This window comes from Brachyhypopomus gauderio, chromosome 7 (assembly GCF_052324685.1).
Source record: "Brachyhypopomus gauderio isolate BG-103 chromosome 7, BGAUD_0.2, whole genome shotgun sequence".
Taxonomy (NCBI): domain Eukaryota; kingdom Metazoa; phylum Chordata; class Actinopteri; order Gymnotiformes; family Hypopomidae; genus Brachyhypopomus; species Brachyhypopomus gauderio.
Genome location: NC_135217.1, coordinates 21,364,531 through 21,486,021, shown reverse-complemented (window position 1 = coordinate 21,486,021; position 121,491 = coordinate 21,364,531). Strand labels below are relative to the sequence as shown.

General features: G+C 40.3%; 10 protein-coding genes and 1 pseudogene across 16 annotated transcripts in view; 6 read left to right on the top strand and 5 right to left on the bottom strand.

Moving 5' to 3' along the window:
* The first annotated feature begins 8,558 nt into the window (after positions 1-8,558).
* On the top strand, positions 8,559-18,124 carry LOC143519281 (protein rapunzel-like). 4 transcript variants are annotated; one of them, XR_013132391.1, is made up of 3 exons: positions 8,559-8,709; positions 10,317-12,359; positions 13,100-14,011. XR_013132391.1 is itself a non-coding variant. In XM_077012562.1 (3 exons), exon 3 carries the CDS (start codon positions 14,675-14,677, stop codon positions 15,848-15,850), a length of 1,176 nt encoding a protein of 391 aa, XP_076868677.1. In that variant the 5' UTR covers positions 8,630-8,709; positions 14,414-14,474; positions 14,640-14,674; the 3' UTR covers positions 15,851-18,124. The 4 variants fall into 4 exon arrangements, 3 of the variants coding, with proteins under 3 accessions (XP_076868677.1, XP_076868676.1, XP_076868679.1); XM_077012562.1 differs by lacking the exons at positions 10,317-12,359; positions 13,100-14,011 and adding exons at positions 14,414-14,474; positions 14,640-18,124 and having other exon boundaries at positions 8,630-8,709; XM_077012561.1 differs by lacking the exons at positions 8,559-8,709; positions 13,100-14,011 and adding exons at positions 14,414-14,474; positions 14,640-18,124 and having other exon boundaries at positions 11,840-12,359.
* Positions 18,125-26,391: 8,267 nt separating this feature from the next.
* LOC143519282 (uncharacterized) lies at positions 26,392-29,662 on the bottom strand. 2 transcript variants are annotated; one of them, XM_077012565.1, is made up of 7 exons: positions 29,523-29,662; positions 28,518-28,700; positions 28,246-28,359; positions 28,093-28,149; positions 27,195-27,401; positions 26,886-27,008; positions 26,392-26,771 (listed from the first exon to the last, which is right to left on the bottom strand). In XM_077012565.1, exons 2-7 carry the CDS (start codon positions 28,689-28,691, stop codon positions 26,706-26,708), a joined length of 741 nt encoding a protein of 246 aa, XP_076868680.1. In that variant the 5' UTR covers positions 28,692-28,700; positions 29,523-29,662; the 3' UTR covers positions 26,392-26,705. The 2 variants fall into 2 exon arrangements, with proteins under 2 accessions (XP_076868680.1, XP_076868681.1); XM_077012566.1 differs by lacking the exon at positions 27,195-27,401.
* Positions 29,663-32,932: 3,270 nt separating this feature from the next.
* On the bottom strand, positions 32,933-34,463 carry LOC143519760 (1-phosphatidylinositol phosphodiesterase-like). The gene is made up of 3 exons (XM_077013507.1): positions 34,398-34,463; positions 34,030-34,079; positions 32,933-33,788 (listed from the first exon to the last, which is right to left on the bottom strand). The coding sequence occupies exons 2-3, from the start codon at positions 34,071-34,073 to the stop codon at positions 32,933-32,935; spliced, it is 900 nt and encodes a 299-aa protein (XP_076869622.1). The 5' UTR covers positions 34,074-34,079; positions 34,398-34,463.
* Positions 34,464-39,309: 4,846 nt separating this feature from the next.
* Positions 39,310-40,154, bottom strand: LOC143519759 (1-phosphatidylinositol phosphodiesterase-like; annotated as a pseudogene).
* Positions 40,155-45,527: 5,373 nt separating this feature from the next.
* On the top strand, positions 45,528-54,211 carry ubqln4 (ubiquilin 4). The gene is made up of 11 exons (XM_077012559.1): positions 45,528-45,695; positions 47,099-47,250; positions 47,422-47,582; positions 48,219-48,481; positions 49,540-49,698; positions 49,809-50,022; positions 50,761-50,900; positions 51,155-51,238; positions 51,343-51,458; positions 52,199-52,490; positions 52,675-54,211. Exons 1-11 carry the CDS (start codon positions 45,528-45,530, stop codon positions 52,825-52,827), a joined length of 1,902 nt encoding a protein of 633 aa, XP_076868674.1. The 3' UTR covers positions 52,828-54,211.
* A 1,057-nt stretch (positions 54,212-55,268) lies between these two features.
* Positions 55,269-57,589, top strand: lamtor2 (late endosomal/lysosomal adaptor, MAPK and MTOR activator 2). The gene is made up of 4 exons (XM_077012560.1): positions 55,269-55,495; positions 55,788-55,950; positions 56,131-56,220; positions 56,328-57,589. Exons 1-4 carry the CDS (start codon positions 55,428-55,430, stop codon positions 56,382-56,384), a joined length of 378 nt encoding a protein of 125 aa, XP_076868675.1. The 5' UTR covers positions 55,269-55,427; the 3' UTR covers positions 56,385-57,589.
* A 561-nt stretch (positions 57,590-58,150) lies between these two features.
* On the top strand, positions 58,151-61,843 carry rab25b (RAB25, member RAS oncogene family b). The gene is made up of 5 exons (XM_077012558.1): positions 58,151-58,435; positions 60,132-60,327; positions 60,625-60,818; positions 60,976-61,056; positions 61,172-61,843. The coding sequence occupies exons 1-5, from the start codon at positions 58,399-58,401 to the stop codon at positions 61,297-61,299; spliced, it is 636 nt and encodes a 211-aa protein (XP_076868673.1). The 5' UTR covers positions 58,151-58,398; the 3' UTR covers positions 61,300-61,843.
* Positions 61,844-65,763: 3,920 nt separating this feature from the next.
* On the top strand, positions 65,764-71,619 carry rab11al (RAB11a, member RAS oncogene family, like). Its single transcript, XM_077012557.1, has 5 exons — positions 65,764-66,190; positions 67,688-67,883; positions 68,256-68,449; positions 68,739-68,819; positions 69,231-71,619. The coding sequence occupies exons 1-5, from the start codon at positions 66,151-66,153 to the stop codon at positions 69,368-69,370; spliced, it is 651 nt and encodes a 216-aa protein (XP_076868672.1). The 5' UTR covers positions 65,764-66,150; the 3' UTR covers positions 69,371-71,619.
* A 5,875-nt stretch (positions 71,620-77,494) lies between these two features.
* Positions 77,495-84,338, bottom strand: mex3a (mex-3 RNA binding family member A). The gene is made up of 2 exons (XM_077012556.1): positions 83,748-84,338; positions 77,495-79,842 (listed from the first exon to the last, which is right to left on the bottom strand). Exons 1-2 carry the CDS (start codon positions 84,175-84,177, stop codon positions 78,716-78,718), a joined length of 1,557 nt encoding a protein of 518 aa, XP_076868671.1. The 5' UTR covers positions 84,178-84,338; the 3' UTR covers positions 77,495-78,715.
* A 20,017-nt stretch (positions 84,339-104,355) lies between these two features.
* Positions 104,356-109,559, bottom strand: LOC143519275 (uncharacterized). Of its 3 annotated transcripts, XM_077012553.1 has the most exons (6): positions 109,425-109,537; positions 108,334-108,396; positions 107,279-107,424; positions 106,429-106,567; positions 106,161-106,268; positions 104,356-105,900 (listed from the first exon to the last, which is right to left on the bottom strand). In XM_077012553.1, the coding sequence occupies exons 3-6, from the start codon at positions 107,422-107,424 to the stop codon at positions 105,145-105,147; spliced, it is 1,149 nt and encodes a 382-aa protein (XP_076868668.1). In that variant the 5' UTR covers positions 108,334-108,396; positions 109,425-109,537; the 3' UTR covers positions 104,356-105,144. The 3 variants fall into 3 exon arrangements, with proteins under 3 accessions (XP_076868668.1, XP_076868669.1, XP_076868667.1); XM_077012554.1 differs by lacking the exon at positions 108,334-108,396 and having other exon boundaries at positions 109,425-109,559; XM_077012552.1 differs by lacking the exon at positions 109,425-109,537 and having other exon boundaries at positions 108,334-109,406.
* An 11,573-nt stretch (positions 109,560-121,132) lies between these two features.
* Positions 121,133-121,491, top strand: part of thsd7ab (thrombospondin, type I, domain containing 7Ab) — a 70,042-nt gene continuing 69,683 nt past the window's right edge. The window contains exon 1 of the mRNA XM_077012551.1: positions 121,133-121,491. This exon is cut by the window's right edge and continues 323 nt beyond it. The gene's annotated coding sequence lies outside the window, so the exon portion shown is untranslated.

Sequence of the window (121,491 nt, the reverse complement as noted above, 5' to 3'; positions counted from 1 at the left end):
CAAATCCATATCGCTATCAGTCACTGTCTCCTAGAAACGCATCAGCACAGAGGAAGCTCTCTCATTCCCTCTCTCTTTCTTTCTGCCTTTAACTCTCTCACTATCTGTCTGCCTTCTCTTTCTCTCTCTCTCTCTGCTGCTCTCTCTACTGTTCCTCACACCCACACCCCCACTCTCTCACAGTGAGATAAGCCCACCCCTCCCCTCTGTTGACTTAACACAGTGAGAGACGTCTCAGCTCTGTGGTATATCACCGTCTCTTCAGAGAACTCCACCTCTAGTGCCCCAGTAGAATGTTATCTCTCTCATTCCGTCTTTATACACGAAAACACTGGCTGCTCCACATTATCTACATGGATTTGGAGCGTTATGGACATTATGTTATGGACACATGACACACCCATACGTGTTATGGACACAAATGCTGTATGAGGTTGTCACGGTAAACAACGTCAAAACCACAAAAACTCTTTCCAGTTTCAGTTTTGGGTGCAGGATAATTACAGATAACCTCAAAGCAAGCTGTAATCAAATAGTAGCCAGTCCGGTTCCAGGGACATTTAATTAAGGCTGAGGCAGAGGTGCTGTAGAGTGGAACTACTCACAGTTGCTGGGGGATTTTCCACCCGAGTCTTTCAGAGACAGAGAGCATGAGAAAGGAAAACGAGGAAGTGAGAGTCAGGAAACAGTCCACCAATTAATTCTGGGATTTGGGTATATTGAAAGTAACAACAGAGTTATAATATTACACTGAGTTCTTGTTATAGGGGATTTCTCTCTCATTGTTGTTCTGTTGCATTATTACAGGGGTTTAATTGGATTTGGGGATGTGGGGAAAAAAAATCCAGCAGCATAATATGGAGTCATAAGCATCCTACACCTATGAAGGCACTGCAGAGAGCATGAACTAATGGCTGTTACACCGCATGGTGCTCTGTGGGTCAACTTAGGAGCCATTTGGGGTTTGGCCCATGAGTATAAACCATTAGGCTTATTTGTCTGTCCAGTAAACCATTAGTGTATTAAAAGTGTAATCTGTATATTGATCTTGCCTTGGCTGCTCAGTCCTGGCCTTAAACACAACATTCCTACGAGGCTCAATTTAGACTCTGAATGTTTGTGTTGTCTTTAAAATAATGTGTGTTGCTTCGAAATTATATTTGATCATTTTACCTGCTGGAGTGGCACTGTGGGAAATAACCATAGATGCACAAATAATCCAGTTAATATTGATATAGGCTTTAAAGAGGAACAGAATGGATGCAGATCCTTCCTCCTTTTCACTATCTCTACACATTTCACTGCAGTACACTGCACCTACTCACTTATGGTCACTGCAGTACACCGCACCTACTCACCTATGCTCACTGCAGTACACTGCACCTACTCACCTATGCTCACTGCAGTACACTGCACCTACTCACCTATGATCACTGCAGTACACTCCACCTACTCACCTATGATCACTGCAGTACACCGCACCTACTCACCTATGCTCACTGCAGTACACTCCACGTACTCACCTATGATCACTGCAGTACACCGCACCTACTCACCTATGCTCACTGCACTGCACCTACTCACCTATGCTCATTGCAGTACACTGCACCTACTCACCTATGCTCACTGCAGTACACTGCACCTACTCACCTATGCTCACTGCACTGCACCTACTCACCTATGCTCATTGCAGTACACTGCACCTACTCACCTATGATCTTCTTCAGAAGTTGGTTGCGTAATTTGATTTTCAAATATTTGCCAAAGCCATTCGCAGATACAGGATGGGACTAGATAAAGGAAGTGAATATTTTGTCCTGTGCTTTCCCTTCCTGTGCTTTCCCTAGCTGTAAAATTCCAAAAACTGCCAATCCGACCTTGGCCTATTATTAAACCCAAATAAAACTGAGAGAAAAACAAGTGTCCTTCAGGAGCGGGCACGCAGCCATAACTGTCAAGCATAACACCCCTGCACAGATGCTTAAACACCTTTATTTGGTATTATGGGAATCAGTTATTAATTACACAGCTGCTGCATGAGAGCTTCGCATGGCAACAAGATAAAGTTTAGTGACAGATGATCATAAATAAATTGCAGTGACCTACACAGTACACAGAGTGGTGGCATTTAATTAAGGACTAACAAGGATTGGCCTTCACATTTAATCAGAGCCTGCGTTGTAATCAAGTTAGCGATTCGCCCGAGAACAGCGAGTTGAGGTTTCAGCGGTCATTCTTTGTTTATGAGGGCAGCAAGACAAACGACAGGCTGAGGGTAACCTGAGTGAAATCAATGCACAGTCTGCAAAGTCTGTCCTCTTGCTCGGGTCCATGTTGACGTGAGACGTCTGACAGATGTCCTCCGTCTGAGCTGGAAGACCGTCTGAGTAATGTGTCTCGCCACGGAGGTGAGGAGCATACAGATCAAGTCCTGGTTTTCCAAAAAGCAATGGTACAGGGAAATGGTGATGTCCGTCAGCGATGTGCATGTGTATGTCTGTGTTTTTGTCACTGTAAACAATTTAATCAGTTCACAATACAGATGATACTACGAGCATATTCCACCACAGGTTAAAGTTTCTGTAAGTGATGTTAACTTTCAAACTTTCGACACATCCCAAGTTTGCGAATAAATAATATTTGTAAGGTTAAATGGTACAGACCTAGTTTTTTCTCTTTTTACATACACTATATGGAGAATATAGGACACCTGCCCTACTCATTGTGTTCAAGCATTTGACGTGCAATTAATTATATATTTTATTTTATATGTTATGGCCACAACATGGGCAGGGCAAACTGCCTATATGGCTGTGGGTTTTGGAATGGGATGTCCAACAAGCTCAAATAGGTCTGATGGTCATGCGTCCACATATGTCTGGCTATATAGAGCAACAACTTGAGTTCCAATTTCGTCATGGTGACATAACACAATAGAAACTCTGTGAAACGATGTGGGAAATATGCAAATTGGCCAGTGGCCTCATCATAAACTTGGTCATGTTAAGAGCTAAATGAAAATACACAGTGTAGGAAACAATGGTCAAAGTTACTGCATGTTAGTTAGGAAAATTAATTTTTGATCCTTTAATTGTTTTTCTTTTGCAACATGATGGGATTTCAGGGCCACCGTAAACAGTCCTCCCCAAAGCCATCCCTCCTGTAGACCCAATGGTGGCTACGTCCGGAATGCCGTACTTTCCTCTTATACAGTATGCCAAAGCAGTACGCAATAAAGGGTAGTATGTCTGAATATATAGTATGCATTAAACAGAAAATGAAAAATACCTGGATGGCTTATTGAATCAGGAGCCATTTTGAAGTATGCGATTGCAGCACACTGTCCTATCCCATGATTCAACTAGAACATTTAACTATGATCGTGTGACATCATATACTATATTGTGAAATGTATTCGCTCACCCATCCAAATGATCAGAATCAGGTGTTCCAATCACTTCTATGTATAAAATTAAGCTCACAGGCATGCAGACTGTTTTTACAAACATTTGTGAAAGAATGGGTCGCTCTCGAGAGCTCAGTGAATTCCAGCGTGGAACTGTGATGCGATGTCACCTGTGCAACAAATCCAGTCATGAAATTTCCTCACTCCTAAATATTCCACAGTCAACTGTCATCTGTATTATAACAAAAATGGAAGTGTTTGGGAACATCAGCAACTCAGCCATGACGAGGTAGACCATGTAAACTGACGGAGTGGGATTTCTTTCATAGTGCAGAGACAATCACTACAGACATCCAAACTTCATGGGGCCTTCAGATTAGCTCAGAGAGCTTCATGGAATGGGTTTCCATGGTCGAGCAATGCAATGCAAAGCGGTGGATGCAGTGGTGTAAAGCACGCTGCCTCTGGACTCTGGTGCAATGGAGGCACGTTCTCTGGATTGACGAATTGCGCTTCTCCATCTGGCAATCTGATGGATGAGTCTGGGTATGGTGGTTGCCAGGAGAACGGAATGGTACTTATCTGACTGTATTGTGCCAAGTGTAAAGATCGGTGGAGGGAAGATTATGGTGTGGGGTTGCATTTCAGGAGCTGAAAGTGAAACTTCCAGTGAATTTCTTTCTTTTAGAAATTACTTAATGACAGATTTTTATTTCCTTGCCAAACTTGAAAGGTGCGGTAACACAAGTATTTAATAACAAGCATCTGGGTGATGGATATCACTGCACAGTTGTGTCACATTGAAAACTGAACATTTCACTGTACTTTAGATTTCACTAAAGTACATCATTATTCACTATTATACATACATAAATGTTAATTTGAATTAATTTGAAACTCTCTGGGCAGTTTTCATTAGAGGAAGCATAAAAAACTGATTTGACATTAAAGCAGGATTCTTCTGGTGTGGATAATGATCCGGTCTTCCTGTTTCACAAAGGATGAATGTCTGCTACACACTGCATCGGAAACAGCTGGACTCATACACCACATGTCAGCGAGAAAAGCAACAGTCTTTTAGGATGTAGGCCATTTGATCATTTTGAATAATTCACAGAAAAACAAGCCCAATCAATCAATCAACCCAATTTTATTTATATAGCGCTTTTTACAACAGTTGTCACAAAGCAGCTTTACAAGTGTCCGAGTCCAAGCCTCCAGTGAGCAAGCTAAGTGTGACAGTGGCAAGGAAAAACTCCCTAAGGGCATAAAGAAGAAACTTTGAGAGGAACCAAGACTCAGGGGGGGAACCCTGAAAGAATGTGGTCAACACCAAAACTGCAAGTTTTAAATATGTAATCAAATGTGGTAATCTACTGTTTCATACTTCAAAAATACATTTGTTGGTCTTAATAATAATAATAATTTCAAATGAACAGGGTTTGATAATATAAATTTGAATACTTAGAAATTCAGCAATGAAGAGGCAGAAGACTCAGATCTTCTGACTCTTTGTATATTCATGTATTTGGAGAAACTTTGGACCAGTTTTTTTAGGCAGAAAGAATGGTAGTAGTCTAACATTGTGCAATCAGTTCACAGGACATCACAGGAATATGGTCAAACATAAGAAGCAGGAGCCAAGATAAGGAGATGAGGTAGGAAGACAGGTGGGCGTGGCCTGACATTCGTCTGCTCATAACCTTTATACCACCTGCCTTGCCATGAAATTAAATGAAATTAACCTGTATTGTCATTACACATTGTACTTGTACATTGCGCAACGAAATTGGTTTACAACCCCCTCCCTCTCTTGGTGCAATAGAAAATTAGAGAATATAGAGAATAGAGAGAATAGAGGTTTTTTTTTTATTAAATAGAAAAATCTAAAATATAAACAATTGAAATTACTAAAAGCTACGTATTGCACATTTGTATTTTAGCAGCAATGTAGTGCACATTTGTAAAAGCAGCATAAGTTTATTGCACTTGTCTCTGTAGACAGACAGTACATCTGCCTACCGGTGAACTGTATGGTCTTTGTTTAACAGGGATATGGCCCTGTTATAAAAACTGTCCCTCAAACGGTTTGTCCTTGTTTTGAGGTGTCGGTAACGTCTGCTCGAGGGCAGCAGTTCAAACATCTTGTGTCCTGGGTGTGTGCTGTCCTTGGTGATCGTGTGAGCCCTCCTCAGACACCGAGTTCTGTAGAGGTCTTCCAGGGAGGGGAGAGAGTGTCCGATGACCTTCTGTGCCGTGTTGATGATCCTCTGTAGGGCCTTTTTGTGTGCGATGGTACAACTGGAGAACCACACAGAGATGCAGTACGCCAGGACACTCTCCACGGAGCAGCGGTAGAAGACAGTCAGCAGTTTCTTTTCCAAGTTCAGCTTTTTAAGGGTCCTTAGGAACTAGAGACGCTGCTGGGCCTTCTTCACTACTGCTGAGGTGTTAGAACCCCACTGGAGATCTGCATCCATGAACACCCCCAGGAACTTGAAGCTGGACACCCTCTCCACACACTGTCCATCAATGTGAATTGGCTGCAAGTTGGGCTTCCTCCTTCTGAAATCTACAATCAGTTCTTTAGTCTTGGAGGTGTTGATGACCAAGTTGTTCTCCGAGCACCACTCCACTAGCCTGTATTGCCTTTCATTGCCATCAGTGATCAGTCTGACCAGAGTGGTGTCATCAGCGAACTTGATTGTGACGTTGTCCGAGTGGCTGCTGACACAGTCATAGGTGTACAGTGTGTAGAGGAGTGGGCTCAGCACACAGCCCTGTGGAGAGCCGGTGTTAATGCTGAGTGCTGTGGAGAGATGTGAGCCCGCTCTGACTCTCTGTACACGGTCTGAGAGGAAGTTTCTTATCAAACTGCAGATGGTGTAAGGAAGACCAATGTCCATAAGTTTGACAATCAGTCTGTCTGGGAGTTTGGTGTTGAAGGCAGAGCTAAAATCAACGAAGAGCAGCCTGGCATAGTGTCCCTGCAGTTCCAGGTGGGAGATGGTGGCATGGAGCGCTGTTGCTATGGCATCTTCTGTTGATCTGTTTGCTCTGAATGCAAACACAAAAGAATTACAAACATGCAGAAAAATTATAGCAGAACAAACCTCACAGTCATATTATTTAAATCCGGATAACTTGGACAGACTTGGAATCATAGAATTTATATTTTATACAAAAATAATTAGACTGAAAAATATTCTCATAATGAAATCCATGAATGTTAACACCCTTATTCTGATGAAACCTTATTCATCATTATCGACAGAGAACAGCTTAAAAACACCTGTGATTTCTAAATAACTAACATAAACCTGACTAATTGCATCTATAGAGAAGATAAACCAACCTGACTGATACAGAAGAGGCCTGAAGCAAATTCCCACAGTTCGTCTGAAATTTGCAAAACGACAGTTTGCTCACTTGAAGCTTGTTCAGGCTTGTTCCTGGTTGGATTCAGTCCAGCATACAGTATAGTTACATTCTGTCTTTCTGCGGGTCGTGTAGGAAAAAGAACTACTGCTTTGGAACGTGCCAACTGAACAAACGTTGCTTGTTCACCTGCAGCTATAACCGTGTGGCATTTAAACACTTAATAGGCTATATATCTGACGGACTCGTTTGAATTGCAGATGCCGTTTCAAAAATGACATCTTGTGGCAGCGGACATATTAAATCATGGAAGGTGAAGTGCTGAATGCCATTTGTGGTCAATGGATCTAGCATCTCTTAATGTAGAGCATCTGAGGTCAATAGCGATGAACACCCTGTGTGGAAATCCATATGTAGATTCTCCTAGATTCATTGTGTCTGCTGTCCTCCGCTGCTTTGACCCGGCCCAATTGTGCATCAGTATTTTGTCATTTTTTAAAATATTTTGTATTCTGAAGGTGCTCAAGATCAAAACAGGTGCAGAATAATAAAAAAATAAACATTTTGTTTGATTTAATTGTAATTGCCCTTGTATGTCTTTATTTCTCAGAAAAGATGTGGGAATTTACCTGTGCAAGTCAGCCTGTAGTACAAATATTATACTACATAGATTCGTATTGTAATTGTTGAACAGGAACAAAAAAGAACTGTGGAAATAGGAGTCTACAGATACAATTTACTAACATGTTGGCACAACTTTCTCATCTGGTAACGATTACAATAATGGCTTCACTGTTGTTCAGCTTCAATAAAGGTCCTCTATAAAACCACATATGAGTTTAAAGCATTTTTAGCTTTTAACCTACAACTAAATATCTGAAGGTCATCTATAATTGCATAGTGTCTTTAAGCCCTTGTTTTAATACCTGTTAGATTTGCATAGTGTAATGTGATTGGTTCTCTGAGCAGTGTTTGCATAACATTTGCTTCTTCTTTTTCCTTGAAAGATGTTTTTCAATTTTAAAGGATCATTAAAGGTCTGAACAAATCGTACAGAATCAGGGCATCTGACTGCAGGCCTAAACGTGTCCCGCCCCTCACATACTGTTACGCTACTGCGAGAGCGCATTCGCATTTCGTAGTCCACCAAGTTAGCGCAGTGTGAGATCTGGCGGCTGCACGAAGAATAGAAATGCTAGCATATAAGCCAGACCCCAGTCCCACATACGTCAGAGCCCATAGTGTGCCTCAGCCTTGCTCTGTCCCATTTAAATGCACCGATTTGTTACTCTAGCCCAGTGTGCCACAAAGAAAGAGAGAGAGAGAGAGTGAGAGAGACAAAAGCACTGGGTTAGCCTGCCTGGTGTGGCATGGCTGGGAAACAGAGGAGCCATTCACACCATTGTGAAGGACTGTGACGGAAGTGATCCAGGAGGCAGAAGAACAGCGCCTAGTCACAGTGTTCCCACTGATGAGGCGCAGGAGATAAGAACCAGCACATGATCAGATGTGAGAAGAGACCTGCAGAGTTTTGAATGCTTTGAAAGTCCATTACACTCAACTCAAACAGCTCAAACAGGGCCTCTGCAGAGTAATAAGCAAAAAAAAATTTTTCTTGTTTTGAGTGTGGGAAAAAAAATCCTAGCTTGCGTTTCTCAGGACTACCAGTGCTGTCCTTAAACCATTTCTCGGGCCCTTCTGAAGGAGGGAATGTTTACAGGATGTTATCCGTCCCTGCTGCCTGCCCCTCATCCCTCTCCGAGTGGGCTCACAGGAATGTTCGCAGGGGATGGAGCCAATCCAGAGGGGGAGTGCCCAAAGAAGAGAGGCTATATATGCATGCTGACCTTGGGAGGCAGCCGATGTTCACCACAGCTGGGCTCCACTGGAACACTAAAGAGCACCTCACTACACCCGAGCTAACGGTAAGTCTTTTTTTCTTTTTTTTCTTTTTTTTGTGTGTTTCTTTGTGGTTTTTTGGTTCTCCAATTTTCTTTTGTAATTTTTTCTAAGCTCAGGTCCTTTTCACATGAAAGAAGTGGTCAGAGAACAGAGACAAGTCTTTGTCAGAAATAAGAAAGCTAAGAATGTGTTTAGAAATAAACGTATAGGTTTGATGTATTGCTTTTAACTTAAAATATGCACACATTGAAAAAGGTTCTTTAAAAGTAATTAAAGGTGGCCGGATGTTGTGCTTAAGTAAATGTTGACTGTTATAAGTTGACTTTGTCTAACGTATGATTGCTTCTGGATTAGTAACCAAGGATGTGGCTATGAGTTGTAAAGGTTTATTGCTGAAAAAGGGCTATTGTCTTTTGTCATATAAAAAGTTTTGGTGCACACAATTATGACTGTATAACTAAAAGCTGAGAAAATAGGGGTTTTATACTTGATTGGGAAATGTATTTATTTTATTTATTTATTTTTTGGACACACCTTGGAGTTTTCATTTCAAAGTCATCATACATACATGGATGAATTTGAAACATTAAGACTCATTAAAGATATTTTTAAGTAAGTATGTTTTTTAATCCACATTTTACTGGAATGCTATCATTAACATAGTTAATAGATTCTAAACTTCCAAATTCTTCTATTTCATGTAATGTAGCCTTGACTGTTTTTGATTCTTCTTAATTGTTCACATAATCTAACTAACTCTTGAAGTCATTATGACAAATATTATTACATAGTGAACTGAAACATTCTTGATTCTATTTAGGTCAAGATTCATCAAGTGGGCTGTCATTAATTTGCATTAACCAGTTGTGTTCTATTGGATTGTAGAAATTTTTATTTTATTTTTTATGTACTTATTATTTTTTTATGTACTTATTATTTTTCGTTGTTCAAAATAATGTCGTTCATAGTACTGAACAAGTGCAATGAATACATTTTCTCAGATCGGGGCGTGCCTTTATTCTGTAGTGCACACTGGTCTTGGGAAATGAGATATGTGTGAGCTCATCTCCCTTGTGTAATCAAACTACCCAGAAACGTCCAGAAATGCTCAACAGCTTGGGCGTTTAAATACGCTTTCCAGTAACTCATGTTGGAAACAGATGTTCTATACTCTCTGGCTGGTGGTGGAAATTACCCCCTACTGTCTAGCATTATTTTACAACCCTCGTCATCATGAAGTGAACTCATAATCTGCCATCTGATGTTTGCTTTGAACTATGGTAAACATTTAGTTTGTTTGTTCCTATTCAAGCCTGCGAGACACCTGATCTTGCCTGTGCTTCAGAATCAGAGGGAGTGGTGTTTTATGATTTGGGGCATGCCTGCACATGTCCACAGTTTTATTTTCCCACATTTATTTGGTTTTGGCTCATACACATATGAGTTCAAAGTACATGAGAAGATGCTTTTGTCCCTGTGTCAAATTCATCTCAGGTTGCCTCGGAGATCTTATGTTGGGGAAATAATTATGACCTTTAGAGATGACCACATTGATTATGGGATTGATTTTTATATTGCGGATGCCACTTGGCTTGGAGGTTTTCACATGACTTATCTTGCTCTGTTACAGAGAGAGCACTTGCCTGACCCAATAAGGATTAAGACAGGGCCTTATTCCTGGAATTCAGGATGAGTCGAGTAGAAGAATGGGTTCTGGAGAACAAGAGCAAGATTGAGAAAGGAGTAGAGATCATGGGTCAAGGCTGTGAGATCCTGGCCGCCACCGTAGGCCAGCTCCATCCCATCCTGGAGGCGGTCTTTGTCGCCTCAGCTGAGATCCTCAGTAACCCTGAAGGGAAAGAGGCCAAGTACTTGGCAGAGCAGTTCGAAAAGGTCAACCAGAAGCTGGAGGGGATCGAGAACGAAATCACCAAAATAGCACTGGAGTTGCAGCGGACATCAATGAACAAGCAGAACTTTGACAACGAGGCACAGATGATCAGTCAGTATGAAAAGTTCCAAGAATTCATCAATGCCAAACCCAAGTTCAAGGAAAAGAAAAAGGAGAAGTTCCTCAAACACTTTGAGTACACCAATGGCAGCTTGAACCTCGACGCTCTGTACAACGCCGTCACTGGAAACAACATCTCCGGAGACGCGATGCTGGATACGGTGGTGACCACAGAGCAGCGGAGCAGACGGCCAGTGGAGGAATTCTGCGCCAAGCTAAAGAAGCTCTTCGTGGTCGGGATCATAGCTGTGATGGGCCACGCTGCTCTGACTGAAGGTGTACCAGACCAGGCCATGGTAAAGATATGGCAGGACCGCATGGAAGATGTGGAAAAACGCATGAAGGCAGCTGTGGATGAATGTGTCCATAACTTCCCTGCCCAAGCCAAGATGGATGTAGAGCACCAGCTGCTGGAGAAGCAGAGCAGCGTTGACCGCGAGTTTACTAACTACTTGCTAGATGCTCTTGTTAAGAAGTATGACTGGGTCTCCTGGTCAATTAGGGTCTTTAATCATAGTGGCATATTTTTCTGGAACTGGTTGGCTGGTAAAAAGTACCATGGTAGCAGTGGAGGTGGCAATTTCTTTGACCTTTTGACCAATAACAACATAAGAATTGTGGTGTCTTTTAGTGTGGACCCAAAGCCCCTCAACAAAAGCCAGTTAAATGAACAGATAGAGAATCAGAGTCTAAAGGGCAACATGGTGTCTGTGGCACAGAGTCTATGCAGTAGTATTCCTGACTGCCTTGTTCATGCTGTCAGTCGCTATAAGAAAGTCATGGAAGCCAACAACTTCAAACCAGAATGCTACTATTATAATGAGCACAAAAGGGCGTACCTCTGTATCCATTCAGAATAGATATAGAAAATATCACAATGGCAATCATGCTTATATATTTTGTGGCTTTCTTTTTTAAATAAGATTTTATTAAAGGTGTCAACATTCAGAAAGCCAATGGTGGTGGACAATGCATGAACCAAATAATTTTCCTGCTTATTTTACACTGTTCACTATAGCTTTATAAGACATATGACTTTATCATGTTTAATTACAAGCCAAGTATGATTCTAAAAAAAAAAAATATATATATATATATATATATATATATATATATATATATATATATATATATATATATATATATATATATATATAGATTCTATATCTGTATCAAAAGCAAAGTTATCTTTTCTCAGAATGGTGGTGTCCATGCATCTTTAAGCATCATGAAAATCTGAATGACAAACTTTAGAATGACAAACATTCAAACCCTCGTCACGCTAATATGTGATCAATATGTGAGCCCATGCTGATTCCTGTCATGTTTATTATGCTTTTCAGTTCATATAAATATTATGCTCTAAATACAAAATGTTTCCCGACTTTTTGTTTGTAAGGAAAGGCATTATAATCCACAAACAACATGGTCTATGATATGGGTATATGGTAAAGAAATGTGTCCTGCAGTTAAATTTTAATAGTGAAACCACTAGAGGGGTTACGGTCCCACAATTGTAAGGACCTCCTGACTAAGACGAGGCTTTTTTCCTTGAACATGGGTGTGCCACATCTCGTTTTGTAAGAGTGAACTACGTGATCTGAAGTCGCGAAACTGGACTGCGTTTTGTGTCGTGTTTTTTTTTATTCTCGAAAGGTTAAGGTGAGTTTGGGGTTGCAATGACAATCAGTACATGCTAATAAACTTCATCAATACTTTGGCCGTCCTTCACTGCGGATTTTAAAGTAAGGAGAATTAGGTAAGACCAGATTGGTGTAGGGCGGTGCTGTCTCTGAAAATCGACAGTGTTACCACTAGGTTTTAACATAATCTAAAGTTTGTTTGTTTCGGTTTAATAATCGATTCGGTTTAACTTCTCCGATTTATCAAAACATGTATCAGTCATCGCATTTGCCAGCTCTTTTAAATGACTTTTACATGTATCTATTCAACCAGGAAGTAGCCTAGCCTTTCTGAACACGTAACAACTTCTCTGGAAAAAACATGCAGAAGCCTAAACTTATTAAAGTCCCTGCTGTTCACTTGCAACTTTTCCGCAGCTGTAATCCTAATATGATGATGGTAAGATGGGACAATTTAGCCCACCTTTGGCTTGTTGTTCGCCATTATTCTGCACAAAAGAAGTCGACTAGGAAGCTACAGTGTTTGGATCATTCCATGTTGTTTACAGCTGATTACCTTCCTAGCCAGACAGACCTCTGAGAGGCCAAGGCTGCAGCAACGAAATGTGAGAGAACCGTTAGCCGTTCCTAAGTGGGCCTTTTTAAAATTTGTTTCCTCAGACAAACATAACTTAGGAGCCTCTTTATGGCAAATATTTCAGATGTCACTTCACAGAAACGGTAACCCTCACTACATTAGTGGTGTGTCTTTTGCTGCAGCTCTTGTGCGCAGGCTCTGTCAGAAGTGCAGCGACAGCCCAGGGGAGGAGGGTAGACGAGGAAGGCGCCGTGTTGAGCCAGCTTAGTGCTTTCTGGTGCAGGAAAAAAGCACAACGTGGGAAGATTTACGATGCTCCTGATGAACAGCTAGTCAGAGCCCTCACTAATCTCCTCACATCATCAGATCTGTCCAAATCAGTCATTTAAATAAATCAAAACAGCAAATAAGTGATTTTCTTTACAAGAAAGTATTTTTGTAACAGTTTCATTAACTTTTATGCAGTCTAGATATTTTCTTTGACATTCTGCACTGGTCTGAAGAGACTATACATATTTACAGAAGTAAAACCAATGCAATTAATTACGTATGTTTTGTTTCATTTACAGTATTTTTATAACATCCAGAACCTTTGAGTTTTTGATAAATCTGCGAAATATGTTTGTGGCCCTCTGTATTTACAGAGTAAAATGAATATGTGAATCATAATGACTGGACACTACGTTTACACTCTCAGTGTGTGTGCTGTTCAAAAAGAAGAGAGGTAAACTAAAGATGTGGCCCAATGGAGTGCACTCGGGGAATAGCTGACAGCTGGGTTTTCTTTGTCTAGTTTCCATGGTTACTGTCTGAGCTGCTTTGGAAAATGTACCGAGCCTGTTCAGCAAGTTGGACTACCTGATTAATCATTTCCACACCCACCAAGGGACTTGCACACACAGAAAATGGAAAATATTCTTATTAACGGATGTTACAACCATCGTGCTTCTGTTTCTTCATGCTTGGGTCTTGTGTACACTTCGTACCACATGACGTCAAATATGTGCTTTTAAGATCGGTCATTGGCATTTGTAATTTTTATCAGTGTACTTGTCATAATGTCAAAAAGATGCCAATAAATGTCTTTTTATCTATACATTTATTTATGAGTTGATAATCAAACTGGACAGTCCAGTGCCATTACATTATCATTATCAGGCTGTTTCATTTAAGAACTGATTTATATTACACTGTATGTTTCTGGAGGTGGGAAATCTACTTTGTTGATTCGTTATATATTCATTACAGCACTGCCCTCTTCACTGCCATGAAGGGCAGTGATTTTAGAGACTAACTCGAGGCATATTTGCTAATCTGTTCCCAATGTATTAATGTGATTGATGAATGGTGAAGCCAGTGTTGTACAGAATCATTTAATTGTCATATTTATGTAAGCCTGTGCTGATTGGTGCCTCAGTGCTCGTAGGGTGTGTCATCGCAGAGTGGTGTGCTCTGATAGCCAGACTAACATGCTCTTCTTTCTTTCTGTCACACAGTGATCCCATTTTCCACTCATACACAGCTCAAAGATTTGAAAACATTTCATAATCAAGGACTGTAAGTTCCGTATTTACTATTATCCACACTGAAAAAAGATGTGAACCCAGGCATAAATAGTTTGGGTTTAAGAGTGTGAACCATATAGTCTTAGTTAATCCAGTTTATATAAGACTAATGTGGGGATTCATTGCCTGACCCTCACCATGATGTCTTTGCATGCAGAGTGCACAGAGCTGACTCCAAACAGATCAGTGAAGATGACTGATGCACTCCAGAAAATGGTTGCGGACAAAAAGGATGTGGTGGAAACGGTGATGGAGGCACTTCAGCAAGGAGCGGAGGTGGTGGCCAGCTTCGCTGGAGATCTGTTCCCAGTCTTCTCCATAGCAGCACCCATCGTGAAACTTGCACTAGACAACGTGGATAGCAAAGAAGCCGCGTACATGAAGGAGCAGTTCCAGAAGGTTCGGGACCGTCTGGAGGTCGTGTCGGAGGAGGTTCAGCGTATCAATGAGGAGGTGAAGAAGAGTGGGGCGGACGCTACTTATTTCACAGTGGAGGAGAATCTGACGAACCAGTTTCGCAAGTACATGGACATCCTCAACGCCAAACCAAAGTTCCAAGAAGTCAAGAAGAAGCTGTTTCTGGAACACTTTAGCAAGAGCGGAGGAGATAAAAATCTGCACACGCTATACAACGCAGTGACGGGAGAAAACTTCTCCACTGAGTCCGTCCTAGACATAACACTGAACTATGTGCAGAAGAGCCGTAGAGCAGTGGAGGACTTCTGCTCGAGAATGAAGCATCTGTTCTGCATAGGTCTCATCGCCTTGATGGGACATGCGGCACTGAAAGGCGGCGAAGACGAGGAGAAGCTGCTTCAAGAATGGCAAGAGAGGATGAAGGCTGTCCAGTTGAAGATGAACGTTGTGATTGAGGAATGCATCAATAACTTCCCAAAACAAGCAGAGCTCGATATGAAGAGGCTGGTGAGAGACAGTACAGACAAGAACAACAAGCAACTCGCTGATCTGATTGTGGAGAACCTAAAGAAGAAGTATGATTGGGTGGCCTGGTCAGTGCGCATCTTTAACTCACCGTCGAGCTTCTTCGGCTTTGCCAGCAAGGACTATCAGTGTTCTACAGGAAAGAGCAGGTTTCAGGTGCCTTCACCAAACAACGTGAACATCGTGGTTTCCTACAGCGCTTCCCCTGAGCCTCTAGACAAAGCTCAGATACAGAAGCTCATACAGGCTGAGAAGAAACCCACAGTTCAAGGAGTTGCAGAGCTGCTGTTTGACAACCTTCCTTTATGTGTGGTTCATACCGTTAAGACCACGTGCAAAAATGTAGCCTACTCTTGGACCTTTACAGATGAGCTTCACTACTTTGAGGAATGCAAGAACTTCTACCTCTTTGTTCATTCTGCTTAGGTCATGTAACAACAGACCAGTTATCACAGATTGGTTTTAAACAAACAGTGACAAACATATTTTCAGCTCTTACAAGGAGTATAGTTTGATGGTTTATAAAAGGCTATTTTGAAGTAACGATTCATTTAAAAAAATAGTGTAGTTTACAATAAAAATCTGACTAACAGATAATGCATTCTCTTGTAAAAACTTTCTTTTCCTCAAGGAAAGTTGGGTGTTGGATTATTTACATTCTGTCAACAAAGCTTTTGATTTTTGGCATTGCTAAATTTGCACTGTGTTTTTCATTCTTCGGTACATTTTAATAGCACCTTCTAGATCTCTAAAGTCTTTGGGGGAAAATGGATGAATGGATATATGACTATTAACCCCAGAGGGAAATTCAGAATGACTAACCCTAACCCTAACCCTGATGAACACTATTTTAAGCTTGATCATGTTGCTCTTATTGTAGTAATAATAAATGAAAGATATTCATTTTTTAGATATTAATGCTTTGTTTTCCAACTGGTTTTGTGGTCATAGAAAACCTTTAACCTGAATTATTTTAATCAAAAATCCAAAGCCCATGGCCTGCTTCAGACCTTCATAGCTAGATCTTCATACTTAGACCTAGGACACTGTTTGCAGTGTGGTCCATCTCTCTTCAAATAACAAAGAGGTCATCTTGTTCCAGCAGACCTTGAAAAACTGCTTTTCATCCAAACCAACCGGGGCATGTTGCAACCCATTTGAGAGAGCAGACGTTATTTCACTATGAATTCACATGTCCTGCTGGATTGGCAGACCGTTGCCTTACAGTCATGAGGGTATTTTGTGTTTTGTTGAGCTATACATATATACACCCAGAATCGAACTAATTGTTCTACACGTTTTGGTGGTTTCACTGGGTGTGGCTGCAGACCACATGTTATGTCATGCCAAATGCTTAGAAAAGGCTAAAACATGACAGACTACGTTTAACAACATCACCCAAAGCATCCATTCCAGGTGTTTGATTAGCATATTATCCTGGCAGTGTTCCATGCTGACGAACAGCAGCATTGGCCATTTTAGCTGTTGCCAGCCTAGTTAGGGACTTCTTGTGAATATGCACTGATTTTTATTCCAAACTGACCACTACTTTCTTAAATCAACAGAGAATCTGATAAACACTTATGTGTCAGATCAAAGTGAATAAACATTTCTTTGAGTCATAAATAGATTATAAATGTGCCATATTTTGTCAATTGAGATTTTTACACCGCAATCAAAATTTGTCCTCTGCTTTTAACTGATTAAGCATCTTGTGAATTTCTCATTGGATATTGCTAATAAACCACTAGCATTTGTTAACTTAGCTTTGTGAAGCTTTCTTGTGAATGTCTAAAGCTATATTCAGTACACCTGGAATATAATATAATTGGGGCAGTCATGGCCTGGTGGTAGGGAACTGGTCTTGTGACCGGAGGGTCGTGGGTTTGATTCCCAGACCTGAGGTCATGACTGAGGTGCCCTTGAGCAAGGCACCTAACCCCAACTGCTCCCTGGGTGCCGAGCTAGGGCTGCCCACCGCTCTGGGCACGTGTGATCCACAGCCCCCTAGTAATCACAAGTGTGTGTGTGTCTGTTCTAACTGCACAGATGGGTTAACAGACTCTGAGACATTTTAGCAGTTTGTGAAATTTCAGAAAAATTTCAGATTGATATGGCACATACATAGTGACTTTGGTGGCAATATAGGCAACACTAAAGTGCTCCCTCACTACATGGCCAAACAAACCTGTAAAGATTTTTTTTGCATTCTTGAATGGATTGTAATAGAATGTTTCTATTTTACATAGTTAAAGCATAAATATCAATGTAAAATGATATGTGTCACTTTGAAAACGCACAGATAACAGGATTTTACGATAGTGTTTGGGAAACAAGGCTAGATCTCGTTCAGTGTAGCAGACATACAGAAACACTTCCCTGACTAGAGAAATAGATGTGGTTCTACACTGAGTGAAACTCCCTTCCCACTCTGTAATTATGCACAGGAATTGTGGAGTGTTGCGTTTCTATATTAGGTTCAATTCCACTGTACCACACACACAAAAAAACAAGTTTATAAATACACAGAAATTCATACAACAGTGGCTATCACTATGGACAGACATTACCACAAGTCAGAAAGAAGCAGTCTAAAAAGTACATTTGTACCTGTTTTTTCATATGCCAGTTCTAAAATACATGCAATGATTTGCTGAAATAACATTGGATTCAGAGAAATAAAGCCCTTTATGAAGCACAGATTTGACATATTTCACTTAGTTTCACAATAATCTGCTTCACAGTATTACATTAATCTTTCAATAATCCCCTATAATTTAAAGCTGAACTCTATAATACTCTACAATCCTTTACAGTACTTAACACCATAACAATCTCTCTTTCTTATTACACAGGTGCAACTTTTTTCCATTTTATAAATGCTCATCTAATATGAAATATGAGAAGTCCAGACCCTTGTAAGCAGAATAGATATTTGAATTAGGTATCATGTACACAATCTATTTTATAATTTATGTACACTATATTGCCAAAAGTGTTCACTCATCCAAATAATCAGAATCAGGTGTTCCAATTACTTCCATGGCCACAGGTGTATAAAATTAAGCACCTAGGCTCGGAGATGTTCATTTTTGACTGGTATTTACAAACATTTGTGAAAGAATGAGTCGCTCTCAGGAACTTGGTGAAAGTGCTGAACTGTGAAAGGATGCCACCTGTGCATTTTGATTACTTTGGCAGTACTTAGCATCATATATCTCAGACATCATTCAGAAATTCTAACCGATAATCAATGTATTCAGACCATGTGTTTTTTCATGGTTGACAAAATGTTTGAACCTAAATGCAACCATTATTAAAGGTCACCTGGTAGTCAGTAATTTGAGACAACGTTTCAGTTCATTTCCACATATAGTTGGAAAAACTGAGCATGATTCAGACCAAGTAATCTTGACCTGTTTTCTGGGTATGACTTCAATAATCCAAATGGCAAGCCTTGTTCTGATGAGGAGATCAACATTATCCTAGGTGAGTAGAAATGAGCTCAAGAAATGTTCTTATCAAACTGTAAGTGACTACAACTTTTTGGTTTAATCAAAGTCAAAAGATCAATCAATCAATCAAAGTTTTTTGTATAGCGCATTTGACAACACGTGTTGTCACAAAGAGCTTTACAGGATTTAAAAGGTTAACAATACTATGGGTCCAAATCCCTAATGAGCAAGCCAAAGGCGACAGTGGCGAGGAAAAACTCCCTATGATGGTGGGGAATAGGAAGAAACCTCGGGAGGACCAAGACTCAAAAGGGAACCCATCCTCCATTGGGCGGCCCGTTAACACACAAATTACACAAAATACAGACAAATACACAAGTCACACACAAATCACACAATCAGACTAAGTAAAGGTAAAAATGAAAGTTCTGGGTTTTGATATTGTCACTGTAAATGTCTGTTGATGAACGTCAGGCTTTCATTCCGTGTCGGAGCATCGATGCTGGTATTGTAGGCTCCGACTGCAATGTTACTCTCCAGGTGAACCTCGGAGAAAAGATACGAGATGTAGTAAATATGTAACAGATTAATCAAAGGCCTAAACAGATGAGTCTTTAATCAAGTTTTAAACATTGAGACTGTGTCTGAGTCCCGAATAGAGGCAGGAAGATTATTCCACAATTGTGGAGCTTTAAAAGAAAAGGCTCTTCCACCTGCTGTGATCTTTTTGATCCTAGGAACAGTTAATAACCCTGCGTCCTACGAGCGAAGTGAACGCGCTGGGTTATATTGTTCAATAAGTTCACTAAGGTAGTCTGGAGCTAAGCCATGCAGCGTTTTATATGTTAATAAAAGTATTTTATAGTCAATACGGAATCTAATTGGCAGCCAGTGTAATGACGATAGTACGGGACTAATGTGATCAAACTTTTTAGTTTTTGTTAAAACTCATGCTGCTGCATTCTGAACCAGCTGGAGTTTGTTTATCGATTTACCAGAACATCCAGCTAGATCACATATGTCAAAGTCAAGGCCCGCGGGCCAGATCCGGCCCGCGAATTAATAATCCATGGCCCCCTGGATGATATTTAATTACTATTAGAACCGGCCCGCAGGCCACAGCCGCCCGATGGTGTTTTGCATGCACAAACACTACATTCCCCACAATGCAACGGTAGCCCGCGAAGTCACTGCAACGCACACAAGGCGAGGGTCTGCGCGGCGAAAATGACATAATCGCAGTGGCTCCGCCCGTGCGCGAGGGCGTTGCACGCTGTCGATTCACAAGGTCGTGCACCTCTCGAATTTTGTAACTGCGCGCATCAGTTAAACTTAATTAAGTTAAATATTTATACATATAGTCGAAATGATTCGAAATAATTCGCTTTTTTATTCACATTATTTAATGGTTGTTTATTTTCAAAACGCCCAATCTTAACGTCTTCATGTTCTCTCATTTTTCGCCCTGGAAGAAACAAAGTCGTTACAATTTCAAGCATTTTCAAGCACTTTAGCCTAAATTCCAGCACTTTTCAAACCTTTATTACTTTACTCATTTAATGTACAGTACATGTTTTCTTTGAAGGAAGTTTGTTTTTATCTGTTTGCTTGTTGAAAAATGTTTTCACTTGAAATTACTGACAGATCCATAAGAAAATATTGCTTTATTCATTTAAGCATTAAATAATATACACTGTGTTAGGTCTTGGTTCAATAGGCTATGTGCAATCATTTCAATATGTTTTAATAAACATTGAACCAGTCCGGCCCTCGGCTTGTAGCAAATTTGTTTTTTGGCCCTCGGTGTATTTGACTTTGACATCCCTGAGCTAGATTGATATGATATGGCATTCTATTTAATGTTAACCAAGATGAAGGTGTAGTTTCACTAGCATCACTGTTGGCATGGAAATACAGTGGTGCCTAGAATTCAGGAGGATCTAGATTGCTCTAGATTTTGAGATCTTAGAAATGCCATGTTTGTCTGAAATGGCAGTGTTGTCAGTGGTTATGTTCACACCTAGGCAATCAACAAACTGCTCTTACCTGAATAGGGTCAAGTCAAATGCCAGTTGGGTGTATAGCCTTTGACATGTAAATATATATAAACTGGTGGTCCTCCATCAGGAGCCCCTCTCTTCCAGAAGGGTTGAAAGATTTTGGGAGTGGGCTCTGCCCAACCCTACTCCAAAATGTATTTATTTATTTTGTACAAATGAAGAACTGGAAATGATGCCAAACAAAACCTCAACTGAACAGATTTAGGTCTTGCCCATTGAACATAGTGCACCTTCAACACAATACGCAGTGCAGCTTTGGAGAAGTATCAGTGCTGGGAACAACTTGGCAATGGCATGAAAATGCTACCCTGGTGAATAGTTTGAGATTATTTTAACCAAACTCCGCTTACTCTTCCATAAATATGACTTGGTCACACAGCCATGCATTGAGCCAGGCCCATCAGCGAGCCCATCAGGTGACCACAGGAACGCAGGAAAACATCACGAGGAGTCCGAACACTTTTGCTCAGGATGCAGGAATACATTGTGCTACCATTTATCACCGTAATGTCACCCTGTCTCTCACTTAATGCAGTCTCTATGGAAATAAATTCATTTTGCTCCCAAAGAAAGGACAAATACATTTGCATCAGATGATTGGCCCCAGTGAAGCCCAGTCTGTACCATCAGGCCTGATGTACCCGTGGAAAAAAAGCAAGTCTTCTGAGGTGCATCCTGGTCCAAGATAGCAGAAAAATCCAAGAAAAAGAATCTGTGTAAAGAAAATTATGTTTTCCCTTAGAGGAACTGAATGGTTGCCATTGAGTAGATGAGAACTTTCCACCTCCAAGATGTGGAACATGGAAATACCATGTATTAACCTGTATGAATTATTTATTATAAATTATAATTTATTGATTTATTTATTTTTTTTACCTTTTTGACATTTCATATTTCTTTCCCAAATGTAGTTCCCAATCCTAAGTTTCTATTGTAGCATCATTGGTTTTTTGCCTTTATGCAGCTTCTGATCATGATTACCTTGTGACGCTGGGCGGCGGCAGACGGACGAGACACAGAGTCCTTGTTGCGACAGACATCACTTTTATTGTAACACTTAAACAACAACGAAGACGTGTATACATTAGGCAACGACGAGCACAAGACACTGCGCGAACGCACATTAAATAGACAGACCACATCAACCCCACGTGATGACGAGACGAGCCACAGGTGAGACGGATAATGACAAGACGCACCCGCATCCACGGAGATAACTGACGCAGACGAGTAGACGCTGACAACGTTAACACACGCCCCAAAGGAAGGGTTCGGGGACCGTAGCGTGACATAACTGAAATGGAAAATGTTCAGGTTTGTGTAAACTTGGGAAAGTGTTGTTCCAAATCTTCACAAAGTGTTTTGTCTTTGTCCTGAAGTTCAAGATTTTCTTAAATATGAGTGGTGGCTTCCGGTCACTCCCTCACCCAGCATGCAAAAATATATCAATCACAAGAAATATTCCTGATACCATAATAGTGTGAATGAACAAAACACACAAATCCAATAATAGCTTCCAATTTGAAATTCACATAATTCATAGTCATTAAACATCCCTTAGGAAAGATCAAAGATCTCCACTCCTCTCATCTCTTTCATATCTTTACAAGTAGCGACTATAAGCTAAGACATCCTACTCCAATTGTACTGAAATGCAAACAAGGGGGTATTGAATTACATTGGGTGTTGCCATCACTAGCCTTATATGCCTGGGTGTTGACTAATCTGTACTGTACTCACTGATATAGGAGAGGCTCACATAGCAGGACACACGTGGGCATGGAGCCGCTCATGTTGGGGGGGGGCTGCAGAAGGGGATCCAACAATAAAAGAATGAACATTTTAAAATGTTGTCCATCCTGCCTCTTGCAGTTGGGCCCCAGCATTTTTGCTCTACTCCCCAGACTGTATTATAATGCTTTATAAGGACTGATGGTGTATATTGAAGAAGAACTACGTATATCACTGAGATGTGCTTCTGCAAAAAGTCAAAATTGTTTCACTTGTTCAAAAGCAATTGGCAATAATGTCAATGTTTGGATTAATGGTGAGACACCAAGCACATCAGTCCATCAGTCCGTCAACAGTAAAGTCTTTGGACTGGCTGCAGTGGCAGTGAGCAATGAGATGTGGTCTTGGCTGTGAGGACTCTGCCTGCCAGCCACTGATTCACTTCACATGTAATCCAAGTAAAGCAGGGCTAAAGGAAAAAGAAAAGACAAGCCCAGTGCTAACAAAAGCATTCAAAACACAGACATGCCTGTAGGATTGACCGACCCGCTGCCGATATCTGTCTTTGTCTGGGAATTGCTTGTTGATCCCTGGTGTCAGACCACTTGAAACTGGCACCTGCAACAGAAACTCATTATTCTAGGTGGGAAGGGAAGGAATGCAGCAGTTGTGACAGGTGTGTTCTCCCACCCCGACTCCCCCCTCCCCCCATTCCCAACCCCATCTGTTTGTTAGGCCCACGCCAGAAAGCCTCCAATATATAATTATTATGAAGTAGAAACCATGAGAATAATTGTTTATTATTATTATTCAGTGCAGCTTTAAAAGCGCATTAAACAATAATATCTGTACTAGATAACTTCTTAAGCAAAATAAGGTTCACAGCTCTGTGTTCCTCGGAAGCGGAATATGTAAACAACGCGCACGAGGGCATCAAAGGAATGAATCGAAACTAGCTAGCGGTGGTACGCTAACGACAGCTAGCATCGCCACAGCGGGCGGAAATTATCATACAGTTAGGCCCGCCCACTAAGAGGGAAGATATGATTGGTCAATTTTACTGTCATTTGAAATTAGTATTGCGCTGAATTATAACTGCCAGTAGAGGTCTGCACTCCCGCGCGACCCGTCAGAATACCTTGCGGCACGGGACAGAATTTAATTGTTATTGGTGAAGGTGGAAGTGTAATTAGTCCAGAATAAAATTGGATAAATTATATTATATATATGTTTTAAAAATATTTTAGGCCCTCTGAGAGGGCGTAGAGGGCCCTGACGGTTCCCCACTGCTTTTAAATCTAACCACTATTCAGTGGTGGACAGTAACTAAGTAAATGTAATTCGTTACTGTACTTAAGTAACATTTCCATGTATCTGTACTTTACTCAAGTACTTTTATTTGGTAAGACTTTATACTTTTACTTCACTACATTTCAAAGCGAAAATTTGTACTTTTCACTTCGTTACATTTACAGAAACATCTCGTTCCTTTTTCATTTTTAAATCAACGTTTAATAAAATACCGAAAGGTAAAAGTGTACCATGTCACAGACTATAACCAATCAGCGCTCAGTAAGAGATTAAGATTTGTACGCTAAATGGCTGAGTATCTGACATGGCTGCAACAGATGTCTTCCCCCAACACCCCTGGCCTTATTTAGCCGAAGTGTTTGTATTCCTCGAAAAGAAGAATTATTCGTATTCCTCCTCTGCAATCGCTGTCAAACTTGAAAAAACACATCGAAGTAAGTTCACCATTAGATTAGTAGGTTTATATACCCCGGTTAATTATATCACATTGAAGTACACTACATTTAACAGATGCTTTTATCCAAAGCAGTGTGCTAGTACCCGAATTGCAATCTGTGGAGATGGTAAGCGCCAGTTTAACACAGGAGACTCCCACATCAAACGTTAAAGCCGGGGACACATACACGCGAATTTGGCCAAGCGAAGCGAACTTCGCAATTTATTCCTATGAGGGAGGCGAAGGCAAGTAAATATGAGCGAAGCAAAATTATTAAAATTATTATTAAAATTATTTATTATCAGGGTTGGGGGGCGGGGCGGCGGCATGTGTGTAAAATGTTGGCGGGGGTGGCGGCGAGTGTAAATTGTTGGACACAAATTAAGTATTATGTCACGATCGATCGCCAGTGGTTGGCGCCACAGCGAACTAGTAACTCATTGAATCATAGATGTAGATCAGAGGTAAATAAACTAGATTTTTTTTCAGTGTGAGAAATCGGATGTATGTGAAGTGTAGTGCGAGTGAACGGTCTCTGGTAAAGACAGTCAATGCGTGTATCTCGAGAGTTGGCAACTCTGATTATTATTATATTAATTATTTGGCCAAGTTTAATATTATGAGTTCAGTAGCTTCTAGCTTCCCTGTCCCGCCATGTGGTGGACAACATAGAATCTCAGAAAAAGTCCCCCAAGCTAGGACTGAAGTGGCCGGTTCGAAATTACTGTTTGGTGGTGAATCATGTTTTCATATTAAACGGTTTGTCCACTTGTCTACCTTTCTAGTGTGAATTATTAATATGGATAAAGTTTGGAGATGAATGTTGTGAGGATAATATAGGCTAGTTTTGTGTATTTTGTGTTTGCTAGGCAAATGTAAGGCACTGTTTCCTGTTCACTTTTTGATCGAGTAGGCCTAGGGGTTTTGATGTGACGCTAAGAAAAAAAAGGTTTTTACTTTTACTTTTAATACTTAAGTATTTTTGAAGGCAGATACTTTTGTACTTCTACTCAAGTAAAAAATTGAGGTGAATACTTTTACTTTTACTTGAGTAATATTCAATGCAAGGTAACTGTACTTTTACTCAAGTACATAATTGGTGTACTTCGTCCACCACTGCCACTATTTGAAAGTTCACACTGACGTATCCTTGTTCATTTGTTGCATGTCAAGTTATGCATTGTTGGTAAGGATGCTGTACTATATGCTTCTTTAGATGCATATACGATATTTAGAGGTATATATAATTATATAACTAAGATTTAGAGTTAGTCAACTTAAAAGTGGAATGCATGCAATGATTACAATGACAAACATACTCTATAGGTCATGTTGTTTAGACGGATACCATTCCAGATATCTGTTAGCTGAAAGTTCCAGTTATAATGATTCAATTTAATCATGTAATCCAATTAAATTTATTTTAGCATGAATGACAGGACCACTGAACATGGGATGGGGTAGGCTATGGAGGACATAGTTTTATAACATTTTATAACTATAACATTGCTGTCTGTGAGACAAGGCTTGGGGATATTACAGTGACACTCGTACATTAAGCTTAGTATTTTTGCGTGTTTTTTTGTCATTTTCCTGTTTGACATATAGCCATGTTCTTATGATATTAGAGGCTCAAATAGATCGCTCATATTTGCATTTGACGTATATATAAGCGCTAATCTTCATTAATGCTTTAACAGTATCAATCTTATTTTAGGATTCAGCTGCATCGCTGTAAATTCTCGATTGTGTTTATACCTTTCGGCTACAACTTAACATTCGTGTGTTCTTCTCTCAAAATGGCAGGTGACGCAGATTCAGAGAACAAGTTACTGACCATAATATTGTCAGTAAGTCCTGCTGCTGCCACCTGGTGGTGGAGGACTTCTCGCACATTTGATCTGTAGAATGTATTAAGGTTACCACTAACTAATAAGAATTTTTTTTTGTTCCCAGCTGTTATAGACTATGAAATTGCTGTTGACAATTGCTTTAATGTGATTAAGTGCAGTCTACATTCATTACCATCAGTTATGCAACAAAGGATGTTACAGATAAACATGCTTATTAAGAAATCTTGGTTAAAAAATGCTTGTAGTTCATGCTTAAATATGCACTACAAGAACAAAGAATGTCAGTCAGTCAGCTAATAATAAATGAAATATTTTTGGTTTACCAATACAAATGGCTCTGATTAAAATAATATATAATTTTGCAAAAGCCAAACATAGGCTATATGAAAGGAATATGAAGTGAATCCATGTAAACTGTGGAAATGTGCAACTTCTCTAACAGGTAGGACCAGAAAGAGCGTCCTCCAGAAGGGTCTTGCAAAGTTGTGGGTCCTCCTCGATCTTTAAAACCAGACAGAAAAAGTATCACATTTTAATTACCGATCTGTTACAGAGAACAGATCTCCAAGCACAACGTCAGATAGTAATTCTGAGTTTAGCTAAGGACAATCGTACCATTTTCTCTTCTTTCGCTGTCTTGTGCAGTGTCGTCACGCTCAAAACAAACGAGCTGATGGTGACACAAAACTGAAGAACACCCAACACGATCATTGTGATGTCCAGACCACTCTGCACCATCTAGTAGTGAAAGACCACATGTTCACCTAGTGCAGGTGGCTGCAGTGTTTTATCAGCTCTGGATTATTTCACAGTGAATGCCCTATGAGGACTTGCACTGTAGCTTTCTGTAAAACGTACTCAAAGTAATCATTCAAAATCATATGAAACCTCAATATTGATTAACCATTGAACAAAACTGGGTACCTTAATAAGATGTTTGTAGTTCTGACAGATCTTTTGATTGCCTTTAGTGGTCTCACTCAAAGAAATGGCTGTTGTGTAGTGAAATGATTTAGCAGGTATGTCGCACCAATAAGTATAAGATATTGGCACTAAATCCAATGAGTACAACACAATGGCAGTTATAGCCACTGCTGCGCTGACTATATTTATCACGACATTAACTCCAATCTGAAAAACAGAGTAATCAACAGGCATTGAAACATCATTCTCTTATCATAGTAGCCTAAAAATTTTGAAACTCATTGTGTTTACATGCACAATGAGTTTCCAGTTTATGAAGTACAGCAGCTCTATACTCTCTATACTCTATATCCCCCATACTCAAATAATCAAAAAAAACTATCTATTTCTGGCCCGCGAGCTGTTTTGAAAAGTGTTTTTTTTAGGAATCTTTTTTTTCAATCGCGCTATCCGTTCTTATTTTGAAATCGCGCACCGCGATCTCAAGACGCTGCCGGGGATTGCCAACAAACAGGTACCCCGTCTACAGTTTACGTCTCCCCCCCCCCCCCCCCCCCCGTGACCGGCCCCTTCAGTGATTGAAAAAATAAAATGTGGCCCGCCATCATTTCTATTTGAGTACCCCTGCTCTATACTATCTCTGTCAGTTTCTTGTACTCAGGAGTTAACTGACTGGTGGTGACTGTCTTATTAAAATAAAAGATGACAGAACATATTTGTTTATATACACTGCATATGGACAGTAAAAACCAGGATGATATACATTTCTAAAAAATTGACATTTCAGACAGAGGTCCTTGGTCAACAAATGGAAGCTGACACATCTTATCATAGCATGCTTCAAAGCACATTGGAAAAATTCTGATTAATATAGTATCAGTGTTTCTGAGAAGCTTACCAGGAATGGGCTCGGAAACCTTTCTGCAAGGATGCACATGATGCCAGCAGCAATAAACTTGGTTTTGGTTTAAAAAAAGAAAAAAACGTTTATCAACCAAAACTTTTATTTTGAAATATTACTTAATTGTATTGAAATAAAAAAGGTTTTTACCATTCCCCCCAGACAAAAAGGTGCATGACCTTGAAGCACACTGAAAACATCAAAACTTGTAGCACGCAAAACCCCATAGCCCAGATTGGCCACTCCAACCATCATCTGTATAGTCTTAAGAAAAAAAGAAACAGGTCATCACATAACTTTGACTCTATTACAAAGTCGTGCGTAATCATTATCATTACAGGTCCTCATCCTTAAAATCTGCCAAAAGCATGTCTTGCAAATGTATTTCTGAACTCGATGCAGGTGTAGTATACAACACTTACCCCGAGAACGGAGTGAGCAGCTCCCAGATGCTGTTTCGCTCTCGGAGACACTGCGCAAACAGGACTGTAGCACATACAGCCCAGGATCTGGCAAAACAGTGGCCACTTGCTTTTGGGGTTGGAGACGACGGTGAACATGGTCACCCCTTCAGCTCGGGTCACTGTCAATGACATCCTGAGGTACTACAAAAAGAAAGTAGAAGAAGAGTTGGAATACTTTCATAATGTAGCCTACCTAGAAACAGTAGGCCTTAGGAATAATATGCCACAAAGTTTTATCCATAGATGATTCAAATGTAAGACATAAAAATGTATAAATCATATCAGGTCAACTCTGTCTAACACAAATTCGACAATGTCTTAACTATGCGCTATCCAACCACGAGGGGGCGATGTAGTAGCAAATTGTTGGAGGCAGTGCAGTCCGCTCCGAACAGTTCCCAAGTTTCGGTTTCGTTCTAGTTGTACGATAGTTCAATACTTTAGAGACAAAGACGTAAGATGTTATGACTGCCTAAACTGAAGTGATTTTTGCAGGTGTGAAAATAAGACCTAACGGAGAATGATCCAAGCAGGGTGTGGAAATCCTTTAATTCCTGCTAAAATAATTTGCCTGTTTTTGTTTAAGAACTCTATTCTCGTTTGACTTTTCGACTCCACGACTATCATAACGTAACCACCACCACTGGGTGCGGTTAGAAACAGTGGCGGAGCCAAAGGGGGGGGGGGCCCAACAGAGCCTGTGCCACCCCTAGTGCCACCCCACTGGAAATGGTAACTTTAACCACTGGCGACCGGTCGATCGCGACATAATATTTAATTTGTGTCCATTTTACACTCGCCACCCCCCCCCACCCCCCGTCGACAAACCCCGTGGACCCCTCGGATAAAGCTTTGGTCACCCCTTGAAAAAAAGTCTAGCTCCGCCACTGGTTAGAAACAAACACGTTTCGAGATCCAAGACGCCGTTAAAGCATCGTTGTTCAATCGATTATATAAACTCACCTTTTTATCTGAATAACTTTACGGAGCACAATGTTCCTTAGTGAATGCTCCGTTTCTGGTCCTGATGTCGTGGGTGGGACGCATGCGCCCAAACAGCCCCGGTTCTGGACTGCTTTGCTTGGGGGGGCAGTAAAACATAATGAGGGGGCATGTTGATAGTCATGTTTATGAAGCCAGAAATATATTCAAGGCTTGATTTGTGCATGAATGATGACTATTGATACTGGCTTAAAGTGATGTATTAGGTAAAGAAATAAAAATGCACATTTTTGAATTTAAAACTTAAAACACAATGATTAAAAAATACATGTTGATTATGTAAATGGAGAACAAAGATTATCTAATTGTATTTCATTTCAATACTGCCATTACTAATAGACCAACTCTATTTCTTGAAAGGCTGACAAATGTACCTATACACAGACTGAGAATATTCAAACATGGAAATAGGAATGAGTGAGAATATTTATATTACTGGGAAATTAAAATATAAAGAAAACAAAAGAATACAAATTCTGTTATAAAAGGGAGTATTTGTCACATTTCTATTTTGAAAAAGAAAAAAATATGAAAGTACATAAAATAAGAAATCTACTGCACTTTAATGGTAAAAAATCTGGTAAAGTATTGAAGTTTTTATTGATGTTATGAATCGTACTGGTACAATGCGGTATTTATGCACAGTATAACAATACTGGCTGTGATGGCGAGGAATCGTTTAAACCAGGGATGTCAAAGTCAAAAACACAGAGGGCCAAAAAAACAAATTTGCTACAAGCCGAGGGCCGGACTGGTTCAATGTTTATTAAAACATATTGAAATGATTGCACATAGCCTATTGAACCAAGACCTAACACAGAGTATATTATTTAATGTTTAAATGAATAAAGCACTATTTTCTTATGGATCTGTCAGTAATTTCAAGTGAAAACATTTTTCAACAGGCAAACAGATAAAAGCAAACTTCCTTCAAAGAAAAATCACATGAAGACACACAGGTTTACCTTTTACCTCCGTGAACATGTACTCTGCCTCCCACCTGGCTTGAAACCCGTTCTCAGTGTCCACCTTACGTTTAGTCATTTTTGAGAAGGGGGATAGCTGAACGTTGATGTCTGCTCTGACTGCTGATTTAGGTTTATACTTTCGCGAGTGACCATAGTGCGCGACTCCGAATTTTAATGTTGCTTTGTGTTGCAGGTTTGAAAAGTGCTGCAATTTAGGCTAAAGTACTTGAAAATGTTTTAAATTGTAACTACTTCGTTTCACAACAAATATCTGTCTGAATGAACAGTTCTCTTGTATTACGTTAACAAATACGAGCCTCTTGTAATTCCAGGACGAAACATGAGAGAACGTGAAGACGTTAAGATTTGGGAAAATAAACAACCATTAAATAATGTGAATAAAAAGCAAATTATTTCGAATCATTTCGAGTATATGTATAAATATTTAACATATTTAAGTTTAACGTGCTGGAAAATATTGAAATGGACCTTTAAAGTGACGTACAAGTGCTTGAATTCCACCTTATAAAGGTGTATGAACCCTGCAGACATGACTTTGTTCATTGCGCTGGCGGAGCCACTGCGATTACGTCATTTTCGCCGCGCGGACCCTCGCGGCGCTTCGCGCTGCAGTGACTTCGCAGGCTACCGTTGCATTGTGGGGAATGTAGTGTTTGTGCGTACAAAACACCATCGGGCGGCTGTAGCCTGCGGGCCGGTTCTAATAGTAATTCAATATCATCCAGGAGGCCATAGATAATCAATTCGCGGGCCGGATCTGGCTCGCGAGCTTTGACTTTGACATATGTGGTTTAAACCATGAGCCGCGACGGCTTGCACGGGGGAAAGAGCAGCCTCGCGCGGTGTCGTGCACCTCTCGAATTTTGTAACTTCGCGCGCGCCGCGCCTCAGCGCAATGAACAATGTCATGTTTGCCGGGTTTATACACCTATACAAGGTGGAATTAAAGCACTTGTACCTCACTTTAAAGGTCCATTTCAATATTTTCCAGCACGTTAAACTTAATTAAGTTAAATATTTATACATATACTCAAAATAATTCGCTTTTTTAAATCACACTTTCAAAACGCCCAATCTTAACGTCTTCACGTTCTCTCATGTTTCGTCCTGGAATTACAAGAGGCTCGTATTTGTTAACGTAATACAAGAGAACTGTTCATTCAGACAGATATTTGTTGTGAAACGAAGTAGTTACAATTTCAACATTTTCAAGTACTTTAGCCTAAATTCCAGCACTTTTCAAATCTGAAAAAGCAACATTAAAATTCGTCAGGTAAATGTTCATTCCCCTGTTTTTTATTACCACATATCGTTTCGGACAACACTGCGCGGCAAGTATTTAAACGCTTCCGCCGTTCGCGCAGGTTTAAGAGAACCAAGTTAGCCTAACCGCTAACGGCTAATAAAATAATTTAAGCAACACCTATGTAAGAGGTGAGTAACATTAAAGCAACGAAAAACCACAGTTAAGCAAATATTACCATGTGGAAGTCAGTTTAAACTCAGAAGAGTGTTTACCAGTATACCTGTCTTTCACTCACACTAACAGAACATATACTGTCGAACTGAACCGTTTGGGGCGGTCTGCCGATTTTTATATGACTCAAAGAGCCAATCAGGAATAAGCAAGGAAATATCTTCACGCTGTAAAGCAAAATGCATTTTTGTGATTGGTTCAGAGATAATAAAAAAAAGCCGTTGCTTGCATTGTGCTTGGGGGGGCAAAGACACAATTTGGGGGGGCAATGCCCCCCTCTGCCCCCCCCTAGCGCCGGCCCTGCGCCCAAACTAAATAAATGTAAATAAAGTAAAGTAAATAAAACGTCAATCTAAAACATAGGTGAAATGTATTCAGGCATTTTTATTACATTGAATATTATGGAAAAATAGTTTATATTTTCCAGATGGATTATTTAGATCATATCGAATGTTGATCTGTGTAGCTTACATGCGAATACATTAACACTGGTTTCCATAAATGAGGCTGAAATGTTTTGTTACATTTTAATACCTTTTATTTTGTTTTATTTATTTAGTAAGCTTCATTCCTGTAGCGTAACGTGTTACACTACGTAAGAAAAGAGACATTTGACAGTATCTGGATTCAGCAAATACAACAGCAAATACATCACATCTCATTACAATCATACTTAAATGTCACTCACTAGTGGGAAAATGCTCTGGCCTCAGGCTAACAGGCATACTCAGGAAAAGTCTTGCGAATTGCCTTGAGAACACTTGCATAGACTATTAATTGTTTTTTGTTTGTGATTTTGCTTTTCATTCATATAGTATTTATTTGGGATTAAACTGCATTTCTAGATTAAAAGTCAAAACAAAATGATGCTGCCGATGATCACTCAGTGCAAGTACAGAATCTGTCTACAAATTATTAAAATTTATGACTGTCTGGATGAGGTCAAAGGCTGGAAAATCCATGGCTATAATTCCCAAACATGCAGATTTGTTAGAAAGCATTGTATGTAGATGTTTGTACAGCCATGGGTTGATGTGTTCTGCTACCTTTTTGGGGGTTAAAAACATGCCCTTGAATGTACCGATTCCTGTGCCGCTGGAGTAGGTCAGCACAACAGAACTACCCCCACAATCTTTTACAGCTTGGTCGAGATGCTGACCTATTTCTTCCTCCTTTTTATCAATGTGAACAACCTTATAGTCGCCTTTGGTGTCGGTTTCCATCAGAGGAATACCAAGCTTGAAGTCATCTTTCTGTACAAAAACAATCTTCCCTCTTACTTCACCGATGTGTGGTGTGGTTGACTTTACCCACACATTATCATTTTCTATGATCTTTTGAACCATACCCTGAACTTTATCTTTCTCAACCAAATCTGGCTTCACTCGGACAAGAACCATCTCACTGGGAAACTCAGACAAAAACGTCTTGAGCATTTGAACAACTGCGGTGAAAGACGAGTGCTCATAAACGACACCGTGCATGAGGTGCAGTGCGTTCTCAAATGCGAATACCCGGAGGTCCAGGTAGCGTACACCAGCCCTCAGCTGGTCTTCCAGGTTCCAGGCCTGGCATTCTGCAGCTGGACCCCCATGGAGAGCCATGGTGTCATGGGTCCCAGGGATGGTGATCTGGGAGAGGAGCAACTTGTTGTCCAGGTTCTTCATCCAGTCCACGCTGTAACCCCCAGGGAGCTGGAGCTTCTGCCCATCGTTGAATGCCTGACTCGGATCATGTCCACTGGCCTTTTCTTGAAGAATCCTGGAGCATGGACGGGTTAGATGTATGTAGTTGAAGCATTATTGCAGAATTGTAGTGTTTGCACTTGTCTTGCCACACCTCATCATTAATGTAAGCTGCTGTGTCATTATGCATTTAAAATAAATTGGTCAAATGTGAGTTTCAAGATAAATCACATTCATTTTGTTTCATAAACTAAAAGAAAACTTAGAATCCTGCCAACAGTTGACAGGATACATCTCACATCCTTTTCCATACTCACAGAGTAAGCAATAAAATACATGTTTGTTCAACCTTTTTCTTCATTATTGCCTATAATGAGACAGAAAAATCAGTTGGTAACAAATGTATTATTTTTCAACATAAAAGCTTCAGTTGTACACATCCATACCTTACAAACACACAATATGAATGATAAAGAAATTATGAATATGTAAATATGTATTAATTTAATTACCTTTAATCTCGAACTACCACTAATCTGACACACTTTGTAAATATGTCTATTGGATATCTGAGTTCAAGAGTTAAACGTGTAACATGTAAAATAAAAAACTGTAAGCTTGGCCAAATGTTGGTTTCAGTATAGTCCAGAATCTATGTTAAACTGTAAAATAAAGTAATACTTACTTTAGGTGCTTACTGGATGTGCAGCTGACAGTGACACTGATACCAGGTTTGCTGTTGGATTTTGACAAAAATGCTGTGACTTAAATGGGCGTGTGCAGACAGAACCAGCCTGGCACTTGAACTAAACTGTTGGTTTTGGTGTGGCCAGTGGCACAATGTAAGTAAAAATCATTTCACTGCAGTTCATTCTTTTCTCACGAGAGTTTGAAAAGGTCTAATGGTTGACAAACATTAAGGATATTATTTGACTCTAACCTATATATGTTTCTGAGTACACAACAGAGTACTTTTATATATCTGCTAAATGTCATAAATGCAAATTTGAGGTGCTCAGGTTCATCTGTAAGTCTTCAAGGCTGATACTTTATAGGACTAATAATTGAAATACATATTCCAAAATTCCAAAAAAATTGCAAGTTTAACTTCCTGTGTATGTAAACAGTCACAAATGATCTGAATGTATTACAACTGAAGCCAGTCGTTCCCCTGGGCCTGAGCTTTCATCATTTTTAGCCTTTCCAGTAGTTTGTCTTGTTTGCTGTAGAAAATCAGACAATGTTTGCACAGTCAAGTATAAGGCTCTTTTAACAAGGTGCTTGAACAAAGGAGACCAATCTTTGAACAAGACTGCCTGGATCACTTTTGCAGCCCTCTGTGAGCTGATAATATTCACCATTGTTCTTTTATCACTAATTGAAGGTTATTGGGTATTTTCAGGTGAGTGATTACCCACAAATCATAGCAGTTTCAGATTATAAAGAACAGGTACGTTTAACGTGCTTAATAATTACCTGAAGAGTGAAGCAAACTGTTAGAGTATCAGTTAACTGGATCTCATTACTTTTACTGTTGTTACAGTAACATTAACAAATGTGAATGGTGTGACATCTGAAAGTGTTGGACAGAAAAAACAATCCTTCTCTCCCACCATCACTGTCCTTCCTCCAGTCATACTGAACAACCTATAGGAAGGGTGCCATTTGAATTGGCCCTGTGGCTAAAGAAGCTGATTTCTGATAAGTGCTTTGATTAATTAAACAGCATAATCCCAAATACCTATTTCTCGATCCTGATTTGACTGTTTTCTCTGATGGTGGAGTTCATGACTAGCTCAAAATTGTAAGATTTTGTTGTAGAGAACAAGAGCACCGGTTCTCTAAAGACAGCAAGATCTCAGATCATGCATGGGCAGTTGTTAACTAATTTTGTTTTCAAATGAAAGGCTTCAGCCAAAACATCACTCCCTTGAAAATTATCCACTCCTGGAGGGTATTCCAAGAAGCGGGGTTAACAAACTCTAAACTTAACCCTGAACGCGGAGTTGTCTTACCCCGATCTGACATACTCGTTTTCGGTTCCAAAACGGCGGATCGGAGTTAAAGTAATCAGGGTCGCTCAACTCTGAATAGGTTGACCCAGACAGAAGCGCGTTCACGCGTAACTATGAAAGGCATTCTTAATGGAACGCAGATAAATAGGATTTATCATGGACTTAAACGCGAAAATCAGCCGAGCATCGTATTTCACACCACTGTAGCTTGAAGTATTAATGACTGCGTATGCAGAATATTTAGATATTATTAAACGTAAATGTAATAGTGCGGTAGCTGCTAGAGAAATAAGGCAGTCAGCATGTCAAAAAATTGCCAACAGAGTTAATGCGTGAGTGAAAATGATATTTTTATATTTAGCAGAAGGGTGCCATTATATTATTGTTTTCTCCACCTTTATAATACTGTATTGAGTTTTTAAATATTTTTTTATTGAACACTTACTAATTCCAGGTCTAATCTGAGTGGTGTGAAACACACATGGCATCAGATAAAAATGAAGTATAAGAATATTGTACAAAGTGGTATGGCTGTACATAACTATATAACTATATCTTATTCTTAAAATATATTATAAAATATATTTATTTACAGGAAAAATGAAATAATGAAACATAACAGTGAATTTGACTGTAATGTATATTAAAAGATTACAGGGTGGATGGTGGGGTGGGTGGTGGTGCATGATTTAATGTGGAAAGCAGTGATTGCAGATGGAGTCTATGGCAACTCCACCATCTCTGTTGTCACCCACATACATGTAAGGTTCCTCATCTGTGGGCATGTCAGAGATGGTAGGCTGTCGCTCTTCCTGGATGGTTGCAATGTTGTGTAATACCACATATGCCATTATTATGTGGCACGCCCCATCAGGGGTAACTCTGACCTCCTTCAGGCACTGGAACCTGGCCTCGAGGATTCCTAGGGTCATTTAAATTCTTGCCCTGGTTTTGCTGTGGGCCTGATTGTAGCGGGACTGTGGTCCAGGTGCAGGATCTGAATAGGGAGTCATGAGGTAGGCCTATAGGACAGGCAGGGATACCCTCTGTCTCCATGAAGGAGGCCGTCATGTCCTATAATCACACTAGGGTTTGCAATGATTTAACTATTACACTGCATGTGAACAACTAGCAAAACTACCGCAGGCCTACTCTGTTCAGATTTGTTGTACAGTGTGGAATCATACACGGATCCTGGCCATCTGGCTTCAACATTTGTGATGAGGTGGGAAGCATCACATATGATCTTGATGGGGAGAACGGTCAGTTACAATAGCTACGTTATTTTTGTTACCATTAAAGATAAGTACATTATTCATTAAGGATTATAAAGGTTAGTACCTGTACATTAATGCTTTGGATGAATTTTCATGTTCTAATGGTGCTGGAATAGGTAGCATATGTAGGTTCCATCAATACAGCCAAGGAAATCCTTAAAATGTAAATGGAATGAAGTTCGTTATATATTGCCTCTCCTTTGCTTAATTTCTTTATTGTCCGTGTGAATTAAAGACAAACCAATGATGCTGTGGAATTCCTCTTTGATGTCCATAACTGGCTTAAGCCCAGGAAACACCACAAAACCGGGCACTAGTCATTTTTAATGCCGGACATAATTTTCGGACAGACAGACATACAGTAGCTTTGCTGACAGATTCCGCATCTCCTACACTATAAAGAAAACTTCCACTAGCAAAAAACGAAGACCGATATATAACAATCTGGAGAGAATTTAGGGCTGATCCGCGATGTGTAATATTTGAAATGTGACGCTTAATAATTTTATTGATGTAAGTATTGGATTGTGCTGAAAAACGATAACGTTCATTAAAAAATAATCCGAAAATGATAGTAGGCCTATGTCTATTCGGGGTTTTATAAGGCGTTCCCGACGAAGAACTCAGCGAATAAACTGAGTTTAAATATCCACATGATCTTCGAGGAAAGGACACGTCATGATGACGTGTTTGTAACTCTGGGTCAGGTCCAAGTTAACCTGCCAGCGAGCAGGTTAGCTTCAGAGCATAAGTTGCTATAGTAACTGACTCCGGTTCTCTCTAAGCTCGGTTTCTGGAACAGAAAACCTCGAGTTTCCGTGAACTCTGAGTTAACTTACCCGGGTTTTCTCGCTTAACCCGCTTCTTGGAACACCCCCTGATCTGTTGTGTTGGGGCACTATTTGATCTGTGCACAATATGCTTCAGAGTGAATCATGTCTCTTTTAAAAGACGTTTGTGTACAGGTTGTTCATAATTTCTGGACACTCAAAGCATTTTTAAAGCACTACTATGATAGAAAACTAGAAGTCATTAAAACATCCTCTCAAGAATGAGGACAGCAGTTAAGAGTAAATATGCAAATATTAGTACTGCTTCACTGGCTACAAATGCAACATTGCAAAGGACCCTCTAGAGCAGAGGAATGATTGTGTTTGTAGGAAACTATAACGCAGAGGTGCAGGTGGAATGACGAGGCACAGACTCAGCTCGCACACTCACGCGTCACTTTAATGAGCGTATTTGAACAGCGCACATATAACATAAACACGGACGTATAACACTCAGACACACGTTGACTCAAACAAAGACGAGCACGGGACACTGCGACAAACCACCTAATCCCCACGTGATGACGAAACAAGCCACAGGTGAAACTGATTAACACACGGACACAACCACAAAGATACACAGACGCAGACTACTGGACGCAGACGACACAAGCACACGCCCAGAGGGGTGGGGTCGGGAGCTGTACCGTGATAGAAACTGTTGAGTTACCTGAGTTTCATCACAGGTCACATTCATGGTGGAGAAGATTTGCTAGGTGTGTAGTATATTGTCCACTGGATTCAAAAGCAGTGGCTTTCTAGCCACCAGCAGTTTACATGGTGGGAGGGTTGGACGTCAGCAGTGTATTTGCTTGACATCTCAGAGTTGCTACAACACAAATCTACTTTGAAACTCTAGTGCGAATTAAGTTTTAAGCACTGTTCCAGCTGATTTTGAGCTGTCAGATTTTGTTACCCTTCAGCGTAGTTTAGATTTTATTGTTCCTTAATGAAAATTGCACCCAACATAGAAACACAAACTGTAACAGTAATAATAGAATTAAGATGTAGAGATTTTATTCAAGAAAGAAAATCAGTTTATTACATCTCATAGTATAGAACAGGCTATAGATTCCAGAAGTTTTAAGTAGTTTTGAATGTTGATCTGTGTAGCTTACATGCAAATACATTTACATTAGCACTGGTTTTCATAAGTTAGACTGAAATATTTTGTGGCATTTTAATTCTGTTTATTTAGTTTTATTAATTTAGTTTAAAGTTTAATCTCTGCAGCCTAACATGTTACACTACATAAGACCATAAAAAAGACAGTATCTAGATTCTGCAAACTAATAAATCTCAGCAGATTACCGTGACACTTAAAGGTCACTCACTGGTGGGAAGAATTCCATACTCTGGCCCCAGGGTAACATACTCAGAAAAGGGTTGTGAATTGTCTTAAGAATATATCCAGCATACAAAAACATGTAATGCATAGACTATTAAGTGTTGTGTTTTGTTTTTTCATTCAATCATTACAGCAGTGCAGGTGTAAACAGACTGTCTACGTTATTGAACTTTATGACTGTCTGGATGAGGTAAAAACCTGGGAAGTCCATGGCTATAATTCCCAAACATGCAGATTTGTTAGAAAGCATTGTTTGTAGATGTTTGTACAGCCATGGGTTGATGTGTTCTGCTACCTTTTTGGGGGTTAAAAACATGCCCTTGAATGTACCGATTCCTGTGCCGCTGGAGTAGGTCAGCACGACAGAACTACCCCCACAATCTTTTACAGCTTGGTCGAGATGCTGACCTATTTCTTCCTCCTTTTTATCAATGTGAACAACCTTATAGTCGCCTTTGGTGTCGGTTTCCATCAGAGGAATACCAAGCTTGAAGTCATCTTTCTGTACAAAAACAATCTTCCCTCTTACTTCACCGATGTGTGGTGTGGTTGACTTTACCCACACATTGATATCGTTCTCTATGATAATTTGAACCATACCCTGAATTTTATCTTTCTCAACCAAATCTGGCAAGAACTTACAAGAACTGTCTCACTCGGGAACTCGGACAACAACATCTTGAGCATTTGAACAACTGCGGTGAAAGACGAGTGCTCATAAACGACACCGTGCATGAGGTGCAGTGCGTTCTCAAATGCGAATACCCGGAGGTCCAGGTAGTGTACACCAGCCCTCAGCTGGTCTTCCAGGTTCCAGGCCTGGCATTCTGCAGCTGAACCCCCATGGAGAGCCATGGTGTCATGGGTCCCAGGGATGGTGATCTGCCCATTGTTGAACGCCTGACTCGGTTCATGTCCTTTTCTTGAAGAATCCTGGAGCATGGACAGGTCAGTTGTATGTAGTTGAAGCATTATTGCAGAATTGTAGTGTTAGTTTGTACTCGTCTTACCACACCTCATCATTAATGTAATCTGCTGTGTCATTATACAAGTAACTCGGTCAAATGCGAGTTTCAAGGTAAATCAGTTATTTTTTTCCTAAAGCAAAACTATTTCATGACAACAGCAGGCAAGACACCTCCTGCGTCTTTCTAAAATGTTCAAATATCCTGCATCCTTATTCAATGGAATAGTAATAAAACATACGCTGGTTCAACTCTTGCTTCCATTATCACCTACAACATGAAACAGAAGAAGTAAGCCAGTAACAGAAACATAAAGATGAAAGGTACATAAAAGATTAAGAAAGAAAAACAAAGTAATTATACATTAATTTAATTTCCTTTAATTCAAGCAAATGCTTTAATGAGATGTGATTTGTAAACAAGTTTGGTAGTTTTGTCAGTTCATGAGATGAGAGAAAATCAAATCTCCCTCAAAATTTAATAAAACAATTATAGAAAAAAAATAAATTATGCTCTATAATTCAATTTGTGTCTAAAACTTAAATCTGGCCAAGTGGAACAGAAAAGAGTGTATATATATATATATATATATATATATATATATATATATATATATATATATATATATATATGTATGTATGTGTAGTGTAACTAATTCATGTTCAAGTTCTTTATTTTAAAAAGTGTGTTGCGTTCAGTTCAAAGGTGATTCTCACGCGCCAAGCCCACTCTGCATATTATGTGGCGACAGGCTGGCAAACGAGGCAATGAAGCCTTTTAAACCGGTTCGGCACACGGAGACCAAGCATGCTGGATTAAAAGACAATCCTTTGGACTTTTTTTTAGAGAAAAAAACGTTGCCAAAGTTCCGATTACGCCTAGATGGGATACAAGTTCAGGGCTCCCAGTAATTGAACGTAATGGTGAGTTTTATTTTTATGCTGTTTATATTTGGTTTTTATGCCAATCGTATCATTTTATTTCTACGTATTTACCCCCCAAAAAAGGTTGAGGACCGGTGCTGAAGCTTTGGAGCAATAAAAGACGATGCCAAACAGTGACACCTGGTGGTTTTTAGAAATTATAGCAGCCATTGGTTCAAAACAGCGCAGCACTGTCAAAAAATGGTTCGAAGATTCTGAACATTTGACGTCATTGTCTAGTGACACCTACTAGTCATTCATGTCATCTTGGTGACACCCGCTGGCAACTTTATTAGGTACACCTTGCTAATACCGTGTTGGACCCCCGTTTGCCTACAGAACTGCCTTAATTCTTCATGGCATAGATTCAACAATGTACTGGAAACATACTGACATAATAGCATCACGCAGTTGCTGCATATCTGTCAGATGCACATTCATGATGCGAACCTGTTCCACCACAAAAGGTGCTCTATTGGATTGAGATCTGGTGACTGTGGAGGCCATTCGAGTACAGTGAATTCATTCTCCTGTTCAAGAAACCAGTCAGAGATGATTCATGCCTTTATGACATGGTGCATTATCCTGCTAGTAGCCATAAGATAGATACACTGTGGTCATAAAGGGATGGACATGGTCAGCAACAATACTCATGTAGGCTGTGGCATTGACATGATGCTCAATTAGAACTAATAGGCCCAAAATGTGCCAGGAAAATATTCCCCACACCATTGCACCACCAGCCTGAACCACGAGTTGATACAAGGCAGGGTGGATCCATGCTTTCGTTTTGTTGATGCCAAATTCTGACCCAACCATCTGAATGCTACGGCAGAAATCGAGACTCATCAGACCAGGCAACGTTTTTCCAATCTTCTATTGTCAAATTTTGGTAAGCCTGTGCGAATTGTAGCTTCAGTTTCCTGTTCTTGGCTGGCAGGAGTGGCACCCAGGGTGGTGGTCTGCTGCTGTAGCCCATCCACCTCAAGGTTCGATATTTTGTGCTTTCAGAGATGCTCTTCTGCATGTCTCGGTTGTAACAACTGATTATTCGAGTTACTGTTGCAGTTCCATCATCTCAAACCAGTCTGGCCATTCTCCTCTGACCTCTGGCATCAACAATGCATTTGCACCCACAGAACTGACAGTAACTGGATATTTTCTCTTTTTTGGATCATTTGCTGTAAACCCTAGAGATCGTTTTGCGTGAAAATTCCAGTAGATCAGCAGTTTCAGAAAAACTCAGACCATCCCGTCTAGCACCAACAACCATGCCAAAATCATTTAAATCATTTAAATCACCTTTCTTCCCCATTCTTCCCCATGCTCAGTTTGAACTGCAGCAGATCGTCTATATGCCTATATGCGATGAGTTGCTGCCATGTGATTGGCTGATTCGACATTTGCGTTAATGAGCAGTTGGACAGATGTACCTAATAAAGTGGCCAGTGAGTGTAGTTCTTGGTTCTGTACATGTTTTGTTTTTGACAATTGATCTCTTTTTTATTAATTTATAAAACATTGAAAAACGGTATGTATTTTTCATGTGTACAACAATAAGAAACAAACACTCACTTGCAGAATCAGTTGTTATTATAGAATTATTAACAACAGTTGTTATTGGTCAACTTAAAGTTAGTTATGATATACATATGTGGCCATGTAACTCAGTCTTTAATTTTGATTATTTTTATTTAAGGGAACTGATTTGGTTTTGCAGTGCTGGGGCTGAGGTGACTTCTTTTATGGCTAATGACCTCTCCAGCCTTAGTAAAAATATGCACACAGGAAACTGATGTTGCTAGCAAACAGCTGGTGTTTACAGATGCAGATTAACCATTGATTTTCCCAGCAGTATTCCATTGGATCTCCCTGTCTGCCTATGTAAACATGTGAGGTATCTCTTCATTTCCACAGTGCCATCTGCTGTAGCACTACTGTGTCTCTTTGACACGGATGTCCAAAAAGCTCCCACAAACAGTCAGTTGAAGATATCGTTGCCACTACTTCCAGTAGTGACGAGGAAGAGGATGACGATGATGATGTTAAGTCTGGGGCTAATGTTGATGGTTGAGTTCAGTGTACTAATGTAAATGTAGTTATGTTGCACTTGTACTGTGTGCTGTAAATTTTTTGTATCCCTATCAGATTTTTAAAATAAAACACTTATTTAAATGTGCTTACCACAGTGTAGCAAACTGTATCTGATGATAACTGCATCAGAGATACATACTCTATTAAGAAGTCTCTCTCAGACACCTTGAAATTGTTTGGATTGCCACACCCAAATGTTTTGCTGAAGGCATGCATACAAACACACTTTACTTCATTACGTCTTGTGTGTAAGTTTCTTTTTTAGACTCATGCCTAATAAACAGTACAATGAACGTCACTGCGTCATTGCCTGTTGCCCGTACCATCACTCAATCATGTCATGTGCATCGCACCATCTTGTTTCTACTTCCTGTAAGTGTTGCTTTGCCTAGCAGCCCCTGCTATGCAAAAACTTTGACCTTTGAACTTATGCTGCCTGCACTAGATGAATGAAATAATTCTTCAACATTTTTGCCTGAATGTTCTGAACTAGTAATTCATTCAATAATACCATCAGTATCATATAATATTCAACAATTAATTTAAATAATTTTGCCACAGAAGATTTCATAACCTACATAATATAATATGTGTGGCTGCCAGGTGCATCTTCAAGATATTTTGTTTTTTATATGAATGCCTTCAACAGATGTCTTCCTCGTCCTTCATTACACTGCATAAACACAGACACAGCAGACTACTGTTGCCTACTGTCTGTCTGTGAGAAACAAAAACACCTGAGAATAATGTCAATCTCAGGATTAATGTCCAGAGATTAATCCCTGGAATCTGTAGGAGACACTCTTCCATTATAGGGGTCGGAGTCCCAAGGGGTCACTGTCCCACAGTCAAATCACCACTGGGACAATCTTGGTGTTAACCTTGCACACTATTTCCTCTCCATTTATATTCATTCTTCTATTCATTATTGTTCTATCTCTTTCAGTCTCTGATATTGTTCTAACTTCTTATGTCCCTTCCTTTAAATATTTCCATCACTTGGGACTGCTACATCTATTATCACTGCTGTTTTCCTCAGCTTGTCCACTATCATTAGGTCTTGTTGGTTTGCTACTACTGAAGATCCCACAGGATCTTAGCCATGTTGTTTTTCACCACTCCCTGCGGTTCCTCCCATTTGAACTTGGAGGGGTGTTCAACTCATATGTCTTTCATGTGTTCCTGTGCATGACCCCTGCCTCGTGGTTGGGTCTCTCAGTGTATAATTTCTCTGTCAGTATCCTGCATCCTGCTACTGGGTGCTGGATTGTCTTAGAGGTTCCTTTGCACAAATTGCATCTTGGCTTTTCTCTGGTGTGATGCACCCAAGCTTTGATTGATCCAGTTCCCAGTGCTTGATCTTGTGTTCTCCTTCAATCATGCCTTTTCCAGTCCTATTTACAATTGTCTTATGTCAGTGACCTCTTCTATCTATCGGTGGTACATTCCACCAAGGGGCTTATCTTGTCATGGCACCTCATTTGCTTCCATAGTGACCACATCACCTATCTGACTGAGGTACTCCCTCATCAGCTCATCCTTGGGGACCATTGCTTTTATGGATTCATGGATGTTTTGTGTCTCCCCCTGAGCAGTGGTTTGTTCACTTCTGAGGCCCTTTCCCCCCTTCTTTTCTTCTACTGACATACAGCCGTTAGATATGTCATTGCACAATAATCCGCATTCCATCATATGCTCAAAAGTTTCAATTTTTCTGCTATTTCTAATTACAAATATGCCATGTTCTTCATGAATTATGAATCTCAAGATGGTAAAATGCATGTAATAATGTCAGGAATATTAAAAGGTATTTAAATTTTTTATCTATCTATAAATTTAGCAAATAATAGGTTTCCCTGTCTGATGTTGTGATTTATTTTTTACCACGTAAAATATATTTCTTTTATCCTTAGTACATGCACCAATAGTAGCGTAAGTATTCTACAAATCATATTTTATTTAATAACCACCATGGATGATTTTTGATACATGTAGTCTCTGTAATTTTTTTTTGTGTAATTTGTGTGTTAACGGGCCTCCCAATGGAGGATGGGTTCCCTTTTGAGTCTTGGTCCTCCCAAGGTTTCTTCCTATTCCCCACCATCATAGGGAGTTTTTCCTTGCCACTGTCGCCTTTGGCTTGCTCATTAGGGATTTGGACCCATAGTATTGTTAACCTTGTAAATCCTGTAAAGCACTTAGTGACAACATGTGTTGTGAAAAGCGCTATACAAATATATTTGATTTGATTTCATTTGAAGCAACATGACGTGGCGTGCCGCGTGATGGCGCTCTAATAATTTCGCACGCGCACGAAGCGCGGCGTCGCGCTCTTGTCCGGCTCCTGTCGGCTCGGTGATGTAATGAAGCAGAAGAGAGTAAAAATGGCGGAGAACAGCGGCACGGATCCTGCCGTGGAGAGGAACACCGAAGAAAACGCTGCCACCAGCGGCACCATTATTATGGTCACGGTGAAAACACCTAAAGACAAGGAAGAAATAGCGATCTCCGAGGATGCCTCCGTCTCACAGGTATCGTGAGTTAACCAGTCGGTGGGAGTTGTGTTTTTTGTGTGTGTCAGTCAGCTGGCCGACATGAACGGCTGCTTGAGCCGGAGCGGTGAGCTGGCTAGCCGAGGTTAGCCGAGCTTAGCCGATGTTAGCCGAGGCTAGCCTACGACGACAATCAACCCGGCGCGGTTCTCTCAAAGTAACGGCAAAAAAACTCGCGTGTAAAACACTACTGGGTGACAGTTAACGCCGTTAGTGTCGGTGTCCACGTCTGTGTGGCGGTGTGTTATTCGGTGTTGGCGCGGGGGTTCCTGTGTGAAAATGAGACGAGCTCGGCATGACGCTGTGAGTTTAGCTCCCCGCCCGTTAGCCGCCGCCGCGCGCAGCGCCCCGTCGTAGCGGCTATGGCGGCAGCCGACGGGACGAACCCCCCGCACCCGGTACGTACGCCGCCGGGCTCGGTGTCCGTCTCGGGCTTTGTGGCGGCTGTTTTTTTATTTTCTTATAGGACGTGTTACGGGGATGTGGGTTGTTTGGATGGTTTAATATGGTCATTGTTTATCCCACGGAGGCGGTTTCGGAGTGCGTACTCGAGAAGCGAAAGCGGAGCGGTTGGGTCGTTAGCCGCCTAGCTCGTTAGCACGCTAGCCCGTGGGCTAACTGTAGCTAACTGTAGCTAGCCGGCTCGCTAGTGGAGCTCGGAGAAGGTTCTGGCTGAAGAGCTCGACTGTTTGTCTCTGTCGTTTTCGCTTTTAGGTGTGTTTTATATAGCTAGCTAGGTGCCATGAAAATATTAGTTGAGCTTCAACTTTATTGTTCTTACTTGAATAATAACGCGTTATTTCAATTTTGGGGTTTTCTCTCATGTCTTTGTATTTCGCTCCCTAATGTTTGGGTTAACGTCGATCTAAATATTTCAATATAGATAACGATTCGGATATTTAGATGCAGTGTGGATAGATAAGAACTACGTATCAACACTTGTCTGCTCACACGGAACAACGATTAATTGATCCATAATATGTGCTATTTTGATTACAGTATTAGGCTTCAGATTATTTTGTTAAGATCAGTTGAAGCGATATTTTTCTGACTATCACAACAAATTCTATTAGTTACAAGGTAATGTAGAATTCATCAGACAGGAAATCGTATCAAAATATAGGTGAGATGTTTGTCTATCAGTATGGAAATGTGGTCTTTGCCTTACTCTGAGTAAGAGTAAGAATGTTTCATTAATGTTCTTTGTATCAGAAAAAAATCACATTGTGCAGTACCCTAGTTCTGGTCTTAGACTGATAGGCTTTCAGTGCTTCTCATAATCTGATAAGGGCTTTAGGGGTCAGTGTCTCTTGGAAAATTGGTTAAACCTAATTTGTTTGTAACAAAAGTTGATTTAACATTAATGTCTTCCTTATTTATAGTTTAAAGAAGAAATCTCCAAAAGGTTCAAGGCAAAGCAGGACCAATTAGTCTTGATCTTTGCTGGTAAAATCCTGAAAGATGGAGATACACTAAGTCAGCATGGCATAAAGGATGGCCTCACCGTTCACCTGGTCATCAAAACTGCACAAAAGTAAGACATCAACCATATGCTAGTGCCTCTTTTTGTTTTGTTTTGTTGGTGCTCTTGTCTATAACAGGTCATGGGTTGGAGGAAGCAATGTTTGTTCTTTTGGCATGGCATACTTTGCACGTTGACTCACATTACTTTTGATCCCCCCCCCCCCCCCCCCCCCCACTCCAGGGCCGCAGGTGCAAGCTCTTCAGCTGGTTCAGCCACCTCTGGTACATCACAGGTGAACAGTGGCAGTGCGAATGCTGCTAACCCAGGCCCAGCAGGCAGCCTGGGAACGTCGCAGGGCAGCGGGCCCTCTCCAGCCACCTCACAGCCGGCCAACATATTTAGTGAGTGCCTGTCAAGGCCACGTTTGCAAGGGTTTATAATCTGAGAGTTGCTCAGTTCTTGAGCAGTTCTCTAAGGTCTCACAGGGCTGTCCTGTCATCCCAGAGGAGAGTGAAGGAAGGCATTTTAAAATGGCTAAGTCAATGCAGAGTGAAAATGAAAGGAGGAATCTTCCTCTAAAGTGTAATGCCTAAAAGTTTAAATATGGGGATTTTAAGAGATCTGACATTTGTTTCATGGTGAGGGGGGGTTCCAAAAGGTTAGGTTGTTTTATTACTTTAGGTTTGTGAGAATGCCATGAAGTTTTTAAAAAGGGTTGTCATTTGGAAACTGCAATACATATTATACAAGTAACTGAGACATTTGTTTTGTCTTACGACAATGCCTAACAGACAAGCTTTTAGGAATTTGCTAGTTTACTGTAATGTACTTGTTTATGTTTTGTTTTTTCTACTCAAACGTTTCTAAGTAAAATTGCATTAATTTGCACCTTCTTATGTATATAAACAATGTTGAGTATATAGTAATAGTAAATTGAAAGGAGAGTTTGGACAAAGCTAAGGTGCGCATCTCTGCATAACTCTGACTCTCCAACTCCACTTCCTTGCTTCTCATGCTTGCATCCTGGTTCTGCTCAGCTGGGTTCGGTGACCTGTCCAGCCTGGCTAACTTGGGCATGGGCTCTGCCAACTTCATGGAGTTGCAGCAGCAGATGCAGCGACAGCTGATGTCCAACCCGGAGATGCTCTCACAGATTATGGAGAACCCTCTGGTCCAGAACATGATGTCCAACCCAGACCTGATGAGGCAGATGATCATGGCCAATCCGCAGATGCAGCAGCTCATGGAGCGCAACCCTGAGATTTCACACATGCTCAACAACCCAGAGCTGATGAGACAGGTGGGGGAGGAGAAAGGCCGTCTTAACTGTTAATGCAGTCTTATTTCGGGAGGCTTTTTTTAATCACTGTGGCAGATTATGCCTGGTGTCAATTTCTCCTACTGCAGTGGGGTGCTTGGCTTGTGGCTTGCAGATTTATGGCTGATCTGTGTATTGCTTGCATTTGGTAACTGGTCAACCATTCAATGGGCGCTTTTATCATCAGTTCTGATGCTTCATGCTTGCCATTTGCTCTTTAAGTAATGTCTGACATTGTTGTCTTTTGGTATGATTGGTCAAACAAAGCTATACGTTTAATATTTGGTACAGAGTAACTTTTTATAAAGCAATGGGGACAAGAGTATAATCCATACTCCAGTCACTTCTGACTACATGTACTGAATTTTTTGATGGCAGTCTTTGAAACAAAGAAAAAATTTTAAAAAAGGAAAAAAATCCTTTTTAAATCTATTCCCGTGTTGAGAAACTGTTGCACTAGCAACAGAAGCATTGTTCCTTCGATACAATAATAGATAACGGGTAGCGCACACATCTCAGATTTCCACACACAGGTACATTTTATTGTTCCAGAAGTGCATATACACCCTCTGGTGGCATTGCTTATGAAATCTAACTTGACATACAAGTAACTATGTTTCATATTGAATTCAGGGCTAAAATGTGTAAGAATGCATTTTATTTAATTTGTTAAAGTATTTCAGTTACAAATATGTCGCTGTGAGACCCGACTGATAATAAGATAAGATAAGATAAACCTTTATTGATCCCACGAATGGGAAATTCAGTTTCCCCAGGACCCCGGTGTAAAGCACCGAGAACCTAGAGTGGCCACACTTCAGGGTGCCACCGTACAGATTAGGGAGAAACATAGAGATAGACATTAGGAGGAGACAAAAAAAATATGACCACAGATTATTAATGTGGGAAAATGAATCCACAGACTTCCTTTTCACACCTTTGTGTAATACAACAAACCTGTTGAGTAAAGAACTTTTTGCACTTTGACTGGAAATCTACAAGTCATGTAAGATCGAGTGAATAATTTTGCCTTTATTTAGACAATGGAGTTGGCGAGAAACCCAGCCATGATGCAAGAGATGATGCGTAACCAGGACCGGGCGCTTAGCAACTTGGAGAGCATCCCTGGGGGATACAATGCGCTACGGAGGATGTACACGGACATCCAGGAGCCAATGTTTAGTGCTGCACGCGAGCAGGTCTGGAAGACATTTTTAATCTCTCCCTTTTACTGTGTATGTACAGGCGTGTGTGAGAGTTGTGCATTTTTGTTGAGAAATAATATGCATTCCATTTTTGTTTTGTCCAGTTTGGAAACAATCCCTTCTCCGCTCTGGGGGTTAACGCAGACAGCTCGGGGGCGCAGCCTTCCCGGACAGAAAACCGTGAGCCACTGCCAAATCCATGGGGCCCTCCAGACACCAGCTCTGCTGCAACTGGTACCACAACCACCTCCAGCACGAGCTCCACCACACCCAGCGTCTCCAACCCCCTGGGCATTGGATCCGCCAGCTTGGGCAATGGTACCCGCACCTACACAACCACCACGCCTGATCATTTCAGATGCATGGTGTATTGTTAAGTTATATTTGTAGAATGTTTGTTTGAAATTTGTAGAAACGGGCCAGATTCATAAAACTTCATTAACCATTCTGTGCCTTGTGAAATGTGACGGGTGTTTAATTCTTGTTAAGTGTGCGTGGTGTGGCAGTAGGTAGCACATGGATGTCAACTTATTGCACTAAATTCAGTGGTACCCCAAGTGAAAGCCATTCACAATCAACAAATAAAAGGCCTAAAATGGCCGTTCGACTGACTAACCCGAGTCATGAGATCAGTGGTATTCTGTAAACTGCCAGTTATGTAAAAATGTAAATTTTAACTTTCACCAAGATGGAAACTGCATGATCTTCTCAACCAAAGTTTAAAGCAGGGGTGCACAACATACGCCCCGCGGGTGCCTCCGTTGCGGCCCGCCGGTTGATAAATAATTTGGCCTGGCTTCATGCATGAATTTGAACGACGAACCAACAGTGTTGTTTTTTGGGCTATGTTTTAGTTGGGCTACCGCGGAAGTAAGTACACATTAAGAATCGATTGCGAAATAATTTGTCTCCATTTTACACTACTCGCTTATCCATCTTGGTAATATCATAATTGCTGCTAATGGATGGTGCTTTGAATGCTGCTGTTTTGGGCCAGAATGTCCCTTTGACGTTCTCCCATTCTTTGCTCCTGCTCTATTGTGCTCCTCTTTGTAGGTATATTCAACAGCCCCGGCATGCAGAGCCTTATGCAGCAGATCTCTGAGAACCCCCAGCTGATGCAGAACATGCTCTCTGCCCCCTACATGCGCAGTATGATGCAGTCCCTCGCCCAGAACCCGGACGTCGCCTCGCAGGTACACACGTCTTCCTCATCTAGGATTACTAGCGACAGTTGGCACCTATCAGATTAGAGCTGCACAAACACAAGTTTGCTAATCAACTGCTGCTCTTTTGTCATTTGGTTGTCACCTGAGGGAGATTTGGCCATGTTGTTAATTCAGAAAAGCCCAATGGTGTGTCGTGGTTTTGTATGTAAAATTGAGCACACGCATAACCTGCAGTATGTGGTCACGTTAAATAACAGTTGACCTGCGTGCTCCTCCTCCAGGTCTTGATGAACAACCCTCTTTTTGCTGGGAACCCCCAGCTACAAGAGCAGATGAGGCACCAGCTACCTGTATTTCTACAGCAGGTGGGTCCTGCTTACCCCAGCTGTTCATTTTCATATCCGAGCTCACACTGCAGCTGTTTTTCAGATGTTGGTTGTTGCCAGAGATATGTAATCTTGGTTTTCAGATGCAGAACCCCGAAGCCCTGTCGGTGATGACAAACCCGCGGGCCATGCAGGCTTTGATGCAGATACAGCAAGGCCTGCAGACCCTCCAGACTGAAGCTCCAGGACTCATGCCCAGGTCCGTATCTACAAACCAGGACCCCGTCCAGTAGTCTGAGTGTGGAACGTACCATAGAACACATCCTCTTTACTGGAGCTACTTCCTTTTCTGTGATCCATTACAGATAAATAAAACTTCCTACTCAGGTAGAGTTTTGATTGTTAAATGTGTCTGAGCTACTTGAAACTAGGTGTGGGCAATGCGGCAGAAATGCTATCCTGATACTTAAATATGTTTTCTCAATATGAGATATGTAATGTTATCACAATATTTGCTTTTTCTTGGGATTGCTAACAAGGAACAGATACGGTGTGTAAACATTTTATATATATAGTCTTCAGAAGTGATGAGGGAAAAAATTATAATTAAACAGAGAAAGACAAATGGTATTACTGGTATAATGGTAAATTAATTGTATACATGTTGTACATAATGGTATTACTGGTATAATGGTAAATTAATTGTATACATGTTATACATAATGGTATTATGGTATAATGGTAGATTAATTATATATATGTTATACATAATGGTATTATGGTAGATGTTTACAGGTTTTCTGTTTCAGTGTCTTTCATAGGGGGAAAAGTTCTTCTAAAAGAAAAGCATGCTGGGACATGGAAATATCATACTCCTTACCCTTTCATGCCGCTGTATCTTTTTTTTTTTTGTGCCTCCTGATTAACTTGCACAAACATTGCACTTTACTTTATACGGTAAGAAACCAACCTCCTGTGTCCTTCCTCTTTTGGCTGTAGTTTGATTGCTTCTGGGATTCCTGGTGGGATTCCTGGCGCAATTCCTGGTGGGATTCCTGCCGCAATTCCTGGTGGGATCCCTGGCACGATCCCTGGCACGATCCCTGGCACAATCCCTGGCGCGATCCCTGGTGGGATTCCTGGCGCGATCCCTGCGGGAGTTAATGCGACTCCTGAGAACCCTCCACCACCTGCCTCTGGACCAGGCTCCGCCCCTGCTGCTGGAACCAATCCAAGTCAACAGCAGCTCATGCAACAGATGTTACAGATGTTTGCCGGAGGCAGCGCATCGGTACAGCTAACAGCTGGTTTGATCTTAGAAAGATACCCAATTTTAAAAATGTGTTTACACATAATGGAGGTCAACAGTATAACACTAAGTAGCCTTAAGTATTTAATTCTCATCAGTTTTACCGTTAGAAGAAGGCGTTCTTATCTTACAGTATTTTGGCGTCTAATCGGTTCTGTCCTCACAGAGCCAGACTCCGGAGGTACGTTTCCAGCAGCAACTGGAGCAGCTGAGTGCGATGGGCTTCATCAACAGAGAGGCCAACCTGCAGGCCCTCATCGCTACCGGGGGCGACATCAACGCCGCCATCGAGAGACTTCTTGGCTCACAGCCCTCCTAAAGCGTGTCCTAGTGCTCCTGGTGCACAGGGCACCAATCACAGACAAGACATGAACACGGTCCATCACATAATATCTGACAAGCCCCCCCCTCCATCCCTCCTGTCGTCAATAGACTGAATTCCTGTTGCTTCTTTGTTTTGCGCGGATGATCTAAGAATTATAGGAAATTGGGATTTTCAAATTCGTATTCTTAGACGGGAAATAAAAACAAAATGAGATCACAATGGAATGACACAAGGCTAACCCTTCTTTCATTTATGACTGCGTCCCCTAAAATAGTGGGACAGTGTGTCTGTGAACCAAGTGTAGGTTATCATTCCTTATAATTGATACATACTCACTTGAGACACTACTTCATGGTTTCGGGGAGTAGACAAAGAAAGTTGATTTCCTAGGACAGAGGAACCCTTGTCTTTCATGAGGATGGTCAGTTTACTTTTTTTTTTTTTTTTTTTTTTTTCCCTCTCTCTGTCTCGTAAATCATGCCTGACTAAATCAGTATTTATTGCAGACATGTAGAGATCACCTTTTACTCCTTCATCACTCTTAAATTCACAGTTCTTTAAACACATCCTTCTCATTTGACATTGTTAATTGAGGTCTAATAGAGGAAGATGTTGGAATCCCTGTTTGAGAAGTATAACCGTCTCATGCAGTTGATTGCTTACTCTTCAGCTATTTAGAGAGGAATGAGGTTTGGAAGCGAGATTCAAGATAATTGTCATCTCTTTAGTCTTTTGCCTTTTATTAGGCGTGTGAATAAACTGTTGGAAAAGGCTTGTGGGTTATGGGGTAAGGTTGTAACAAGGCATCAATAAAATATTTCTCCGCTTATAAGCAGTGCTGAAAGCAGGCACAATTTGTTTTGACCATATCTTTATGCTTTGACATAGAAGTACTCTAGTGCGTGGAAAAGACTTGTATTGTGTATTGGATACATCATGCTACAATTGATCTGGCAGCAGCATGAAAGTGGTGATGCCAGTGGTGATGTTTCTGTACACCAGTCTCAGTGCTAACCAACAACAGTCTAATGGAACTAACAGTTGAGTTTTGATGTGAATTAAATTGTGTTCAACTTTGCTTTTTGCTGCACGTTCACGTCCATAATCCACTCTTTCGTCTCATTTGATTAATTACATTGCAATAATCTGAACTCGTCCTTGAGTTGGTATGTTTTATTTTAAACCAGAGAACTTGAATACACAAAGGGCATGAATGTGGTGAGAAATATGTAGATGAATGTGTATGTTCTCTCTGCTACTCTTCAATGAATAGGCTTACCCTGCTTTCTTGTTTGGTGTTACCTCATGTGTGAACCTGGGCCGCGTTTGGTAGGAATGTTCTAGAATGATTTACCATTAATAAGGGCCTGCATACTCACTGACTTGTTTGTTTGCATTTTCTCCACAATACATCCTGGGACTTTTCCCCCCATGTGTATTTACATATATGAAAGATCAAAAAAACCCATCTGGTTTCATATATGGTAGACTTGATCTGAAATTACTCTATATTAGATAATCTCTTCCACAATGAAGTTGATAGTGCTCATTCTTATCGCCTGAGTTAAAGACTTCAATGAGAGCCATTTTACAGTGAATATGGAGTTATCAGCAGTGTAGGTTTGAATAAAAATTTCAAATGGAATTTTACAATCCCTTAAAAAAGACTTGTACATGGTGTAAAAGGTTCTCATGTTGTCATTCTACCCACCGCCTGAGGCAAGGAGTACTGAGCTTCAGGTTAGATGTGATGATATGGTGGGTAATTGTGTTTTATTTCACTATATTTCAACTAGTTTACCATTTAAATAATCATTTAGGTTTACTTTTATAATACATACATTTAAAATGTCACCACTGAAAAGATAACCTATGAACCCAATGCCAAAAAAATCCTTTGCCTTGCTTTCACACTTACACACCAGTCCTCCTCTCCCCACTCCTTTTTAAAAAATGTTTTTTTCTTTATTTATTTTTAAGAACATTTATATTTAGGGTGTAGAGTCCATCTGTACTCCTGCCACAATCCATGTTTGCTATTTTCTAGCCCCTTTTCAATCACAGTATCAGATCAGCACCCATAGGTATGCCGTTACCATCCATGCTGATACCATTCAAATTAAATCCCGTCTACAGGGTAGACGTTGGCTGACAAATGTTTGCATGGCAACAAAGAGGCTACAGCTGGAAGCTTTACCCTTATAAATCTACATATAAGGTTTACCTAATAAAGTGTCCCGTGGGTGTAAGCTTGGAATAGTTATTTTTAATGCAATGTCGGCAAAAGGCACCTGTTTGAAAGTACTTTGTCTTCTCTAGTTAAGCGAAAAGAGAGGTTAACTGATTCTGTATGCATACACATCTAACAGTAACACTATTATATAATATTAGTAAACAATGGTATGGGATTCACGTACATGAAAACTACATCCCCCACAATTCCTTTCGCTCTTACAGGAGACACTGAACGGAAGTAGATGTCGCCTGATGTCTGAAAGTTTGGTTTAGCTAGATAGCTAGCAAACCTAGCTATCCTAGTATCTAGAAATATAGCAGTTTTCAGCATTTTGAGTGTTTCCTTTTGCAGCACAGCTATGTTGCGCCCAAAAGCACTGACTCAAGTTCTCAGTCAGGCAAACACAAGCGGAGTACAAAGCACACTGTAAGTATCCCTTTATTTGCAGATGTTAGCTAGGATAATGTTTTGGCTGGCTAGTTAACCTAACTAGCTAACTGGCATAGTGGCTAAATTGAATTTATCTAGCTTGTTACCATTATGGATGGTGTAATGTTCATGTGTCATTAAGGTGATGGAAATATTTAGATATTTGTCTAGACAGTTGTTTAATCGCTTCTGTTATAAATTAATCTGTGGGTTTTACGCTCTCTAAAGGTGGTTCAGTACTGTATAGAAGTTAACTAACTAATCGAAGATTTCTTCCTAAACTTGCTAGATTACTGAATAACGAAGGTTCGCTATTGGCGTATTCTGGTTACGGGGACACGGACGCCAGAGTTACTGCAGCTATTGCTAGTAACATCTGGGCAGCCTACGACAAAAATGGCCATCAAGCCTTCAATGAGGACAAACTAAAGTTTATTCTGATGGACTGTATGGTAAGAGTGCAGATTAAATCACAATTAGGGAAAGAAACGGAGCATTAGGGCCTTAAGACTTTCTTACCTGCCTTACTCCTTTCCCCTGTAGGCTTATATTTATTGAATGCAATAAAATATAATTTAGTAGTGTATTTTTTTTTTTGCCCTAAGGATAAAAGCCTGTAATTGTAATTGCAGGAAGGCAGAGTGGCCATTACTCGTGTGGCAAACTTATTACTGTGCATGTATGCCAAGGAGACTGTTGGCTTCGGAATGCTTAAAGCTAAGGTATGCTATAAATTGTTGAATAAACATTGTTAATGTTAAGAATTTAAAGAATCCCATGATGGTTGTGTGCAAATGTTTAACTGGAATACTTATGTTATGTTTTCTAGGCAGAGGCCCTGGTGGAGTACCTTCAGGAACCTTTAACTCAAGTGGCGGCATCATAGGAGGCCGATCTGTGTTCTCCCTAGAACTTAATCATGTGTTATGAACATTTACCTTGGTTTTCATGAAATTCTGTTCTTTCTGGCTTTATTTATTTGTTGAATTCTTTTTGATTGTTTGTTTTTTACATTTACTTGCATAAATTAAGATGTGCTAACAGTTTGACTGTGCTGTGTAATATGGACATTAGTCCAAATATATCTATATCTAATGAACCAGAATCTTGTTAAGTCATGATATTCCCCTCTTCTTTCTTTTCAGACATCTTATGTTTCTCCTGGTCTTTCTCAGTACCTTTTTGTTGTTGACCTATAAATTATCTGATTAAATCTTTGTCAGATTCTTTGTGCGTCCCACAACAGCACCTTATGTAAACATTTTTCATGGTGAAACACGAGTCTGCATTTTTGTGTATTGCCGTTGTGCAGCATTTATTCCAAATGTAGCATTTTAGTTGTCACATGCATATTGTCAGAGTTCTTTGTTGACTAAACGCATCGTTGCCGTTTGAACGTTTCGTGTGAGTGGGCTGCTGGGAGATGTAACCTGTTGGTTCAAAGTAGCTGAGTGTTTTCACTTAAAACATCAGCATTCTTGGAGGTGAATGCTTTAATGTTATTTTGGTGTATTACTAATGTAATATATTGCCACAAGTCAGCTTTTTTTCCTCTAGCAACATGCAAACTGCCTTTCTGGTTCTCTGTGTGATGCCCAAGTAAGACATTACATATCTTTATGCTTTTTAGCAAAATGTATGTGGATTCATACACAATTCATCCACTTTGCAAGGTGCCAGAAAAAGTAGGTATACCTGTTGATGCAATTTTTTTTAATGGTTGAAGAATATGGACCTTTTTCATATATTCATCTCAATGGTATGCATTTTAGGGATTTTCTGCAGTTTTTGTAGACTATGTAATTGAAAAAACATCTAGAGCCAACATTGTCTATATGTTCTCTGAAATTTGATCTTGGTTTCAAATGCTTAGTTACTGTACTACCTTTCTCTCTTGGTGCATTTTAGAATGTTTGCCATTTTGTTCTAAGCACATGTTGCACTGTTGGGGTGGGTGGAGGAAGAACAAATGAATCCTGTTAAAATGTGCTTGTAGTGTAAACCAGGCAGGGCAGGGGAACAAATGTGACCTGAATAAGGAAGTTACAAAACTTGGGTGACACAATAAACGTTTTCCGTATTCTTCTGTAACTGGTTTGTTTTAAATGCCTTTCAGGACAAAAATGCAAGGTCACGTTTCCTCGCATGTTGTCATGTAAGGAATACAGGTTTTCTATAACTGTCCTTGCCAAGATGTGTTCTTCCTGTCATATCTTGGTCATGTTTAAATATTTGGCTGATTTTCACAGTTTTTTTAGATACATAATTTTACATGAATTCCAGTGTCTTTTGGCACCAATATCTAGCATTTTGATTAAGCTTAAGATGTATGTTTTTCTGGTTAATGACATCATCTATGTAGAGCTAAAAGTAAACTTCCACATAGTAACAAGTCATTTAAGCTAGGGAGGGGCTCTTTCAAGCTAGGGGTGATGTTTTCCTACTCTAGGTACACTGTTCAGATTGGTTCTACCTGAAAACTAGGCGGGGCTAGATCTGGTCTGTCTTGCTATTGGCCAAGCAAGCGCAGCACCAGAGCCTGGTTCATATGACTGCACCTGTGCTTACCCTACTTGTTCAACCTGCTTACGATTGCATCACACACCCCAACCCCACCCCACCTCAGACCCAACGCACTTGTCAGCGGAAGTGCCTAGCCAAACATTACAGCTAGTTCCTTGTTCTAACAGGTGAAGTTCCTAACACACTGAGAAGTGCAGATATAGGTTAAATAGTTTCTAGAGCTGTTCATACTTGTCATTTTTGCTCTCCATTTGACACAGTGAACCGGTGCTGTGTTTGGTTACCTTTCTTGTTTTTTTTCTCATTCTGTACTCTGGAACTTTTACTAATGAACTTATTCAGATTGTGAGAAAGAGGAACTAATGTGAGGACGGAGAATGGGGTCAGACGAGGCCTACAACTTTGTCTTTAAAGGTGCGTCCCGAGTTTCCCCATCATCTTTATAGCTAATGTTTTCCTCTTTTCCTCCTTTTCCTGCTCTTCTTTTGCAAATTCAATTCTGTGTTTAAAGGAATTCTAAGGGAAGTATGCAATACAAAAAAATCTTAACACTGGAATATCATTAACAATGTTCAAAAGATGTTACCTGATTTTTATCTGATCCAGTTTCCATTATAACCACAAATTGACTGATCTCTGCTCTCGACCTACATTTAAAATTTTTACAGTCAATAGCACATTTATAGCAAAGTATCAATCTCTCTGCTCAACCAGACCTTTTTGTAAGTAATGTTACAAAGATGCTGTTGACAACTTAATTTTTTTCTTTCTTTTCTCTTTGTTTATATTCATGCTTGACCTCGGAGCATTCTCAAGCTGCAATTGTGTTTTGAAATAGCTTCATTATGAAATTCTGATGGCTGTTACTTTGCAGATAAAGAAGGAAAAATCTAACTATAATCTTGCTATATTGAAATATATATATATATATATATATATATATATATATATATATATATATATATATATATATATATATATATATAATAAGAAGAAATATCCATAATTATTTCAACTGCCTGCAGTTCTGTTTTGCTGTTGGGTAAGAGCATACAGGTTTTCCCTGCTATTTGTCTTGATTGTTTGATATCTGCTTTGTGTTGCCATGATCCTGTCATTCAGTTTTCCATGCCTTCAAGTTGTTTCCAAAGAGGAAATACTTAGTACACAGTATACCACAGTATATCACAATATGGTGATATATGCATGTCAAGCAGTAATTGTAACATTGTTCACATGAGGTTGTAAGGAGCATTTGGTGCACAAGATGTAACATGGAGACACTGGTGTGGTAGTTCAGTTTATTTGATAGAGAAGCAGGAATCACAGGTGTTTGGCCATGGGGAACTAAAGCCTGTGATTATTAATAGGATGACACCTGAAATACAAAAATAATACATCAAAATATTCAGTATTTTTGCCAGTGTAGAGTACTCCTACTCTGTGAAAGATTAGGTTAAACTAAAGATAGCTCTTGATAATGCTTCAAGGTCACAAAGCAGATTCGCCATAGCAACCAGGGTGATTTTGCAGATAGGTAATGGGGTAAGGAAGGAAGTGATTTTTTTTTTTACATCATACTTTCTAAAGCATGTAATAATGTAAAAAACAGCTACTCGATCAAGAAGCCTCCTGATTTGTTTCAGATGCTATAAAGGAGATTACACATCGTTTTCACGGTTCTCAGGGGTAGAACACTCAGCAGCTTGGCAGTCCAAATGTGTCCGTTCTGGTGTGAACTATTTCAGCCTTCAGTTGCCACAACAAAGTCAAACAAGACCTTGTTGTTTGCCACGGCCGTTGATTTCTCAGTCACCCTGATTCAGAAAAGCTTGGCTTTAAATTGCCTGGGATTTCAGTATTAACGGAATATTTGGATGGGTGTGATGTTTTCAGTTATGAAACATTCAGACGATATTGGCCTGTCTGGACATATCTCCACTCGTCACAGGGAGTGTATGATGAAAAGCATTTGAAACGGTTCAGCATTTACCAACAAAATGCCAGCAGCCCTGTTCTGATCAGATCTTTGGTCCAGTCTGCTTTAATCACCTTTTGGCCATTCAGGGTTCATTGTGGCTCACGGGCTCCTCTCTACTCAATTTCCCAGTGGTTCTGATAGGAGAATCGGGCGTAGGCAAGAGCAACTTGCTTTCACGCTTCACCAAGAACGAGTTCAACCATGACAGCAGGACAACCATTGGTGTGGAGTTCAGTACAAGGACCATGGAACTGAATGGTCTTACCATCAAGGCTCAGATCTGGGACACAGCTGGGCTGGAACGTTACAGAGCAATCACGTCTGCGTGAGTAGGAGCTACAGCTACGCAGTGTTTGTTTTTGTTCTTGAAATTTGACAAATTCAAAGTATCCTAGACTAAAAAGTGCACAATGCACTAAAATATTTAAAATAATTTTAGTCATCAAATCTAGATATTTCCCTAATTCACACCTGTGTGTTGCCATTGTGAAAGGTTACAAGATCTTCTTTAGTTGTTTTACTGGAAAGCTTTCCATGAATGTTTTGTTCTCAGGTCAACCCAAGACCTTCCCTGGTCAAGTTCTGATCATGTCCTGTCTTTTGAATCATCTTTCCCCTCCAGTTACTATCGTGGTGCGGTTGGGGCACTTTTGGTTTACGACATTTCAAAGCAACTGACGTATGAGAGTGCGGAGCGCTGGCTGAAGGAGCTTTATGACCATGCAGATCCTCACATTGTGGTTATGCTTGTGGGCAACAAATCAGACTTGGCATCCGTGAGAGCAGTATCAACCACAGATGCAAGGGATTTCGCAGGTAATGAACTTAGGATTCATGAGTTTGCAAATATGTGTTTATTAACGGAAGGTTTGGAGAAAACAGGAATGTACCTGTTTTCGTTTGATTTATTTTTCCTACCCTAAACAATATAACACTGCACAGTATGGTTTATCAAATGACATATCACATTCAGAAAAGCATGGCCTGCTGTTTATGGAAACATCAGCGTTGGAATCCACAAATGTTGAGACTGCATTCAACAATGTCCTCGTAGGTAAGTCCTGTATACTGTCAACACCTCATCTTGTATTTATGTACATTTTCTGTCCTTGTAGCCTTGGATCTGGGCAGCGGATACATTCAATATAATAAAAGTACGTCTCTTGCAGAGATCCACAAGAAGGTGAGCAGCAAACAGGTGACTCGTGGATCCATTAGTGCCGTGTCAATGTCCAGTCCCAGAGGTGGCCCTGATGACACTCAGGGGGAGAAGAAGCCCTGCTGTAGGAACCTGTAAGAACATTCCAGAAAGACAGTAGATATGACAGAGCTGACGGTTGTAGGTCAGAAGACTTCTCTCCCCTTGTGTCACAAAGGGACCTGGGAGATCTGACCATCCAGTGCCCTGCACTGCTCCATCGTCAGAAATTCAGAAAACCTTTTTCTGATGACTGATGTGCCCATAGCTGGTGTGACTGCTGTGTGATTATCATGAGAAAGTATTTTTGTATATCTTAGTTTAACAATAGTTGGAAAACATTTAAATTACTTTTAAATACACCATTTAAATAAAACTTTTATTGCCTAGTTTCATACAAACACTTCCAACATAAACATTTCTGAATAAGTGAGGAAGATGTTACATAATTTCATGTTTAACGTTTTGTAATGCTGTAGGTTTCGTTTTTGTCATTTAGGTTTAAGAAGGTTTAGCACTACATTTAAAACTTAAATCACACACTACATTTTTCTGTTACTACTGATTGATAAATTGTCAAGAGTTTAATGAACTTGAACTGATGGTTTGTAACTGTCATAAATAAACTGATCAAATAAGCTTATTTACACTTTAGAGTCATTTCTGTATATATATAACATTTTATTTGAATCACACCAAAACATTTCAACATCAAGTTCAAGATAATCAAAAATAAAAAAATTGCTTCTAAATAGACTTTACTGTACTATACTCAAACTTCAAATTCTCAAACTCCAAAAATGTTTTGAAGAGTCTTTGCCACTGTACTACTGGCCAACACAGTCAACGCTGAATAGTGATGTAAAATGGATATTGTTGTGAAGTGTGGCACAATTCAGGAAACCGTAATAAAATGATTTTATATACCAAAATGGCTGTTTTCATCAATTGTTCATCAAGGGTTTGTTTTCTGATGAAGAAGAGAAAGATGATGAGCTTGTTCCACTGTCTTCATTCTATCAGCTTAGGTTGTTCAAACACGCTTCATGGGATAACAGCAATGATATCAATGATACCAAGAGGACCACACTACTTCCTCCTAGTTTAAGTCTGCAGGACATGTGTGAACACACAGAACAACAGGATTCAGAGACATCCGTGCTGTATGGGGGAGGGGCTACCCAAAGCCTAACAAAGTCCTATTGGTCTTCTCTAAGTGCAGAGGTCAGCTGCAGCCACCTTTTTTTTTTTTGGTGCTAAAACCTCGGGGAGGAGCTGTTTGAAGATGCGGCAAAATCTACACTGTAATTTATCTTTGTCTTTGCCGGCCCAGATCTGCTGTCCAGGTAGGGGGATGGGGTACAGCACCAATGATGGCACATGAAAGAACACATAGGTACTGCTCTCAAGGAAAATATGAAGCTTCCAGATATTTATTTCTGTGTACCTGAAGAACCTGTCTGGTGCTCTCATGCAGCAAAGCAGTAAATAACAAAAAACTGAGGCTGAAGATTTGCAGAGCAGGATGGTGCAGACTGGCCCCTCTCACTGCTCCTTGCTGGAATTTGCCCCAAGCTCACATGACGCAGCTGGACAGATGGTGCTTGGTCTAAGCTTTTCCCTCCTATCTTGACCTTTGCCCCTGTTTAGTGCTCAGAACAAAAAAGGGTGTCAGTCTACCCAGTGTGTGCTGCAGGGATAAGTGAACGTTGAGAGAAACTGGCTTTCAGAGCAAGTTTTGGCATGCAGTGCCCCAGCTAGTACTTACCCAACACCACCCAAGTTAAAACATAGAGATGGTGTTGAGGGAATATCCTCTCTAGCCTCTCAAGCACACAGTTTTCCCAATCAGGTGTGGTCATTTCAGAGATCCCTCTATGCTGAAAGGGTTCTTGTAATGGCAAGTCAGCAAATCTGTTGTGGTTGACTCTCCTTCTGCCTAATTAGGCTGACAATCAGACAGAAACTGAATTATTCAAGGTTGAAGAAATGGGAGAATTTATGTTGAGCATTTGATGGTCTGAGATATGAGAGCTTTTGAAAACCAACAGTGTTTTAGGACTATGCAGAAAAGTGACTCAGTTCTACTGATTTAAAAACACACAGTGCTGCATGGACATGATTTGAATCTTTATATTTTCTCATTAGTGGTGGGAGCATCAGTAAATCAGATCAGCAGATCTCTGTTAAAATCATTAAAGTGTAGATTACTCTAAAAAGTGTTAAGTCTCTTTGTTTTTAAGTCTAAGTTGTTTAAATGTCTGTGTGTGTATCTCCCCCTCCTTCCTCTCTCTCTCTCTCTCTCTCTCTCTCTCTCTCTCTCTCTCTCTCTCTCTCTTTCTCTCTCTCTCTCTCTCAGAAATGTATTGAATTGTTTCACTAAGGCAAATCTCACTGCAACCCAGTCCTGAAATCCATCCCAGTTACAGTGTAATGTCTACCATGTTGCAGCCGATGCAAAGTTGTGCCAAGCACAATGCTTGTTGCCAAAACATCTGAACACCTAGCACTGCACTAAGTGATAATGGGTAAAACAAACATGAGGCTGACCACGGAGATTGGCTACAAGGTGAGCTTTGTATATGGGCGGCTCTGTCTCCACGCCACTTACTGTGCAGTCTGTCATCACAAAATGCATTCTTTTTTTACTAGTTACACCCTATTTAATCGTTATAAGCTTTATTTGATGGAAAGAAGTAAGAGTTATGAGGATTATTTTCTGAAACCTGTGGTATTATTCTTTGTTTTTCACAAAAACAGGTTACAAACAAAATGCTGGAAGAATGTCAAGAAAACCATGAAATGGTGCTTACAATGTGCAACAGTGCTCAAGAAGCCTATGCATTAACCAGATGGGGAAGAAATGGAATTCCGTGCTCCTATTAATTACTACACATTGGGCTTCTGTTAAACACTCTCTTGGAGGAAGCTTATTCTTTTCTTAAACTGTCTGTGACATCAAACATAATGTCAGGTTTATCTTTCTAGTAAAAAATAGCTTTTACTAAGCACTAAGTTTCAGCTCTAGCTCCTATATTGTCTGTTTGATAGAGCCTCATTCCGCACTCCACTGTCTTTGTAATTTAGCAATGTAGATTACAGATTTCAACTGTCTTTCAGATTAAATGTCACTCTGAGCAAATGTAATCTTTGTAAAGGGGTAAGGAGACTTCACCTACAACACACTGTATATGGAATAAATCCAGGGACCCGTCAACCAGTTATCATACAGTCATCATTAATTTATTTCTGGTGAGTGATATAGATGCATGTAGGAATGGCTTCAGGTTAAGTGGCATATCAGGGTGGGACACTCAATATTAAGTTATTTGCAAAATGTACACTGACAGTTTCATGAGACTGTCACAAACGTTTCGACAGTCTGCCAATTATTATGAAACTTTTACTATTATGAAACTCTTATTTATGTGCTCCTGTTGAATCAGACAGTGGCAAACAGTGATGGGGAGTGCTTGTGAAAACATGGGCCTGTTAATGGACCAGAAATAGAGACGCAGCTAGAGCACAGAGCAGAGATATAACAGAGGAATAAACAAAATGGGCCTACAGGACAGTGGGGTAGGAAGGGCAAAATAATTACCCAGTAGAACGTTGAGTGGCACTAATCCAGGAGCCACTGAAGAAAGGACTGAGTCCAAAGCTCAGAGTTTTGGGTAGAAACATTCCTAAATCCAAACTCCTTAGATGTTAGAAGGGATAGGGAGGAATCATTTATTGATTCCCAGAGGAAAAAAAATGCCTTCTGCTCAAACTGAAAAGGAGTTTGCTAACACTGAATTGTCACATTCATGATATTTGTGTGTACTATTTGTAAAAATGCCATTTCAACTGAATTGAGATGGTCAAAATGTATTTTTCATGTAGCACTAATTTAAAGTCAATACTGCTTTATTAAACTTTTATAATATATTACAACACACTGTATATGGAATAAATCCAGGGACCCGTCAACCAGTTATCATACAGTCATCATTAATTTATTTCTGGTAAGTGATATAGTGGACTGTAATTAATTATCATAAACTGATATATGCCTACTTTTCTATCTGTGTTATTTTACTCAAATCCATTAATTTCATCTTTGTATAAAATGCTATGTTGGTAATAGGCTACAGTTGCATACAAAACAAAACTGTAGTTGTACCAATGCAGCGGTAATAAAGGGGTAGTGTGGTTAGACTGTTAGTGAAGTGTCACATACAGGGAGATTATCCCGAATCTCTTATGAAGGCTGAAAAGGCTCCTCGTTGGTGGAAAGGGGCTAACAGCAAGCCTATTCATTCCGGGGTGATTCAATAAAAGCGAGGAGGTTCCTTTAAAAGTAATAACTCGTCGTTGCATCCTACGTGGCATCTCAAACGCTGTTTTGCTGTATTGCACTGTTATTGGTAGTCCGAGGCTTCCGACTGTAAACTTGTGACAATGACGTCGCACACCTGCAGAACTCACGAGATTCGGTCATCTGGGGCCCATTGTCAGACTGACACGTAAATCAACCAATCAAAAAAGGGGCGGGTGTTAACGGACCGAATTTCACCATTACGTCAGCACTAGGAAGAAGTTGGCCGAGCTAGCTGACTAGCACAGAAACTTTAGTGACGCAGACGTACCAACCAAGCAATACAGCAAAGCTTTGCCTTAAAACAGAGTTGAATTGTTATATTTTAAAATTAGTTTATCTTTACGCCTGTACGTTGTGCAGTTATACAATAAATAGCCAACAGGATTGCGTATAACGGCATGCACTTCCTTGTTTTTAAACCGGCGAGTTGATTGAACGGGGTAGGTAGCTAGCTAGCTTCATGACAAGTTTCTTTGACGCTATTAGCTAGCTGATGTTAGCTGTCTTGGTGTCAACTCTCAAAGACAACCCAAAAGTATCGGCCTCGCAAGTTATTCATCTTTCAACAAGACAGGACGCCTGGAGCAATGACGGGTAGAGAAGAAGAGTATGACTATCTTTTCAAAGGTGAGTAACTAGGTATGTAGCTGGTTAGATGGTGACCCAGCCAACTAGTTCCCTCAGGTACCTGACCAGCTGACGTCCTTCTGCCACAGGTAGAAAGGTCTTTAAATAGTAAAATATAGCTAGCTAATACTTGCTCGATTCAGAGTCCATTCTGCTAATAAAGTATTTTTCGTTATCATGTAAGATAACTCACTACTTGCATGTCTTTTTTCATTTACAATGTTGCTCTGAAGTTATTAGCTAGCTGCTCTGGCTCAAAAGACACAGGCTTGCATTGGCTGAGGCATGTGGTACAATTCATGTGGATGAGGAGTTGATGACATTTGATACTTTTGAATTTAAAAAGTACCCCCAAAATAGTAGATTGTTGAATTAACTATGTAGCTTCCTTTCACAGTACCTCATCATATTATATGATCAACTTACTCTAACAACTCGCGCATGAAAATTACCCAGAGTTGCATTTTTGTGCTCTTTCTATTCTTCCAGAGAAATGGCTTATGGAAATTACGGTAAAGGATTGTCCTTTACCATGTTTGATCAGTAAGAGTTGGAGTGAAAAAGACAACTATGAATAGAAAACTTAACATGTGTACCCTTTGTTCTTAAGCGGAAGGGCCTCGGATGCGGTAGAACTGGAAAGACCTGCATAAATTTCTTTCTCAGCATGTTTTCTACACAGAGCCTTGAAAAGAGGAAGACCCAAACCATTTGGGGCGGTTAGATTCATGATTGCTTGCTTAGTTCTTGTTAAAATAGACTAGATAATGGTAATTGAGTCATCCTCTGGTATTGCATCTTCTGAACACTTTAGGTAAAGTAGGGATTTGTAAGACGGGATGTCAGGGTGTTTCAGACTTGCCTTTAATCTTCCTCTTGGGGTATTTTAAACAAAGAGCTCCACCTTTAAATTCCTTGTGCACTCCTTATGAGTCATTCATTGCTAATAAGCAACTGCTTAGCCCTCTGTCTAGAGCCTGTTCCTGCTGAATAGCCAGTTGACCAACTTTTTGGTTTTAGTTAAAGCATATTCTCACCATGCTTATGTTCATCTAGTTGTCAGTGGTTAATTTTTGTTTTAGTAAAACACTTTGTGTGGCACACCGATATGTAAATGAATCTTTATTAAATATGATTATTAGACATTTAGTCACTTAAAGAAAAGACAATGAGGCACATTTCTATGAGGCACATTGGTCAGAATTAAATTTCCTAGTAAATTCACCACCTATTATGTTATGGCAACAGCCATACTCTGCATTTTAGAACAGGTGATCTTTAAAAAAGGAAGTTGCGTAGTGTTTGCCCTTAACAACCTTTATTGTTGAAACTCACCCTCTCACTTCATAAAATGACTCACACGGCCTTGACATGAGCAGTCCCTTTCAAGTTCCTTTATAAAAGAAATGTAAACCAAGAAAAATAATAATTTTCCACTCAATATTCCTCCTCTTAAAATGTAGAATTTCACTGACTGCCATCTTGAAATATCCGCAGTGGTGCTGATTGGAGATTCCGGTGTTGGGAAGAGCAACCTGCTGTCCCGCTTCACGCGCAATGAGTTCAATCTGGAGAGCAAGAGCACCATTGGCGTCGAGTTCGCCACTCGCAGCATCCATGTGGAGGGCAAGACCGTCAAAGCCCAGATTTGGGACACAGCGGGCCAGGAGCGGTACCGTGCCATCACCTCAGCGTGAGAATTGTCTCTTCATTGGCAGTACTTTTGCCCCCGAACACGGAGTTCAGCATGTAGTCCTTTAGTTGGTCTGTGAATCCCAGAGTACTTTCAGGTGTAATAATCAGGTGTAATAATATGACTTGGCGAAGAAGAGGGTCATCCAAGATTACATTTATACTTGAGATGTACAGTGATGTCAAGCTAACTTGTGACTATAGTTTTTATTCATTGTTCACCAATTTGGTTGGTTTAGATATGTTCATATGTGTTTTCAACCATGGGTGACTGGAAACAAAGTGCCTGCCTTTTATACACTGTTCTTCTGCATTAGTATTGTTTAGCTGAGCAACATTTTAAATGTCTTTAAGGGCTGTGGTTTGCTTGCAGGTACTATCGCGGTGCTGTGGGTGCTCTCCTGGTATACGACATTGCGAAGCATTTGACATATGAGAACGCCGAGCGCTGGCTGAAGGAGTTGCAGGACCATGCCGACAGCAACATCGTCATCATGCTGGTTGGCAACAAAAGTGACCTGCGACACCTAAGAGCTGTGCCTACCGACGAAGCCAAGGCATTCTCAGGTCAGTTTGAGAAAGTTTTACCTGAGAGATTAGTGCTTAGACCTGTTGGCAGTATTTAATCTTAATACGTGTTTTCAGAGTTTTGTTTGACTGTTCTACAAAGACCAAAATAATGGTCAGTAGATCATATTGTACAATGGTACAATATTTAAATATATACTAAACAATATATACTAAGAAAGACAGGCGGGTGACTGAAGTTCTGAACCTCATGTCTACTACACTGGAAAAAGCATTTCACAAAAATGCTTAATGTTCTGAACTTTTGTGGCTTGTGTGTGTCTTTCAGAGAAACATGGGCTTTCATTCCTCGAGACCTCTGCTTTGGACTCCTCTAATGTAGAGCTGGCCTTCCAGACTGTTCTCACAGGTCAGCACTTGTGATGCTCAATTGCATGACCCCAAGAAGATATCCGCCCTGAAGAAGCCTTCCACAGATTTTATTTTTTTGCCATTAGGTGGCAGCAAATTCCAAGCTACCAATTGGTACAATCTTCTGTGAATGAAAATGTTTTTTTTCGGGTGGAAAAATTAGTAATTGATTTAGTGAAATGTAGAGTTTGAAAATTGTTCTGACCGAGAATGCTAAGGAAGATTTCCGATTTAGGTCAACATCACAATGTTATTTTAATTTACTTTATCTGAATTGAATCAAGTTTGTTTCATTTTATGCCAGGTTAGTCACTCTTAAAGGTGTTGTCACCACTCACTGAGGGCAATCACTCACTTTTTATGTGTGTGTCTTTTCCTCCCTCTGTACCTTTCACACTCTACCATGCAGCAATCTACCGCATTGTTTCACAGAGGCAAATCTCAGGGCGCGGTGATGCCGATTTCTCCCCCAACTCCAACGTAGTACCCATCACGGTGCAGCCTACCCAGAGCTCGGCTAAGCAGAACGCCTGCTGCCAGAACAACTGACCAGCCACCACAGCACCATGGGATTGTGGGTAAAACTGACACCAGGCTGTCCATGGGGATGGGCCGCTAGACAAGCCCTGTACCTGACCAGCTCTGCTTAGTTTGTGATGTCACTCACTATGCAGTCACTATCAAATGCAATAATCGGTTGTTCTCTAATTCGGCAAGTTTTAAGCTTTAATATAGGGCAAAGAAGAAACAAGGATTTTTCTCCATGGACTGAGATGTTGCTTTTCATATTTTTACACTAATTCGCATTGGCCTTTGGGAAATAATTTGTTCTTATGCACTTTTGTCCAAACTAGTTACATTCAAAATGCTGTAAGGACGCTGACCATCAATAAATAGTGCTTAGAATGTGCAACATTACAAACCTATGCATTACACAGTTTGACATGAAAGGGAATTCTATGCTTTTATTAACCACTACACATTGGGTCTAGCTCCTTTTAAACACACTCTTGGAGGAAGCTTATTCTTTTCTCAGAACGTCTTTGAGAAAAAACACAATGTCAAGTTCACCATTCTGCAAAACTCAAGAAGTGATGTAAACCCTCTATTTATTTAATATACTGAAATGTTTTAGATTGCATTGCTGAGATTATAACCTGAGAACCTGTGGATAGTTTTTATGTTTGTTTTTTTACTTAGGAATGTAGTTTTCATGTGGTGGAATTTTCTTGTTCATATGAGATCATTATTTTATTTAAAGGTTTATTAATTATATTGTCTCCAAGGGTATACCCCAATGGGAATTAATCCATTCACTTTCTTTATGTGGCATTATACATATTGGTCAGCAATGAGGACCTTGTAAAGTAAGTGCCTGTGTCTGTTACTTTATGCACTGCAGAGATCAATATTTCTTTATTTTCCTGCATTTTGCTCAATATGTGCTGTGCTTCTCAGATTGGCTGGATGTCTATGGTCAGACTGAAAACATGCACATTGGGTTTTTTGACCACTTTTGTTGAGGACATTTGCTCTTCCTCATTTGAATGGATGGGTCTGGTGTTGGTGGCCTTTCTGTGTGTTGTCCTTTTGGTAATAGTCATTTAACCTTTTTTTTCTGCGGCTGGAAAACTCAAGAGGCAGGGACTGAGGCAGAGGCAGATAGAAACCCATCTCGCATGGGGAGGCTCGCCCTCTAGGTGGACATATTGTGTTGCAGAACCGAGCAACAGCAGAGCTGGGAGCTGCTCACTGAGGAGTTTCTGATGTACTGGAAGGGGCTTGACTTACTGTAAGAGAAATCCTTATTGCCCACCCCTATTATCTGCCGTATGTAACCTGAAGAACGCCATACCCTTGGGGATCTCTGTTAATTGTCATCTCTCTCTCTCTCTCTCTCTCTCTCTCTCTCTCTCTCTCTCTCTCTCTCTCTCTCTCTCTCTCTCTCTCTCGCTCTCTACCTCAGCCTTTTTTTCTGTAGTTGTGGTTGTGGCCATAGCTAGGTTGTCTGGCAAAAGGCATGGACGATTGAACTTGGAGTTAATGCAGAAAAAGAGACCTGTGATAAAGACTAATTCCTACTGTAATGCTCTTCTTAATACAATGATGCAAACTTTTTCCCTTAAATGTCTTGTCATGACAGTCGAGACTATGGCATTGCTAGTTTGGAGGACCACCTATTTACTACTGTTTGTGTTGTCCAGTGACTCAAGAAAATAAATAATTTTGTTGTGTTAAACAATGTCTTGGTGTCTACACAGCCAATATAAATGAGGTTGGGATTTGTCATTGATTAAGCTACTGCTGAATGAAAATCGCAGCATCCTACTTGATGGTTTGCGATTGAACTTTTATTGTTTGCTCTGAAATAATTTGTCGGCGATCTCTAATCTTGGGTTTTCTTTAAATAGGTCACAGTAGTACCATTCACCCAATACATGTGTCAGTTAATGGTGGCAACAAGTTACTATAGAACTTTACAATCCTACTTCATTGCACTAAGAATAGAATGTTACATGCTGATGTGAAATCAAGGTTTGCTGTGCTCTTCAAGGAACCATTGTCTCCTGTGGGATTCGGCACAGAAAAGCACATTAAACCTTGTTTTGTTATCGTAGCTAGATGTTATCGTAGATAGATGCTAGATGCCTGTCCATGTGACCTGACGTAGTACTGTAACCTACAACTAAAAGGAACAAGACTTGACTTGCTGTTCCTTTAAAATGAGTGGCAATCACATGGAATGGTTATATCTGTATTTTTTTGCATTTAATATAAATAAAATTTATTTGCTTTTAGCTATTTGTCTCATTAGTTGAGCACTGGATTGTAGAGCACAAATTTAAACAACTTGGGAGATTATTAAATTTGTTTTATTAGAAACATTTACAATACATTTCTGAAAATAACAAAAAATCAAAACTAATATGGCATAGATACATTGATCAAATATTAAAAAAATGAAACTCACAAAGAACATATGCTAAGAAATAAACCTGCAATTTTGTATGCCTCATGTGGACACAACACCAAATGACAAAGTTAAAAGAATACTTCCGAAGCATTGGCTAGCCAAGACTATGGTATGGCAAACAGCAGGAGACGCTGGTCCAAACTAATGCACTAAGACAACTACATGAGTTATATGAAACACTTCTACTGTGTTGGAAGATTCTGAAAGCTATCAAAGACAGACTGTTGGAATGGAATTACCCATCCAAAGCAAGACCAAGAAAATCCTCACCCCAAAGCCCCCTTGTGTCTGTATCATACTGAAAAACATATCACGCTACACAGTTACCTTTGCCATTACGAAGTCAAAACAGTTCCGTTACACTTTCACCATAAAGTAAGAGCTGAGTCTCTCCTTTTCAATGCAAGCCTGAAAAAACAAGCCACTGTTATGTTACGCGTTTAAAGTGATGGTGAAATTCTACAAGCGAATAAAATAAAAAAGTCATCATCAGCCCTTCAGTATATTGTGCACAAATGCTTCCACTTGTATGCGACATAACATTGTCAGTACTGTTGTCCAAGCCTGGTGACGACACAATACATGCAAACTACTGATTTTATGGAATATTTGATTTTATGTGTTGTGTGTGCTGAAACTAGCACAGATCTACTAGATTCCATTCAAATAAACAGTTGAATATTCATTTAAAAGAACATTTTCTGATGTTTATTTCAGGATTGCAAACACGTCAGTTTTTGGAATGTCATGTAGTAGATATATGCATGAGTGAAATGTGTATATGCACAATTTCCACCTGCCTTTCCCATTTCAGACACTCCATTCACTTCACTGCAGTTGAAACCGAAGAAGCATTTAAAGTACGAGGAAGAAATAAAAATTATTTTATTTTACTTACTGGAAATGAGGGAGAAAAGGATTCTGTATTCAGTCAGGAATGGGGATACTTAAACAACACTCGCACCAAGATCTGATGCAATGCAAAAATGTGATTTTGAGGCACAAACTTGATGTGACTAAAATACCTCCTAATCCTAAAAAATATTTTTTTCCTGAAATTATTCCATTGTTAATGCACATCCTTTTTTTTTTAAACCGTGCATATTTGAGGTTAAAATATAAGCCTTTGAAAGCCCACACCACCCACCTCATTTTACACTGTCCGAAGTATGAAGGAGTTATCTAACTTTTATAAATAAAAATTCTATAGTTTTAATCATTTTAGTAGAAATCAACTTCATGTGATTTAGAAATATATTAACTTTTACTTTTTAATTAAAAAACAAAATGTCTCGAAGTTACTTATAAATATGTTTGCTTCATTTAAGATATTCATAAATAACATCCAGATACTGACCTCTCCCTCTTTCTATGAAACAATAACCCATGTTAGCAAAATAGAATCTTACGAAAATGTTATACGTTTTTTCCCCTTAGTTGCTTTCTATAGGGAGAATCTAAGCAGATATGGCGGAGCAACTAGTTTCTCTGACCATGGCATCAAAAACATAAAGCTCTTGTCTTTGACGGTTGGAAGGCAAAATTATTCACTGATTGGGTGTGTTTTTGTTTGTTTTTCTGTTTTTACATTCAAATGCATTGCCCATTTACACTGAAAAAGGCATTGGAATTGCATTAGTTCATTATGTACATCATGTCTGTTCATGTTATGCTAACTGGATTATGTAAAAGGGGTTTCTTGAGTTATCGGTACAAATCAATAAATGTAAATATTAACAACACTATGCAAAAAGTTAGATTGGACCCCTATGGAAATATTGTGATAGCCACTGTTAATTAAATTTTAGGTAATTGTGCATTACATACTATAAGTTGGCAAAGAAGATAAAGTTTCAGGGGGAAAAATGTCTTAATACATTATTTCAAACACTAGATGAAATCATTACTAAAGCTCTCTGTATTACATGTAGTTTATATCCACAGATTTCAACTTATAAAAGGTAAATGCTCTGTAATTAATCAACATGCATAACCAATATGTATCTAAGGGATTATCAAACAATATAACACTATGTACTTACTATAAACCACAGTGTTTCTCAATAGTTACCTTCACAAATAACAACACATTGTCATTAAAAGTCCTTCTTCCTCTTCAATTATGAATCAGACCACTTTCCAGAGTGAATCTAAAGGCATGTAGTCATTTAATACCCCTTCTCGTCTGCATTTACAACACTGCCATATTGGATAGGCTTGAGAACGAATCACGTATTTTCATTAAATATAACAAGGTATGTTTCATGTCAACTGAAACTTGCTGGTCACATTATGGTAAAGACATTAAGGTCCTAAATGATTTGTATTGCAATTTTCCTGTACATCGATGTCTTTGTGGTTATGATTTACATATACATATAGATTTTTGTTTCTGATCCAGCAACACGACTATATTTAATCACGTTTGCCATTAGATTTTGCTGTTCGAACATTGCTGGTATCACTCCCCTTATAACTGAGGAGGGGTTCTGCTGTTTAGTGGAATAGTAATATTTCTAATGTTTCTTTTTAACTTTTTTTGAATCTCTCCTCAATTCTTTGGCTACCATAAACACTTTAACTTAAACTTTCTATTGGGATAACACCTAGTTACACTATAATATAAACAAACTGTCAAACAGAAGCTTTTGTAACTTTTAAAATATTTTCATAATTGGTTTAAATACTGAAATATATTCTCATGATATGCCTATGGTAGTCACATTTTATGATATATCTATCTCCGTATATGAGTAAATACAATTCTTTTTAATAGCATACAAATGCTACTCTGTAAGAAATATGTACCTGGCTCTTGGTTGTGATGGGCTGTGTGTGTTTGCTGAGAGAACATCTTTTGTACCAGTTGAAATCTATCCCACCCAAACCTTACTGTGTAGGTGTGTTGATGTGGTGATATCTTGTCTTTGCACACACAAATAATTTGGTCCCTAGTCTGTTCTTAGAATCATATGGTATTAATGTGGGTCAAAGAAATGAAACCTTGTGAATGCTGATAAGTTCAAGAAAGATGTATTTCTAATTTGACAAATAGGAAATGTCACAAGATTTTCTGTTAAGCAGAAATGCAGTGTGAGGGTGTTCACTTTACAGGGGCTCAGTCTAGAAAGGTCTTCATCATGTAACAAATTCTAGGGATATATACCACCACAATGCACAAGTATGTGCTAAGAATGCATATTGTGATCATATTGAGAAGGAAAAAATCTAGAGAAATGAAATGCACAAAACCTTGAAATTCTGAAGTCGTTTCCAACTTTGAGACCCAACCATTGTTCTGGGTTGTATTTATGTCAAAATATAGTTTGTTATTGCTTGCTCATGCATTCCCTGATTTGATGAATGTAGCGATCTGGGAATACACTCGTGAAAGATTTTTTTTATCGACATGGGCACAGTTTTCTCAAATCCAAGCCATTGAATGTGGTTTGCATAATTGTTCTAGGTGTTTGGCTTCAAAAATACACAAGATGTGCATACATACATTCCTCCAAATAGGCCATTGTGTTTCCTTTGAATAGGATTAATGAAGTCATTAACGAGTAAAGAAACTAAGCATTGCTTTTTGTCTTAAAAGAAGTTACTGACACACCAAACCTCAGCATGAACCTGGGGCACGCAAATTTAGTCCCAGTGCAAGTTTGAAAAAAAGTAGACTGTAATGTATAAGCAAACGGTGGCAAAATAATAATAGTCACAAAACTGTTTAAGATGTTTTTCAGCTATAAGTAGTATGTTTGGTTTCAGATCTGTCTGTTTGCCTTGTAATAAGGTGCTTCAATCTTTTCCAGAAGTACGTGGAGATGGAGCATAAGTGCTTTTCATAGTTTAAAGTCTTTGTACAATAAAACCTCGAATCTAAGCCCATGTGTATCACTGTAAAGGGTTTAAACGAATAAACATTTTTCTTTTTAATTTGAAGCCCTGAAATATGCAAATTTAAAAGATGTATTTTTGGATAAGTAAAATATAAAAATCAACTCGGGATATTGTCGGGAGAAATGATAAAGTACTGCCAGCTGTTAATACCCCATTATGCTTTAGTAGTTTTTGCAAACTACCCCCCCCCCCCCCCCCACAAAGGCAATCAAATAAATGTATCTTTTGAATTCCTTACTTTGTACAAAGCATATCAGCAAGGGATGTCTAATGTACTATCACTTGTATTGTTCAGTGGTAGTTAGCTATAATTATGAGCTTACCCTAACATTCGACCAGTCCCACACGTGGCAGTGGTGCATGAAGTCTCCGAAGGGACAAAACTGACCCATTTCAGATGGACTACATTTTTCAGTGGCTCCTTTCTTTCGCAGTAGCCCTCTTGAGGGGAATAAGACCAAAAAGAAAGACACTCTCCCTATCCTCCAAATGCTCTAATCTCTTATGCCAAAATCCCCTAGCTTGATATGTGGTAGGCGGTGGGTGTGTAATTTGATTCAGCTTGAACAGAGGGTAAATGGGGCGTTTCCCTCCGCTCTCTTGTCAATTACAATTGTGTGATTTCATTTCGGAGTTCAAGGTCGCAGTCCCATTGGCTGCCCGTGGCCGTTGGCTAGCGGAGCTGTCTCGAGGGGGTAGGGGCAGGATGTCCCGCACATGACACAAACTCCTTGGAAACTTAGATAGACTTGCATTCCCCCTCGTGCACGGCATATATGCCAAATATTGGGAGGAGACACTCAAATTTGAGGGTGAGAGAGAAGGCATTTGAAAATTCTTACCACAACCAAACATGCTAATTTTTTTTATTAGAATTTTTTCATTTGTTGTTTTTTTTTTTTTTTTTTTTTTTTTTTTGTATATTTTTGTGGGGGGTGGGTGGGGGTGTCAGACCAATGGAATACTCACCTGGAAAGAGAACAAACTTTGAACATTTAGGGCAAGTGGTCTTAAGAGTAGAACCAGCATAATAACTGTTTGGTGTCTGCCCAGAAAGCCTTCCTCCTTTTGGGCTCTCTTTGAAATAAAATCTGCACTGGGATTTTTTTTCCTTTGTCAGGACAAAGGAGGCCCCCTTTCCCCAATGGGAATACTAAGGCTCAGAGGAGCAGGAGAGCACGCAGAGGAGGGAGACTAGGAGAGATGGAGGGATGATGGGAGGGGCCCCAGCTGCACCTAGTCAAGCTCTTCAGTGAGGGAGTTGGTGGAGTCGGGAGAAGTGGGGAGGGGTGGCGGGGTTGAAGCACCACCAAAGTGTCATTTGCAAACCGGACCTTACCCATTTACTCCACAACGCTATCCTCCTACACCCCCCATGCCAGTTGCCTGCACCTGGTCTGTGTCATATGACATTATTAATTATCAGCTCCTCATTGGACAAGCCCACGCCGAAGCGCTCCAGGGACCATCGCACCACTGCGACAAAACAATGTGCTCTGTGGGAAGAGCCTGTGTAGTTGAACAGTTGTAGTCATTACAGCCCGGGCAGGGACGGTTGAACACTGAGTGGGACAAGGGCGCACCCAAAGAAAAGAACTCGGGTCAGATCTGGAGCACAATATGAAACACCTGCTCCTGAACCGCTTCAATAAAGACGGACAGGCAGCAGGCACTTTGCAACTCAAATGCCAAGCAACGGGGACTGGAGGGGCTACACATAGTACTATAGCTCAGAATCTCTCTCTCTCTCTTTTGTCCATGGTCTATTCAAGTTCGGATTACAGACCACCCTCCCTTCATTTTTCTTCAAACTATGTTTTTTTTTTTTTTCTTTTTTTTTTTGAGCCAGTGCCATTTGTGATCTGCTTTCCATGTGTCCATGATAAATAACTGCTCACTGAGAAGTTACATTTATATTGATGTAACTGTATCGAGAGCAGTGACTATCTTAAAGATAAAAACTTTGAATGAAATTATCTCGGGGAAAACACCTCTTTTGTAATATTCAGCTGGCTGAGGTCCAAATGGTTTAAGCTGACTAATCATTTTACAGACCAACACTATGAAAACTATTCTGGTTTCTTTTTGAAATACAAGAGGTGTAAACCACCAAGATATTTCTTTACCCATTACCTTACAGTACACACCACTGTCCGCCCTTCTGAAAAAACAAGTTTTTAACACATGCCCCCCTTGCTACCAACTCAAAACTGGTATAAAAGCAAACAAACAATACTCTAATTTTAGTTAGTTATTGATTGATAATTGATATATGAATAGGTTAAGTGTACCAGATTGCTATCTAAGTAAGATGTTTTGAGTGCACATTCTCCTGTGCCTTGATTCAGGATTGTGTTCATTTAGAAACTGTTCCAAATTTAAACACACATCTTCACAGAGACAGAAATAAAAGAAATACAGAAAAATTGGCTTTTTTGTGCCATCTGCAAGAAAGTTGACAATCAAGCTATCAATTTTAAGGTGCAATGATAGTTTTAAGATTCAGTCAATATCTGTGTTTAAAAAGCATATTTGCCCATATTTGCAAAAAATGCTGGGATGCAAAACTATATTCTTTCCAATCTTACAAATTAATGATAATAGTTATAATAATGGTAATAAATTTCCAAAGTAAAATAAAAGTGTAAAACATTCACATTATTTTTTCTGTTTCTACCCACAATGCAAATCATGTGGAAAAACAGCAGCAGTAAAAAATAAAATTAAATAAACTAAAAAGACAATACTAAGATAATTTTCCCCCATTTTAACAAAACATTTATAAAATATATATGTATATATGTGTATATATAAAAGAAAAATCTGAAAATACTTCTTATTCCTTTTAGTAAAGCAAGCAGTGTCTTCTAAAATATCTGCTCGTTTTGATTTTTTTCTTGTTTTTTGAAAAAAGCAAGGTGTACACGGGGCAAATACTGACAAAACAAACACTAAACAAAGGAAAATCAAAATTATTCAAAAAAGACAAACACAAAAGAGAAAAACAAAAAAAAGAACCCTTAAGAGAAGATTCGGATAGCCTGTGTGACAAGGGTGTGGCAAACGGGGCACTCAGGATGGTTTAGCTCACAGATTCGGATGGCACACTCCATGCAGAAGAGGTTGTGGCCACAAGGGACCAGAGCGGCTGTCACCTTGCTCTCAAAGCAGGTCATGCAGTCCCGGGCCACAGCAGGAGGAGAGTCCGGCACTGGAAGCCGGCCAGCAAACGGTGCCGAGGCAGAAGTGGGCTCGCTGTGGGCGCGCCGTGCCTGGGCGTGGGGGGAGCCGATGCCCGTGGAGCCGCCGCCGGTTCCGCAGGGTTCCGGAAGGCCAGGCGACGGTCTGCTCAGGGGCAGAGGCAGGCCTCCAAAGCTCTTGGAGCGCTGCTGAACATAGTAGGCCACCTGTTTGGGGTAGTCGGGGTCGCCCCATCCCTGGGAGCCCTCCGAACCAAAATAAGAGCATGGCTTGTCCCCATTGTTGGGGAAATCGCCCTTACTGTAAATGCCACTGCTTCCACTTCCACCCCCTCCTCCACCCCCACCACCACTGCCTCCGACCATGGCGTCAGAAAAATTCTGCCGATAGCTGCTGGTGAGTGGCTTGCGCTGGCCCCCCTGTAGCCCCCACACCTGCTGCAGACGAGACTCCAGACCCCCGTTGCCACTCTCAGGGCCCAGGCAGTCGTTCTCGTTGTTGTGGTCGTGCAGCCCACCTGTGCGGAAGGCGATGTGCGCCTCGATCTCCTCACGTGCCCGCTCCGCGTTCCCCGGGGAGCCTGTGATCTCGAACACGGGGTCCCGGTCCCGACTTGGTGTGACAATGTAGGTGCATGTCTGCTGCTGGATGCGCTTGATGGTGGAGCCTTTGGGGCCCACCACCAGGCCCACGACCCTGTAGGGCACCCGCACCTGGATGGTGGTCTGGCCGGGTAACAGAGTCGGTGGTGATCCGTTGAAGGAGACACCCAACTTGTTCCTGGAGGCCCGCAGCATGGAGAAGTGCTCGGCTGCGGAGATGATCTCACGCCTAGCTAACGCCACGTCTTCCTTGCGGCCGGTGATGAGAAAGACAGGCTCCTCGCCCCGGACTGGGGTCTTGATATAGGTGTTGGTCTTCGCCCGTAAGGCTTTGATTTTGCAACCTGTGAAGTGGACAGGGGGACCATGAGTGATTCTGCAATGCATAGATCTCATAAGATGTACTTTATGTGTATTTTTGTACTTGATCCTTAATTACATGACTATAGTCAAATAGTGAAATATTGTGGTTTTTCTATATGAAAGAGCCAAATCATATCCTCATTTAATATATTTCATCACAAAATTAAATTACAATATGACCAGGACTGTACCAGTGGCGTGTTCTTGTGTTACACTTGATTTAACTTAAAAATGAGAACTCATTTAGGAAGGAAAAGGTTTTTACCCCTTTGTTCCACATAGTTATATAGAAGTTCATTTGAATATTAAATTGTGAACCGTGAACCTGACAAGGATAACACTGTAATATGAAAGCACTCTTACTTAAGCACTCAAGCACTTTTTTCCATATTCTGTTTATGCTTTAACTGTCAGTGAAAATGTTTTAAACAACAAAAACAGCAATATATTTTGCTCCTGTAAATCAGTGTAAATTAGACCTGTAGTTATACACTCTTATAATGTTATGATGTGTATCTTGAGGATGATTGCATCATATTCAGTAAATGACAATATTATTGTGATGTCATGCTACAGTTCTTTTTAATAAAGTAAAAACGGTGCAAATTTGAGGCTCAAAATATGGCTAATGAGATTTGTAGTAGAGGAATGTTTCATAATGTAATTTCTATGGAGAGTTACATATGATACACACATATGATATGAAAATATTACATTACTATACAGGTCCAGTATCACAATGCTGTTATGCAGCAATGTATTGTTACAGCCCTACTTTTAATAGATATTTTACATATACCACATAACTTTTATACAGGATAAAATCAGCATCATTTCCAGGTCATCAAACCTTGGAATAGATGCAGTTTTCTGAAATATTATTATTTAAGGAAATACATGATGTTAAATTGACATTTGTAAATCTGTGTATCCTGTAAAACTATAGCTTTGCTCTATTGTCTACTGGCCCTAATTTTATTTGATAAAATACTAGACATCAAACTTTAAAACTATAGAACTTTATTACATCATGTGTAATATTTTTCTCCTCTTCTGACCTTTAAATAAATAACAGACCCTGGAATAAGACACTAATTTTAATGTAATTAAATGGTTATTAACTAAAAAGTAAAAAATTATTAGCATCAGAGTTCCAGTTGATTTTTTTCAGTATTAATAAGCAACCATTTAAAAGAGGGTTCTTACACCAGCATGAGTTTATAAATAATAGTACCTAATGTTTTCTCAACCTAGAAAAATAGTCACAAGTAATGTCTAGGATATAAATCATTTTCATATGTGCACTCTTTAAATGTTATTGATTATGCCAACAGGAGGAAGGTCACCTGAGGACAAAGAAAGAAACACATGTAAAAACAACAAAATTACAGAAATAAAGGATTTCAAGAAATTAAATAACAGATCCTCCTTGACACATTCCATTCATTGATATAAAGAAATGTAAAATAACAAGCCGCAGTATTGTGGGCGAGAATCATTTTGGGCGGTTCACATGCAGCATGGAGGCGTTTATTGCTCCTGGCTGCTGGGTGGGATTTTGTGAAGGCCCTGGCCGTTCTTCTGGCCATGGGTCCTGCAGTATAGCCAGGTAACGAAACCTCATCCTGCTGTGTATCACAGCAGCTCGATAGGAGAAAACAAGCACAACAAAAATAAACGAAGAAAGAAAAAAAAACAAAACAAAAAAAAAAACAGCCTGCATAGAGCATCTAGTGGTGAGAGCAGGGCGCGTGTGCTCGTCTCGCGGTGCTGAGGAGCCCCCTCGTGTTGCAGGACTAGCGCCCCTCGTAGCAGGCTTGGCAGACAGTGCAGGTGAATGGAGCGTGCTTACTACCGCCATTCGGGCCACGCACCCTCCACATCAAGGCGGTACGGGCCGGCCTAATGCCTGATGATGGTACCGTCACGGGCGACAGCCCATGTGGATCGGGCCGTGGATGGTCTCGGTGATGCTTGTTTTTGATGTCACATCTGATGTTACGTGTGATGTCATCAACAAGTAAAAATGTTTTCCATGTTTATGTGAGTGGACACAGGTACGAATGTGAAATCCGATCAGTCTGAATTAATGAATAAAAAAGGAAACAATTCATAGTACTTAAGTGCAAAAATCCCCTTTAAAGCACTCATACACTTCACAGCATCTTCTGAATTGTATAACCACCTCCTTCAATATTTACAAATCAATGCATAAATACAAATGTGTCATCATTTCCTGCCAAGACAAATTCTAAGTCTCCCAAGCAGAGGATGTAGCTGCACTTTAAATCACTAATAAAGCACCAAATGAAAAGCAGCTCTTCCCAAACCCTCCTAATCAGCACTTTTCAGTCAAAGCAAAGCCCTCTGGTGCACTGGTCTTAACCCACGGCACTCCCCCCCCCCCCCCCCCCCCCCCCCATCCCCACAACCACCCCACCCCACCCCCCATTAAAATTCAAGGACACACTTCGCAGTAACCAGCAAGAGCTACATAGAAAAAATGCAAGTGTTTCATGGTAGATGCATATCCACAGGAACAGAACAGTCAAAGGCTTTTTGAGGGGCAAGAGTTTTGTGCATTGTTTGTGTACAAGTGCGTGTGTGAAAGTGTTGGTAAAAGGACTGTCCTCTGCGGCCGCTCCTCGGAACCTCCCCTGACCCCATGCTGGTTGAGCGTGTGGATAGAGGGAGGCTATGGGGATGTTGTATTGGTTGCCTGGGCGTGACTCTTCTACAGTGAGCAATGACTCTGGGCTCGCACAGCCACTCTTATCAGCACATCTCCACATGCTGAACAAAGCCTGACAACAACCACTTTCATAGCCATGCATTAATAAACTAGAATGTTTTTAGTAAGTGAGAGCATTGTGAGAAGACAACGCAGAACACTGTAAATGATGAGCAGGCCAGCAGGAGTAGGCTATCACTTGAACTTGTGTGTTGGACAACAAAAGGCCATAACGTCATTCAGTAGCAGAAGCACGTTGTTCTTTCTTCCGTCTGCACACGTTTTTACATCTCACAAAATCGCAGAAACCATTAGTTCAACATATCGCTGAGTCACGTTTTAACATATTTATTTTTAATGCGATGAACAGTTTTTCTTTAGTAATACAGCTTCTCCTTCCAACATCGCCTGGCACTTTCACGCCTTTGTTTGACAGCTGCGTGATCGAGAATCTCCAACAAGTACTGGAACGATCTTAAAAAGTGCTTCTATGAACTCCACAATCACTTTGAAGACCCCAAAAACATTAGCAGGAAACAAAGTTATTCAGCAGCCTATTCAACACTTACTGTTACCCAAACCAAATAACGAGGCGAGCTGCAACTACACGCTGCATTAAAATTCTCAAAGAAACTGTGTGGTCAGCTAGACGGAAACATTTTCTGTCACCAAACGCGAATTGTAAACACTTACGAAGATATATCACAAAGTTACCCGCCGTTAAGTCTGTTCTCGTGCTAGTTTTTCTTTCTTTCTTTCAAATCAGTCCCCCGCGCTCAGACGACAAAGGAAGCGCGTGCTTCCAGAGCCCGTGTGCGCGTCTGCATGCTGACATTGATGGCGTGCATCTACAATAATGCCACCATGAGGTAACGGGTACACTGCTGCTTTTGTTCTGTGCCTTAAAGGTAATCACACTGCACCAACGCGGGCAATCCTGTGCCATATGTTTTTTGGCTGGTGTGTTGTGACTATTGCATTTTCTGAATGGCTACAGTGTGGGTCGTAGCTAAATAACAAAACTGGACCACCACTCCCTTTTCATTGTCAGTGTAACCAGACGTTGGTTTGGAGACACCGCAGAAGCACTCGGAGACACTTGGTGATTGTAAGTTTAAGACAAGTTTAAACAATGCAGAGCATCAATGCCTTTACCTTGCCTCCCCACTATTTCCGCCACATGTTCAGAGCTTGGCACTGGGACGCACTCGGTGATGTTGCTGCCCCGTCCTTTCGTTTCAGCGGAGGTGCTCTCGTACAGGGCGCACAACTTGCTCTTCCCCTGTAAGACACCGGTGTCTCCTCCGCCGCCTCCTCCCCCGACGCTGTTCGCGTGGCCGTGATGGTTGTTGTTATTGTTACTCCGGTCCTGAACTCCAGTGGCAGGAGCCCCGCCGCCGTCCTCGCCTTCCCCGAGACCCAACAGAGAGAGCTGGCCCAGCGCGACTCTAAGGGCACGGGAGTCGTCTTCCTCCTCGTCGGGCGGCGCCAGTAGACTCTCGGTACCGAAGCCGGAGCCGGCCAGATCCCCGCCGTAGCCCCCATTTTTGTCCATGATCCCTGCTAGAACCAGCAGGCTAGGCATGGCTAACAAAGAGTATGAGACAAAGACACGGGAAAGAGACTGTAGGAACAGCACCCTTGCCGCCTCCTCCTCCTCCTGCCTATTCCCCCTTTGCGCTAGTCCCTCCCACAGAACAGCCCCTTCCCTCAGCCCGCCCGTCCCAATACTTTTGTGCACAAGGCAAACGGGACACAAGGCTGTCTGCGCCGAGAGGGGCAAGGCGCTTTCATGGCTCCACCCCGTCTGGTTCACACCGTCCCCTCCTTGCGGAGACGGAGCGGGCCGCCTTCTCCTTACACCACTACGTCTGTTTCTCATTCTGCTGGCATTCCGTTACCCATTCTCCAGTTGCAAACCTTAAAGCTTATGAATATTGCCAAGACGGGTACAGTCGGACTAACACGGCCTTTGTTAAGGAGAATATTTCGCATAATAGTTCATATTCGTCACGAGAAAAGCTGCAGGCTTCAAAGAACAGTTTCGCTTTTGCCCGCGCGCCTGCTATATAATTAACTTTTAAAAAACATTTGAATGCTAAATGTTTATTTTTTCCTGCAAAATCATGATGAAGCATAGCCTGCACAGTGTCGATGGAGCACACGTGCAACTCATCGCTCAGCCATTTTATGAATCTATGGGATTTGAATCTGGGGCAGAACTGCGCCTCATGTGCCCCGAAATGTAAATAGTGGAGCTGATATAATTTGGGGGTCCGCCCACCTCACTTGCTGTCGGGGTTGCGGCGGGTCAGTGTGGCGGTTTGACTAGCGTCGCGTACGGAGTGTTACGGAGGCTACTGGGAGTTGGTCTCCGGAGGGAGTTGTCAGACAGACGTTGCGGAACCTGCGCCGCAGCACCGACTCGTTTTTGAAAAAAACAGTGCGCCGATCTAGTAAGCAGAGCACTTGTGGCTCGAGTCTTCAAAAAAAGAGTCTTCAGTACGGACATGCCCGCGCCTAGCGGCAGTTATATAATTTTCAACAGTAATAACAGTCTTCACTTTCTTTTACAATATAACATAATATGCTTTGAGTTTATACTGACTTGATGCTGATATAAGAAAAAGAGGACAATAGTTTTTTTTTTCTCTCTGGTTTTCTGAACTGAATGGATTTCTAATGTACATTCATTATCAAGTGTTCATTATTGAACAGACTGTCTGGAAACAAGTGGGCTGATTCACTTGTATCCATGGCTATTCGAAATTACGCGACATGATCCAGTAAATCAAGGATTTGATGGCAGTAAGTGGATCAGGTGCTGTATTTGCACAAAATAGGTGCTCCTCAGCAAACTGTGGAAAGTCTTATTATTTAATTTTTACAAACTACTGTAGAAAAACAGAAGTATGATGAAAGAAAAGCTGGACCCAGGGTATGAGGTCAAATTATGGTAGACTTCTTTTAGGTATGCTGGATCATGGCCAGTGTCTAAGTGACAGTCAGAATGTCCAAAAGGTCATGTGCTTGCACTAATGGTGTCCAGTGGGAACCCAAGGCCAAAATCAATATCATCTATGGATCACAGATGTTTCCCTCTTGCTCTGTCTGTGGGAATGAGTCTTTTGTCTCTCTCTCTCTCTCTCTCTCTCTCTCTCTCTCTCTCTCTTTTATTTATTTATTTTTTTACATTTGATCTGTTTTTATCTGCTTAGTCAAATCACATTTCATATGAGGTTAATGGCGAGTTGCTGTCACTTAGAACATCTCAGAAGTGGGGCTTGTGATATTCTGCATGATTACGTCACAGGTCATTAATCCATAAAGCTCTTTATAAAAGGCAAATCACAGCTAGCATTCAGTGTTCATATGCAGGAATGACCTAATATGACATCATCTACTAGAGAGTGTGTCTGAATACAGCAGTCATCTGATGGGAAGTCATGTGATAAGAACAGCCAGTAATTTGGTGGCTTATTGCTTACATGTAAATTTTATTCAATAGTGTCTTTTGAAGTAGTCATATTGATATTTTGTGTTATAACATTATTATGAGTATCATCATCATTATTATCATTAATAATCAAAATACAGAGTTGTATTAAAATGAGCAGGTAAAGGTACATTTTAGTGATTTTGTCATCTGTGTTCTGTGTAGCTTTTCTAACTCCTTCTACTTTTAGTATTGCTTTGAATCAGTCAGACTGGTTTCAACAGACCACACAATCGTTATTTCCTTAGTTGGTCTTGGTCATAAAAGCATTCAACTGCTATGATTAGGTACACTAAGATGTATAATTTGTAATACATGTCTGCAGTAACACTTGAAAGCATATATATTTATATATATTTACAATGCAGTTTGTAAGTAATTGGACAGTTCATGTTTTGGGTCTATTCTCTAACATGACTTGATTTAGGAGTAATTGGTACAGCTGTTACAAAGTTTTTATTTGATATACATTCATCTCAGTTTATGGCGCTAAACCTTTTTTGAAGAAAATTTTATCAATACCCAGTTCTTTCCACCTTTATGGAATCGCATGGACTAGATTATAGAGATTAATTGTTTTACACCTGAAGTCTACATTTGTTGTCTCTCAGCACAAAGAATAAAGAATTGAGCTTATCATCAGCAGAATACCTTTCTGACCACAGTAGTGGATGCCAGACTCTCCACTGATGTCCCCCAAAGCTCAGTAGTTGGGCCTTTCCTTTTCTGCTATACCTGCTCTGGTAGTAAGGTCATATCCTCACATTGTTTCTTATACTACTTCTATGCTGATGATACTCAAGTGATTTTCTCTTTTCCACCTTCTGAAACTCAGGTTTCTACTCATATCTAAGCAGGCCTAGCAGACAGCTGTTCATGGGTGGCAGCTCATCACTTGAAGCTAAGCCTCAGGAAGACTGAGCTCCTATATATTGCTGGAGATGTCTCCCCGAGTCAAGACCTTGGGATCTCACTAGGGAACTCTCAGATCTCCACCTGACAAGGCCTTGGGGTACCTCTGAATATCCAACTGTCATTCTCCCCTCATTTTGCCAACTTGACGTGGTCGTGCAGATTGCTCCTTTGCAACATCAGGAATATCTGGCCATTTCTCTCCACAGACGCCATTCAGGTGCTTGTTCAGTCTCGAGTTTGGAATACTGCAGCTTGCTTCAGGCAGGGCGTCAGACCCCTGCAACCCATCCAGAATGCAGCTCTGTACAGCTTGTTTTTAGCCTCCTGAAGTTCTTCCATGTCATCCTCTTACTGCATTTCCTTCACTGGATCCCTGTATTGGGTCACATCAGATAGAAAATGCTGACACTCGCCTACAAAGCCATAACTGGACCAGCTCCCACATACCTAAAAGCACAAATCAAACCCTGTTCTGCAACACACTGCCTTCGAGTCTCTAGCACTGCTTGTCTTAAACCACCATCCCAGAAGACATAAAGAAGACATTCATCAAGACTGTGTTCTCTCTTCTGGACACTGGTTGTGTTTTCAACCAAAGACAGAGGACTCACATCCTCAGAGTCACTAAGAACTAAAAAAAAGACTTTTACTTCCCATCCAGGTCTTTAATCTAATAGTATTTGTAACACTGACCTGTCTATTGTTACTGGACAATATGTGTTTGATGGAGAATACAAGAACCGTAAGCTTTAAAAAAAAAAAAAAAACCTTTATAGTTTTCAAACAGGTCCCTAGCATACGCAGTGATGTAGACATATTTATGTCTAAGAAAGTAAAGGGAAGATTACACAAGCTTCAAAGGGTTTATCACAAAATGCAAAATCTATTCTTCGGGCCTCAAACACAGAAAAGGCCAGGTTACATATACATAAAAAAGGTTTGCCTGTAATGGAGTGATGGAGGCAGGAAAGTGTGGAGGGGAAAGTACCTGCTCGTCACCCTGAAGATAACACCCCATCTCTGGAACACGAACGTGAACTGATGTGGGTGCCAGCGGAGCGTTCCATTTACTCCCAGTGTCATTACCAGCCTTGTGACTCGTGACACAAGATAAGTATAAGAAGATGAATTCAGACATCTTAATGCTCAGCTCAAGCCAAGTGGCTCAAGACACACTGGGCAGTGTTTCAGGTCACAGTGGGACAGTGACCTGAAACATACTGGTAAAGCATTAATTGAGGTTTTAGGGCCAAAATATGTAAATGTACATCACTGGCCAAGTCATTGACCTGATAAGAACCCTGTTGAGAAGACAATGCTAATACAAAAAGCCTCTCAAACAAGCAGGAACTAATATGGACTGCCTGACCACAGAAAACACCCAGTGTCTCATTATACCTCTGAGCTGCATATTTCAGGCAGTCATTGATTGCAGAGGATTTGCAACCAACTAAATATAACAGTTTTATTATTATGTCAATTTGCCAAATTACTTTTGGCTTCTTGAAATAGCTGCCGTATGATGGGAAGTCGTTAATACAAACGCTTGTGCATGTGTGCACCCAAAAGGTCTGTGCACCAAAAAGTTGACAGTGTGATTTCTACACTCATCACTAATTTTTTTAGAAACATTTGCTTCATACACACACACCACATAGATGTGCAGTTAGAGATGCAGCGGGTACCACATGCAGTCTGTGTTATTCTCATGTGCTTCTGCTTGTCACGGTACGGAGGGCCCCCTACTGGTCGCGCCCGTCTACAGCAGCAGCTTGTCCTGTGGGTGTGGCGTTGTGTTCGTCCCTCAGGTGGGCGGAGTCCGCGATCCGTCTCACCTGAGGGTCGTTTGCTCATCTATATATGTCTTGTCTTTGTAACAGTTGACCGCTGGTTATTATATCCTTAATTCGGATCAGTTCACGGGTTTTGGTTTGCGCACTTTACATATTAAACCATCCTATTTCCCTGAGACTTGGCGTGATCGCTTCCATTTATTTTCGCTCACCCTACCCGTCACACTGCTGTCATTTATTGTTGCACAACCAGTTTTAAATCTCATTGCATTTTACATTTTGGTATAGTTTTTATAGTTTTGTATAGTTTATTCTTTTAGAGCATCTTATATTGTATTGCACTAGTTTTACATCTCAGTTACAGTACAGTATATTTAACTGCATCATTATAAGCTACTGTATGCCTCAACTAATCCATCCATCCATCCATCCATCCATCCATGTCTGGATAACTGGACCGTTGCTGGATGTTTTTGGGTGGTGGACTGCTCCTGCCCATTGTGTTGAGAATGATCCACAATTCCTGTAACATTTGATCAGCCATGGTTTTATGCTCACAAAGTGAATTGGGAAAAGGTGTTGCCAGCAAATTGTGCACAGCAGCAGGTGAGCTGTGACCTGTAATTACACTTTAACAAGGTGTACCTAAAAATGTGGACAGTGAGCGCTGGGGAGGTAAGGTCAGTACTTCTAACAGTGGACAGTGGGTATAGATTTCAGTCAGTATAGACATAAAATTTATTCTTATAGTCTGCACTTTACCTTCAAGGTCACTGTTTAATATTAAGTACTGTTGACTCCCATGCATAAACAATTAATAAAAACGATCGGTGTTCGATTAATTAGGACCTTCACTGTATGTTCTCTTTGAATGAATGTCAGAATTTCAAGTGAATGAGGTTACTACCACAGATACATAAGGTAATGCCTTGAGTGGAAACACTCAGCCCTCAACTGGGAGGATGAGTCAGGTGGGTATGACCTCATTGCTTTCTCTTAGGTATTAGGTCACTCCCCCCCCCCCCCCCCCTCTCTCTCTCTCTCTCCCTCTTCTCTCTTTCTCTGCTTTTGCTTCTCCTCATCAGAGATGCTTAGCAAACAACACACAACAGTGCTCCAGATTTTGACAATATCCTGTTACAGTTACCTAGAGTATGACTTAACTGAATTAGAGTTCATGATGTCTCCCTCTCTCTCTATAAACAAATAAACTGAAATTAATGTGTTTGCGTAACATTGATAGATCCGATAAATGGAGTGAGTTTGAATGGCTGCTGCTTTAGAAATCTGGTATAATAAACAGCTGCTGTCAAACTAAAAACTTGTCTTAATTGATCAAGCATCTGGACATAAGAGTACTCATATAAGATCAGCCCTCCTGTTCATTTAACTGTTCAATAATCTATTAAAACAGAAAATGGTAAAAACAGATACAAGATTAGCACATGCATCAGTCTTTTTAAAATGTTCAGCAGTATTGCAATGAGAATATAATATGGGGTTTACATAAGGAAAACTCTGCAATCAGTAGAGCCAAGTGTCATTATGAAAAAAGAAACTGCATTATTATTCCACTATGGGGCGCTATTATCCATAGTCTCACCTCAACACATGTTCTGTCTGAAAGTTAGATCTTGCATTAATGTTTTCAAATGAAAAAAAAACATCTAATTTAATTGAGGCTTGAACAATGATTCATCTTCTATTAATTTCAACAAATTATATCTGAAATTAATCCTCCACGAGCACAGTGGAAGTGTAAAGTCAAATGGCATTACCGTGTGATTCCCTCAATCAATGTCGCCATCCATTTTCATGTTAATCAAGACTCCCAGTCATCGACGGGACTTTGAAATCTGAGCATCATTCATTGCTCCTCTTTCTTGTCCATCATCACAAGCCTTCATTATTGAATTTCCCCAGACCCAAGTGCATAAAACAGAACCTCCCCTCATTTGTTTGCTTGTTTAAACGGTTACTGATATGCATTTCTGTGGTTTCAACTGATACTGAGCAGAGGATGTCGTGGTTTGATCCATCAAACATTTGAGCATCTGAGTAAGACCTGCTCGTTGTGCTCCATAACCCATAAAGCAGTGTGTAAGATGAGTCCATGTAAGCATTGGTCATTTACATCAGGAGACTGACCTCATATGGGCCACTAATGCAGTTCAGACTTAACATAACCATATAGTCTTCTGCAGTCATCCATGACTCAACTTTGCCTCCTTCTTACCTAATTTCAGTGGGAGGGTCATTTTATCAGGCTGAACTAACTGTAAACTCAGTCCAGTATAATGTTCTTGAGTTCGGGTGTAAGAAATGCCTTCCGAAATGGAATTTTAAAACATCTAAAATATTGTTTTAGAATACCCACAGCAAGATGATTTTCTTTAGTACCTCAATGAGTGTTCAGTATTTGTGGGGAATATTGGAAACGTATCCCAGGTGGTTACTCAATTAAGCAGGTTGAGTAAATTTCAAAGGTGGAAAAAGCTTTGTCTCAGCATAATGTAATTTAATGGGTTCATGTTTTATTATTATCGAATGTTAAAAAGTAAAATAAAGAAAAAGTAGGTGTGCCCAAACCTTTGATTGATATTGTACTTGTGTCCTACTGTAATACCCCCTAATGGCTTCGTTAACAAAAGGCTATATTTTATCCACAAAACAAGTAGACAAAACACCCTCTGGTGGATGACATCGGCATTACAGGCCTGAATTCTGACGTTATTGATGAATTTCCCCATATTATTGATCGCCTATACACAGCTCTGACAGAAGGAAAAAACAACAAAACCAAAGTTTGTTTTCAATTTCTGAGTTACTGAAAGATCTTTTATTTCAAGTTCTTCTTCTTCTGTAGTACCCTACACCTATAATATAGATTTATATTGTTATATTATAATATTACATAATATCTTTATGAAAGGGTGATTTTAATGACTCATTCTTTTCCATGTAGAAAATGCCCAGAGGCATTGCATTATCAATTTACATTTCCAATATATAATTAAGTACTTCTGGTCATGGTTATAGTTGTTTGTTTTAGAATGGATTATTTGTGTACTTAGATTTTTAAATGGATTATCTGGTCTGGAAATCTTATCAGGAATCTTATTGGTAGAAATTGACAACAGGAATAGTTTCCTTCTTGATTGTATTGCTTTGAATAGATTTCGACCTGAAAGACTGCTGAAGAGATTAATAATTCCACCTTTGTCTAATATATCTGCTTATCTACAATATCTGCTTCATATTGTGCATCTTGTAGTTTCCAAATACATTTAAATAAGAACAATTCTACTTTAAAATCATCAACTTAAATGTAATGTTTCATAAAATATGGGATGTCTGCTACCATGGCCTTTATCGAAGTCCCCTCAACTGACACATGACAAGTTGAATCTGCTTCTGTACTGGAAACACAAGGAGCTTAAAATAATTTATTTTTGTTTTTCATTATGGAGTGCATTCTAATGGTCTAGAGTGACATAAGAGGCCTTGACTCAAACCACTGTCATCACACAGTAGATTTATACTGAGTGAGAGCTTAACCAGCTAATACATTACTCATCACCAAGGACCATTAAATCATTGAAGGTCATTACACTCTTCACTGTAATGTCATCACAATTTCTTTTTTTCATTTAAAATGATTTATTAGTCTAAATGTTTTCTAGCACACGAAGATCCAGTTACACAGATATGTAGCAATAAAATGATGACCTGAATGGTTCATCTACACCCGTGTTTGTTCTAATGTACGTCAGACAGAAGAACCGCATAAAGAATGACAAGCTTTGCTTTCACAGCCGAGGTAGAGTGGTAGGACAAGAATTAACCACGTACATACCAAAACATGGCAAAGCTGAATCTTTTGAAATGTTAAAGATTTTTTTTTTCTGGAACTGGAAACTACATGTTATAGAAACTGAAGTTCGCCACATCTACAGAATCTTACACATCATGGCTAAAAGCACGTGGACTCATGACCTTCACAAATATACACCTTGCAGACCACAGGAGTTGTTAAAGCAGGTTTTCTTGGACAGACTTCACTTTCTACATGGGCTACAGTCACCCAAATTGTTATCAACAAGTTTCAAAGCATACGACTACAGGGTCTACATTGTCCATATCCAGGCTTGCCCCAAAACAGCCTCAAACCATTATCACTACTCCTCTAAACTTGACTGTTGGCACTAGACATTCCAGTGGGTAGGTACGACATCAGCCAAACCCAGATTCATGCATTAGACTGCCAGATAACGAAGCCTGCTTCATCATTGCAGGGATCACAAATCCACTGCTCCAGAGAGCAATGGCGGTGTGCTTTACAACACTCCAGCCAACACTTGGCAATGCGCATAGTGATCATACGGCCTGAGTACAGCTGCTTGGCCATGGAAATCCATTTCATGAAACTCCTGACCCACAGTTCTTGTGCTGATGGGGCTTCTGTAGGCTGTTTGAAACCTTGTAGTGTGTGATGTAACAGAGAACGGGCAATTTTTACAAGGAAAATGTTGGAGTACCGACGATAATGCCATCTGAATGAAGGACAGTTCCTATCTTTTTCCATTTTCTTGTGTGTGTGTGTGTGTGTGTGTGTGTGTGTGTGTGTGTGTGTGTGTGTGTGTGTGTGTGTGTGTGTGTGAAAGTGTGTTCACCACCTGTGTTCGGCAATTTTCCTACTTGTGTAGATATAACCATTCAAAACCATTGTCTTCAATCCATGTGCATAATGCACAATAGTGGAATCACATTTCTTGTTATTTATTCTTCATTCTTAATTTATATCGTTAGTTTACAACCATTCTTTAGTATACATAATAATAACCCTTCCAGTTGTTCCACGGTCCTGTTGACCTTCTCCTCCTGTCCTGGGAGTTGGCCTATATTTGTTATTGCACCACTGTTTGGTTTTGAAGCCGTCGTCTTAACAAGATGTGTTAAGCTTGGTCATACACAAGGCAGTACACACAAGATTATTAACATAATCAGAATGATGAGGATATTCGGTATTGCAATTTGATACCATTCCCCAAACCAAGACTCAGACCAACCTTAAGGATCCCTTGAGGCTGAGTGATTCTGGGCCAGCATATTTTGTATCTTTCTTTTGTGCCCAATTACGTCTGTCAGATTTCTTTCATCTGGTATGTAAGTGCAGCAGGTGTCGTTAATCGTGGCACTAACTCCCTGAGAGCTTCACCGCTATTTCCCTCTTCAGCTGCAGATGAGCTGCCTTTGGTTCTGACTGAACCACACACACGTCTTTTGCATTGTTGTTCTACTACTGTATCATCGTCAATAATGGATATCTCTAAGCACAACTAATTCACTTGTGTCTCAAGCTATATTCGGCTTTTTAAAAATGAATCTTAACAACTTCATGATCATGACTTCACGACGACTCACGATATCTTACAGTTTATTGATTTGTATCATAGCATGTGTAAAGAATTTAAACATCAAAGGATGTTTGTGCTCAGTGGACATGAATGAAGAAACCAAAAAACTCAGAGAGGAAAGAGAGAAATCCTGGGAGGAGCAGCTCATAGGATTTAGAGTAATGGGCCCCGTGACAGATTGTTTATGGTCAGAAATTATTACAGCATTTATTAAAGTTTATGAACATTTATTATAACATTAATTATATGTTATACAGAATATTATAGCATATCTAATTAGAGCATCTATTGTAGATAATAAAAATGTATTATAAGATTTATTTCCACTTTATAAAGAGGTTAGTTAAGTCATTCATCTTTCATTTCACAGTTTTTGAGTGACAGTCGATATGACAAAAGAACAAACTTCTATTTTATTTATTTATTCACTTTGCTTCCCAGTGCCAGCACCATTGTAACTGTATGTATTTACAATATTTGTTATTTTCATCAATAATTTCTACCTCAAATTCTGTCTCCATTTAGTGACTATAAAAAGCACGCTATAATAATCTTACAAATAAAACAGAATACTTATGGATCCTAGATAGGTTGGCATTGTCAGATGTTGCTATGAGGTTAGGAAACTTATAGAAACTTTAAGAAACAGAACTTTGCAACCCCATGGGATGAATGTCTGGATTTACATAGGTATTGTTTTGAACATACACTGGTTTCACACCCTATAACTTCAGAAACATTTTGCTTGCTCAGCAGTAGAAAACCTCCACCTGAAACATCCTGTTTTTACACCTCACTGCTGCCATAGCAACAACTGGTGTCATTAGTGCCATGTCCATTAGCATTAAAATGCCTCCCCCCTGGAAACAATAAACCCTGAATTCTGATGGTCTGAAGGGCATCAACAAAAAATCACCAAGTATTATCTTGCTTACTCCAGTGTAAAGCTGAATACATCTCATGCAACAATATACAACCAACAACTCCTCCAGGAGGAGGGAGGGACGGAGGAGAAATGGGAGGTGACAGTTGCTCCTTTTGTGCTAGTTATTTTAGTGGACGTGTTAATAAATGTACATGTAGTACATCTAGAGGGGTGCGGGCTACAGTAGCACAGTTATTATTTGACTGGTCATTTATCACACTGTTGATGAGCATGTCTTTGATGTTTTGTCTTGTCTGTAGGAGATTAGTGAAGTATTATCTAGTTCTTCAGATGTGTCATGGATATAATTTTTTTCATGCTGCCTGATAATTATACCCAAAGGTAGTATTAACAATGAGAACACATGAAGAGCCGATACAGAACCCTGAGGGACACTATAATGAATGTAATGGCTCATGTAATTTTGAAATGTTACAAAAAGTAGAAAAATTCTGTCCTCCAGATAATTTTGTGTTGAATTAATTTAGGACACATCTACAGAGACCTATCCAGAACATGTACTATGGTTTAAATTCTGGTTTTATTCTTTGCATATGTAATACACATAAGGTGCATGATTTACTAATATTTAACTTTTGGTAATAATTCTGTATTTACATCAGTGCTGCCTTTATTGATTTATTTTCTTAGTTATTTATTAAAAATGACTTTTACCTTGGCATGTCATGAAACTCCAGATATATAGGGCTTATTAAATGTATCTGTCACTACATCTCAGCCAGTCAGCTGCTCTGAGCTTTTAGCATGTTATATTGCATACATAGAGTATGCATACATACATATAATGTCTGAACTATATAAATAATAGGTCCTGTTTTATTGGTTGCTTGTTTTCTAATAATTTTAGTTTCCATGGTGATTTGTTCTTACATGCCAACATTCTTACAGGTGGTGATACAAATGGTAACAGGTAGCATGAAAACAACCTGATTTATGAAACTGTCCATAGATAAACAATAATGGAAAAGATATGATTAAAACCGTGATAACATTATAACAAACAAATATCAGACATCAGATGCCACCCAGGAGTGAACCTACATTACCAGTCAAATTAACAGCATTTTTTTTACAGTGTATAAGTTGATACATGTCATATTTATATTTATTTAAATTTATACAATAAATACCCACCCTGCTCCAAGAAATGGGAGCTAGACCCTACTTCAAGAATCGTGTTGTAGAGTTGAGGCTGTATTGTCACGGTGACAGCTCCGGACCCCTCCTTGTGGGCGTGTCGCTACGTTGTCTGCATGCCGTTATGTCCATGTTTGTAGTTTCGTGGGTGTGGGTCGTCTGTAGTCTCACCTGTGCCTTGTCTCAAGATCGTGAGGGTATATGTTAATCACCTATTTAATGTGCGTTGAGTTGAGGTTGTATCATGTGGAGTTGAGGCTGTATCATGTAGAGTTGAGGCTGTATCATTTAGAGTTGAGGCTGTATCATGTTGTGATGTTGAGGCTGTATCATGTGGAGTTGAGGCTGTATCATGTAGAGTTGAGGCTGTATCATGTAGAGTTGAGGCTGTATCATGTGGAGTTGAGGCTGTATCATGTAGAGTTCAGGCTGTATCATGTGGAGTTAAGGCTGTATCATGTAGAGTTGAGGCTGTATCATGTGGAGTTGAAGCTGTATCATGTGAAGTTGAGGCTGTATCATGTGGAGTTGAGGCTGTATCATGTAGAGTTGAGGCTGTATCATGTGGAGTTGAGGCTGTATCATGTTGTAGAGTTGAGGCTGTATCATGTAGAGTTGAGGCTGTATCATGTTGTGATGTTGAGGCTGTATCATGTGGAGTTGAGGCTGCATCATGTTGTAGAGTTGAGGCTGTATCATGTAGAGTTGAGGCTGTATCATGTTGTGATGTTGAGGCTGTATCATGTAGAGTTGAGGCTGTATCATGTAGAGTTGAGGCTGTATCATGTGAAGTTGAGGCTGTATCATGTAGAGTTGAGGCTGTATCATTTAGAGTTGAGGCTATATCATGTTGTAGAGTTGAGGCTGTATCATGTGGAGTTGAGGCTGTATCATGTAGAGTTGAGGCTGTATCATGTAGAGTTGAGGCTGTATCATTTAGAGTTGAGGCTGTATCATGTTGTAGAGTTGAAGCTGTATCATGTGGATTTGAAGCTGTATCATGTGGAGTTGAGGCTGTACCATGTAGAGTTGAAGCTGTATCATGTAGAGTTGAGTCTGTATCATGTAGAGTTGAAGCTGTATCATGTAGAGTTGAAGCTGTATCATGTGGATTTGAAGCTGTATCATGTGGAGTTGAGGCTGTATCATGTAGAGTTGAGGCTGTATCAGGTAGAGTTGAGGCTGTATCAGGTAGAGTTGAGGCTGTATCATGTTGTGAGAAAGACACAGGGAGTCCAGCCCGTCTGCATCCCCCCGGGAGCAATGGAGACACAGACAACACAGGTCAGCAGCCTTAGTTCTCCGGCCCCAGGAAGCCACTGGACACAAGCACCTACTAGGAGTCCACCTACTAGGCCTCCCAGGAGATGAGACCACAGCCAACCACCTCAACTAACAGAACTGATCAGTGGGAACCAGAGAATCAAATTCATCCAACTGGTTTTTAGAGGAATCAGACATTCTCTCCACACTAGTATGATCTATTTTTATAATGAGTAATACATAAATCCTTTTTTGATTTCCAATTAATGAGGACAGTTTTTGTAGCGATGCATTAGGCAGTAAGAACTATACGTAATGTATTTGCCTCCGCAACTAATTCACTAACGTCTCCTAAAATGCACAGTCTGGTTCATGAAAAGTTCATGTTCACATTTTACTATCATCAGGGCGATTGAATCATAAATTTCTAACGATTATACAGGTTTTATAATAATTTAGGAGTGCAAAGATTTAAAAATTCTGTTACCCATGTAGGTATATCTAAATTTAGTTGATTGAGATTAAATCTCTCTCGAAAGATGGATTTCAATTGCTGATATTCAATCACTGTTGTTGATTCCATATTCCGATATTCATTTCTGGAATGTAATAAAGTTTCCATCTTTAATAACATGTTCTAAGTTTTTTATTCCCTTATCATACCATGATGGGAAATTTTGTACTTTCTTTTTCTGACGAATGTCTGGGTTGTTCCAAATGGGTGTTAGTTTGCATGGGATAAGTGAGGACTTATATTTAGAAATTCCCACCAGGCTGTCAGTGAAGTATTTATGCTAAGGCTTTTAAAACAGTCATGATGCTTAATATTAGAATTAATGTAAGGTAGGTCGAAGAGTTTAATTTTCCTACAGAATGCATGTTCTAGGTCCAACCATGGACTGTGTAAGAATTCAGATCTGATCCATTTTGAGATGTTCTGTAATCTAGTGGCTAAGAAATAATGATTTGGCAGTTCAAAGCCACCATTGTGTTTTGGCTTTTGTAAAGCTTGTTATAAGCTTATTCATGATGGTTTGTTTTTCCATAGAAATTTTGAGATGTTTGAATCTAAAAACTTAAACCTAGCAACAGAGGGTTTATGAGGGATTAGTGAAAATAAATTGTATTTTTGGTAAAACCATCATTTTGGTAGCGGCTCTCCCCATGAGTGATATAGGAAAAGCTTTCCAACATGTGAGATCATCTTCTATTGTTATTGATAAAGGGGTGTAATTTAACCGTACTAAGTCTAAAAGCCTGGCAGAGAAATGTCTGTCGAAATATCTAATATTACCTGACTGTAGTGGAGTGGTGGAGGTGTTCTGGAAATTACAATTCAGAGGCAAAACTGTTGATATACCCCATTTGATGGAATAGTCTGATACAGATGAGAAACAATCTATATATTTAATCATATTTGAAAGAGAAGCTTGTGAATTCCCCAAGAAAATAAATGCATCATCTGTATAAAGGCTTATCTTATGATTATCTTATGGTGTGTAGTTTCTATTTTAATTCTATGAGTATTTGTATTTTGTTGAATTGCTGCTGCTAATGGCTTAATGAAGATAAAAAATGAGACAAAAAATCTTTGGCATCTCACACCATCACACACCACTGATGGAAAAGGAGTTGGTGGATGCAATTTTTGTTTTGTCCCTGAATCAACCAAATTTTTCCCTAGTTCATGATCCTGCCCTGGCCCCATTTTCTGCTCTCAAAGCTTTGTCAGTTCAGTGAGTTTCACCCATCACCCCAGTCATGGTGGTGTAATGAGCAGTATGTTCTGCCTCGATCTGTAAGGGCTTTGGTTAGTCTTGATCTGTAAGGGTTCGGGTTTTTTTTATTTTACTAGACAACATTAATGGTTACGGCAGAATTGGTTTGGTGCTCAATCTAATTAAATAAAGAGCAACAAGACAAATATTAATTATGATCCCCCACTGCCTTTAGGAGCTTCAGCAATCCTATGGCACTTTGACCATATTGGTTGGTTGAAGGTCCTGGTATACAGTGACTTTGCTATGGAGATGGAGCAGACCTTCACAAATGCCAGTGATAATGGTGCTCTTCACTGACCTTATTAGGTGTACAGACCTTTCAGACTTGTCACAACAAATAACAGACAATTCACTTTTATTATTTAGTTACCTATTGTAATTACTGTCTACTCTGTGTTAAACCCATATTATAGATTCTTAGTTTTAAATATGTTTGCTTCAAGATCCTCTCCAAAAATAAACGGTGATATTCCACCAATTGTGCCACCTATTGATTTCCAGACATGGATTCCCAAAGAGCTTAACCGCATTGTTGTGATGTACTCAAAGTTAGTGCAGGTGATTATAGAACTGTAATGAAAGTAGTCACTCGACACAGAGGGAGTCAAACACAAGAGTTTATTTTCCTCACCAAGCAGGTCACTGAGCAGCTGTCAGTTGCTCCGACTCTGACTTCTTCCAGCTATGTATTGCGAGAGGTTTTTTTTGTAGTCTGTACAATCCAAAGTGGTCCCAGGCAGGGTCCAGCAACCAGCACAGCAAACAACCATGACATCGGCTCAGTAAGCAACATAACTAGCAAAACTTCACACGGAAGCTGAGACTGGGGGTAGAATAAGTAGGAAACATTAGAGGAGGTGAAAGTGAGGATCTGATGAAGCCCATTAGTATTCTGGTGAGTTAGATTGCGTCTGTTGGTGAGGAATGGATGTGGGCGTGGCATTGGGAAAGTGGGTGTGGTCTGGAGAATTCATTCAATTACATTAATCAGTAAATTCATTATAATAAATATGAATTAATTAATTAATTATAATAATACTAAATGAAAATTAACTGATATATTAATTCATAAACAATAAAGTACATTATCACATCTGTGCATCAATGCAAGTATTGCTGTAATTTAGTTGTAAACCATTCAGTTTTTAAAAATGTACTTCATTCAAAAATGCAAATAAAGCTAAAGTTGGGTTAATTAGCCCTTAAGACCCTGCAATTAGAGCTACTTAAAGATATTGCATCTGTCCAGCTGTTCCTTGCTGATGTAGCCTGATATCACCTTCTTCACTGCGGCCCAAGTACCCCTCACACCTTTGCTTCCACACGTTCCCAACACAGTCCTGTTTCATCCATACAGCTCCTCCAAAGTTTTGCTAATGTTGTCTATGTCATCATAGTCTAATTTATTCAAACTTAGATCTTACTGTCTTCTGTGACCCTCAAAGTAGAGTACAGTCTAGTAATGGATGGCCTAATGAAAGCAGTCTGTGAAATGTGAACTTAACTTTATACTGACTCTCTTGTTTCCCTGATGAAGGAATGATGATGTTAGCTGCTGGCAAAATAAGTGGCTTGTTTATGGAGAACTAGCCCCTTTTTGGTCAGCAACACCCCGTGTCCCCACCTCACAACGGCTTATATTTGTATCCATGTTGTAACATTTTATTTAGCAGGTTACAAACTGCCTCCATGTGTATCTGGCTCCTGGGTATCTTGCCATTAAATGGCATTGTCAAAATAACACAGACAAAACGCTCTAGTTACTCTCTGGAAGGATGATGTCACTGGCAGTCATATTTATTTCCTGCCCTGTCTCATCCTGTTTCTCTCTCGTTTAGGTGTTTGGGGTTTTAAGCCTTTTTTCACAACACGGTTAAATACAGTGTTCATCGTTAAAGGTGCCTCATTAAGAATGTAAGGGTGGCCTTTAGTTGGTATAAATGAAAAAACCCTGTTGGTTTTCTGTTTCCTATGTTTTCCTATGTGCCCCAGAGTAGATAATTATTCAAAAACATCAAGAATTAATTTTGGGTATTGCACAATAGAAAAAAATAATCAGCATCAATATAATTATGTTGATCTTTATATGATATTTTAAAATCTGTAATCTCCATACATATCTGAATAAGGTAAGAACAATGTGAACACATGTAAAGAACATGTATAAAACAATGTAATACTGTATGCCCCAAAAGTGTGATATCTTCAGATTAAACAAAGCAACATTAAAACAGGCTAGTTTTGTTGACTAGAACTGATTTGAGAGACTGACCTTTCTCAACAATGCGTTAGCAGCACAGTTGTTGACACAAACACTGGTTGAGCAAACAGACATGAAGATGGAAAGGTAGAGAGAGTGACTGAAACATACTGGACAACAGCTGTGTTGGGACTCTCACCGCACACTTAAAGTGTGTGATAAAATGTATCAAAACACTGCCTTTCAACCAGTCTTTATATTAGACTGATCTCACATCAAAATATGAGAGAAACCAAACTTTTCAATAGTAGAATTAAAGTAGAATTATTCAAGGGCAAAAAAGTCCTTATTAAAATTCTTATTGTTCCTTTTTGATTTTTAAAGGTGTCAGTTATTGTCAAGAGTTCATAAGCAAACTTTAGTTGACATATAACACCATTAGTAGCTTATCTCTTCAAAGCATATCAAAGCCTTAAGGAGCTCTTGGGTGGTCATTGGTGATTTTATAAAATGGGGCGGACTGCAGTAATTCATTAGCAAAGGAAAGACCTTTGTAATCTTTGTAAATCTGTTATGTCTCTGCTAGGGCAGTAATTTGGTTTTACTGAGGTACACAGCTTTACTCAGTATACAGTATCAGTATATAAATGCCAACACGTGCTTACGTTCATGAACTCATGAACGGTGTCTTCAGTCAGGGCTGGACTCAATCAAGTCATGTCATTTACAGTGTACAGTGTACTTACAGAATAAGTGTTTACTTAGAAAAGACATCTTGTGTGCCTTCGAAACTTTTGAAATACATACAGCGAGGGAGAAAGAAAATCTTATGGGTAATTCATCACAAGCAATGATATTTAAAACAATTTTGTAATTTTCTGTTACTCTCCATTACTCATTAATCTATTTTAAAAGTTGCAAAGTACTGATACAACTACTACTGCCAAAACTACTACATATGTAGTATTTGGTTCCTGGCCTGGAATGCAGCACCTGTTTGCAGGAAAACTAAATAAACTATAAAATGAAAAAGGTCGATTCTGCCATCTTGTGGCAAAAACTAATATGACACGCTAAGCGCGATAAAGTCCAGCTATAACTTTTCTTGCCTGCTTTCATAAGTTCTAAAGCGGAAACGCATGCTAATAACATACACACATCATTGAAATTATTAGACAGTTAGCTTACTTTCTTGTCATGCTCCATTGTTGTGAAATTATTAAGCGTAGTTTTATTAAACATTCTGAGAGTAACACACCAAAAACCGCTGTGGAAGAGTGGTGGGGGGTGGGGGGGGGGCGAATATAAGTAAGTTGTTGAGCGGAGAACAGGCCAATCAGAACCCCCTCTCTCTCCTTCCCACTCGCGATTAGAGAAAAAAAAGTCTGTCGCCTGTGTGCGCGTTTGTGTGGGTCACTCGTTCTGAATTCCGGGAGATTATATGTGACTCGCGGGTATCAGGGAGACACTACCGAAATGCGGGAGACTCCCGCAGCTTCCGGGAGACTTGGCATGTCTGCATTCAGTGGCGTGCACACATAGACATCAGGTGGTGCAACTCTGCCCTTTATCAACGAAAGTGCCCTTTTGAAACTTCGGTTAAAAAAATATATATATTATTATTAACATGTTGCTGAGGTCGGTTTAAAATGATCTTTAGAAAACCTGAGCGATTAAAAACAATGCCCTGAAATGAGCCACCACCTCGCACACACCCGACCTCTCTCTTCCTTTAACACCAGATGCGCTGCAGCAGCAGTTCAGTTCAGCGAGTGGAAGGAAGCGTCTTCAGCACAGCACACACGGTCAGATAGACTTCTTCTCCCGTGCCCCACCAGCCAGGTCACATACACATCTACCAAATTCAAATCTACCGTTTGCCCTCTAAGCCCAACGTGAAATCATTTTGTTGTGCAGTAAAATGTCTCACAGCACCAAACTACTAACATTTTTAGCCGACTGGTCACCTGATAAACTAGTCGCTCTAGCCCAAATCAGTGATAGATAACGTGAGGACGACCACATACAAATAATTAAGGTAGAGTTTGCAAATCTATGTGTTAAGCTGAACGTCTTCTGTTGTATAGGTTTTGTTAGGCAACATAAATTAACACAGTCGTTTGTGAAAGAAGAAACGGGAAGTTCCCCAATACCTGTGAAAAATGCCCATCTGCATTCATGTAATGAAAACACTCAGTAGCCTATAACTCCTTCTCCTACTTTTTGGTCTTTTTACTATCTTAATTGTAGGCCTATAGGCTATTGATTTACTAATTGCAAAATATATGCAACAAGGCCTGCAGACAGTGGAGGATAAACAGAAGTTAACTGAAGGACTTAACAATGACTGTATATAGTTAATATTGGATATGGATTTTATCAGTTGGCGGTGTGACTTTTTTCCATTGAAAACTCACGTTTAGAGAATGTTACAAATAAAAGTCAAATTTCATTCAACATGTGCTTGTAATATTTTTTTATAATGAAGTGCGCTAAAAAGTGCCCCCCCCCCTCCCCCCGAGCACTTGCCCCCCAAAATGTCTGTGCACGCCACTGTCTGCATTAGATATCGTGTCACGTTGGTTTTCTACAGCGCACCTCTGCAGCTCATCGTGCACTCTCGTGCAGTGACCTCGTGCATGACTACAGCACTCATGGGCGATAGTGCTCCAGAGATCCCTGAAAGCACGGAGAGGAACACAGTTCCGTGCTCTTAAAAATATACCACTTGCAGTATTTGTTGAGAAACAAAATGATAAAAAGCACAGTAAATAAATAACAAATTGTTCATTCATTTGTAATTCATGAAAGCCAATCTGAAGAGATGTTATGTTTATTTTTTGCAATTACATTCACATTTTTGTCTCACAGCTCTCCGAGCATCATTTAATATATCAGCTAAGATCTTTACAGTGTAGGAAACAAAACTTTTGGAAAATGTTGGATTTTTTCTTTTTATTTATTTACATATTTATATAATATTTATATTTATAATAACCTTGCATCAGTCCACTCTGATATGTTCTAAAGAAAGAAAATGTATACACATATAAAACGTTTAGCATAAATAAAAGAGTAAATGTGTCTTCAACATATACTATAAACAAACCACATTCTATCATAGCTGTGTCTCTGAGATTCAAAGGTCAATACTGAAACTTCAAGCAAAACTATTGGTAAAAACTCATGCATTGTGAAAAGACCCAAATCACTGTGTTCACCTTTAGTTTCTCTGTACATGCTCTCGATGTCAATTATGCAGTAAAACCATTTGTATATCCTCTCAAAAATTCAGACTTCAGATTTTAACTTTTCTGCCAGTGATTTTATAGTCTCTCATTGCTAGGAGCTCTTCTTCTGCAAAATGCTTTCACTGAATCATACATTATTCACAGTACTTGGAAAAATCTGTGTTTTCCTCTGATACAACTGCAATTTACATGGAATCGTCAAAGTTGTACAACCCTCTTAAACAGGGGAAAAAGCACCAAGACCACTATAAAACAGCATACAGTTCCAATGTCCAGACCTGGCAATTATCATTAATCTTACTGCACCTAAGACAGTGATCAAAAGACTCCATTAGGTCTACATGTCTTGGTCTTCAGGGCTTGGTCATTTTCACCACGTCCTCGTACTTAACAACTCTGCCATGCCTGGTCACTATCTCCTTGTACACCATCTGGCCTGTATCCTCATCATAGCAGTGCTGAATCACTCTTCCATCTGTTGGTAAGGGACACGGAAGGCGTATCTGTGGGTTTTGAGGGATCGCCCCTCTTCCAGCATATAGGGGTAATGCGTCTGGCTGCGGAGGGGGGGCACGATGATTGTTTAGAGCTGGGGGCGGGTGGGCCCGTACTTCGGCTGGAACAGGGCCTGGGTGCCTTATTTGCTTCACGCCAAGGTCATTTACAACTTTTCCTCTACCACCCCCTTGCGCCACCAAACCTGGGTTAGCCTTTCCCGTTACGGCCCCGCCCCTGGTGGCCGCGTCTGCCTCGACAACCGCTCCGGCTCGTCTGATCTTGCCGATCACTTCAATCATGGTGGGTCTCTCTGCGGCGTTTGCCGCTACCATACTGGTCACTACACCGCAGTAAGGGCTGTCTCTCAAAGTGTCCCTAATGGTGACGGAAGACAGAAAGTCTGTGGGCAGCCGGATCCCTGCGCAGAGTTCAGCGATTATCTTGCCAAAGGCCCAGATGTCTGAGCGCTTGTCCCGGATACCACGTCTGTGCAGGATCTCTGGTGCCGAGTAGGCCTCGTTCCCCAGGTTCTGGGCCGAGCTCAAGCCATTCACAAAGAACTTTGCCAGGCCCATATCGATGATCACAGCACGATGGGTTTGGTGTTCAACCTAATGGAAGGGTCAGAAACAGGACGTTGATTATTACATTATTGAGACTTTGGTATTAACTCTTCCACTTTTGTCAAGTCAACATAGACTAAGAAATGTTGTTTAGACAACATAATGACCCGTGGTTTACATTGTGTTTAGTAGTCATTTAACTTTTTAAACTTTTTTCTAAGTGCATCAGGTTAATAATTTTTTCCAGATCCTATTTTTCAGTACACCATTCCCATTGCCCATCTGTGTTAACCTTATGACACTCTTACCATGATGTTGTCTGGTTTTAGGTCCTGGTGGACGATGTCTTTACTGTGAAGATGAAACAGCCCTTCACACATGCCTGTTATGATGGTGGCCTTCACTGACGAGGTCAACTGGAGAAATCAAATCAAATCAAATCAAATATATTTGTATAGCGCTTTTCACAACACACAGAAACAGCTCAGTCATATTTTTGACAAAGATTCACTTGTTTAATTAGTTATTTGCTTATGTTTACTAATCATTTACTACCCTGAATGAAAAATTATATACCTGTATTTTAGATTTCTGTGTGTTAAATATGGTTGTCTCAAGATCCTCTCCAAAGATAAACTCCAGAGGAATGTGCCACGTTCCATTTTCCAGCCATGGATCCCCGAGGAGCTTAACCACATTATTGTGATGTACTTTGCTGCAGTTTGAAAGATATAAAATTCTGTTAGTCACTGGGATGAGATAAAATAATAGTAATTATAGCTATTTCTTCCACATACCACTACTAGAGTTTTAGTTATTTATAGTTACTTTTGATTTAAAAGAACGTCACCCAAACGCTAACAAAAGTAATGGAGGATCAGTCATATGAAAATAGCATCTTGTCCCCTATTAGCTGTCGTTTGTCATTTGAATTTTACATTAGCATTTGAGCTGCAGTGTTATGGCTGGGTGATATGAACTCAAATCAATATCATGATTAATTGAAAATATTGCCTCAATTACAGTTAATGAATGATTGTTTTTTTTGCTGACACTGACAAGTGTTCAAGTGTTGACAAGTGTTCAACAATTAAAGCTTCTAATGAAAGAGGTCATATTGGTGCGATTATAAAAATTTACAAATAGGTTGCTTCCCTGTTGCTGAGTGGATGGGGCGGAGTCACGGACTACATGTGCAGTACAACAGTGGGCAAAGTATTAGCATATATTTAAATTTAAATATATTTGAAGTATAAGTATATGCTATATGATCTAATTTAAAGCCAAAAACCAAAGTTAATGACATGGGCAAAATTATGTCGGTTAGAGCTTCTGGATGTCAGTTTTAATGTATTTTCAGAGGAATGCCTGGCCCTATGTAGTGTCTTTTATAAGGGGTGTTGAAATGGGGACTGTATGTACACACTAGTATACTCTGCACTCTCTGTCGAGCTGCTCCTTGGTGATGTAGGCCATGGGCACTTTCTTCATTGCAGCCCAGGTATCCTTGTACTTCTGTTTGTAAATCTTTCCAAAGCAGCCTTTTGCCAGAGTTTTTGTAGAGTAGTCCATCTAGTCAAACAAACACAAGACAAAATGGTGAGAATAGTTCTTATCCAGAACTTGAAGGTTCTTTATTATTATTCTTTCATTTTCTTATTTCACAATTTGATTTTTCTTTCTTTGAGTGGGGCAAAGATTTTTCATAAAAGGATTGGCGAGGCGAGTTACATAACATCTGGTACAATGCCAGCACATTAAATCATATTAAATACCCCACTGTGCACATTTTCAGTGCTGTTTGTACATCGGTGCAGATGTGCAATATTCACTGAAGCTGACATCCACCAGTGTCTTCCAAAAGAAACTGGACTCATAAATGAGTGGGGGGGACGGGACGCAGAAGGTTCCACACCAACGCACTTTGTTTTCCACATACAGCAATACTTCAGTGTTCAGATGTGTCTAGACTAGTGCAGAGTGCAATGTGATTAACAGTACCAGCCTTTGCTTGAGGCCAAATGTTACCAAACTAGATCTTAACCTTCTGTTCAAGTGATCCTGGAATTACCAGAAATTCAAGCTCTGGCTTTGTCTGAAGAAAACCTAAATGACTAAGTACTTTGTACAAGTACCTTATTAAATTGTGATTAATAAGTGTGGACCTATCTATGACAATGAGACAGCAGACACGGTTAGCACGAGAGGTTAACAGTTATCAGCAAGTGGATCTGAAGGGGATGTGGAGGATATCTAATCTAGTATGAGTGATAGAACGAATGCCCTTTGATGAGCTCAACTCATCTGTTTTTTCAAAGACTTAAGTCACACCCTGTTAAGGTGGAGACTTTTGCATTTTTCTGTGTCAAAACATAAATTGACACTCACAACAATTGAACAATCACAGTAGAGCAAATGTCACAGGCTACCAAATAAATGTAAAGGTTTTCCCAGTTCTACGTGTCAGGTTTAGACTGGTACCTTGTTTGAGAGCTGCCTTTGCTTGCTTTCTATTTTTTTTTGTGTGCCTCTCACGCCTTGCTCCTGTGTAAACACAATGTCATAGGTGTGTTCTTCCAGCCATCCTACAAGATCACAAATACATCCAAACTCCCCAAAACTTAAACATACACACACTAAATAAAATTTTAGTTTTTTTTGCACTAATATGTTGTATTGTGTAGGATAATTGGAATACATGTTCAGACCTAAATAATCTTAAATTGTCTGGTATGATTAGAAGCAGTGTTATGAAATAAGTGTTTAACATAAATGTTTAAAATGTTAAAAATAAATAAACGTAAATACTAGAAAGTGTTTACATTTTGCGGGAAAGTTTAAATGACAATATTCGTATTTACAAACTGTGAAGGATAAATATCTAATGCTCGTTTTAAAAAGTGTTGGCTGATTAACAAAGGACAGATATGTTAAAGAATGATTGTGTTCTATCCAAATTTAGATACAAGCACCTGAACTCTGTATGAAGCCACGAATCACAGTTAAATCAATCAAGTGGGTGTCAGTTATAGCATGAGAGGAAACTGTTCATGGCACAACCTAATACAACATAGATAACCTAACATTTAGCTCGTTTAGCGCAATTACATCCTAGATACACAGACAGCAGTTACGTTACTTTTGTGGATGTATTATTCTGGATACGTACTTAAACGTCCGATAATACCGCTCTAAATGTGGGTGTATTATTTTAGGTTTGTAAGATCGCTTTGCCATTTCTCTCACGACCTCTATTGAACAAATAGGGTAAATTGTCTTGTGAGAATTACTCTGAATAGCCACCATATACGGAAATAAAGAAGACTTTTGAAGGCAACATCATCTCGCAATTTAAGCAATTGCAGTTTCGCCATTATAATCAACTGCAGGATACAAGCATGTTTCTAATCGTCAAATGAAACGTAAATTTATTATAGCTATATTCCCACTGAGTAGGCTAATACAGTATTCAACACCAGTATTGTAGATGCTCCAAACCAAACGTCCCTCTGCAAAGGAAACGGTCAATGTATCAAGCTATTTCACTAATAAGAGTAAATATGCATACTGACCCTGAGCAGGAGTTTGGAAGCGTCGTCGCTATGTGAATATGGCAGGGTGTAAAACTTCTTGACTGATATACCTTTTCCGTCTTCCTCACCACGCCTTCATTTTCCACACCGAGTATGAGGGCCGGTGAGTAAACCGGAGTTTATCTTAATCGGGGAGCTAACGGTTCACGGAAGTTTCCGTGCTAATGTTTATGGTAAAAGTGACACTTCACGGAAATATGAATAACTTTCCGTATACACATTTAGTAAGGCATACGGTATTAACTATAAAGAAAATAAAGAAGAAAAAATACTTATTTATATTTCTGTTTAGGACAAGATATAACGTGTTGACATTATATTAACAGAGAAACCACTAGATGGAAGTGTTGTTATTTTAATCAGCCATTTTCTGACACCGGGCCAAGACATTTATGGGGTGAATTGAGTCACGTTCTTCTCAGGTTACAGAAGATTTCCCTGGTTTGTCCCATGTTTCATTATAGACAGCATAAAGTAGTGTGCTCAGTTTTGGTTCGGGATATATGACTAGCGTAAACAGAAAACACACGTCACCGTATAGACAAATAAGGCAGTTCCTCGCGTACAAAGGTATGACAAGAGCTTAGAAGTGCGATTTCTCAAAATGGGGTGTGGTTTTGTCTTGTGTTGCATAATACATGCAGGAATTGAACCATGAACATTGCAAAGAAATTAATCAAGTCAAACAGTTTACCCCTGTAAAGGAAGGGTGAGGCCATTTACTGGCAAGATTATTGGGAGGATTTGCAGGAAGTGTGGACATTTGTGTCTACGTAAGTGCATCAATGACAACCTGCCTGGTTTGTTCAACCATCTAAAGGCACCATGGGATTTTTGGACAATACACAAGTTCTGCCAGACTTGTTGGCTTCACTCTCACAAATATAGCATATAAAAGGTATAATATACCTTTCAGACATGCTGGTATTTCTGAGTCATTAAGATGGACATGGATAATTAAATTTATTCGAAGTATTGATTCATTTTGTGTGTTGGATCTTTTAATTTAGATGATGGTGCTTATTTGTATAATGTCCAGTCTTGGTAGTTAACACATGCACGTGAATGTGTTAATGTGTTAAGCATATTACTAAAATTATATTACTAGTGAATTCATTGATATCCATAAATCTGTTTTATAGCAGTAAAATCTGTATATATTAGAAGTTTTCTCACAGAAGTCAATGCCTTGGTGTTTTGGGGCTGTAAAGACTAGACACTAACTAGATATGTACTAGTCTGTAATGTTGTTTGTGTGTGTGTGTGTGTGTGTGTGTGTGTGTGTGTGTGTGTGTGTGTGTGTGTGTGTGTGTGTAGTTTGTGTTTACCTGTTTTGAAACTGGTGTGTGTCTGATTGACTGCTTGGCTCAGCTAATTTGGATCGAGATAGGTATCTTCAGCATCCACTGCACTGAACACTGGGTTCACAAGGATTGTGTACTCAGTGCATTGCTGTTCATTTTGGTGACTCATGACTATGCAGCCATGCATGATGTGATCCTGATATATCTGATGACATGACCTTGGTCTCATTAGCAGGAACAACAAGTCAGTGCACAGAGGAGGTGCAGTATCTAATGGATTGGCACAAAGTCAAAAACAAAAACTGTTGTTGACTTCAGGAATGTAGGTGATCACTCTTCACTCAACATCAAAGGCTCCTCCACTGAAATAGTCTCGAGCACCAAGTTCCTTCGTTCACCTAGCAGAGCACCTCATCTGACAACTGACACCATCTTACGCCCCTGCCTTCTTAACTTCTCATCTAACTAAAGTGTGTTGTCAGAATACTTTATTTAAGGTGATACAGAATCTCACACTTGTCTTAATAATGCCTGCTATAATGCTGTTTCTACAAACACTGTATTCCATTTACCAAATGTTGTCTATTCTTACACTGGATTCTTACCCAGCTATATTCATGTATGTTATAAACATATCTGCTAAATTCGTCTGGTCATGTTGCATCATTTTGCCCATTCACACAAGTTGCTTGGTGTCAAGTACTGTTCAGAGTTGCCCTGTGTGTTTTCGAGATCGGTTGTGATTTTTGTTTTCATCATTGCTTGTGTTGTTTTTTTGTATACCACCAAGGCCCTGGAGGAACGTTATTTCACCCCACTGTAATTGTATATAGCTGGAATCACAATAAAAAGGCCCTTGAAACTGTTTCCATACAGTAAACGAGGAACCCTTCCTGCACCACTGTTATAAATCAGCTGGAGGTGTAATTGCAGACTGGGTAGATTGAGAGAAAGTATTAGGGTTTATCATATAGCCTGGCATGTTGTTTGGGTTTATAACTCTTCTGACCCTGTGTGCAGAGTCTTGGCAAGCTTTTTAATGACTGACACTTTGCTTGCCATGTGAGTGTCTGTTGCTAAGGCAACCATGTTGAGTGACATGTGCCTAACTGGTGTTTTGGTCGTGTAATAAACGAGTTGCCTTCAGCTGAGGAGAACATGCTGTCTTTTTTAATTCATTCATATCCTCAGTCGTTAGATAAACACAATAACTCAGCTTCTTTTTGCATCATTGTTTGACTAGCTAGTCTTCTCTGAGAGCCACTTTTAGCACTTTGCTAGAGGTTAGGTATAGTGGAAACCTCACATTTTGGAGAAAGATGAGATACCGTCTGTTGAAATAGCTCAGTTTTTTTCCAAACAAGCTAAGACCTTCCATGGGGATTTTACAAACAAAGCGAGATGTTACACTGATACAAAGAACAAGACTGTTCCTTAGGAGAAGCTTTTTGGACTGAAGCATTTAGCTAATTGTGATGGTGGTTTCCTGCCAGCATCCTCCGTCTGGTGGCCGAGACGTCCACATGGTCTTTTATTTATGCTGCCCTTTTCTGTTGCACATGCTGCATGTTTTGGTGTTGGGCCACACCTCACACAGGTACTGTGTGTTGAGTCTCATTTACCATGTCACCAGTGTGTTACATTGCTACGTTGTCCCTTTATAAGCCCTTTAAGTTAGTATGACTGATTGGGCATTAAAGTTGTATTGGTTTTCTTTACTTCCTGTTTATGTGCATTTATTTATGTTCCTTTTAATTTTTATTAACACTCTTCGGTTTGAAGACTCATGTTTGCTTAGTTTGTTTCTATACATTCTTCACCCATAAATGACAGAATGGCCAACTGTTCTGGAGGGAACAGCCCTTCTTTTTGTGTTTTTTGTTGATTGCCTACAAATTGCTTTGGCACTTCTCCTTCCTGCCAAATGGACATGTTTGCCTGGAGCATGTTGGGCTGGTGCTCCCTGAAGCTCATCAGGGACATCGGTGTCGTTCCCATGCCAGAGATCTGCTCAACCTCCCCTATTTAATATAGTGAGGTCACTGCGGTGCGAGAGCTAGCAGGGGCAGATGAGCTCTAGCCAGTGCCCTCTACTGCCCACCTCATAAGACTGAGGTCTTGGTGTCCAGAAGCACTTTGATTCCAGGCAGAGGACTCCCTCCTCCCTCCGATTTGTCCAGGGGCCAATCGATCCACACCGGACCACTATGTGGGCAGGCCAGTCGGTTTGGAGGGCCGCCCAGGGGCGTGTTAATTAGCCGTGCTCCGTCAATGCTGGCATTAACATGGTGGCTGTTGGCCAGTCGTTGTGAAGGAGCCCCATCAATGCAAGAGGGCATTGTCTCCACACTGAGTCGACACAAGGGGTCTCAGTCGACGCAAGAAGGTACCAACTACGCACCAATGTTAAGGGGGCACCGTATCTGCACCTGACTGACAAAGGTAATCCAGTCAACACAGAAAGGTTTTGACCGCAAAGCAACCCAGTCGAGAAAATGCTGTATTCATGCTTTCAAGGCCAGTTGATAAAACAGGGCCCCATCAAGGAAAGAGGGCCCGCTGGGTCCCGTGCCTGGTGGGTGTGGTCTCCTCTCCACCACTCAAGCGTTCGGTGAAGGGTGCTGTGACACCGCCTCCCTGTCAGCAGCCTCTGTCTGGTCTCCGATGTCTCCGTGGTGACATCTGCATGGCCTTTGGTTTATGTCAGGGGTTTCTGTTGCTTTTCTTGCATAAGCTGTATGCTTTGGTGTTTGTGTCACACCCAGCACTGGTGGTGCATGTTGGGTCTCATTTGCTATGTCTTCTGTGTTGTTATGTTGCGTCTTTATAAGCCCTGTTTGTATGATCGATTGATGTTGTGTTTACTTTTTTTACTTCCTGTTTGTGTACATTCCTTTGGAGACATGCATACATCCTCTTACACATGTGACACTAATTCATGTAAATTCTTTCCATACTATAATTTCTCTGGTAATTAACCATTTAATATGAGAACTGTAGCCAAATTTCTCAAGATAAACAAAAGTAATTGAAGTCAAACTAATGAAGAAACTTTCCATTTTCATACTTCTGCCAAAGTATTTGTTCTCTAGACTCTCATCTGATTCTTGGTGTCTCATCTTTTTTTTGATGCCCTGCTATAAGAATTTTCAACATTCTGTCAGAAAATATGAGAGAGATTTAAATTTAAATTTAAGAGACACTTGATGGACTTGAATCCCTTTGTATGTTTGTTTGTTTGTATGTTTTGGAAACACTAGAAATGGTCCCCAAGGACAGTTCTTTCAATCTGCATTTTCAGATATATTCTTTTTATTAGCTATTTAGCAGTCATAACAGTTTTTTTGTCACTGTTTTATTTGAGCATCTTTTAAGTGGTTTGGAAACCTGATGTAATGGCATTCATTAAAGATACTCTTTTAAAAGAGGGTTCGATTTAAAAAGTCTGAAATCCTTCTGGCTCTAACCCAAAAAAAGTACTCAGGATTTTGTCAGCTTAGTGACAGCTGAATGAACAGTATTCCTTCATAATTACACTAAATAACACTTATTGGAAACTAGCAAGGATGTCTGAGTTGTGAAACATCAGTGCAGATGTATACTCACTGACAGTATATACAGTGATATGACATATGCTATGGATATGGATAAAAGAGGGTTTAAATCAATATATAGGTGGGAATTAACGTGGTTCCTAGAAACCAGTGGTTGTACAGATGTGAATGGATGAGTTAAATGTAATCATTTTAACTGTTTGGTTGTGTGTTCTTTTAATCGTAATCTGGGGGTCATGTTATTTATAGACTAGGTGAAATCTGTCATATGTTTGTGTTAAATAATGTAGTAGAGTAGAGCTTGCACACTGGTCAGCTCTTTGTGGAATTACACTCCCGAGAGGACCGGGAGATTTGTGCTCACATCGACTCGAGCAGATGTATCTGAAGCTATAAGATGTACTCAAAGAATTGGACACACACACACACACACACACACACACACACACACACACACAAACATGTACCACACACACATACTCACACATGATGAGAGAACCAGGGGCCAGGAAAGAGTCCTTGGCCATGGAGAAGAAACCTAGACAGGAGCCTGACAGGAACATGGCATCCACCCTGGGGGCTGTGTTGTTTGGGGCTGTGTTGTTTGGGGCTGTGTGGTTTGGGGCTGTGTTGTTTGGGGCTGTGTGGTTTGGGGCTGTGTTGTTTGGGGCTGTGTTGTTTGGGTCTGTGTGGTTTGGGGCTGTGTTGTTTGGGGCTGTGTTGTTTGGGGCTGTGTTGTTTGGGCCTGTGTTGTTTAGGGCTGTTTGTTTGGGGCTGTGTTGTTTGGGGCTGTGTTGTTTGGGCTGTGTTGTTTAGGGCTGTTTGTTTGGGCCTGTTTGTTTGGGGCTGTGTTGTTTGGGGCTGTTTGTTTGGGCCTGTGTTGTTTGGGGCTGTGTTGTTTAGGGCTGTGTTGTTTGGGGCTGTGTTGTTTAGGGCTGTGTTGTTTGGGGCTGTGTTGTTTAGGGCTGTGTTGTTTGGGGCTGTGTTGTTTGGGCCTGTATTGTTTAGGGCTGTTTGTTTGGGCCTGTGTTGTTTGGGGCTGTGTTGTTTAGGGTTGTGTTGTTTGGGGCTGTGTTGTTTAGGGCTGTGTTGTTTGGGCCAGTGTTGTTTGGGGCTGTGTTGTTTGGGGCTATGTTGTTTGGGCTGTGTAGTTTAGGGCTGTGTTGTTTAGGGCTGTGTTGTTTGGGGCTGTTTGTTTGGGCCTGTGTTGTTTGGGACTGTGTTGTTTGGGCCTGTGTTGTTTGGGGCTGTGTTGTTTACGGCTGTGTTGTTTAGGGCTGTGTTGTTTAGGCCTGTGTTGTTTAGGCCTGTGTTGTTTGAGGCTGTGTTGTTTAGGGCTGTTTTATTTAGGGCTGTGTTATTTGGTCAAACAATGAACAGAACTTTCAGAAGTTAATTTTTCAAAGGTAATTTTTTGAGACTGGATATTCCCTCACTGTGCCATCTTCAGTTCCAGTAATGCAGGGTTGCCAACTCTCACGCATTGAGCGTGAGACACACGCATTTTCACGCGCTCTCACGCCACACTTCCGATATCTCACGCCGAAAAAAAATATCCAGTTTATTTACCTCAGATCCACATATATGATTCAATACGTTACTAGTTCGCTAGCTCTGGCGCCATCCACCGGCGATATAACACTGAATCTGTGTCCATTTTACGTTCGCCCCCCCCCCCCCCGCTCAACAAAATACACTCGCCACCGGCTCCAGGTTAAAATCTCACTCCAAGCCAACGTCAAAAGTTTCGCAACCCTGGTAATGTCATTACCCAGGAAGACCCAGGAAGCTCTCACCATGTCTTTCAGCATGTTCAAGAAAGGATTCCAAAAACACACTATCAGATGTGACAGTCATATTGGATGATATAATCATTTTGGAGATGTGCTCCCCAGGTTAGTGCAACAAACCACATCACAGCAAGAGTTTCAAAATAACTAAATAGCCTCTGGTATTTCACAGCCCCCTAGCATTCCAGCATCTGAATGGCAGAAAACAGAGTTATGAAAAAGTACATATGCTTAAAGCTATGCTCCTGGCCAGCCTGAAAAGTGTTGAGCGGTGTCCATAAATAATCCATGTCCAATGAGAGTCACAGCCTCTATTAACCTTGTAATGGACTGCAGGCTCAGAGGACCTTCTTTTATTTTCTCTTCGAAGAATGTTTTGAAAGGTTTGTGAACACATTACACCAAGAATCACAGTTGTTGCCATTTAGAGCAGAACGTTCCAAAGCTCCAGTTCTTTTCTCCTAACAGAATGCTTTGTTGGAGTTGGCTTAAGCAAATTTTTGTCATGGTGCTGATTGGGCATTTAATGATGTTTACATGTTGCTGTGTGGTACTGCAGTGGGTCAGGTGTGAGTAGGTTTGCTGTGTGGTACTGCAGTGGGTCAGGTGTGAGTAGGTTTGCTGTGTGGTACTGCAGGGGGTCAGGTGTGAGTAGGTTTGCTGTGTGGTACTGCAGTGGGTCAGGTGTGAACTGTGTGGTACTGCAGTGGGTCAGGTGTGAGCAGGTTTGCTGTGTGGTACTGCAGGGGGTCAGGTGTGAGTAGGTTTGCTGTGTGGTACTGCAGTGGGTCAGGTGTGAACTGTGTGGTACTGCAGTGGGTCAGGTGTGAGCAGGTTTGCTGTGTGGTACTGCAGGGGGTCAGGTGTGAGTAGGTTTGCTGTGTGGTACTGCAGTGGGTCAGGTGTGAGTAGGTTTGCTGTGTGGTACTGCAGTGGGTCAGGTGTGAACTGTGTGGTACTGCAGTGGGTCAGGTGTGAGCAGGTTTGCTGTGTGGTCCTGCAGTGGGTCAGGTGTGAACTGTGTGGTACTGCAGTGGATCAGGTGTGAGCAGGTTTGCTGTGTGGTACTGCAGGGGGTCAGGTGTGAGTAGGTTTGCTGTGTGGTACTGCAGTGGGTCAGGTGTGAGTAGGTTTGCTGTGTGGTACTGCAGTGGATCAGGTGTGAGTAGGTTTGCTGTGTGGTACTGCAGTGGATCAGCTTGCTCGTGTGCACGACTCGCTGGCCTTGCCGAGGCAAACTGAGAACTGCCAGTGCTGTTGGGTTTTGCCAGAGCTGTTCTGAATCACATGCACCTAACACTGCAATCTCTCCCTGGGGGCTGCGCACATGCCCCTGGTTGAGATGCTTGCTCTCTTCAGCTGTAATGAACAAGGCCAGAACTAGATGCTTACAGATATGTGACATATGTTGGATTTATTGACAGAGGAGCTATCCAGTTATAACCATGGGTAGATCAAAAACCAAAGAGAAAGCAACCAGAACATAAGGGACAGACAGAAGGGTTATTGGTAAAACCATCCAAAATGTGCAGAGCCAAATATCAGAATAAACACACCAGACAGAGATGTTTACCAGGACAGAGACGTTAACCAGTCAGTAATGGACCGGTAACCAGAGATACAAACAGGGATAACACTCAGTATGCGTGCAATGATCGTGTCAAGACTTCATGGAGAACATGAGGGAACAAACTGGTTAGATTAGATATAAATAAGGAAGAGGTTTCAAGATCTGACGAGTGCGTGGATGATGGAGGGATGGGTTTGAGAGACAGGAGAAGGCTCTACCATGAGGAAGCTGGGAAATTGAGTCCAGGCAGAGCGTGACATCAGCTGCACTCTGTACACACAGACAGCAGGTGGAATCTCGTACGTCTGTCCTTTGGAATAATACTGGTTAGAATAGGAGAACGAATAATTTCCCCTATTTCCAAGGTTTTGTGTGTCTTTTAGATGTTTAATGGCAAATAAAATAGTTGTATCAGTCACACAGCATTGTGCTACCATTATGATGGGGTATGTAATTTTCCTGATGCAGTTGATTAATGAAAACAGCTGCACTCATTAGCTGGAGAAACACACGGTGGGTCCAGAGGATGATTTAAGTAAGGAACTTTTACTGCATACCCCGCTCTCAGCAGCGTGCACCACAATCTTCTGTGTTGCATGGCGAGTATCCATAATTAGCTCACAGTTTGAGGTCCCACCCACAAGCTTAGTCTGAGCAGAATAAAAGCTTCAGAAAGGAGAGTAAATTATCACTGGATTTATTGAACAGCCAAAGAAACAAATCTGATAACAAAACTGTAAAACGGTAAACAGCTCAATACAAGTATGTATGAATAATTCTTAAGTAACTTGATGGCATTGTAGAATCCACCACACTTGTCCACCGAGTACCTTGCAACTCCCATAACATTCACAAGGTTTGTGTTCTGAATTCCAAGTCTCCTGTTTGTTTCTCTGCTGTTAGGCAGGGACACATCAGTCCTAATGTGATTCTGAGGTCTTTGTTCCCAGTCGTCTTCCACCCAGTTCCTACCAAAGGAGAGAAATGAGTCAGAAGGACCTGTAGAGAGAGTCAGCTGGTCTCGAGCTGTTGGGATGGGTCTCCAGGAGTGAGGGCATTTGAGGTGAGGGGCAGTGAGTGTTTGCTGATGCTTCAGTGGCTTTGGCCATCGTGACAAGGAAGGGGCTGAGTTTAGTGTATCAGCTGTATTTCTCACTGTGACACTGTAATAAGATGTACTATTATTTGAAACAGATTGTGAGGCAGGCTACAGAAGGGAGCAATAGCAGGAAACTCAGTCTGGTTTCATGTGGCTCTTTGTAAAATATATTCTTTTAATATAGAGGAAATATTCTGCTGATATCAGAATACCTCGGTCACTCAAGCTGCTATGAGAACATAATTAAAATGAACAAAATGCAATTAACCCAGACATATACAGTTAACCTAGATTTGTTTTTTATAGTGTTGAGAATAATCCTGCTCTTTTTAACAAAATCTTTTTTTAGTTCATTTGTTGAGTATAATTAGTTATCGCTAAAAACATTCTGACATGGTTCTCTGTACTGTAACAGAATGAACATTTAAAAATATTTATAATTAAATATGATTAAAATATATAATTATTATTTTATGAAGTTTATAATTATTGCAGCAATGTTTAAGTGTTTATGTAAATCATGTATTTTTTTAGATCACTTAGGAGGAGTAGCATTTTTTTACGGCTGCACTAGTGTTTGAAAGTTGGATAAAACTACATAACACTTGTAATGGCTATAAAAAGTCTGTTTTATCCTAAGACATATTTGTTGGAATGTAATGGTTGTACTTTTGAGCTCACATTTTATACTCCTTTACATAAAGCATCATGTTTCATTTATAGATCGAACTCAACGTCTGCCCTTCTATTATGAGAGTGTTTTGTGTCAATGGGTTTTCTGGTCTTTTCAAAGAACAGAGAAATGAGTCTAGTAATTGATCAGATGAAATAAACAGAGTTAGCCTTAAAAAGCACTGGAATATTCTTTTAATATGTATATTCACCTAAGGCATACTTTTAGGGATAGCTTAGGCAAGAAGCTTAAAAAAAACAGCTTTGAGACAGCTTTCATCTCAAAGCTGTCAATGTGTAATGTGAAAAACCAATCCCTGAAAGTTTCAGTGCTCCTGGCTAAAGCACGTTAAGTCTGAATGCGTATCCGATGTAGCTGTGTAGCGTTGGTCGTGATGTGAGCAGACTCTACTGGGGCACATCCCAGTGAAGGCTATCCACTGTCCATCCTGCGGCAGGAAGGAGGGTAGACTTCCCGCCGCCCGGCTAAACCACGTCCCCCCCGCTGCCACAAGACGCCATCCGTGACATGAACAAGGCCGACCTCGGCTCTCCAGCTTAAAAAAAAAAAAAGCAAAGTGTGCGCAAAGTTTTCCAGGTGTAAAATGTACAAGTGCTTAAAACATTTGTCCTTCCCAAGTCACCGAAGACTGTACATGCACAAACAGTTTTAATACTCAAACCATTATAAACTGGACTATCTCGGCTTTCCTCACTATCTTTGCAATCTGTATAGAATCCTAAAGGCACTGTTATTATCCTACTGCTGTTCACTCAGAACACCGTTGCTGCCTTTTGAGCTGTCAGACGAATCCTCAGCGTTATAGATTTAACCATTAGTGTCAGTCCCAGCTTGTAGGCCTGCCTCCAGACACCGCCTCCTGTGCTACGTCCACTCCCACCGTGGGGTCCCTTTTCCTTCATCAGCCACCAGCTAAATCCACCTGTCAGTCCATCTAACGCTTATCAAAGCCTCCCGCCCAGCAGAGCTGAAGATTGGATCTGGGTTCTGACATTCATCGTGCTCCCACGCAAAATTAGCCACCTGCGTCCAGGAGCTGCTGGGTCGCTAACCTCAGGAAAGTAGATTAAGTCGTCATGGCCCCAAAGAGACCTACAAGGATATTGCATTGTAACTGGCAAATGCCTGTTGACATATGAAGCTTTTCTTTTTGTGTATATGTCAAGATATGTAAAGATATAGATTTGTTTCTGGTTTTACTACCATCCTGGTTTTAGTCTCAGCAGTGCAAATTGGGGAATCATCAAAAGGGAGCTGAAAGATTTATTACTGCATAGCAATATAATGAGATTTACAACTGCTGCATGAAAGGCTGGTTGCATTTTAGCCTTTGTTATACACATATTAGTGACTGTTGTTTTTTTCTTTTAACAACTGTGCTAACAAAAGTAGCTTTCCACCCCCATTCACTTAATTGCACATAGTACATATAATTTATAATCTCTTTTCCTCCCCCATTAGTCTCTGTGTCTGTGTGTCTCTCCCTCCCTCCCTCTTTCTCTCTCCACTCCCCTTCTCTCTCTCTCTTTCTCTCTCTCTCCATCTCTCTCTCTCTCTCTCTCTCTCTCTCTCTCTCTCTCTCTCTCTCTCTCTCTCTCTCTCCCCTAGCGACAGAGGAGGTTTTGCTCTGATCTTGTCTCCTCTAGCGTCACAGGAGCTTGGAGTGAGTGAACGTCCTCCTGCTCAGAGCTCGGGAAGGAGAGAGAGCGTATGAGGGAGAGTGAAGGAGGAAGGCAAGGGGGTGGGGGCTGAGAGAGAGAGAGAGAGAGTGTGTGAGAGAGAGAGAGAGAGAGAGAGAGAGAGAGAGAGAGAGAGAGTGTGCGAGAGAGAGAGAGAGTGTGTGTGAGAGAGAGAGAGAGAGAGAGAGGAGGTGCCTCCTCGGTTAGCTGCAGTAGTTGGAGAACAGTGGCGGCAGTAGCAGGTCTCGGAACAGCGCTCGCTGCTCCACATCGTTCAGTTGGAGCGCGCTCCCTTTTACTGGGACCACTGGGAGTCGGAGCAGGAGGGACTGGGGAAGACAGGTGGAGCGCGTGGA

What these genes read in the sequence shown, in the direction of transcription:
- LOC143519281 (XM_077012562.1), top strand. Translation starts at nt 14,675, where the DNA reads ATGACTGATGCACTCCAGAAAATGGTTGCGGACAAAAAGGATGTGGTG.
- LOC143519282 (XM_077012565.1), bottom strand. Translation starts at nt 28,691, where the DNA reads ATGTCATTGACAGTGACCCGAGCTGAAGGGGTGACCATGTTCACCGTC. An exon ending in GGTTTCCGAGCCCATTCCTG is followed by an intron (nt 27,402 to 28,092) that starts GTAAGCTTCTCA and finishes TCTGTTTTTCAG; the next exon opens with ATTGGAGTTAATGTCGTGAT. An exon ending in ACTACAAACATCTTATTAAG is followed by an intron (nt 27,009 to 27,194) that starts GTACCCAGTTTT and finishes TTTCACTACTAG; the next exon opens with ATGGTGCAGAGTGGTCTGGA.
- LOC143519760 (XM_077013507.1), bottom strand. Translation starts at nt 34,073, where the DNA reads ATGAAGAAAAAGGTTGAACAAACATGTATTTTATTGCTTACTCT. An exon ending in TGTATTTTATTGCTTACTCT is followed by an intron (nt 33,789 to 34,029) that starts GTGAGTATGGAA and finishes TCCATGCTCCAG; the next exon opens with GATTCTTCAAGAAAAGGCCA.
- ubqln4 (XM_077012559.1), top strand. Translation starts at nt 45,528, where the DNA reads ATGAAGCAGAAGAGAGTAAAAATGGCGGAGAACAGCGGCACGGATCCT. An exon ending in AGGATGCCTCCGTCTCACAG is followed by an intron (nt 45,696 to 47,098) that starts GTATCGTGAGTT and finishes CCTTATTTATAG; the next exon opens with TTTAAAGAAGAAATCTCCAA. An exon ending in TTAGTGCTGCACGCGAGCAG is followed by an intron (nt 49,699 to 49,808) that starts GTCTGGAAGACA and finishes TGTTTTGTCCAG; the next exon opens with TTTGGAAACAATCCCTTCTC.
- lamtor2 (XM_077012560.1), top strand. Translation starts at nt 55,428, where the DNA reads ATGTTGCGCCCAAAAGCACTGACTCAAGTTCTCAGTCAGGCAAACACA. An exon ending in TTATTCTGATGGACTGTATG is followed by an intron (nt 55,951 to 56,130) that starts GTAAGAGTGCAG and finishes TTGTAATTGCAG; the next exon opens with GAAGGCAGAGTGGCCATTAC. An exon ending in TCGGAATGCTTAAAGCTAAG is followed by an intron (nt 56,221 to 56,327) that starts GTATGCTATAAA and finishes TATGTTTTCTAG; the next exon opens with GCAGAGGCCCTGGTGGAGTA.
- rab25b (XM_077012558.1), top strand. Translation starts at nt 58,399, where the DNA reads ATGGGGTCAGACGAGGCCTACAACTTTGTCTTTAAAG. An exon ending in AGATGCAAGGGATTTCGCAG is followed by an intron (nt 60,819 to 60,975) that starts GTAATGAACTTA and finishes TATCACATTCAG; the next exon opens with AAAAGCATGGCCTGCTGTTT. An exon ending in ATTCAACAATGTCCTCGTAG is followed by an intron (nt 61,057 to 61,171) that starts GTAAGTCCTGTA and finishes CGTCTCTTGCAG; the next exon opens with AGATCCACAAGAAGGTGAGC.
- rab11al (XM_077012557.1), top strand. Translation starts at nt 66,151, where the DNA reads ATGACGGGTAGAGAAGAAGAGTATGACTATCTTTTCAAAG. An exon ending in GTATGACTATCTTTTCAAAG is followed by an intron (nt 66,191 to 67,687) that starts GTGAGTAACTAG and finishes AAATATCCGCAG; the next exon opens with TGGTGCTGATTGGAGATTCC. An exon ending in CGAAGCCAAGGCATTCTCAG is followed by an intron (nt 68,450 to 68,738) that starts GTCAGTTTGAGA and finishes TGTGTCTTTCAG; the next exon opens with AGAAACATGGGCTTTCATTC.
- mex3a (XM_077012556.1), bottom strand. Translation starts at nt 84,177, where the DNA reads ATGCCTAGCCTGCTGGTTCTAGCAGGGATCATGGACAAAAATGGGGGC. An exon ending in GGAAATAGTGGGGAGGCAAG is followed by an intron (nt 79,843 to 83,747) that starts GTAAAGGCATTG and finishes TCCACTTCACAG; the next exon opens with GTTGCAAAATCAAAGCCTTA.
- LOC143519275 (XM_077012552.1), bottom strand. Translation starts at nt 108,552, where the DNA reads ATGTATTCCAATTATCCTACACAATACAACATATTAGTGCAAAAAAAA. An exon ending in AAAGGCAGCTCTCAAACAAG is followed by an intron (nt 107,425 to 108,333) that starts GTACCAGTCTAA and finishes TTGTTTGACTAG; the next exon opens with ATGGACTACTCTACAAAAAC. An exon ending in CACAGAAATCTAAAATACAG is followed by an intron (nt 106,269 to 106,428) that starts GTATATAATTTT and finishes TGATTTCTCCAG; the next exon opens with TTGACCTCGTCAGTGAAGGC.